The sequence below is a fragment of the Mustela lutreola genome, chromosome 7 (assembly GCF_030435805.1).
Source record: "Mustela lutreola isolate mMusLut2 chromosome 7, mMusLut2.pri, whole genome shotgun sequence".
In the NCBI taxonomy this organism is placed as follows: Eukaryota; Metazoa; Chordata; class Mammalia; order Carnivora; family Mustelidae; genus Mustela; species Mustela lutreola.
In genome coordinates this window covers 143,139,580-143,283,758 of record NC_081296.1, presented here as the reverse complement: position 1 = coordinate 143,283,758, position 144,179 = coordinate 143,139,580, and the positions used below count along the sequence as shown (strand labels likewise).

At 40.0% G+C, this 144,179-nt stretch overlaps 2 protein-coding genes across 9 annotated transcripts; one reads left to right on the top strand and one right to left on the bottom strand.

Moving 5' to 3' along the window:
* The first annotated feature begins 7,341 nt into the window (after positions 1-7,341).
* Positions 7,342-20,564, top strand: LOC131836944 (corticosteroid-binding globulin-like). Of its 4 annotated transcripts, none has more exons than XM_059183004.1 (5): positions 7,342-7,450; positions 13,298-13,698; positions 16,324-16,594; positions 18,748-18,898; positions 20,229-20,564. In XM_059183004.1, exons 2-5 carry the CDS (start codon positions 13,317-13,319, stop codon positions 20,412-20,414), a joined length of 990 nt encoding a protein of 329 aa, XP_059038987.1. In that variant the 5' UTR covers positions 7,342-7,450; positions 13,298-13,316; the 3' UTR covers positions 20,415-20,564. The 4 variants fall into 4 exon arrangements, with proteins under 4 accessions (XP_059038987.1, XP_059038986.1, XP_059038984.1 ...); XM_059183003.1 differs by having other exon boundaries at positions 13,298-13,929; positions 18,751-18,898; XM_059183001.1 differs by having other exon boundaries at positions 13,298-13,929.
* A 14,906-nt stretch (positions 20,565-35,470) lies between these two features.
* PPP4R4 (protein phosphatase 4 regulatory subunit 4) lies at positions 35,471-138,769 on the bottom strand. Of its 5 annotated transcripts, XM_059182995.1 has the most exons (25): positions 138,440-138,739; positions 136,924-136,997; positions 102,447-102,549; positions 83,385-83,532; positions 82,807-82,880; positions 81,229-81,335; positions 80,318-80,425; positions 73,208-73,329; positions 71,469-71,591; positions 70,018-70,187; positions 69,566-69,685; positions 66,750-66,827; positions 65,801-65,884; positions 65,027-65,209; positions 59,990-60,095; positions 57,970-58,117; positions 54,719-54,863; positions 52,375-52,416; positions 52,205-52,279; positions 46,454-46,523; positions 45,932-46,018; positions 45,543-45,636; positions 44,011-44,081; positions 38,975-39,119; positions 35,471-36,592 (listed from the first exon to the last, which is right to left on the bottom strand). In XM_059182995.1, exons 1-25 carry the CDS (start codon positions 138,557-138,559, stop codon positions 36,568-36,570), a joined length of 2,622 nt encoding a protein of 873 aa, XP_059038978.1. In that variant the 5' UTR covers positions 138,560-138,739; the 3' UTR covers positions 35,471-36,567. The 5 variants fall into 5 exon arrangements, with proteins under 5 accessions (XP_059038978.1, XP_059038979.1, XP_059038981.1 ...); XM_059182996.1 differs by lacking the exon at positions 52,205-52,279; XM_059182998.1 differs by lacking the exons at positions 136,924-136,997; positions 138,440-138,739 and adding an exon at positions 136,777-136,891.
* Positions 138,770-144,179: the final 5,410 nt, after the last annotated feature.

Below are 144,179 nucleotides of genomic sequence, written 5' to 3'. Positions count from 1 at the left end.
CATCAGGAACATGCTTTAAAAAAGAGTATGAGTATGTTATAAAAACTGTTATATACATAAATTTTCAAAGCCAGAGTAAATGGACAATTTTTAAAGTCTTGCTTGAATAAATGGGAAGTCTGAATAGTTCTTTAACTGAAAGGAATTAAATCCATGTGTAAAACATTTCTCACAAAGAAAATGCTAAGCCCAAATGATTTCTCCAGCAGATTCTGCCAAACATTTCAGGAAACAACATCGTCAAATTTACACACCTTTTGTCCAGATTTTAGAGAAAGAGAGTACATCTCCCAAATCGTTCAATGACGCTGGCATGACACTGAGACCCAGAAGCGGACAGAACAGTAGTCGAGGGGCACCTCGCGACGGCTGTGTGCGACGCATCGCATTGATCATCCTCACTCATTAACACGATAACCCTCTCAGGTGAGCACAATTCTTTACCTCACTTAACGGACCAGAAAATTGAGGTCTGCAGGCAGTCAGGGATTTGTCAAAGTCACATAAATGAGTAATTGCTGGAGTGACACTGGGGACAGGTCGGACGAATTCCAAAGGCCCTGGCAGTTTCTCTTATTGTTTCAATGCTAATCTCCTGCCTCCTCTGACCTCAGGGAAGGTGGGAGGTCAGGAAGCTGAGTCTCTGAGAAGTAGGGTGACTGGTCCAAGGTCACAGAACAAGTTGGTGACAGAACAAGGGGCAGGCTGGGAATGTGCCTCAGGCCCCTGCAAGGGACCTGCAGAACCAGCCCTCAGCATCCCCTGCTGCTCCTGCGAGCTTTTCAAGCTACTCTCAAGTAGGCCACACGTGAACCGCTAGGGGGCGTTCCCAGCACCAGTCCACACCAGGCCAACCTCCTGGGCCCAGCAATCTGTGGGATCAAGACTGGAGTGCCCACAAGCCTTGGTCTGCTGTGGGACCATGCAGGGAAGGAACGCATGAAGCTGGAGGCAGCTGAACTCTGTGGTGAGGACTTAGGCGAAGGCACCTGGGTTCAAATTCTGACTCCTGCACGTGGTGGCCTGACTACAGGTGCGCCCTCCAACCTCTCTGCCAGTAGCCCGAGCTGGCAAATGGGAATATCACTAATCATGAGTATTTCTATGCCTTGGAATCCATCGGACGCTGTTCTGTGCTCTCTCCATGCTACTTCATGCATTCTTTCCAACAGTCTAACTGATTTTAGAGACCAGGATCTCTGCCCCTCCGCTCAGGTAGAGTGAGCTTACGGAAGGTGCCGACATCACACCGCTAGGGTCTGGATTGGAACACAGGTCTGTGATCTTGCCACTGTACTATCCTCTATAATAATACCTACCCTGTGGGCTCTGGTGAGGATCAAACAGATCCAGACACATTACACACCAGAGCCAGCCCCCAGCGAGAGCTGTGTAAAGGCTGGCTGCTGTCCTCGCTGGGCGCCAGACCCCATGCTTAGTGTTTTACACTCAGCGGTGAAATCAGAGCAGAGCAGGAATTGACAGGTAGAAAATCTAAAGGGAAATAAAAGGGAGCCAGCTGATGCAGAAGCTTACCAATGAATTAAGGGCCACCCCTCTGTGCTGAATTTCTGCCTATCCAGGAGAAGGAGGCCCCAGAGAGGGTGAAAGTCCTGCTTGGTCCAAGAAAAGCCTAAAGGCTGAGCCTACAGGTGGAACAGGTGGGTCCCGCCACAGGGGCCAGCGGGGCTGTAAGACAGGGAGTCAGGCAGTGCCTCTGAGCTACCACAGTCAAAAGCAGGCTCTGGAACCAGCCAGGGCATCTCAGGTTAGCCTGCAAAGCCTGAGGTTTGGCCCATGTCACCCCAACACTGGCCATCAGTACAGGCTGACATCCTGCTTTGCCAACACAGCTCATGATTCCTTGGGTAAACAACCATCCAGGGCTCAGCAAAGGCCAGCCAAAACTCCTGTCTAGTGAGTCCACCACAAGCCCCTGGGTTGACATGGCCTGTCCCACACCAGGCCGAGGTCCTGTTTGCCTGGAGATGGGATTCCAGGCAGCACTGCCTTATCCACAAAGCTACAGAAGTTAGAAGGCCCTGAGCAGTCCTGCCAGTTCCAACCTTAGTGGTTGGCAGTGTTGGACAAGAGGAACCCAAGCTACACATCTGTGATGGGGTGATTTCAGTAGGGGGAGATGGTCATTCTTAGAGGACCCCAGCCTGAAGCTCTTTTTAGGATTTGGGGTGAACCCTGGAAGACCAGCAGCTCTTTCCCAAATGAGACCCAGATGCATCAATGCTGAACCAGACCTCCTGGTAAGCAGGGAACAGGTCTCAGTCATCCGAAGGCCACAAGCCATGGTCTGGTGCACACAGACGAGCGGTTCAGGGAATACATGACTAGCAAAGGGACATCTGACTCGAAAGTGCCTAAGAGAAATGTTCGTTTAGAAAATTGGTTTTCTTCACTAAGGGGCTCAGGTTTATGGTTAAAGACAATGTTTTATTGTCAGTCATTAATAGTAGCCAGTCCTTGGTAGGCACCAGTCACTACGGAGATAAAATAACAGTTTCAGCTCTGACTCTCCTAATACAGGTCTGACCATGCTCTCAGGGCTGTGCTAGGCTCACAGAGGCATCCAGCCTTCACCGCATATGATACATATGTACATGTATTTCCAGAATGCTTTCAGGGTCCACTTTCTATACCATGACCCTTTACTCTTAAGTACTTCCATGTCTATTTTCTAAGCATTAGTGGTACTATTTTTCAGTAAAGCTCTCAACTTCAGGAAAGTCACCACTCCTATAAAACTTTTCCTCTAACATACCGTTCATATTCTAATCTTGTTGATCATCTCAGTAACATCCTTCGTAGCACGCATTCCCACAGTTAAGGAGGATACTTTGAGGAAACCATCAGGGATGACTTGCTGGTCTTTCTGGGGTCACCCCAAACGCAGGGAGAAGCTTCTTGATGAATCACTACTTCTGCCTCTGGAATCACACCGTTGCAGATGCTATGGCTCTTCGGTCTCCTCCAAGAGGTAACACGTTTCGTCCTTCATGAGATGGACACTTTAACGAATGCAATCCTTCTTGTCACTAAATGGCACAGACATACGGGAAAAGATGAACTTGATGCCCACTTCACACCATACACGCAAATCAGATCTAGATAGACTGCAGATCTAAATGTGAAAAATAAGGCAATCAAAGCTTCTAAAAAGAAAATACAGGAAGATAGGTTTCGCGACATCAAGGGAGGCAAAGATCTCGAAACTGGACAGAAGCAGCACTGACCGCAGAGTTAACAGGAGAATTGGGCTCCGCTGGAACCCTGCACTCTGTTCACCGAAAGATTCCATACCAACAACAAAAAGTCAGGCACACACTTAGAGAAGCTTTTTCGCGATTTATTTACCTCTCTTGCCGGCACTCCTACCAATCAATAAGAAAAAGACAATCTGACAGAAACAGTCACTTCTCTTCCATCTTACTTAAATAAGGTACTTCTCAAAAGACAAGATCTTCAGCTAAGAGGGAGAAACTGTATTATCTTTTTAACCCAGAAAGTTTAACAAAATGTTTAACATTTTTAGCAAAATGTTAAACAAAAATGTTTAAGCTCACCTAGCACCTCCCACAGTTCACTCAAAGTAGCAAGAATAAACCAGACCATATTTCCTCCAGTCCACCTTGAAATCTCATCAGCTACCAGCTCATTTGTCACATTTTCCACACTCATGTTACCGCAGGTGACAGTGTTGTGAAACTTTCTGCCTCTACGTGGTAAGGGTCCTCTTCCTCCTTCCTATAGCCCAGTCCCCACTTTCCATTAACAACCTCTTCAAGGGTCACAGGTGTCCACTAACTGTCATTATAAGACCTTTCCAACTCCCATTTGTTAGCTGACCCCAGGACTGCTGCCTCATTCCATCTCCATTATGCAGCACCCCACCCACTCCCAGGTACCTAAATCTGTTCTAGGTACTATGCCCTAATAATAAATTACCTAAAATTTTAATAGCTAGAAACAACCATTTATTATGCTCTTGTATTCTGAGAACAGGAATTCAGATGGGGCACGATGGGAGGGGCTTGTCTCTGCCCCCATGATGGCTAGGTCCTTCGCTGAAGGTTTTTCAGTAAAGGGCAACCACCATAATACCAAAAACAGAACAAATATCTTTTGAAACAATAGGAGAAAATTCAATCTTTTCAATGCAAATAAATAAGACATACACACAAAAAAATAGATAGTAAATGGAATATATGAAATAAAATAGTATGTCAGTCCTAATACAATAATAATTAAAAATAAACGTAAAGAGGTTAATTTTGCCAATTAAAAGACAGAGAATGTCATTTGGGATAATAAAAATAAACTCAACTAAATGTTGTAGACGTGAGACACTTTTAAAACAAGAAAGCATAATTTGGAAATGAGAGGATAGGATAGATCAGGCAAGTGTGAACCAAAACAAAGTTAGGAAAACAATCTTCTCAAAGCAGGATTGAAGGCAAAATGTGTCACACGAAACAGAAATAAGAGAAAATTAAGCAATAGGGCAAGAGGACATAATGATCAAAATATACCTGCTTTAACAGCCTCAAAGTACAACAATCAAGAACTGGTAGAGATAAGGGGATGAACAATCAGGACTGGAGACTTTGACATTCCCCACTGAGAAACAGAAAGCTCAAGTGAATAGAGAATCAGCACAGATGCTGAACAAAAGATTAAGCTCAAGCGATTATACATACACACGTATGGACACACAGTTATGCACACCAAACAGACACTACCCACTGGTTTTTAAGAAAACATGGAACATTCACAAAGATAAAGCACATAGGATTGCAAAAAATCCTCAGTCAGCTCCACACGTTCAATGTCATACACGGGCATCCTTGTTTTACTGTGTTTCCCTTCCTTCGGCTGCACAGGTACTGCCTTTTTACAAATTAAATATTTCTGGCAGCTCTGCCTGCATCAAGCAAGTCCGTTGGCTCATTTTTCTGACAGCATTTGCTCTTTTCATGTCTCGGGGTCATGTTTTGGTATTTCTCGCTGCATTTCCAACTTGTGCATTACTATTATATTTGTTACGGTCATCTCTGATCAGTGATTACGACCTGCAGAAAGCTCAGATGATGTTTAGCATTTTTTGCAATAAAACATTTTTTATTTAAGGTGTATACATTTTTTTTAGACATGATGCTGTCGGACACTTAGGAGATGGCTATGTAGTATAAACATGACTTTTATATACACTGGGAAGCCAAAAATTTCATTGGAATTACCTTATTGTGAAATGCACTTTATTATGGTGGTCTGGAGCCAAAGCAACAGTACCTGTTGGGTGTGCCTTATAGATAACACTTGTAGACCAAAGTGAAATAAAAGTAAATAATATAAGGGGCGCCTGGGTGGCTCAGTCGTTAAGCATCTGCTTTTGATTCAGGACATGATTTTGAGCTCCTGGGATCAAGCCTCGTGTCTGGCTCCCTACTCAGCGAGGAGTCTGTTTCTCCTTCTCCCTCTGCCTCTCCCCTGCTCCTGTGTGTGTGTTTTCTCTCTCTCTCTCTCTCTCTCTCTCTCAAATAAATAAATAAATAATCTCTTTTTTTTTCTGAAGTAAATAGCGAAAGAGTAGCCCAAGGTTCTAAATACACTAAATGACATACCACTGAAGACCCTGGGGTTAAAAATAAAATCATAAAGGGAACTAGAAATACATCAAAATATGACAATGAAAATAGTCAATATCAAAACTTGGGGGGGGGGGCATCACACAATCAGAAGTTAGATGAAGACTTTTAACTTTAAATACATTTATATGGAGACTCAAAATGTTAAGAAGTAGGAAAGCTAGCTAAGCCTTTAACTCAAGAAAATAGAAAAAGAAAAATATTTGAAAATGTATGAATTTCAAAGGATGGTAAAAGGTAAAAATAAAAGAATAAATCAAATTTTTAAAAAGGTCTAAAAAACAGTAAGGATTAAGAAAACTAAAAACTAAAAGCTGATCCTTTGAAAATATTAATTAACTAGGCAGATTTCCCTAATAAGACTCATCGGGGGGAAAAGAAAGAGAGGAAATATGTAAATAAAATACAGAAAGAAAAAACATTACTGATATGACAAGATTTAAAAATAATAAATTCCTAGGTATAAATTCCAAAATTGCCTTAATAAATAAAAAAAACTTTTTTCTTTTTTTTTCTTTCTTTTTTTTTTCTTTTCAGGCTAATGAAAAAAAAACTTTTTAAGAAAAGACCAATAAGTATTAATAAAACTGAAGTGCCCCCAGAATTCTAGAACCGGCCCTGGGTACAATTTTCCCTTTTTACTCCTAGAAACAGCTCTGCTCATCCCTGGAAGGAAGTAATAATGTTATCAACCAGCAGAGGGCACAGGACCCTGCCTAGGCTTAGCCGGCCATATTCTGTGTGCTGTGATCAATGATGACTGATCATGCCTTGAGTCCTTTCAGGGACTGATATGAACAGGGAGAAAAAGTGAGTCTCTCTCTTTCTGATCACAAATAACCAGTTAGAAACAAATAACTTAGAGCTGCAATGGCCACCTTTGCCCTCACCATACAGGGTAAAGCATGAAAGCTGAATAAAGAAGAGCTCAGAAAGAATTTTTTTTAAAAAGAGACAGATATGATACCCAACTTAGAATCCCTGGATCCAGCCAAGCCTGAAACCTTCCCCACTCTTCAGAACTCTCATTCATGAGATCCAATTTATATTCCTTTTTTTTTTTTTTTTTTTTGCTTTAAAGAAATTTGTTATCTGTCACTTCCAACCAATAGAGAACTAATAAATAAAAATGCAGAGAAGGTGGAAGGAGCTAGACTTTTGAGTGGAATGGTCTTGTATATGAATCTCAAGGGGAGCTTCACTTAAGCTCCATGGGCCTCAGTTTATTTATCCAAACAAAAGTGAGAATAATAGTCCCTAATTTGTAATGTCTTTGGAAGATTACATGAGACAATCCGTGGGAAGCACTTGGCTGCTTTTCTTCCACGTCTCTTTCCTGCCAGACGGAGTCCCGTTGAAGGCGGGACCTCTTAGATTCATCCCCTGTCCTAAGCTTAGCACCCGGTTCTTCACAAAAGTCTGCACCATTAGGCTAATTAAGGGCACCTCTGGCCTCCATGCCAGCATTCACCTGGCAACCACGGGCGGTGATGCAACTCCAGCCTTATTTTGATATTAAAAAGAAAACGTCAGAGAACTGAACGCAGAGGAAAGTTAACTTGCAGCATTGCTGTGTTTGCTCAAATGTCCTGGAAAAAACCCATTGGTTAATGTCCGGGGGGAGGGGACCACCGAATGGCGAAGGCCACTGGACCCCCTCTAACCATTAACCAGCAGGGAAGCTTGCAAACAAAATTTAGCCGTGGTGCCCCGCAGGCTTACTGTACACATACTAGGGCCCAGGACAGCCAGGTCCAGCCAGTGGTTGCAGCCCGAGCCCTCGGCAAACTGTGAGTAGCACCTGAACCCTGTCCATCCCTCCCGCTCCTGCCCAGCCGCCAGAATGAAGCCATGCGCATCTTGCTTGTTTAATTTTTGTAATGGACTTTGAGCATTAGGGCAGCCAGCAGTGATCTGAGGCCAGGTGTTTGAGAGCGGTGTTATGGGGAGGGTTTTGCAGTTGGTGGGTCACCCATGGGGGCTTGATTCGCCCCCGCCCCCAGCCTTGAAGGGGTTGACACTAAGCCAAGAGCCATTCCCATCTGTCATTCCACGGATGTCCCTAAGCCCAGCCAAGTAACACAAGGGAGTCTGACAGCTGGGCTGGACGGGCACAAGGTAGCGCCCCTGCTGGGGGGGTGCAGGCAGGGACAGCGGTGCCCACTGACGTAGCGGACTGTGCGTGCCCCAGGATCGCACACACCCACTTCCTTGCTCGTCCTCCTGGGGCGAGGACACTGCAGATTCAACAGGACTCCTTGCATGACTCCAAGGCTTAAATGCAGAAGGCCCGAGAGGCTACCTGGCCCATAGCGGCTTTCGTGAAAATAATGAACGCAGTGGGCGTTTACTCTGAGCCTCGATTCACCAATGAGAAACAAGGAGGACACACATGAAATGAAATTCATGAAGACTGTTGACACTCTGCTTGGTAACGTTGCTGGGGACTGTTTGGAGACCTCTTTTCCTCTCATCGCTTTGCTCTCTAGAGAGAAGGGCAGAAGGGCTTGGCACCGGCTCTGAGGGCAGGCTGCAGGGCTTAGAATCTCAGCTCTGGGGCGCCTGGGTGGCTCAGTGGGTTACAGAGAACAGGGCTCCTGGAGGAGAGCTGAGACCTGCGTGTCCTAGGACAAAAGGACATAAGCCAGGCAAGGCAGGGAAAGGTTGGGACTGCAGAGTGGATCCACCGAGGACAGGACTTGGGCAGGTCTGTCTTTGTCCCCAGCTCCCCGGTCAGAGCCGGGCTCCCCAAACAATGGGGAACCTGAAGTGACCCACCCTGCCATGACCCTGGCAGAGGGATGAAAGTCTGGTGTGTGCTAGAGGAAACTGGGTATCCCCAGTAGAGCGGGACTCAGAATTCAAGGGGCCAAATTTGAGGCGGGGGCAGGGCTGTCACCAGGCATGGAGTCATGAAGTGAGGGTGGGAGGGAACTGAGCAGGGACAAGAGACCAAGTAGAGGTGACCACGGATGCTGGAAGAGGTGACGGGCCCCAGACTTGGATGGTGGACTGAGACAGGTACAGGGGAAACAAAGATCAGAAGATCAGAATGGCAGATGAGCAAGGCTGGTGGTGGGTATTATTACTGACTCTGTATTGTACTAAGGAAATGGAGCTCCTAAAACCCTTCTAACTAAGTGATAAGAGCACCAGGAACATCTCTTGCTCTAACATTCAGTCTTTGCCCATGATCCCTGATGCAGAGTTCCTAAATCCCTTGGAATTTCCTGGGTGACCACAGCATCTTTCGTTCTGATGAGGTGAATTTTGGTAGGTGGCGTGGAGAGCATCAGGATGGGGCTGGTCCCAGAAAGGCCAAGCCATGATTAGAAGTTTGGAATTTTCAGCCCCACCCTCCTTTCTCTGGGGAGGGAGGGAGGGGCTGGAGTTGAGCATCCATCCTGCCTGCATGATGAAGCCTCCATCAAAATCCCAAAATACAGGATTTAGAGAGCTTCTGGGTCAGTGACCCCATCTGTATGCCAAGAGGGTGGCCCACACCAGCTCTGGTGCTCAGAACCCTTCTGGACCTCACCCTCTAAATCTCTTATTACATCCTTTGTAATAAACCGGTAAACATAAGTGTTTCAGTGAGCCAGTCTAGCAAATAACCGAACCCAAAAATAAAGTCTCAGGAACCCTGCTTATAGCCAGTCAAAAGGACAGGGTGACAATCTGGGACTTCTGATTGGCATCTGAAGTTGGGGGTGGGCAATCTTGTGGGAACTGAGCCCTTAACCTGGGGGGTCTGACACTACCTCCAGGTGGACAGTGTGAGAATTGAGTTACACTGTAGGATTGTAGATCCGTTGTGGGATTGAGTAGCATTCTCCCTCAGCTAGGGATAAATTGATTGGTGTGTGGGAAACCCACATCACTGGCGTCAGAGTAAAGTGTGCAGTCATGTGTGAGGAAAGGAGAAACACAGGGAAGGTTTTCCTTATACAACCACCTTTTATTATCCATTCATCTACTGATGGACATTTGGGGTGTTTCTCGTTCTTTGGCTATTATGAACAATGCAATCGTGAACACTGGGTTGTACAAATATCTGTTCAAGTCCCTGTTTCCAATTCCTCAGAAGAAGAATCTCTGGATCACATGGTAACTCTATATTTAATTTTTGAGGATCTATCATACCCTTTATTTCCACGTAGCTGTAGCACTTACCTTTCCCACCAGCAAGATACAGTTTCCAGCTCCTCCACATCCAGGCCAACACCTGTTTTCTGTTCTGCTGTTTGTGGTTTGACTTGGTTTAGTTTTTGAAACAGCCATGCAAATGGTATCTCGTTGAGGTTTTGAGTGGTGTTTCCCTGATGACTCTAATGTGAACCTCTTTTCATGTGCCTGTTGGCCATCAGTATATCTTCTTTTGAAGAAATGTCTACTCAACAACTTTGCCCATTTTTTGCATTGTATTTTTTTTTATTTTTTTAACTTGAGTTTTATGTAATCTGGATATTAATCCTTTATCAGATACGGGATTTTCAACTATTACCTCTCATTTTGTGGGTCGCCTCTCTACTCTATTGATAGTGTCCTTGGGTGATCGAAAGATTTTAATTTTAGAAAATCCAATGTGTCTTATTTTCGTTTTGTTGTTTGTGCCTTTATTTTTTTTTTTTAAGATTTTATTTATTTATTTATTTGACAGACAGAGACTACAAGTAGGCAGAGAGTCAGGCAGAGAAAGAGAGGACGAAGCAGGCTCCCTGCTGAGGAGAGAGAGCCTGATGCAGGGCTTCATCCCTGGACTCTGGATCGTGACCCGAGCAGAAGGCAGAGGCTTTAACCCACTGAGCCACCCAGCACCCCTTGTTTGTGCCTTTAATGTCATGTCCAAGAAATCATTCTTTTTTTATTTTATTGTAAATAGCATAATTGTTTATTTCCTTTTCGGTTTGTTCATTGTTAGTATGAGAACTGATGTGGGGGGTGTGTGTGTGTGTGTGTGTGTGTGTGTGTGTGTGCCGGTTTTGTAGCCTGCTGCTTTGTTGAATTTATTTCTTAGTTCCAGCAGGGTCTTTATGGAATCTTCAAGGTTTTCTACATGTGGCTATGATGTTGATCAGGTTGCCTACGGGCAGAGATCATTTTACTCCTTCTTTTCAAACTTGGATATCTTTTATTTCTTTTTCTTGCCTAATTTCTCTGGCTAGGACTTCCAGTACTGTGTTAAACAGAAGAGGCAAAAGTAAGCATCCTTCCTTGTTCTGGGAATCTTAGATAAAAAGCTTTCAATCTTTCACCATTACATTACAAAAAGCTGTGGCTTTTTACAATTTCTTTTATATTGAAGTAGTTTCCTTTAGCCTTAGTCTGTTGAGTGTTTTTATCTTGAAAGGGTGTGTTGAATTATGCCAAATGCTTTTTCTGCATCAGGTGAGATGATCATATTTTTTTTTCTTCCTTCTGTTATAGCATGTTAGTTGAGTTTTGTATGTAGAACCATCCTTGCATTCTAGAAATAAACCCCATTTGGCCATGCTGTATGTTGCTGAATTCTATTTGCTAGTTTTTTGTTGAGGATTTTTGCATCAGTGTTCATAGGCATTATTCATCTGTACTTTTCTGTCCTTACCACACCTTTATCTGGCTTTGGTATCAGGGCAATGAATGACTTAGGAAATGTTCCACTTCTCTGGTTTTTTGGAAGGAGAATTCATGTGATTTCTTTAATGTTTGGCAGCATTTAGTGGTTAAGCCATTTGGTCCAGGGCTTTCTTTTTTGGGTTTTCAATTCTGATTCAATTTTCTTACTACATACAGGCCTATTCAGATTTTCCATTTCTTATGATCCAATCTTGGTAAGTTTTGCATTTCCAGAATTTTTTTCATTTTCTCTAGGCTATCCAGTTGGTTGGCGTGTAATTTTTTTGTAATAGTTTTTTATAATTCTTTTTTAAATGTATTTATTTTTATTTGGGGGGGAGAGAGGAGACAGAGAGAGGGAATCTCAAACACACTCCCCACTGAGCATGGAGTCTGATGCAGGGCTCAATCCCAGGGTCCTGAGATCAAAACCTGAACCAAAATCAAGAGACACTTACCTAACTGAGCCACCCAGCTGCCTCTCTTATAATTATTTTTATTTCTGTAAGAATTGGCAGTAAAGTCCCCATTTTCATTTATGATTTTAGTAATTTGAGACTTCTCTTTTTTTCCTTACTCAGTTTAGCTAAAGGTTTGTCAATTTTGTTCACCTTTTTGAAGACCATATTATATTAATTCTATATCACCATAGTATATTATACTATATCAGTTAGATATATTATATCCTGGTTTCATTGATTTTCTCTAGTTTTTCTATTCTCTATTTTATATATCTGTGCTCTAATCTTTATTGTTTCCTTCCTTCTGCTACCCCACTCTCTTTTGGTAACTATTTATATGTAATATCTTTTTCCATCCTTCCACTGTCATATTGATGTCTTTGGATCTAAAATGTGTCTCTTGTAGTCAATGCATAGTTGGATCATTTTTTAAATCCATTCTGCCAATCTCTGTCTTTCAGTTGGGGAATTTTATCCATTTATGTTTAGAGTAATTGCTAATAAAGAAGGACTTCTGCCATTTCCTATTTGTTTTCTAAATGCCTTATGGATTTTTTTTTTGTCCCTCGTTTTCTGAATTACTATCTTCTCTTATGTTTAATTGATTTTTTTGTAGTGAAACATTTTAATTCCCTTCTCATGTCCTTTTATGCATACTCTTGATATTTTCTTCCTGGTTCCCATTAAAATTATATTTAACATCCTAAAGTTGTAACACTCTTATTTGAATTTACGCCAGCTTCACTTTCATAGCATATGAAAGCCCCGCACTTATGTAGCTCCATCGCCACATTCTTTCAGTTATTTAAGTCACAAATCACATCTTTATTCATTGTGTATCCAAAAAACATAGACTAATAATTGCTTTTCATAGATCAGTCTTTTAAATCATATCAAAAATAAAAAGTGAAGTTACCAAGCAAGATTACAATAATATGATTGTAATCATATATAATTGTTTATATATTTACCTTTACCAGAGATTTTTATTTCTTCCTATAGATTATATGTACTCTCTAGTGTCCTTTCATTTCAGCCAGAAGGACTCCCTTTAGCATCTCTTGCAGGAGAGGCCTAGTGGTAATAAACTCCTTCAGCTTTTGCTTATCTGGCAATGTCTAGACTTCTCCCTCAATTTTGAAGGATGGTTTTGCCAGATCTAGGATTCTTGGTTAAGAGTTTTTTCCTTTCAGTTTTTTGAATATATCAATTGGTAGGATATTTCACCCCTCTGGGCTTCCATTTCTGTCTACCTCAAATCATAATAATAATACCTATTTTATTAGTTTGTTAGTGAGGGTTAGTTGAGAAAATATAAGTAAAACACATAGGTTGGTGTTGGGCGTCTTGATACCTGGTGTCAAGTAGGTACTTGAAAAATCATAGCAGGTATCATCATACTTTCAGATGAGGAATTTGAGTCCCAGAGACCTGAGCTGTCCCAGGTCACACAGCCGATGTGGAGAAAGGAAGTGAAGCTTGACTGGGGTGTTTCACAGGGTCTTCTGCCCACCATTTCACCATGCCTCACTGCCTTGGAGACCCTACATTATCTAATGAGAATTCCTGATTTTGCAGGGCCTGACCATCTTGGACAATGCTGCTTTCCCTGTGCACCTATTTCCTCTGGCTGTCCATCAGTGACCTCTGGACCGTCCAGGCTAAGGACCCAGATACTGATGTGAGCACGAGAAGCCCTCACCGGGACTTGGCTCCAAACAATGTTGACTTTGCCTTTATCCTATATAGGCATCTTGTGGCTTCAGCTCCTGGAAGGAATGTCTTCATCTCCCCTGTGAGCATCTCCATGGCCTTAGCTATGCTGTCTCTGGGTTCCTGTGGCCACACACGGGTCCAACTCCTCCAAGGCCTGGGCTTCAACCTCACCAATATATCTGAAGCTGAGATTCACCAGGGCTTTAAGCACCTCCACCACCTCTTCGAGAAGGAGTCAGACACCATGTTGGAAATGGTTATGGGTAATGCTTTGTTCCTTGACCACAGCCTGGAGCTTCTGGAGTCATTCTCTGCAGACACCAAACACTACTATGAGTTGGAGGCTTTGGCTACAGATTTCAAGGATGGGGCTGGAGCTAGCAGACAAATCAATGAGTATATCAAAAATAAGACACAAGGGAAAATTGTGGACTTGATATCAAAGCTGGATAGTTCAGCCATGCTCATCCTGGTCAACTACATCTTCTTCAAAGGTACCCCCCTACTCACTCCGTTGCCAAGAATAGTAAGAGCCATCAAAACCCAGGGTGCATTCTTGGACAAGGCCTTTGATCTTACAAAGCACACTTTCAACTGTGAATCTCCATCCTCACCATGATCCTATTAGGAAAGTAGAATATATCATCTTATAAGTGATCAAAATAACACCCAAAAGAATTGAGCAACTTGCCCAAGCTCTTACAGGTTTTTTTGAGGCCAAACATGCAATCATGAACAGACTGGCTGACTCATGGTCGAAAAATATTGGCTGAGTGCTGGCTGTGCATCAGGCACTGGGCCAAGAGCTGGAAACACAGCCTATGACCAGACAGACATAGCCTCTGCCCCCCAGGAACTCCCCCCAGATGCACCCTATACCACACACTTCCCCAGCACTCACAACCAGCTCTGACCAAGTCCCATCTTAGCCAAACTTCAACTTGTCCTCATCAATTTGAAGCAGAGTTTTCCAAAGTTCTTGTGCGTAAAAATCACCATGGCAACTTGTTAAAATTATAGATTTCAGAGATCATACCAGACCCACTGAAGCAAAGCTTCTGCAAGAAAGTCCTAGAATTTGTGTTTTTAAGAAGCCCCGCCCCCAATCATTTTTATGAACACAAAATTTGGGGATACATTGTCCTTGAGAAGAAAATCTCTGCTTCTTAGTTGATAGCACTGGTTCTCAACCCAGGGTGATCTTCAACCACCTTCAGGGACACTTGACCACGTCTAGAGATATTTTGGGTTGTCACAGTTGAGGGTGGGGTGGGGTGGGGTGTGTTCCTGGCATCTAGTAAGTAAAGGCCAGGAAGTGCTGCAAAACAGGACAACTCCCACATAATATCTGCTCCAGAATGGCCATTACCCCTAGGCTGAGAAACCCTGGCCTAAAGTCATCTAGTTCTCTGTCCTTTCCAGTCTCGTATCTGGAGTGATATCCTCGTATCAGGAATCTTCTTTGCTTTCTCCAATTTGCCCCCATAAATTCTTAAGTTTCCTTACCACGAGGCCTCCTGGCTTGAGAATTTTCAAGAAGAACCCCTTAAAGTAGAGGTTAGATCCCATTCTGTATTTTGTTTTGTGCCCAACTGGATATGCTACATTTTCTTCTAGAAAAGATATACTCAGGAAAAAACAATAGCAAACTTTTAAGGATGAAAAACCTAACACTGAAAAATACTCACTTTTTTTTGCTGTGAGTTGGACAAGTTAGTCACAAAACACCGCCACCTTTGGCCCAGACAGCCAGACTGTGATATCACACTCAGCCATGGGGTGGAACAGGCACAGCCTCAGGGTCTGTTCTGGCCTTGGGGTCCACAGACCCTGCAGGCAGTGGGATGGAGAAGGGTCTGCCTCGAGCTCAGCACTGGCCACCCTCAGGCAGCCTCAGCTTGGAAACAGAGACCACACAAGGACTCCCAGGGACAGCCAAGAAACCTAGGACCCCCAGGGGGATGCAGGGTCCTCAGTCACCTCCAGACCTGGGGAGTTAACCTAGAGCATTGGAGGCCCTGGTGAGGTCCACCCATGTCTTTACACATCCAGAATTCTGTCACCTGTAAGAAAACTCATAGTTGCTTAGAATAAGCCCAGAAGGGCCAAAAAGGCTCTGCAAATGGACCTCACAATCAGGCAGGCTTTGGCTCTAAGGAACAATCGGCCTTCCATGAAAGATGACCAGTAATGAAAGCCTGGTCTGTGAAGGTAGTAAGTTCCCCATCACCAGGCAGACAAAGAGGCTGTGTGATGCCATTGTGGAGCATGGGGGAAGGATTCAAGTCCAACTGTGGGTTGGAGCATGGGAGCTTGAAGGCATCATCTCATCCTGACTTTGCCTTGGGGCCACATAGAAGGTCAGGAGCCTCCCTCAAGGCAGTAGACACAATCTGCTGGGCAGCCAGGCTGCCTGCTGGACTTCTGTGGCCAAACGTCAAGGCGTGGGCATGGAATGGGTGGTCCGTTTCTCCAAACCTCTCCCACCCCGACCTTGAATTTGCAGCCCAAGTTCCATCTGGCACCATTTCCAGAACCCTCCTGTCTAGGATCCACCCTAGGCTCGGGGCGTGAGGGCGGGCAGCCAGGCAAAGTCTGGCTTACTGAATTCTACCCCCAATTCCAAGGCTATTCTCATTTGTCTCCCTCCTTCTGTTTCTTAGAGGCTCAGAAACAGAGTTAATAATCCCCAGCCCAGTTCAAGAAGTGGAGGACAGAATAAGTTTTGAATTTCTGAGCATTTCACAACTTACCAGAAAATTCTAGCCACTCTGGTAAGGACCTTCCAGGGAGCGGCCGCCATGACATTGCTTAGTGTTCTGCGGCCACCCAAACTGTGTTTTCCTCCGGCTCTCACAGGCCTGTCTCCTTTCTCCCTTCCTTCCCAGGCACATGGGAACAGCCCTTCAACCCAGGGAGCACCAGGGAGGAAAACTTCTACGTGAACGAGACCACCGTGGTGAGAGTGCCCATGATGGTCCAGTCGGGCCCCGTCAAGTACTTTCAAGACCCAGTGCTCTCCTGTCAGCTGGTCCAACTGGAGTACACGGGCAATGAGACCGTCTTCTTTGTCCTCCCAGAAGAAGGAAAGATGGACACGGTCATCACCGCGCTGAGCAGGGACACCATTCAGAGGTGGTCTGAGTCCCTGACCATGGGGTAAGCCCTTATCCTTCTCCCACAGAAAAGCACTTGGATCAGGAGTGGCTCAGGAAGGTTTCCAGAGCAGGTGCCCTGCCTTGCCCTTTCTTCCTTCCTTCCTTCCTTCCTACGCAAATGGAACTGCCTGCTGTATACCATGTGCTAGGCTTACCAGAAAGGATAGAAGGTGAATAGGACTTCAAAGACATGCACTCTAGAGCAGAGAAAAGGCTTCTGGTAGAATCCATAGTGCACCATGACATCGGTGTTTTCATAGCAGGAGAGGAAAGGAGATAGGTGTGAAGCTGGGTGGGGGGGAGGTGGGAAGGCCTGGCTGCCCCAGGGGACCGCGGAAGGAGCTGCAGAACAATCACTTTCCATCCAGACTGTGTGTTAAGCCCGAGTGGGAGTGGAAGGCATCCAAGAGCGTGCATGGAGGAGGGATGGGCACGAGCCAAATCCAGGGGGCCATGCCCAGGGCACCCGCAGAGTCAGACAGCAGCTGCACAGAAGGAGACAAATTCTACTCGAATGAAATATGTAAATCAAGAGCTTTGAAGGCAGAAAATCTGGAAAGAAGCCCTCTACTTTAATATATACGTAGGTTTTTGTGCTTTATGGTTTTGAGTTATTTTTATTTTGAGTTGTAGCCCCAGAGCACTGCTCAATCCTGGACCTTCTGGAAAGGTTAGTCCAGTTCCTGCAGTAGACGTGGAAGTGCCTGGGAGTTTGACCTCCTGTGGGGAAGAGCTGCGGAGGCTGCTCCGTGTTTCCAGGAAATCCCTTATAGCGACATGGGGGGAGCCAGAAGTGTTCTCAGAGTCCTGGACCCATTGTACCTGACCTTGAGCATGGGGTTGGGGATGAGGTGGGTAGGCGTGCATGTGAGCCTGTGTTTGGGTGACCTGAGGGGTCCTGTGGCTGGCTTCTCACCATTTCATTTGCCCCCACGCCTTCCAAGGGAGCCAGTAGTTCAGGAACCCTGTCGCCAGCTGGTGATTGCACACCCGGGATCACACCAATTCTGGCTCCTAGTCTGTGGGAAATGAGAAGGATGATCTTTCTTTTTACACCAAAAATAATCTCTTCGCCAAAACACTTTAGCTTAAAACATATCAATAACACATGCCATTTTCTTCTAGATTTTTTAAAAATAAATCTCCAAGGCAGACTCTTGCACATTTAGGCGACATATGTGATCGGGCACGAGTTCTCTACTCCATCCCAGGGATGCCCCCCTAGCCCTAGAAGGCAGACCCTATGGTTCCTCACCTCTAGACTTGTGTTATTCAGCCCTTCTCCCACTTCACCCCTCCTGGGATCACCTACCCCCCTCACTGGAGTGCCGCCCCTCAGGGTCGGGCTGCTGCCCACCGTCTGGGGAAGCCTCCTTGCCCCACACAGAGCTTGTGGGCACCCTTTCTTCCTCCCTCCATCTCCCCCCTTCTCCCTCCTCCCTTCTTCCCTCTCCCTCCTCCCATGAGGCAAGGACGCTTTAAAGCAACCAGTCGAGGCCTCTCCACAATTCTGCTGCTTCCCAGTGGCGTGACTTTGAGCTTCTCGTGAGTTCAGTTCTTTCCATGTGGTTGTAGAAGACGTTGGCCTCACCCTCCTAAGGTTGCGGGCGCATGCGAGCATTAGACATCCTACAGAAGCTAAAGGACATCTGCCAGGGGTCTGGTATAGGCCAGTCTCCCTGACTGCCAGTTGTCCTGCCCTGTCCAGCACCCTTGTCGGGCGCTGCCTTGCTGTGTCCGTGAGACAGGACTTGGCTAAAACCACACAGCGCTAGTGGCAGGGCTGGGGCCAGGATGCTGCTTCCAGCTGGGTGCCCCCTCCACTCCTCTGCTTCTGTCCAGAGGTGCTTGGGGGACCACAGGGACTTGCTCAGGGACCCTCTTCTTCAGTGTCCAGTGGCATAGCTCTACCACGGGCGGAATCAGCTCAGAGAATGAGGTGAGAAGAAAAGATTGAGCTGTTCAGAGGCCCTGAGAGAAAATTGCCTGTGTGATGGTGGGAGAGGCAAATCCTACGTCTTGATCTGTCCCTTCCCCTTTTCTGCAAGGAGCAGGTCTGGCTGGGAGACCGGGTCTGGAGGGACCGCAGGGGAAACAAGTCAGCTGGCCCGGCCCAGTCCCAGGAAATTCTAACCCCATCTGCTTACCCCCAAGCAGCCAGGTAAACCTGTCCATCCCAAAGGTGACCATCTCCGGAGCCTACAACCTCAGGACCATCCTGGGGGCCATGGGCATTGCAGACTTCCTCAGCAAGGAGGCGGATTTCTCCGGCATCGCCCGAGAGCCCCAGCTGACATTGTCAGAGGCAAGTGTCCCTAAAGTCCATCTTTTTTCCCCACACATTCACAGTACAAATAATAATAAGGAACACGGGGCCCCCCATGAATAAGTCTCTAAGCCCCAGGCTGTCTGCTCCACACCCCTGCTCTTACAACAGGGTAAATGGAAGCTCAGCGGGAAAATGTGATATCCCCAAGGTGACACGGGAACTAGTGACAAGGGTCCCCCCGACACCAAATAGGAACCAAAGAAATGGGAAATGTCTGAATGCGATCCCATCAGACAGTCTAGCCACCACATTCTTTCCCTTCGGTCTTCAGCTTTATGTCCTGTGGGTCCCTCAGTCATTCAGGAAACATTTACTGGACGCCCACTCTGTGCCCCGAACTGCTGGGCACCGTGTATGCCTCCATTACTGAGACATGGTCCAGCCCTCACAGGATCTCACCGTTGTGTGGGTGGCCAAACAGGAGAGGGGACAGGAGACTGCTGAGCAGGCAGCCACCTCTCCGTCCAGCACTCAGACTTGGACCATTGTGGCGCCCAGCACAGAGTCTGAGCTCCATGAAATGCCTGTTGTGTGAAGGATTGAGTCAAGCAGCCCCCTGTAAGGGGAGCCCCTCCTTATAGAGGAGGAGCCTCTGGCTTGGGAAAGGTAGTTCACTCACCAGGGCCACGGAGCTGGTGAATGTCAACCTGACGTTTGGCCTGGGGTCCATTTGACTCAAAACCTCATTTCCCAAGACACACCCGCTCGGCTTCTTCCTGCACCTGTTGGCAGAGCTTTTCAGAGCCTCGGGCTCCTCACTGTCCGGTCAGGCAGAGCCCCTGCCCCGAGAGGATGTTAATAACGAGCCAGTTCTGAATTGTTGAAGGTATCTGATACAAGCTATACAAGCGTCTTGCTGATTTCAGAATTCCTCCTAATTCTGAGCACAGCAAGAGACCATTCAACAGCCCCTTTCCATCGTGAGCAGGCAGAAGCATTTTGCAGAGAGGGGCCCCTAGGGTTTGGCTAGCGAGGCGCAAAGGAAGGGAGGTCAGCCTCGCCCGGGACCCCGTAAGGAGCGCCTGAGGGGGACACTGAAGTCCAGTGAGTCCCGTGAGCCCCCGATCTCTCTGTGGTGCGCCCCATCTTCCCACTTTCCAGGGAAGAAGTCTTGGTGTGAGCTGAGTTCTGGAGGTGGACACACTCATCCTGGGGCTGCCACTGAGATGAGGAGCCAGCAAGTGACCCTCTCTGAGCCTCTTTGCCGGCCATCAAACCAAGGGTGGGAGGGATGGAAGCGATGGGGCGTGGCAAGCTCCCGGCCGCAGCAGGTGCTCAACGCCCACCTTCGCCCCGTCTCCAACAGGTGATTCATAAGGCCGTGCTGCAACTCGATGAAAAGGGCTTGGAAGGCGCCGACTCCCCCAGGGTCATGCTGCACACGGCGCCCGAGCCTCTCACCTTCCGCTTCAACCGCCCGTTCATTGTCATGATCTTCAACCACTTCACGTGGAGCAGCCTCTTCCTGGGCAAGGTTGTGAATCCGACCTAAGGGTGCCCCCCACCCCCAGGAGCCACAGCCCCGGCTGACCCTGTGTACCGGAGAGCCCACAGAAACGCTCTGGGGGGGGGCGGTGGGAGGTTCCCCCTTGTCTTCTCCAGGTTCTTCTGTCCAAATAAATCACCATCACTGTCAAGGCCAGCAGGTGTGGTTGAAGGGATGAAATGGGACAGGTGACACGCTCCGAATGGCAGCATGCCACCTTGAGCCCTTGACCATCATGCTGTGGTTACAGGGCATGCGGAAGCCAGGGGAAGGGTGTATGGAAACACTATTGTTTTTGTATATTTTTGTTAGTTTGAAATTATTTCTAGAAAACAGGAATCATGCAAGCCCAAACACGACAGAATGACATATTTGAAGTGCTAGGGGGAATGTGGTGACAGCTTCAGAAAAGAAAAAAGGAAGAAACAAAACAATCTTTCAAAAATGAAGGCAAAATGAAGGTTCTTCTCCAGACAAACAAAAGCTGAGAAAGTTCGTCACCTTCCCTAAAGACAATTTTTAAGGCTGGAACGAGATGATTCTAAGGGGAAATTTGGACCTATGCAAAAGAATGAAGAGTTCCGGAAAGGTTATATATGCAAACAAAGAGAAAATGTTGTTTAAAAAAATCTTAAAAATATAACTAACTGTCTAAAGCAAAACTACTGATGGGTTTATTGCTTCAAGCTCAAGGGCTTCCTTTATCCCTGCTCCGCAAAAACTCAGTGTGGACATGAGGTTAAGCTTTGTCAGTAGAAGGTGCTGGAGAAACATTGCCAGAGGAAGAGGCTTACCCTGCTCATTTGGGGCAAAAAGCGTTAACTGAGATAAAGAATTGGATGGATAGATGGATGGATGGATGGACAGATAGATGGATAGATAGATAGATAATGTATATGGAAGGTATAAACAGACCTCAATCCTAAAAGCATCATCTTGCTTAATAAGGAAACACTAAATGCATTCCCACTAAGGTCAAGACTAAGACAAAGCTGCATTATATTCTGCACCATTACCCATTGTCCTGGGAGTATTAGGCCATGGAGTTAAACAAGAGAAAGCAGAGGGATGGAATAGGAAAAAAATGAAATACAACAATCCTTGCAGACAGCCTATAATCCCCCTGCAGAACCCTAGCAAATTAGTGATAAAACAAACTCATGTAACAAAAGAATTCAGCAAGCCTGAATATATACAAATATATTTGTATATATGAGCTTTCATATATACAAATCATGACCAGTTAAATAATAGAGGAGAAAACCCAGGAGCAGCCCCCGTCCCAAAAAATACAACACTTAGAAATAAACAAGAAATATGCAAAATCTACATTGAGAAAATGATGACAGGACTTCTTAAAGATGCAAAATTAGACTTGAACAAATGGAAAGATTTGCCTTCTTACATAAGATGCCTCAGCATCACTGGGCTATCTGTCTTCTTTGGCTTCATTTAACAATTTGATGGTATTTCAATAAAAATACTAGCAAATATTTTTTTCCTCTGGAGAAAGACAAGATGATCCTGAAGTCCATATAGAAAGATAAAGGTAAAGAGCCAGGAAGACACTGACAAGGAAAAGATGGGTGGGGGTGGGGAGGAGGTGACCAGCCTGAGTAGATATTAAAGCAAACCACACAGATCCTCTAATTAATTCTGCGGCACTGGAACACGAATCCACGGGAGGTCCAGTGACACAGGTTCAGGAGACTGGAAATAGACACCAGTACACATGGAAATTTAATATTCAAAAAAGAAAGACTTTTAAATACATGGTATTGGGACAACTCGATAGTCATTGGGGAGGGGGAGATACAGAAGACCGTTCTTCATACCATACTTAAGAATAAACTAAGAATCAGAGATTTATGTGAGAAAAAAAAAGAAGCTATAGGAGTACAAACAGAGGGGCGCCTGGGTGGCTCAGTCACTAAGCATCTGCCTTTGGCTCCAGTCATGATCCCAGGGTCCTGGGATCAAACCCTGCATCAGGCTCTCTGCTCTGTGGGAAGCCTGCTTCTCCCTCTCCCACTCTCCCTGCTTGTGTTCTCTCACTGTCTCTCTCTCTCTGTCAAATAAATATTTTTTTTTAAAAAAAAAGAGGAGTACAAGAAGAAAGCACCAGTTAATTCCTCTACAATGTAGGCGTAGGTTTTCTGCCCATGACTCATAGTCCAGATGAAATTAAAGATTGGCTAGTCTGACTACATAAGAAGTTTTTTTTGTTGTTGTTGTTTTTTTTTTTATTGTCTGCTCAAAAACTCATGGGCAAAGTCAACAGAAATGAAAACTGGAGAAAATATATTTGCAAGGTCCATCACTGACAAAGAGCAGCTCTTTCTCATCTGTGCTGCCAGAATATATGAAAACACGTTCAACTTCATTTCTAATTTTAAAAAATGCAAATTAAAACCTCGCCACAGTGCCATTCCCTGCCTGTCGGATTGGCCAAGCTGTGAGAGCTTCCCAGCGCACTGTACTGACAGTGGGGAGACCACGGGGCACGCAGCGCCCTCTGTGCTGTAGGACATTGGCAATACATAACTTAACTTGCTTCCTACAACTGATGCACACACAGGATGGCTTCAGAACAGAAATAAATTCTTTTCACAGTTTCGGAGGGTCAGAGTGGGAGCGTAAGGTGTCAGCAGGTTTTTTCCACAGGAGGCTGTCCTACAGTCCATCCTCGGCCTGTCTCCTAGCTCTGGGGGCTGCTGGTGGTCCCTGGCGTCCCAGAGCTTCCAGACACTTGTCCTAGTCCCTACCTGTCTTCTCAGGTCTTCCTTCCCCAGGCCTTTCTCTTGTAAAGATAGTTTGTCACTGCCATTAAGCCCTTGATCCAGAAGGATCTTAAGACCCTTACCTTGGGGCTCCTGGGTGGCTCAGTGGGTTGGAGCCTCTGCCTTTGGCTCAGGTCAATATACCGGGGTCCTGGGATCAGACTCCACGTCGGGCTCTCTGCTCAGTGGGGAGCCTGCTTTCCCCTGTCTCTCTCTGCCTACTTGTGATCTCTGTCAAATAAATAAATAAAATATTAAAAAAAAAAAAAGACTCTTGCCTTATTTCCATCTGCAAAGACGCTCTTTCGAAATAAGGTCACAATCCATAGATTGTGTTAGAGTTAGGACATGGACAGAGCTTTTCAGGGACCATGATTCAACCCAACACATCTAATAAAAATACAGATGTATTGACTTTGGGTCCAGAAATTCTAGGAATTTAACCTAAAGACAAACCTCTTCAAAATGTCAACATAATGACAGGCACAAGAGCTGAAGAACCATCCCAGATCCAAGGAGACCAAGGCGATGGGCCACCAAATGCAACAGATAGCCCCTGGCGGATTCCTAAAGTGCAGAAACACTAGGAAGAAAAAAAAAGAAGAAGAAGAAAGAAACACTATGAAGGACATTCGTGGGGCAGTTGGCAACATTAGAGCAGGATCTTAATAGCTTCAAGCATTGTAACAATATTACATTTTTTGGATTTGATCATTTGTTACTATTTATGTAAGAGAATGTTCTTATTCTCTAGGATACTTAATCATTTCACATGGTTCAGAATAAGACAAGGGGTGGGGGGGGTGCACCTGCACACACTGAGAGAAGAGAATTGTCAAACACATGGAAAAGGTTTAAAAGTTAGCGATTCTGGGTAAGGGGTTATAGAAGTTCTTTGTAGTTACTCTTGCAATTTTACTTCAAGTTTGAAATCACTTAAAGGTTTTAAGGGGCACTTGGGTGGCTCGGTTGGTTAAGTTCTGCCTTCAGCTCGGGGTCCTGGGATTGAGACGCACATCGGGCTCACGGGGAGTCTGCTTCTCTCTCTCCCTCTGCCCTTCTCCTCTGCTCATGCTCTCGCTCTCAAATAAATACATAAATCTTTTTTTTTAAAGGTTTTAAGTTAAAATCAGAAATTAATAAGTAATGACCAGCAGCATAAAAGGAAAAGAGGGAAAAGCTATAAACCAGACAGATTACAGTTAAGAACAGGTGTGTGCATGCAGACAGGCTGTGGGTGTGCGTGTGTGCACGTGTGAGTACATGTGTGCGGGTGCGGGAGGGATGGAGAGGGGCCGGATACGTGGTGAGCACCCTAGAAGTGTCCCACTTTTCAGGCAGTCGCCCTCCTGACTCACCTAAAGGCTCTTTCCTCCTCCAGCCCAGGGTCCAGCCTACGCCCCTGTGCCCTGGGTGCTGAAGGCTGGACCGGAAACCTCGTGGTGGGATGGGGACCCTCCTGCCACCCTGGGAAGGCAGCCTCTGAGGTTGCGAGTCTGTATCTCAGCTAGGTGAGCTCCCTCAAGATTTTTGGTAACCAGACAACCATCCCTTCCCATCACCGCTCCCACCGAGACCCTTGCACATAGCCCCTGGACTCCTGGACAGGCTGTCTGTCCATGCCCCTGTCTCAGGCAGGGCCGGGAGTCCTGCTGACAGCAGCCCCCGTTGGTCATGCCAGGCCCTGGGCTGAGTGCCTGGCCCAGACATCCCGTTACTCTCAGGGCTGAGCAGCGTGGGCTCCCAGCGTCTGCCTGCCTTCCTGGCCCAGGAGAGAGGGGTCCGGGGCATAGGCGGGAGGAGCTGTTCTCCTAGGCACTGGGTGGAGGAGGAAGCCGAGGTTGGGAAGCCTTGTCTTCTCTATGTTGTGCCACCCACCCACCCAAGCTCGGCTCTTGATCCCACGCACACAGAGAAAACTCACAGCAGCCTCTCCCATTTCCTCCTCATCTGGGGACTGCGTTACCTCTGATGTTCCCTCTGGCCCCAGTGTCACACAACAACAATCATTCATTAGTGCGTCAGGTCAGACCCCAGGCTTGTTACCTGCACTACACCATGCACTACAGGTAGGCAGCAGTAATAGCCCAGCCAAGGGAGCCCATTTTATAGATGGAAAAACCAGGGTAGAGTGAGGTTGGGGAAGTAGTTCAAGGTTCACAGCTGGGAAGGAGCCCAAGGGACGGTGGTCACACTGAGTGTGGCCTGCTGGGGGCAGTACAGGACTCCTGTCCTTGCCAAAGGCACAGAGCTTCTGAGCCACACTTCCTGAGGGCCAGCTCCTTGCTGGTTCTGGGTGCTGCTGGAACAGTCATAGAGCAGAGGCTCCATTCTGGCCCTTCCATGGCTATGGGGCAGGGGGTGGGGGAGAAGAGAGCAAGGAGAGGCTGAGCTGCATTCCCCGGGGAATACAGTGGGGGACCCAGGGGAGGCTGACAGAAGCCTTCACACTTTCCAATACATTCTGCCGCCTTCCCTTGGAAAGAGCCATTCTGAAATCCTGGCAGGAGTCTCGCAGAAGGTCAGGTGCTATACGGTGACTTCTGTGGGGCTCTGAAGCCCTCCAGGAACACCATGCTCTGGTGTTCAGCCCGCTGGTTCCTCTCAAACATTTGGCAAAACTGAACAACTCCCCTCCGCCACCCACCCCCGCCCGGTCTGCAGGAAGGAACCCCTCCTCCGTGGGATCCAGGACAATGCAGATGGGAAGGCCATGGCTAGCTCCCGCATTGAGCCTAGAAGCCCATCTGCAGCCCTCCCCTTGACCTCATCGGGTAGCACTTTTCAACTGAGCAGGTGCTGCTCCAAAGGAACAGTCTGGAAACATGTTGGGGCACTGAGGTTTTCAGAGAGATTTGAGGAAATGCAGTTGGCATTTAGTGCATGAGGGTCAGACATGCCAGACATAGTGCAGCGCCCAGGACCGTCCCTCACAAAGAAGCGGTCCAGGTCCCATGTGACAGCTGTCCCACCGCACATCCGAACAGGGGAAGACCCCGTCCAAAAGTCGTCAGAGTCCAGACCTTCACAGTCCCGCGGATGTTTGACTTCACATTAAAACACAAATTTCCCCCAAGGTTTCCACTCCCACTGACACTTCTGTGAAGACAACTACTATGTAATCAGAGGAAGATTTGCATTTTGTTTCTGGGAACTTTACCAAGCGTGATTCACGTTGCAGGAAACCTTATGGCTGCGATCGGCAGGGTAGATCTCTGCTCCCGCCCCCCATGGGGCTCCCAGCCCTGGGTTGGGGGTCCAGGGGCCTTCACACGAGGTACTCAGCCCCTGGAGCAAGTCCACCCCACAAGGCGCTGGATCCTTCCAGAGCCACAACTGGGGTGGAGAGGCAGGAGCTCTCATGGTAGAATTCCAGTCCCATTCCGGGGGAGAAGCAGCTGGGGAACACGGAGAGCCTGTCTCTCTGTCTTTGATTTTGCAGAAACACCACCTCCAGGCGGGGTGTTAATCAGCAACAGTCCCTTGGGGAGCATCCTTTGGAATAGCAAATATTTGCTGCAAACCCTAACCTTTTCCTGTCTTTTCTCTGAGTGACAGACCTTCCTGGGCAGCAGGGGCCGCTGGCTGGTAAGAGCCAGGGGATTAAAGGAGATCTTCAGAAGATCCAACCAGCAAGGTACGGGGGAGAGATGTCCCTGTGGGCTCTGGGTGGGTTCCAAGGTGAGAGGGCAAGCCCTCAGCCCCAGACTGGATGGGAAAGGAGTAGCTTCAACGTGTGTTCCAGCCCCAGGGCCCTTCCTTTGCAGGAGGAAAAGGCTTCCAAGGCTTGAGACTTCATGCCCACAACACTCACTGTGCAAACTACACCCACATCCCTGGCTTCCTTCCCTGGGACCCTGCTGCCCAGGGGGCTAGCCTGCCCCTCCTCCAGGACAGGGGGCAGGGCTCCTACTCCAGACACAGGTCTGGGGAGCGGCAGGGGAGCAGTTGATTTCTTCCCTCTCGGATTTTATTTAGGTTGATGGATCCTTGGCTCACCTGAGGGCCCCCAGGTGCCCGGAGATGGGAGGGAACCCTACTGATGTTCTGTTCTGTTCAGCAGATAGACACAGGCTGTTGGGGTTATATGCAACTGTCCCATACAGGGATGCCTGTGTATCCCAGGATGGCCACTCCAGGCTGGAGGAAGAGTGTTAAGGGCAGACTTAGTGATCGGATGGGGTGATGTCTTCTGGGTGTGATGGGATCGTTTCCTGATGACTGTCACCAAGAGGAGTGACTCAGAATTCAGGAGCAGTCTGCCATAGGGTGATGTATTCATTTACAAAGCAGGGCCGAATACTGTCATATACGGAAGGCGCAAGCCTGGCGTAGGTCTGGCACGCCCCTGCAGGTCCTTACCCTGAGCTTAGGACAGAGGAGTGACCCGCCGAACACAGACTGCCATTTAGAATCGCACAGCCTTCCCCAAACACACACATTTAGGAAGCACGGCAGAAGCATTTCACCCAGTAAGAAGGTGATCTTGCGGTTGCAGGAGGAGTGGGGCCCTGAGTTCTAGAGGTCTCAGTTAGCATCAACAAAGAGCCATGTGCCGAGCCCCAGGGCTCACTGCTGCTTCCAGTCCTGCACAGACGTGGGCACAGTCCCCTGCACCAGGGAGGACAGGCCTGGGAACTTCTCTCGGGCACATTTTCTCTAGGTGGCCTGGTTCAGATTGAAGGTCTCTGCCGATGGGAGCTGCAGCCTCCCATCTCCTTAGGGCACTGTGGGTTCCCAAAAGACAGCGAGGGTGCTGTCAGCTGTAAGGACAGCCAGGCCCACAGGCGTTTATTCGGACAGGAACCATGCAGGTGCTCCAGGGCCCGGGGAACGTGCACGGGAGAGCAGACACGGGGGAGGCGGAGGCGGCTACGGATGGGGAGTGTGGGGTTTGGAGACATCCTCAGGGCGTGGTGAGAGCCAGGGCCTGGTTCACAGGCACTGTGAGGTTCAGCTTAGAGCATCTTAAGGGAGCTTGGCCCTGACCTGCTGTGGCCAAAGGGAGAGTCACCTGTTTCTGTTCTGGGCTGCCCGGGTACAATGGAGGCAGGGGCCGCACGTAACTGGGCCCAGGCTGGGTGGAATGCTGGAGAAGGAGGGCAAGGGGGGAAGGAATTCTGATCACAGCAAGGCTCAGGCAGGTTGCTGTCCAGCCCAAGGTTCAAGGGCAATGAACGAAGTGGATAAACCCAAGTTTGACCTCCCCACTCCCCGGTTCTGCTGGAATACTCACCCCGTCGGGCTGGGCCCAGCCCTCACTCTCATTAATCCCCACGCCTCTGGGAGGCAGTGGGAGGAGAGGGGAAAGCTGGAGGCCCCTGAGATGCCCCCGGCCTGGCTGGGGACCTGAACAAGAGATTTTGCTCAGGGAAATAATGCCTCTCCGGAGGTGAGCAAACGTGACCCCCTACTGGCTCCGGGCAGAGCTGCAGCGGGAGGAGACAGACATTGGGACTTAAATACAATCTGTGCCCTCTTTTCACCAGAGGACGACTTGGGGCTGAAGCGAGGCATGCTGGGGGCCTCCCTCGCTGTCCCATGGAGGCCGCACTGAGCCTCCTGCTTCCCTGCCTCCTGGCTGAGATGTGGCTGTGCCGGGCTCAGCCCCAGGTCCCCAGTTCCCAGAGGCCCAGGCAGTGTTGGAGGCTGCACAGACCTGCCACCAGGGCCGCCAGCAAGACTAGCCAGGGAGTGGGAGCTCGCACAGTGGTGGAGGGGGCCAAAGCCTGGCTCATGGGCAGAGGGTGGCCACTCTCCAAGGAGACCGGATTGGTCTGCGGCACCAGATCTCCCCCCCGCACAGCCGGGGACGGGGTCTTCACCCTGAGGCTGGGGGCCAGAGGGCTGACTGGGGCCCAGCTGGAGCACAAACCCCTCCTGCAGGCCGGGGGGAGCCGGACCCCTCAGGGGAGTCTCACCTTCCTCGCCGAGGATCATGATGTCAAACAGACAGAACTCAGGGTATCCAAGAGGCACTTCCGTACAAGTCCATGACTGAATTTTCCCAATGCCGCACAGGCCTTTATGTTGACAAAAAGACAGGGTGGGGTGGGGGGCGGATAAAATTCCCAAACTTTTTGAGATTAATCCCAAAAGCGAGTTAATTCCTGTGGCTTACATCTTGCTCCGAGATGCCTTGACACAATGCCATGGTGCTCTCTCTGTCCGGCTGCTCCTGTCCTCTGTCCCGCCAGCATCTGGCTAATGTCAGATGATTGTCTCTGCTCGAGCTTTGTTTCATGAACAGACTGCAACATGCGTGAAACTGCACAGTGCACCGGGCACAGTGCTGGACAAGTTTTCCTTTGCCGCATGTGCCCTGGGGACCCCACCTTTCCAGCACCTTCCTGGCACCTGCACCCCATCCTCCCCTGACATTTGGACGTGGTGCATCTATTCATCCTTGGAAAAAAGCAGGCCTAGCCTCTGAGGTTTAGGGTTGTATCTTTGCTCCTTCTCTGCTTTTGTGACTGGACGCAAGTGACAAGGTCACATGTCCTTGGATTCTTAGTATAGAACATAGGGTCACCCCCCACACACAGACTCTGGCAATGAAGGCAAAGCTCGGAGAGATTAGCTTGACTCAGGCCAGTGACCAATGGCAGAGCCCAAACTCAAACCCGGGCTCCCGATACTCTTCTGTCCCACCTCCCAAGGGGCCAGGGGATGGGGGAGGGGCTGGACTCTTGTGGGCAGGACAGCAGCAAAGCCTGGTGTGACCTTTATAGTCTTCCGAGTCTATGGGTTTTGTCTACATTTCACCATTCTGTCTACTTGTCTTGCAGAAACATGGAAGATTTCTTCCCAAAGTTCAAGCCAGATCAGCAGTAGGAGATGTGTGAGCTGCTTGAGGGATGGAAATCAGAAGAGTCTTCTCACCCCAGGCTGACCTCTGTGAGCTCTCAGTTACTTCAAGAAACCTGAAAGTCCCCAAGGTTAAGTCAAGACCCTTCAGCAGGGCCCAGTCTCTAAGTATCAAATGTGACTGAAACCAGCAAATACTTTTGCAAACCATTTACATTGATAAAATAGCATGCTGTCGTCGAAAAGTTGTAGAAAATCAGATTTAAAATGCAAAAAAAAAAAGAAAGAAAGAAAGAAAGAAAAGAAATAGGACTCAAGTTGGATGTTTTAATAATTTTGAGCTACTTTATTAAAACATTTCACTCATTTAACTCCTCGTATGTGGACCTCTCCCTCATCCCTCCCAATGCTCAAGATTTGACCCCACAATGGAACTGGGTCACAGATTCATTAAAATTGCATGAAATGCTGCCACTTTCAAGATGAAAGGATCCCCCCCCCGGAGGTCATGTGGCCCAATTTCCCACCCCTCATGGGAGTCCCTTCTGGAATATTCCTACAGAACAGCCCCCTCGTTCTCTTTCAGCGGTTCCCATGGTGGAGAGCTCCACAATTCTCTAGAAAGCAGCTCAGTCCACAAATGGCTGAAATTCTTTCTGTTCTACACGGCCCCTCCCTGTAATTCCTCGATAATGACCCAGACTCAAACTCTTTGGCCTTAGTTCTGCATCTGGAGCTCTTAAGGGCAAGGTTAGTTGTCTTCCACATGGAGTCCCTCAGAGAATCTTTTCTCAGGGGAAGAGCTGCTGGTGTGGAGGGAAGCGGTGGTCTGCTGTCCAGAGCCGTCCTTTGCATCCCGGGGAACTGGTGAGCTTGCCTGTCCTCTCTGTTCACGGATGCCAGCAATAGCCCCCACCATTGCTACAACCAAGATGCTCCGACATTTCTAAATGGCGACGACATCTGACTACGGTCATGGCCTTATGGAGTTTGATTCCTGTTTTCCCCGTGTGACTGCATTTCCCAAAGCTGAGAGATGTTTAAAAAGGCCTCCACGGAGGCAGGACCCAGTGAGGTCACCAGGACCTGCCTCCGGGCTTTACCTGCTCAGGGAAAGTCAGAAAGAGAAACATGACCAAACTGCACAGTGGCACCTGAAAGAATTTCTGCTGTCAACACGTTTAAAAATGAAGACATGTGCTGTTTTACTGTCTAAACTGCAAACCATGAAATGATCTCTCCCCTCCCCCCGCTTACTCTGGAAATGTGCACTCCACGAATTGAGAGGATTTCCAGGTATCAGGACACAGATGTTCCCACGATCTTTGCTTATAAAAAAATTATGTCGGTACATCATTTGCCTCGCATGCAGGTTCTGGACAAGAGGCCGTTCCCGCCACGACAGGCACCCGGGGACCAGGGAGACTCCAGGGACCCAAGGTACTGCCTCAGAGCAGTACGAGGGACCGAGGAACTTCTACAGAAGAGTGACCCAGCCCCTGTCCCCACTGTGCCTGCCCAAAGGAAGGTCAAAGTATTCAGGGTTCCCAAGCAGTGTGGAAACCTCATGGGGGGTGGGGGGAGCATCAGATCATTCAAGAATCATTAGGACAAGGCCCATGCTCTCTAATTATTTGAGGCGTGTGTGCTCGAACTGGCTGGTGGAGTCCCCTGGATCCATACCCGCATGTGGTCTGGGGTCCCCTGGTCTGGTTTTGGGCTCCTAAGGCAGTCCCTTGTACAACCTCAGGTCGTTCCTCTCAGCACAGATGAGCCTGTACCACGAAATCTTGGGAAGGGGGGAATGGCCCCACGGGTAGGACCACAGCAAAAACATGTCAAGGGACTCAGTTAATTCCCTCCTCACCACTGCCCCACAAATGGTCTTGCACATTATTTCGTTTTCTAGGTTTTGCACAGAGCGGTGATGAAGGCTGGTGAAAAAGAACTGGGGCAGTGGCAGGAACCCTGCGGGAAATTATTGCTTATTCCAGGCCTCCCATCACCCAAGTGGACCAGACATTTCACTTCGTGATCTAGAAAGAAACCTCTACAACGCTTCTCTTTCTGGACAGTGTGGGGACTCCAGCTCTCCTCTGATTTAAGACATGGGTAAGTACTTAGTGCTCCAGCCGAGGCGGAGTCTGGTGGCCTGGGGTGGCAGATGAAGAGAGTGTCCCCCTTGTCCTCTGCTGGCCCGCGCCCTTCTCAGACAAACCCAACTATTAAATCCAGTTATGTTAAGGAGAGGTCTTACCATCTGTCTGGTATTTTAAGCCTGTCTCTCTGAGCCTTTGTTATTGGCTTAGAACTAGCTCAATAGATACTTTTACCTTTGTCTGTTACTCACGTATCTGACCTTTAAAAAAAATAGTAGACCAGAACTCTATTTCTAGACGAAGCCTTTGGGAGAAAGACACATTCTTCAAGTCCTGGGCTTCACTCTCTTTGCTTTCCTCTGGAGCAAAGGAAGTGTTTTATTTTAATCTATTACAGAACCATTTCTTGCTGACCAAAATAAGAAAACAGCTGTAGGCAGTCCTGACCATGGCCCCAGCCTCGGGGCAGCCCTCACTACCTCGTGGTGGGGCCAACCCTTTGACAGAGGCTTTAACTGAGCCGCAGATCAAGCTCAGTACCTTCATTTCACACCCAGGGGACACAGACCGGGTATGGGTCGTGAGGACATGCACAGGCCCCAGGCAAAAATCTCATCTCAGAGAAAGGAGAACACTTACCCAAGGTCACCCCACATGGCGTGGCATGGTAGCCAGCGGACTGCCTCTCCTGACCTCAGCCCCCTGGCCCATTTCACTCTTTCCCCCTTCTATCTAAAACACTGATCTAAGGGCACCTGGATGGCTCAGTGGGTTAAGCCTCTGCCTTCAGCTCAGGTCATGATCTCAGGGTTCTGGGATCAAACCCCTCATCAGGCTCTCTGCTCAGGGGGAGGCTGCTTCCCATCTCTCTCTCTCTGCCTGCCTCTCTGCCTATTTGTGATCTCTGTCTGTCAAATGAATAAATAGATAAATAAATAAAACATTGATCTAAATATACAGGCACCATGCAGTTCCCTCTGTTACCACTTTGCTTAAACAGACCACAAGCACGGGCTTTGTCCCAAGGTTAAAAGGAAAATAGCAAATACCTCCCAAGTTTTCTTAGTCCTTTTCTTTTACAGAGACAAGAAAATATTTCAGGAGTTAATTCTGAGAAGCATGGATAGAGCTAGCTAATTAGGAGTGTCAAATATATTGACTAAAAGCCTAATTGGATTTCTATTTGCTATCCAATGTTTAAATATACCTAAAATGAATTTATTAGTCATCTTGATTAAGAATATAAATCAGAGTAATGTGAATCATACTTAAGGTAGTACTATTAAGCAGCAGTCTAAAGGCTGACATTTCGTCATCCTAAAATCTGCACATTACCTCCTTCCTGAATTCCTCCCACGAGTACTGGTTGATAGCTGACAATGACCCAGCAATGCTAGGACCTAGAACGAGGCAAACCGACATTCTTAATTGACTTGTTAGTATTCCATCAGTCAAGTGTGTTTGTGAAAAAACAGTGGAAAGATAAATAAAAGAGAGTTCAAATTATCCACCTTTGTAAGAGATGAAATCTAGAAAAGACAGTCTATGAGAACATAATACCCTCTGAAATAAATATGGCCAAACCCACCTATAAAAAGTTTCATAGTTATTGAAGGGCTCCGAGGACGTTCAGATCCAACTCGCCCCTCTCCTCCCCTCCCCATGTACAACACAAAACAAGGACAGCACATACAATTATATCTAACCCATTGCCCTGAGAGCCAGAAAATGGCCATATTACCTGCTTAGGAAAAAAAAAAAAAAAACTTTTGAAAAAAGTTACCCCCCCCCCCCCCCCGCCACATATGCTTGAGAAAGTCCCTAAGGCGCTTTGGTTTCAGCTTTTCCAAGTATCTTGTGGTTTAAAAAAAAAAAAAAAAATGCAGACTAATGAAAACTGTAATAGATCTTACCCCCCAAAAATTCAAGGTTTCAACCGAGGGGGGCTATCAGAACATGGCAACAAGTCTTCACTATATTTACATGACAGGTTTAACAACTGTTTGGGCACAGACACAGACACTCACCCACACTCACACACTGTCACACACGCTGTCACAACTGAGAACAGACTACATGGTTGATCGAGTCATCTCATCTTCCCTGCAAAACTCCTACTCAGGCTGCGGAGTCTGGTCTGCTTCAGTCTGAGTGTCTCACAGACGCGCCCTGTCTGCTGGGTTAATGGAGCCATCCTTCCAGAATAAGACATCCAAACTTAGGAAGTCAAATAATGGAAATGACCTGGGAATGTGTATGAGGTTATGTCAGAAAGGCTCCATAAGTTCCTCTCTAGTGAGTACAATCCCTTGTGGCCCAGCCTCCATGTCTGCCAGTGAAACCGAGTTCTGCTGGGTCTGTTATTTCACTTGTAACGTGAACTGTGACATTCTAGAACCTGTCCTTAAAAATGCAAGTTCCCGTAATGAACAAGAAGATAAAAGAGCCAGCCACCCCTCTTTTGCTACAGTGACAGATGTCACACAACTAGTCTGAAGGATCTACGTGGGGAGTTGTTAGAAGGAGAACTTTTACTGAGAGTATCAGTCTTGCCTCTGGTGTAAATTGAGATATACGCGAATATCCATAACTGCCACCAATTTGTTTTTTACTGTTTTTATATATCTGTCCATGGAAGTATAATCTTAGCAAATAGGTCGACGGTTTTAGAAATCATGTTCTGTGGGGAAAAAAAGAAAACTCCCGAAAGCAATGTTGATTAGTCATCTTAATTGACAGTTTGGTAAGTAGGAACAAGACTGCAGCTGCTGCCTTGCGTGTAATCCTGAACTCTACACGCCGTAGTGACAAAGCACTTGACTCTTCTCCCGTGCGCGTGATGGAAAACGAAGCCCCTAACTCTGCTATTGTTATTATTAGTTATTATTGAACAAATAAACAGAAATTCTCCATTTTATTTAAAGCAACAGAGTCAATGCTGAGTATGAAGCAGAATGCTGGCTGTGCCATTATACACCACACATCGTCCCTCCTCATCAGACAGTTCCACGTGACTGGTGCTGACAGTTACATGAAATCCACAAAGAATACTGAATTCACTGAGCCCATGTTGTCCAGTCTCTCAAATCTACCCGTTTTAACGACTACAAAATGAGTAGTTCATCAATTCCATTTCTTGTCCTTAAATGAAAAATGCCAAGAATCACTAAAAATAGCCCCGAAGAGGCCATATGAAAGGAAAAGAGGAAACAAAATGTCCTGGACAGGTCTCCAGCTGAGTAGCTGTCCCCTGAATAATTTATAGTTGATGTTGGTGTGCTTCTCGTTCCTTACTTAAAAATGAACTGTCTTACTCTTTACCTGTAGAATAAAAGCTGCAGGAAAGTATTTAAAACTTTTTTCACAAACACTGGTATCTCATTAACCTATGTTTTATTTTGAGTAAATTCATTATTCATTATTTCACATTATAAAAAGTAACCACACACGCATATGCATTCACAAATTAGATCATCTTTATCATACATCAATATATTTTAAAAAACAAATATTTTCTAATATCAATATAGTTATATGCTGATTGCATTTTGAAATAGAGAAGCTGACAATAGCTTCATACAGTATATCTCAAGAACCGACATTTTAAAATTAAGAATTGTATATGTTCCACAGGCAAATTTGGATGGAAATATTAGCATTAGTACAAATAAATGCTGTTGACATAGCTTAAGCATGATAGCTTGGAATAACAGCTGATTCAAACTAGATTCATCATTTTAAATTAAGTAAGGACAAATACAATCTAAAATGTAAACAAAGTATTTATAAAATAAATTCTTCTAGGAAATGAAATCATCAATCTATTATTTTTAAGGTAGTTGTAGCTAAAAGTTATCAGAAATCTTGATAGAATTTTCATTGTCAAATTGAGATTTCAGGATGTCCAGTTACAATGTTTTCACCACAATCGTAGGACTGATAAAATTGCGGACAGCTGTTCACCTCCTCTGCAGTGTGACTTTTCAATTGGGCTTGGAGATGTGCGAGAAGATGCAATGTCTTTCTTACTCCCCAGGCCCTTTCAAGTGATTAGCGAAAGCAATTTCATTTGATTTGGACTTTCATGTAGTTTTTGAGTGCTAAAACTCTAGAACAGTTAAATCGATGGTTTCCTGCACCGGTGAAGGCAGTCTGGTCTCTTCTGCAGCAGGGCTAAAAGTGTATTAACTAAAGTTGTTTTCCACTGCACTTCACTATGACATTAGAATTCTGTAACCACATTATTACTCAAGAAATACATAGTATACCTCCTAGGGAATCTCATTTCAAATACGGAAAGTTGATCAACATCAGCTGCCATTATGTGTCTCTCTTTCATTCATTAACCCCCAAAAAATAAATAAAAATAAAAAAGAAAGAAAGAAAAGAAAAAAGCCCATTGCTGTAGCTTTTGTCCATCAATCACATTATCTCCAGTGGTCTTTGTTTTGCTTCCTTCATCAAGCAGATGATTTAAGGATTGGATTTTCTCGATTTTCTTTGTCAGGAAAGAAAAGAGGGAGGGGGAGAAGGAGGGAGAAGGAGGGAAAGAGAGAGAGAAGAGAAAAAGAAAACACAAACCATGAAAAATTTTATCTGTTTAATGCTCACAAATTAAATAAGAAATAAAATCTAATTTAAATAAGCGGAATATATGAGGATTCTGATTAAGTGAAAAAGAAATCACACACTAACGATGACTTGGAACTCTTTAATCACCAAACCCTACATACATCTAACATAGCATTCACTTCAATTCAATGACTTTTCCCACTTTTTTGTGTGTAATGACAACAGAAATGAACACAGGCCCAAATATATCAATAGGGCCGTGATGCCTTCCTGTACCTCCTTTAAGACACTGGTACTTCCAAATACCAGAAGGCTCATCTCTAGGACACTAAGAAGCTGGAGAATGTGTTGTGTGCAATTTTTTGGAGAAGCAACATTGAAGTAATACTTCCTGAAATTACTTCATATGCTTATTTTAAGGAAAACGGAGAGATTTTCATTTGGATATAGCACATCACCGAATCTTGCCTAATACTTTACAGAAACCAGACCAACATAGGAATCAATCAAGCTTCTCCAGTCATGCGGCTGTGGGCTTTCAGGAGCGAGTCCAGACTAGAACCACAGCATATGGAAACAGAGTTGTGGACTCGACAGCCAGCGTCCTGCTAAAAAAAAGCAGCTGTAATACCAACATTTCTTCTCCTTCAGAATATTCAGAAAAGAAAAAGAAAAGTGATTTTTTTAGAGTAGTTTCTAGATTCATTTTTTTAAACTCTCAGTTATATGTAATTGATTATATAATTCTATGGATATAATTATATGTTATATAAAAGATATATCCTGAGCCAGAGGAAATTGAGTCTATAAAAAAGAAAAATGTGCTCAGCAAAGAAAGAACAGATGAAGATAGTAATCTGAAATACAGGAGTATTTGTCTAAATACTAGGTTTTAGCCATCTCTACTTTGAAATGTTCCTATGACATTTAGAAAAATAAGAGAAAGAACTACATTTTTGTGTTATTAAATATGTTCTTCGATAGAAGAATTCCGAGCAAACTTTTGAGAGGAAGAGGGCTGAGAGGTGACAGACAGAAGGCCCCTTGAGGGAGGAATCCACCCTCTCGTTGCACAGATGGGCTCCGTGAGGCCCAGACGCCCACCAGACTATACAGGCACTTCACTGCCTGCCCTTGACCACAGCACAAGGCGCCAACTCCAGCTCCAAGTTCTCTATAGACCACTACCCCGCCTGCCCTCAAGCCTCAGGACTTTCAAATGGAACTTCAAAGCATGGTCATCTGAGCAATAATTGCAAGGGCAAAGAACATTCTCTGCAAATAAAAGTACCGTTTGTATTAATGCGCCTAATCTAGAGTATCCATATCATCTTTTATATTTGCTATTGCCTTGTGCTATTATAGTGTCCTTGAGCTCCATTCAGTAAACTTCTAAGTTTTAAATGAATTTGGAATACGTCTACATCTATATATACCAAAGGCCGATTAAAATTTAGAAGAAATTATGATATAGTTCAGTTCCTTGAAGGGACTAAAGCTTGCAGTTTCTGCAAAAAAGATGCATTTGAGAAATTTCATGAGAAAATCCTCATGAATTCAGTGAAATATGTTTAAAGGGAACCCGAGTCCTATTTAAACTCCCTTCTGATCAGAAGTTTCAGGTGTCTTGTAGGAAAGCACAAACCTGTCGCTACGGTTTGGGCTTCCTGGCCGATCAGTTCCCCCTCGATACGACCTCTCACCACAGAGATTTGTAGACTCTACCTTGCTAAGTGTTCCAACCACAAGCACCAAAGGCTTCAACAGTTCAAACAGGAAATACATAGCGCCCCAAAGGAACCATGAGGGAAAAGCAGAACAGCGGCCCTTTGTAACCACAAGATGAAAGTGTGAGTACAGTCTGCAGAAATGTCCAGTTTGCTGGGCCCACAGCCCTGGGCTACAGGCTTCAGGAATGTCTCTCCAGGGGCATTAGCTGTAGCCTGTCTCTGAGCACTGGGTAAGGACACACTGCGTACGTGAGCCGGATACACCTGTACCCAGCATCTTCTCAGAGACAAATGGCCTGAATGCAAACATGTCACAGGAGAACAATGTTTCTCTGTACTAATGGAAGCCATTTCAAGTTTCTTGTTGATTCCCTAGAGTTCCAGGGTCTTTGTCACATCCCTATCATCTCACATCAAGTAGCCGACATAACAGAGGCACAGGTGAAAATAATTCCTTCTAATGTATACCTTTTCCTCATTACGGACATTGTCTCTTCCTTGGAAAGTATTTAAGTGGGATGGAGAGTGCCTGAGAAGAGAGTAGGACGATCCCCCTGGCCCATCGCTGCGTTACTTACAAGGTAGCCTTTCGAGGTTGCGTGTCTTTACTTCCACTGCTCTTTGGATCAACTGAGCTCCCTGTCCGGGAGGTGCTCGGTAGGGAAGGACTGGGAGAAAAGGAGGTCGGGGTGCTACTGGCATTGCGAGTGCGGAATGAGTCATCTGAAAGGAATTCAACTACAGTCAGACATGCTGAATGTGAAAGATGAACTTAAGAGAAGGTTAATGATAGCTTTTACTTTTCAAACCCATTTTAAATAATAAACAATAAACTGCACAAATCTAAAGTCTGACGTATGTATACACCCATGAAGCCATCACCACCACCAAGAGTGAACACACCCACCCCTCCCTCCTACACCCTGGTGACCCCCTCCCCCCCACTCCAGGCAATCTACCGCCAGTCACTAGAAATCAGTTCGCATTTTCTGGAATATTACGTGAATGGAATCACACAGTACATCTGTCTTCTTTCACTCAGCATAATTGTTTTGAGATGCATCCTTGTTGTGTATATCAATACTTCATTCCCCTTTATTGCTGATTGATACGCCATTGTAGGGATATGTCAAAATTCGTTTCTACATTCTCCTGTTGGTAGACACTGGGATAGTTTCCAGTTTTTGACTGTTACAAAGAAGGCTGCTACGAGCAATTTTGTACAAGTCTGTCTATGAACATATGTTTTAATTTCTTGTAAATAAAAGCCTAAGAGGGAAATTGCTGGACCACATAGTAGGAATATATTTAACTTCATAAGAAACTGCCAAATTGTTGTCCAAAGTGATTGTACCATTTTGCACTTTCATGAGCAATGAATAAATGCTCTGGAGACTGGCTCTGTGTCTTTACACACACGGGACAGTGTTGATTCGTTAGCTCTAAAGATTTCTTTGATGTATCCTAAATGTAAATCCTTTGTCAGGTATACGTAATACGGTTATTTTCTTACAATCTGTGTCCTGCCTTTTATTTTTTCATGCTCTATTTCAAAGAGCAGTTTTAAATTTTGATAAAGTCCAGCATGTTAACTTTTTCTTTTATGGTTTAGAGAAAAATCTTTGTTTATTCCAAAATCACAAAGACATCCTTCTGTGATATATTCTTCATAAATGTCATGCTTCGGTTTATCGTGCATGTTGAGATAATTTTGTATGTAGTGTGAGATAAGGACTGAGGTTCAGTTTGGTCTGTTTGTTTGTTTTTTTAATAGCTATCCAAAGGACACAAACTTAGTGATTTGAGGGGCACGTGCACCTGAATGTTTATAGCAGCAATGTCCACAACAGCCAAAATATGGAAAGAGCCCAGATGTCCATCAACAGAAGAATGGATAAGGAAGATGTGGTATACAGAGATATAGATATAGAGATAGAGAATATTACTCAGCCATTAAAAAGAAGGAACTCTTGCCATTTGCAACGACATGTATGGAACTAGAGGGTATCATGCGATATGAAATATGTCAGTTAGAGAAAGACAAATACCATATGATTTTACTCATATGTGGAATTTAACAAACAAAACAAATGAACATAAGGGAAGGGAAGGAAAAATAAAATAAGATGAAAATTGAGAGGGAGGCAAACCCTAAGAGATGCTGAAGTCCAGGAAACAAACTGAGAGTTGCTGAAGGGGAGTCTGGTAGGGAGAAGAGATCACTGGTGACGGCATTAAGGAGGGCACCGGATGTAACGAGCGCTGGGCATTGTATGCAACTGAGGAATCACTAAATTCTACCTCTGAAACTAATTTAAAAAAAAAAAAAAGCGGATATCCAATTGTTCCAGAATCATATTTTGAAAATACTAACCAATTACTATTGATTCATGTTGGAGCCTTTGTGGAAATTCATGACAGTGTAGACACTGCATCTTGACTACTGGAGCTTTCTAGCAAGTGTTGAAATCAAGCAGTTCAAGCTCTCTAAATTTGGTTTTCTTTTGCAAAATGGTTTTGGCTATCCGCAGTTCTGTGCATTTCAATTTAGATTTTGGAATCAGCTTATACATTTCTACAGAAAGACTACTGGAATTTTGATGAGGATTCCATCTCTGGATCAATTTAAAAGGAACTGACATCATAACAATGTTAAGTTTTTCCATTCACGAACATAATATCTCTATTTCTTCTTTAATTTCATTCAGCAATATTTTGAATTTTTTAGTGTATATAGAATACACATTTTGTTAAAATTTATCCCTGAAGACTCAGTTTTTTAAGTTACTAAAAATGTTATTTTTAAAAATACTTTATTTTGTAAAATTTAGATTTATGGAAAAATTTAGAAGATAATTTCCAACCACCCTCTTAACTCAGTTTCCTCTCCTAACACTTCACTCTAGAATGCTACACTTATTACAGGGAATGAACCAGTAATGGGACATTATATTACTATTAACTAAAATCCATAGTGCATTCAGATTTCCTTAGGTTTTGCCTACTGTCTGCTTCTGTCTCAGGATCTCATTCAGCATACAACATTACCTTCGCTTGTCAGCTCTCCTGAGCCTTTCCTTGTTTTTGGTGACCTTACCAGCTTTGAGAGGTATTGGCCAAATGTTTTCCAGGATGCCTCTCAATTAGAATTTAGTGGATGCTCCTCTTAGTATTAGACTAAGTTGTAGGTTTGAAGAATGATGACGGAGGTCAAGTGCCATTTTCATTACATCATACCCAGGGTTCAAACTATGATATATTTTATGACATTTAATGTATTTTATCCTAGTTTCATGACAGGTCACTAGAAATAGGATTGCTTGAGTCAAAGACTACAACTTAAAACTAGGATTCTTGAAGAACTTTACCAAACTGGTTTCCAAAAGGGTTCCATGGAGTTTCATACCCACTAACAACGGATACGTTGCAGTCTGTGTCCCTGAATCCTTACTGCTGTTCTCTCTCTCTCTCTCCCCCACACAGCCTTGGATGAATGTCGGAATCTATGACAGGCAAAAGTTGCCCAACAGTTAACCATGGGTTCATGTTGAGTAAAAACTACTCAATTTGACCTTCCAAGTGATAACTCTGACCTTTCATTTCAGCTTTATTTATCTGGCTCTTTCACACTCAACTCCGTGCTCCAGCTGAACTGGCCTCCTGCTGCTTCTTTATGACGGGTACTCTGAATAGGATACTGTTCCACACCCTTCTCTGCCCATCAGAAATCCCAGCATAACTTGGGCTTCATCCCAAATGACATAAACACCTTGGAGCCTGCTTTAAGTCCCAAAGTAAGTATAATCTCTTCTCTATGTGAATATCTCATACTTTTGTTAAGAGATGTTTTGCTCCCTTTTTCTCTTTGTAGATGTGTACTTGTGTGTGACTTTTTCCTCAGTCTGTACTTCATGAAGCACTATATAACAAACTAGAAGAGGTTCCAATCAACAATACTACCTCTCCCCCCAAATAATATTGAGCCCTTAAGACAGAATATTTTGTGAATATTTTAATATTGAACCTTATAAAAGATTTACCCTTATAAAATAAATGATTTAAGACTCTGGATGTCAAGTTTTAGGATCCGTAGATCACATACACACTCCTGACTCTCAAGATGACTTAAGAACTAGCAAAGTAAAAACTGAAGAAATCAGTGCACATCATTCAAACTTGTAAAAAAAAACAAAAAACACTCTGAATCATTCTTAATAACTTAAGCAAAGAAATTCCTTGGCAAGAATTGTTACAAGTTCATGAATAAATGTGCTCCTTTGAAGTCATCTCTAAGAGGCCAGATTGGATCCATGCAAGTCTGAAGAACCACTTAGGGATAGCAATAATCATCGGCTCCATTGAGCTCCAAGCTGAGCTAATTCAAACTGACTTTCCATGTATATTTATAATTCTTAAAGACACTCTGTATTATAAAGTTCATCAACCCTGAATGTTCCCTTGGTGTGTCCTAAAGAATTCACTGATTTGCTATGATAAAAATAATCAATAGTTTTATTATGTATAGTCCTCACTTCAAGAATTGTTGAGAACTTTAGTTCAAAAACTTCCTATTATCAAATGTGTTCAGGTTTCTTAAGCTATTCATATTCTATCTTGTAGAACCACTTTGTGTACAACATGTGAATGTCGATGCTTTAATATTAGAAAGGTCTTCCTGATCTGGCAAATGAAAACATACTGCTCACAGAACAGCCCACGGGCACGTATCTACTCTTCATGAGAGTAAGAACACAGTAAGAGGTAAGAGGAAGACCGAATACTCAAAACATAACCTGAAAAGGAAATGTGACCAAACTTAAAAGAATTCCAGACCTTTAAATAGATTTGCTGTTCTTTACACTAAAAACTGACCATAGATCAATACTATTAATTTTTAGCCAATATTCTAAGGCAAAAACTTAAAAATAGACTTAGAGCCACTAGCAACTTTTAGCAATGTATTTTCCCTTATTCATAGTATAATTCTGTTTTCTATTATATAAGCCAGAGGTCAGCAAACTATTAGTCTGTGAACCAAATCTTGCCTTGCCTGCTGCCTGCTTTTGTAAATAAAATGTTACTGGGGCAAAACCACACCTATTCATTCTGTACTATCTATGGCTTTTTGCTCAACAGCAGAGTTGAATAATTGTGACAGGAACCGACTTGACCAAAAAAGCTGAAAATATTTACTATCTGGCCCTTTACAAGAAAAGCTTGCTGACCCCTGGTATAAACATTCAAATATATAATATTGTAAATGTTTGGTTGCGTATGATCCACATGAAGCCCTACTATTTTTAGCTTCCTTAAAAATTATGGCAAAAACTTTTCATCTGTACCCCAGGAGGCCCTTGGCCTATGGAAAAACCTACCCTATCATTGTCCTTTCTCTCTTTCAAAAGCACTGAATGCTGACTCTTGGCTGTGAAAACAATATGGCATAGTCAAGTATTTTTTCAGTTGATAGGGAAAAGTTTAATTATTTGGGCATTCGCTAAAGATGTAAGGTTAGGGAAAACTCTGTATCTAGAAATAAAGAAGTAGGTCATTTAAAGAAAGTAACATTTCACTACATGTAGCAATTTTTGGAAGAGCTCAGATTTCTACTTACCAGTCAGTGAAATCACAGAAGTCTTCCCTAACCCTGAGACAGAAGGCGTATATCCTGCTGTAGAACTTTTACTAGAAAAGAACGTGATTTAGTTTAAAATACAAGTATATGCTTCTTTCACTCCAGCCATTAGGCACTTGGTCTTTTCTAATCTTTTTTAATGCTCTCTGCTACTTCTGATGACGCACATTTGCTACTTAGAGTACTCATTTATTGTTTACATCCCATGCCTCCCAACAATTCCTTTGTCTTTAACTTAAAAGCATTTTCTTAAAGTTGTTCTCTTGATACTTAGCTAAGACAGAGAATATGGGTAAGTTTCACTGGAAATAACTTGTGTTTAGTTCTAATCTCTTTTGCTCATCTCACGATTACCCTATTAACTAGGAACTCCAGACAGGTCTACTGAGAATGTCCACAAACATAGCTGAAAATCTAGAGTAAGCTATCTTTAACAAAAGAAAAACATATTCTCGTGCCATGTTATTTTTGTCAATAAATACTTTTTAAAAAAATACTTATGCTTTTTTTTTTTAAGATCCCATTTGTTTATTTGACAGAGATCACAGAGAAGCAGGCAGAGAGAGAGAGGAGGAAGCAGGCCTCCTGCTGAGCAGAGAGCCCGATATGGGGCTCGATCCCAGGACCTGGGATCATGACCCGAGCCGAAGGCAGAGGCTTTAACCCACTGAGCCACCCAGGTGCCCCATTGTCAATAAATACTTTTAAAGACAATTATGTTTACTTAAAATTAGTTTTGTTGATTGGTATGCAGCTATTATGTTATATATGTACAACACTTATAACAAATTGAGGTCACTGAGGTTATGCTGATTCTCTCCTAACCTTAACTGTTCATAATTCAGTCAGTGGGGCCAAAGGGGAAACCAGACATTCATCTATTGTAAGAACTGTTGTGATCACTTTGCCATAGAAACATGCCAGTGGCTTCTCCATAGAAAGAAACAGTAGCCACAGCATTTGGCTGGATGTCCACATCCACCAAGGGAAGGGGACATGTCCATACCCACTTAGCGGTTGGGTGGCACATGAAATAGAGTACCACCTCCCTCATAAAACAGTACATGGATCCCGTGATGTCACCATATAGCACCACGGTGATAATTTTTCTAGGATGCCACAATATCCATTCTTTTTTTTTTTTTTTTAAGATTTTATTTGTTTGTCAGAGAGAGAGAGAGCACAAGCAGGAGAGTGGCAGGGAGAGAAGCAGGCTCCCCACTGAGCAAGGAGCCCAATGTGGGATTCGATCCCAGAACCCTGGATCATGTCCTGAACTGAAGTCAGCTAACCAACTGAGCCACCCAGGCGTCCCCACAATATCTACTCTTACACAAATGAGTAGACTATAGTTTTTCTCATAGAGAATCTTACAGAAGAAAACTTCCAATTTACTGACCTATACAAAACCCCAAATTAATCCTGATTTTATACAATGTAAATATTTCACATAAATAAAGAAGTATAACTATAAAAGTTGAGTAAAAACATGAAAAGCTGAGAGATCATACCTAGGACACTTGTCTAAGTTGCCATACTTTGCATGAAAAGCTTGATTATTAAAAGACTGGCTTCGAATCAGCTTGGATTTCTTGACTTCTTTGCCTGGAATAATAAGCAGAAGGAAAATGCAGCTGCTCAGCGCATCTTCAGCTGCTCCAACCCCATCCCCTCGCCAACCCCCTACCGCACTTTCATTAGGCACAAATATGTCCAGCTTCCTTTCCTTAGTCTGAGCTAACTGGAGTATCCCCTACCCCTACTGCCCATCAAGGACTCACAAAATAATGAATGATAAGAGGTAAAAGGCATTTTAGAATTTCATCTCATGACGTGACTTTCCCTGTAATTAATTTTTAGAAAAGGGAGACAGGAGACATAAAAAGAAGTTGCTTCTTACTTGTTGATGGGGTGCTTGTTCCAGAAGGTCCAGGAACAGAAATAGGGATGTTCTTGGGCAGAGTTGTTGGTGTCTTCGTGTCTCTACCTAAAACAAATTCTGTTTTAAATTTTGTCATTTCCTCTGAGCTCCTAGTCTCCATAAACACAAAAGACAACACGGAGAACATGAGTCACTGTCCCTAGCTAAGCAGCATGCTCTTTCCCAAACGGTTCTTACTTTATATATCTACATATTTCAAACTTAGCTATCAGTGACCAATCTCACAATCTTATTGCTGTTATCAGACTTTAAGTTTTCCTTTGAAGAATCCGAAGGTCCACACTGACTCGTACAATTTATTCATGTATTCCTACGTCGGTACCAAACAAAGCAGCCAATTTTTAAAAACAACTTTTAGAAAATGAAAGAAAGAAAAGCAATTTCCCACATCAAATCCGAAAATCAGCATGAGCTTTCAGAGTGGCAGGATGCAACATTAACTGTATGCCTTAGCGGTGAAGACACAAGAAAACCACTTACGTTTCTTTTCAAAGGTTTTATCACTCATGGGCCTCCCATCATTCTGTTGTTTCTCTTTCTCTAATTGTTCCTATTATGAAAACAGTATGTTAGCATTAAAGGGAAGCACAAATCGATTCAGAAAACTCTTCTAATGAGAAATTATTCTAAGCTTTACAGATGCAAATACAGTTTGCAAAAATGCCTTGAGAAAGAATTATTTTCTCCAAATGACTGTCAAAAGAAGTCAAGGTTCTTTCAGAACCTTGTTCTTTCACTATCTACAGACTTATAGATAGTAAGGCTCTCGGGCATCTGTCAGGCTAAAACAATGAGTGTAGTGTCATTGTTGTCATGAGCTTTTATATCCTAGAAGACATCTGCTAATTCTCACCAGCAAAATATTAGTCATATTTTAGTAACGTTTTTCTTTGAAAGGACTGAGAGAAAAAGAAATGGCCTTTTGGATATTTTTAAATGTTTCATTGAAGTACAACATACATAAAGTACATAGCTCAATGAATTTTCCTAAAATGAACACACCTATAAAACCAGCTTCCAGATCCAGAAACAAAATGTTACCAGAAGTCAAAGGAGTCCTTTATCCCAACGAACAGAACAAGTAGGCAAGAAAATCAATAAATATACCAAGTTCTGGGCAAACTTAGCTTAACTGACACATATAAAACACTACTCTCAGGGTGCCTGCCCGGCTCAGTCAATAAAGCATACAACTCTTGATCACGAGTTCAAGCCCCACAGAGCTTGCAGAGCTTACTTAAAATTTAAAAACAAAACAAACAAAAAAACACTACATGTGACACATATAAAGAAAAACAGGGAGAAAATAGACAACAGATTAAAAAAAAATTCCATTGGTCTGCATACAAAAAGAACCACATGGAATCTCTAACACTGAAAATAAAACATGTAAAACTGAAAAACAAAATGTCGTTAAGTGGACTCACAAGTAGTTTTATCTATTTTGTCTACTTTTCCCTCTATTATCTTGACCATGATGTCTTAAAGTCCTTGTCTGCTAACTCTAATACCAGTATCATCTCCGGGTCTCTTTCTATCACCTGATTTTTGTCTTGGGTTTAGGTCATTGAGTCCTAAACATTTTTAGAGCCTGCTTATGCTCTATAACCTTTATCCTGAACTTCAATCTTTGTCTCAGAAGACTCCTAAAGCAATGTGATTGCTTTTCAAAAGATTTCCACTTAAGTGTTTAATCTCACAGTACAATTCTTCACAGAGACACAGAACATATAAAGAAGAAATAAATGGGAATTTGAGAACCAAAAAATACACAGTGGGAATAAAAACAATGGATAAGCCCAGAGGCTGAAATGGGGAGGATAGGTAAGAGTCACTGACATTGAAGACAGATCAATAGAAATTATTCACTCTGAGTTAACAAAGTTTAAGGGGGAAAAAAACCCCTCACAGACCTATGGGCAATATCAAAAGATTTTACATGTGTAATCGAAGACCCAGAAGTAGAAGAGTGAACACATATTTATTTTTTAAATGATTTATTTATTTTAAAGAGAGAGCATGTGCACACATGCGTGTGCAAGTAGGGGGAGGGGCAAAGGGAGAAACTCTTCAAGCCGACTCCCCACTGCACCTGGAGCCGGATGCAGGCCTCAGTCTCACAACGCTAAAATTATGACTGAAATCAAGAGTTGGATGCTCAGTCAACTGAGCCACCCAAGCATCCTGAAGAGTGACACAAATTTAAATAAATAATGGCTCAAACCTTCCCAAATTTGGGAAATAATACTCGTTTACAGATTCAGGAAGCTAAGCAAATCCAAAAACAGATAAATTTGAAGCCAATTATGCCTACACACATCAAAAGCTAAAAACAAGAACAAAAGAAAAAAATCTTCAAAGTAGCCAGAGTAAAGCAACATTACACACAGAACGATAATTCAAATGAAAGCTAATATTTTATCAGATGTTCTGGAGACCAGAACACAATTACAAAGTACAGTAAGAGAAAGGCTGTCAAACCAGAATTCTCTGAAAATATCCTTCAGGGATAAAGGCAGATAATACTGTATTTCAGATTAGGGAAAAACTAAGAAAATATGTCAGAAAATACTATACCCCAAGAACAACTAAAGACAGTTCTCCAGGCTGAAGGGGGAAAAAAGAAAACAGAGGGAAGTTTGGATCCTAAGCAATGAATAAGAGTATTAGAAATGGTAAAAATAAGAAACACAGAAGTTCACTCTCTTAAATTCTTCAAAGGTACATATCTTACAACTTAGAGCAAAGTTTTGAATCAGTTGTCATGAGACGATTGGTGGGGTTTTCAATGCAGATATAATTCACATAAAACTTTTAACATAAAGAAAGGGTAGAAAAGATCTGCGTCATTTTTAAATGAAGTGATACAACATTAATAATAGGTAGACTTTGAAAGGTTAAGTATATTGTAACCTCTAGAAAAACCACTAAGAACAATTCTGGAACAGAGAGAGAAAGAAAAAAAGGGGAGAGAGAAAGAACACCAGCCACTAAGATAAGAATGAAACAGGGGTTTTATCACCATGGATCTGATGTACATTAGAAGAATATAAGAGTATAAACTTTATAGTAACAAATTTGACAGCTTAGATTACATAGAGAATTTTGGGTAGGAAGCAACTTAACAAATTTATAAAAGAAGAAATAGAAAATCTGAACAGTTTTATATCTATTAAAAAGTAGTTGAATCAATTATTAAAATCCATTCTAAAATGGGCACTTTGGACCTTGACTGTTTCACTAGTGAATTCTATCAAACGCTCAAGGAAAAAATAAGACCAATATTATACAAACTCCATCAGAAAATAGAGGGAGTGGTAATACTACACATTTCATTTTATAAGGCCAGAGTAACTCTAATACCAAATTTTAAAGACTCCAAAAATGACAAAAAAGCAAATTATAGACCAATTTCACTATGAATATAGATGAATATTAAAAATTTGCCAAGAATCCAGCAAAAGAGAAAAGGATAAAATATCATCACCAGCTAGAGTTTATGCCTAAAATATAAGATTTAAGCATTGAAAAAAATCAATGTAATTCAATGTTTTAACAGGATGAAGTAGAAAACATAAATATCATTTCTAAATATGCAGAAAGAGCATTTGACAAAATTCAATAATCATTCATAAAAACCCTCAGCAGACTAGGAATAGGAGGGAATTCTCGCAATTTGATAAAGGGCACCCACATAAAACTTCTTTGTAGTAACATATTTAATGGTGAAAAATTGAGCCCTTTCCCCTTATAATCAGTAAAATGACAAGATTTTTATTTATTTATTTATTTATTTGACACAGAGAGAGAGAAAGCACAAGTAGGCAGAGAGGCAGGCAGAGAGAGAGGGAGAGGCAGGCTCTCTGCTGAGCAGAGAGTTTGATGGGGGACTCAATCCCAAGACCCTAGGATCATGACCTGAGCTGAAGGTGAGGCTTAAGACACTGAGCCACCCAGGAGCCCCTGGAAGTTTTTTATTATACTGGAAGTCCTAGATCTTGCAACTAGACATAAGAAATAAATGGCATAAACACTGAATAGGAAGAAATAATCTTGCTATACTTAAAGAGGATGTAATGGCTCACATAGAAAATCTTATTAAATCTCAGAACTCTAGAACAAATACAAGACTAAGATACAAAAATCAACAGTAATTGACAGCAGCAACAAAATTCTAGAAAGTGAAATTAAAAATTATAATTCCATTTATAATAATTCCAAAAACATAATATACCTAGAAATAAATATAAAAAAATACTTCCTAAATTCTATATTTAACACTACGAAAAATATGTAGAAAAAAGTAAAGAAGATTAAATAAATGGAGTGGTAGACAATGTTCATGAACTAGAAAATTCATTGTTAAGATGGCAATTACCTAAATTGATCTATGGATCAGTCCTAATTAACATACAACCTAATAAAAATTCCAGCACATTTTTATGTAAATGTACAACTGGTTCTAAACTTTATATCAAAATGAAAAGGCCTAGACTGGCCAAAGCAATTTTAAAAAGAACAAAGTTGAAAAACTTAACTGACATGATTTCAAGAATTACCAAAATGTTACAGTGATAAAAGACAGTTTGGAATTGCCAAAAAGATAAACATACAAATCAGTGGAACAGAATTGGGAGTCAAAAAATAAACACATACATATATGGACAATTTTTTTAAAAGGTGCTAAAGCAATTCAATAAGACAATTTTCAACAAATGATGCTAGAATAATAGAATATTTAGATAGAAAAAAATAGATAAAACTATTTGAAATGGATCACAGACCCAACTGTAAAACCTAAAACTAAAATTTCTAGAAGAAAACATAGGAAAAAGTCTTTGTAATTTTGGGATAGACAAAGGACTCTTGTACAAACAAGCACAAACAGTAAGAGAAAATACTGATGAGTCAGACATCATCAAAATTAAAAAGTGCTCTTCAAAAGGCACTTAAGTGAAAGATAAGTCACAAACTCCAAGAAAATACTCATAAAATGGATATCTGAAAAAGTAGTAGTATTCAGAGTATATAAAAACCCTTATATACCAAAAATTGGAGAAAAACCACCCACTTTAAAATCTAAAAAGAGAGACCCCTGGGTGGTTCAGTCTGTGGTCAGTCCTGCCTTGGGCTTGGGTCATGATCCCAGGCTCAGGCTATCTGTTCAGTGGGAAGCCTGCTTCTCCCTCTCTCCTCTGCTCGTGCGCTCTCTCTTGCTATCTCTCTGTCTCTAATAAATAAATAAAACCATTTTCATAACAAAAAAATTAATAAAAATCTGAAAACAGATTTCATCAAATAAGAGATAAGGGTGACCCATAAACAAACAAAAAGGTGTTCAATATCATTAGGCATCAGGGATATGCAATTTGAAAGTCCAATGAGACACGACTACGTACCCACACTATCAAGCTGAGAGGAGGCGGGGTAACTGAAGCCCTCCGCCATAGCCAATGGACACGTCAAATGGCCCAGTTTTTGCTTGTTTTTAAGTCAAGCATGCCCCACCATATCACCCAGCCCTTCCATTCCTGGGTATTCCCCCCACCCCAAAATGAAAATATACACCTCTCCAAAGACTTCTTCATAAATGGTCACAGCAGCTTTATTTCTAACATTCCCAAACTAGAAGTTACCTAAGTGCTTATTAAGGGGTGGGTAAGCAAACTGTGGTGTGTCTGTAACAGGGGCTACTACTCAGAAATAAAGAGGAACGACTCTCGATATATACAACAGCATGGATGACTGTCAAAACAATTATGACAGTGGAAAGAAGCATGAGCAGAAAATATTATATATGAATAAATTTATACAAATTCTAGTTGCAAGCTAATTTATTGTGACAGAAACTAGATTAGTGGTCTTTGGGGACTGGGGCAGAAGATATGGATTACAAAAGGGCATGGGGAAACTTCTGAAGGAATGGAAATGGATGGCATTTTGATTGAGGTAATGGGTTCATAGATTATTCATAAGTTAAAATTCATCAAAATGAACACTTTAAATATACAGTTAATCGTATGCGAATTATATGCTTATTTTAGGGGCTCTCAAATGTAGTTTTCCTTCTAGTTCATAAAAGAGATTTCAAAGGGTCAGGACTCTTCTTTAGTTATTTAGGAAGAAAAACAGCAGTGTGAACTGAAGGAAAATACTAATAAGTAACTCATAACAAAGCCCAGCTAATACTGATCAGAAAAATGTGTGTGTGTGTACGTGAAAATAACGTACCATTTCCATAAGAAGTAGTTCTTCTCTTTCTTTCTCTTGATCCAACAAATCTTTTTCATAAAACTTTTTCTGAAACTAAGTTTAAAGTTTAAAATGAAATTATGAGACATTATGTGAGTTTCTGCCGATTTTCAAATATTCTTTCAGCATAAGATAAGGTGTGTGCTTACCGCATCCATGGACATTTCCATTCTGTCCAGCTCTAACACGGTCTGTAAGCGAAGTGGTAAAAATTATTCAGCAGGAATTAAATTAAATCAACCAATCATTTCTCAAAAATACTCCTCTTCCAGAGGGAAGTTCGAAGAGGAGACTTCTCTACTCTGCGGGAGGCTTAATTAGAAAATCTCTTAAGTTCTTCCCAATTTTACGCTGTATTTTTAACCAGCCTCCGAAAGCCAGGACCCGTTTAGACTTGTAAAAGACTTTGACCTTAAGAAGAGCAAGTCTCCAGGTGAACACACAAGTCCACTGTGAACACACTAAACACACGCAAACTAACAAACTTCTAATAACTCCCAGGGCCACTTCTCTGAGTTTTCAGAAACACAAGATAATTTTTGAGTTTTTTTAAGAAGTTTTAACTAACTATATATGAAGCAAACTCTCATTTGGCTTTAAATCCTTAGTTCCTTCCTGCAGAAACTTTTGACCATTATGACATTGTAGCCATTAACAAAGACTTTGCCCTAAAAGTATTTCTTGATTTGGTATTTCTCCTTCAGAACACATTAGTCTGAAACAAACTGTTCCAATCAAACAATGATCCAGCTAACTGAGGATTCTGACTCTGATAGAGGAACAATACTGCTCTCCAAGAGTAACTCTGACAGCTCAAATAAAGTACATTTATAGAGTCCTACACCCAAAGCTAGCCATTGCAAATGTAATATTTATATGAAGAATTATTTTTATCCTGCAATTTGTGAAAATATCACAATTTATTCCAGGAAATGTCCCCTTTAAATACAATTACTTCTCATCTTAAAAAGCTGACTAGCATAAAGGCGTACCATTTTTATCCCAAAGCTTTGTATGGCTTCCTCAGAGGTTCCCATGCGAAGATTTCAGTTTGATAAACATTATTCTATAGAATTTTCATGGGATTGATTGACTTCCTCATGTGACATATTCCTAAGGAGCTCTAGTCCAAAATAACCCATTGTAGATTAATAATCCACTGATTTTATCATTTTTGTGCCTACCTACAGGGTTAGTTTGTATTATCTTTTAATAAATTCATAAAGTTAATGAAATTAATAAAATTAATAGTTAATTTTATTAAAATTTATTTTATCTTATTTATTAAATTTTGTTTAATTTTAGTTAATAAAATTAATAAAGTTAATAAATTCTTTCAGACAAGTAACTCACCCTCTTATGTTTATTATTTTGAAATTTAACTCTATTGCCTAAATTTTGTTATTAAAAGCAAAGTTTTGTTATTAAATGGTTATTAAATATTATTAAATGGTAAGGACAGAAATACCTGATGTAAACAAATACATGTAATGTATTTTATTTACATATATATATAAACATTTATCAGACTCTGGGTGTTTCTGGTTAGTTTGATTGATAAAAGAGGAATTCACGTTTCTGTAAAACAAAGAGTACACTAATACTAAGTCATCAAATCATTTTATTAAGAAGTTTCTCGTGTGACATCTGGCAATGATCTCTAGAAACAAAAGAAAAAAATCAAAAGATCCTCTTTTTTCTCATCATCGATGCTAAGTTAAAGACATTAATAAATTAATTCTTCCCAGTACAAATCAGAAAGCTGAAGTTCATGTTCAGATTCATAAAAATAACCACTTTAATTTGATTTAATCTTATAATAATATTAGTTACATATTCAGCAAAAAGTTTTTGAAGACTATAAAATATTTTCAGGTTTGTCTTCACCAACCCAGATTTTTACTGTTTTAGGTTCTAACATCCCCCAGCAATTCTTCTGAGATCCCATGCTAAAACAAAGCAACCAAAAACCCATAAGACATGATGATACATTACTGAAAAAGGAATGCCCTCAGGGTAAGAGATCTCTATTCCGGCCCCAGTTCTGCCACTTGCTAATATAATCTCAAGCAGACGTCTACTATCTCTAGACCTAGAGATCAAACAGATCATGAGGGCCCTCTCAGGGCTAAATTTCCATGAAGTGTGAATTTTCCAATTTTACCAACACAATTTTCCTGGATTATAATCCCTTATAAATCAAGTCTGGTGGCTGAAGCATTTGGTGGACCAGTACTTACTAAGAACCTCACGTGTTCCAAGCTCTCTTTCATGGCACGTGTATCACTAGTAACAGAAGCTGAATGTCTGAGTTCCCTTTGGAAGGAACGTGACCGGCTGCCGCACACATCAGCCCAGCCAGTTACTAATACTACTCGAGCAACGATGTAAGTATTTTGACATATTGCTATCCTGCCAAGCTAAAACAGGGAAGCTAAAATGGACACTCTCTTCGTGCAGACATGCAGACATGGTGGTAAGAGTGATACTTACTCTTTTAACAATAGCCAGGACATCCTTATCTTTTTCTTGGCAGAGGAGTTTCCGCACACACATTTCTAACTGCTGAAGTAGGTGCTTATCTGCAGGGATCTTCAGGGTAGATTTCACTTTGGGCAACAAGCAGCAAAGTTTCATTCTATAATAAATTAAATAGTACTTGCTTTTGAACGCATTTAATAACTAAGAATAGGAGTAACATGAAATTGAAATAAAGTTCAAACTCTGGAAAGCGTGGCAGTCTGTTTCTCACATAGCACATGTTTATGGAGTGCCTTGGATGAGTCAAGCAGGCATTATTCTGGGTGTGGAGATACAACAGTGAATAAAACCAACAAATCCTCTGCTCTCATGGAGCTTACACTATAGTATGGGGCAGGGAAAAAAGAATAAGGAATTAAGTAAAATGTCCATCGGAGAGTGCTAAGTGCTGTGAAGAAAAAGAAACCAGGGAAAGATGAGGGAGGACCAGAGAAGGAGCATTACAATTCTAAAACACGTTTCAGTGACGGTCTCACTGAAAAGATATTGTTCAAGCAGAGACTCGAAGAAAATGAGGGAATGAGTAATGTGAACATCTGGAGAGCTTTACAGGCAGGGGCCTGCAGTTTGTATGAATGCCCGAGAGGGGGAGCTTGCCTTGGGTGTCACCCCAAGTTGGCCCAAACTGGCAAGAGGAGGCCAGCTGGTTCAGGACCCTGTGGGCCACTGCACGGAGCCTGGCTTTTCCTTCGAGCACCACAAGAAGCCACAGAGAATTTCGCACAGAGGAGTGAAGTGATCTTCCAGCCCACTACCAGGCTGAGTGAGAGGAGAAGGTAGGTGGCCAGCAACGCAGGGAAACAACAGGAAGGCTCTAGCGGTAACTCGGGCAGGGGATGGTGGCCGCCTGAACTGGAGTGGTAGCAGTCAGGCGGCGAGACGTGGTTGGACTCCGCGCATCTGCAAGCAGCAGGACGTGCTGAGGGACTGCAGGTAGGGTGGCAGAAAGGAGGTTAGGCTTTGACCTGAGCTGGCAGCAAGACACAGTGGTCGTTTGCTTGGATGGAGACCACTGCAGAAGGAGCAAGGGCGGGTGTGAGTGCAGGAGACGGGGATTTACTTTGGGGCAGACTGAGTCTGAGGTGCTTGTGGAACTCGCCATGGAAATGCTCAGTGGGCAGCTAGCTCAACGTGGCTCCCGGCCAGGATGGACGTCCATGCTGGAGACGGAGCATCAGGAACCTCCAGCACACAGATGACAGCAAGCCATGAGACTGAATGGATCGCTGAGGCCGTATGTGCACTTTGAGAAGAAAAGGAAAAAGGACAGAGTCTAGGCACCATCCCAGTCTACACCACATGCATAAGGAAGCAACACAGAGACTGAAGAATGCCAGAGAGGGGAGAGGGGAATGCCAGGGAGGGACCGAAGAGCCAGTGCAGAAAATGCTCTGCTTTGCTAAGCTACTACTCTACCGCTCTGCCAGGGCTGGTCTTAGAGAGAGATGCTGAGCGGCATCTATGTTTTGGCTGCTGTATTCATTCGTTCTTCTGATTGCTCTCCAGGTATTTTTTTTTTTTTTTTTTTTACTCCTATGCCAAACCCGAGACAATCAAGTCCAATTCCTAGAGTCTCCAGGACGTGCTGTCAGCTAAGCTTACAGTGAAGGATTCTTCATACACAGTAAGATTTGCTTTTTAGTCAAACAAAAAGGTGAAAGAGGCCCTTCCTGCAAAATTTTCAGCTCCGTCTGGAGCAAAAATGGTCTCAAACTCATTCAGAGCTCACCACGGATTCTGGTGATGCTTTCTCCAAATTAAGAGGCCCCAGTTGCCCCAAAGAGAATTTTTTGCATTTCTGGCCGAGAGGAAGACTCCTCTGAATGCCGGTAGTCTTTCCAGCCTCCATACTGGCTAGACTCAATGAATTCAAATTTTAAACATTCACTTATGGAAAAACAAAAACAAAAGACTATGCATACTTCATTCTTCATAACTCAAGGCAAGTCTGGAAAACCTACTATATTCAGCAGAAGGTACAGAAGCCACAGGGGTGATTATCTCTGTGAGAACCCTGGGCCCATGAGATGATAAAGATTTTAAGATTAGGTATCACATCTTTCCTGTAATCTAAATTCTTTATGTACATTATCTCAGGTGTTTATCCATCAAAACACCCTATGCATAGGGTAACTAAGGAAATCGGTGCACAGAGAGATTCTGTAACTTGCCCAGAGACACACAACTAGAATGAAGCTGGAAATCAGCTCAGGCGGTGTGGCTTCTAGAAGCCCTCTTCCTAACGGCATGATCGGGCCGCTCTGCCAGTGATGGCTTTCCTTCTATCTACACATCTCTATAGAGTTGGACAAATGCTTCTATATCTAAAATCCAGTTAGGATATGGTGTTCCTGGACCCATTTGTCGGGCTGGCAGCTGCCTGTGCAGAAGAGTGGAAACAGACAAACTGCTATGCAATGATCTCTTACCCCCCAAAACCAATCAACATTCACGGAGCCATGTTCAATTAATCTTCATTTGGTTTTTGAATTGGCAGGTTGCTTTCTCTTGAGATTAATGCTATGCTTTTAAGTCATATTCACCTGAGTAGAGATGATGTCATTTCCTTTCAAATAATTTTTGTCGACTGCTTGGTAATTGATAATTCATCACCCCAGGGGCTGCTTTACTAGAGTCCCAACTTTACTTTGCAAAATGTTAACACCGTAGTTGGACTCATTAGAGATTTAACACAGATAAGATGCACAAAAAAAAAAAAAAAAAAAGATGCACAAAATACTGCAGCCAATGCAGTGGCATTTTCTGTATTTTCTTACACTAAAATAGAAAACAAAAACTAATTGTTTGATTGCCCCTAAAAATGGACAGAACTTCACCAAGCCAACTTTGAGTTGTTTTTTCTTTAGTCTTAGAAGATCCATAAATTAAGAAGAGCTACTCAACCTTCTCCTGATGCCAATATGTCTATCCAAGTGGCAGGAGAAGCCTGCCAGTCTGGCTTTGACTCCTGCCCTCTCGACCCAATAAACAGAAGACCTGGGACACTGTGAAAAAAAGATTATGCTTCCAAGTCCTACTGAGGCTCATCAATTAGGATTACTAGGAATTTCAGAGTAAGTATTTTTTTCAATTGACTATGATAAAGAATTTGCAAGTTTGTTAAAGTACATAAGTAGATATATTATAGTAGATAAATTTAAAAGTACAATTTTTTCAAGTATTTCCTTGGACTGGTACCATACCTCACATTTGCCACAGGATCATGTGTCAGTTCAATAGCAGGTAGAAAGAAATATTTACAGAAAAACGATTTGGAGAAGATTTCTATGATAAATTCACAGGTATCCAAAAATCGAAGTCTGTTCCAACAACTTTTTCCTTGGCCCAGTTCTAGAAACAACAGTAACAAAGAAGAGAAGTTTGATTTTTTCCTACACGAAATTCTACGTGACAAAATCAAACACACAAAATCCATGACAAGCTTCTTTGTATCCACAATTTCTTTAGAAAATAGAAGAAGAGAAAAAAATCCTATTATACACTCCAGATTAGTAGATTCCCAAAATAAGGACATCTTAAAAACCAGAAAAAAGGTCATTTTTAAGTATTGAATATATATACTATTTTTGATCACCCATTATGTGCTGAATACTTCACATGTATTATCACATTTAATCCTGAAAAGCAATCCAATAGGATAAGCATAGATTTATCCAACTGAGAGGAGATTTTCAGAGGTTAAAGTCACAAAGCTGGTAGGTGCAGGATTGTAATTCAAATGCAAGTTTGTGTAATTTCAAACTTTGAAGTTATATTTGATCAATCAAATCAACTGCTTTCTCGGTCTCATTTCCATAAGAATCCTATGAAGTGGTTAAAGTCATATGTAAACACTGGATTACTGACAATAATTCAGGTGAACATGAAAGAATTATTTTCTCTCTTATCATACATATGTTCAAAAGCAAAATTCTTAAGATTTAAAACCAAACAGAATGTCCTTACAAAATAAAATTGATTCACAGACCTGTACCCCTGGGGATAAAAATATATGTTTATAAAAATAAAAAAATTAAAAAAAAAAAAAAAAAAAAAAAAAATTGATTCTAATTGTGAGGTCCTACCACTGAGAAATGAAAATTAAATTAAAACAGTAAAAAAAGGGAAAGATTAAAGTATACTGAGCATGGGGGCACCTGGGTGGCTCAGTGGGTTAAAGCCTCTGCCTTCGGCTCAGGTCATGATATCAGGGTCCTGGATCGAGCCCCGCCTCAGGCTCTCTGCTCAGCGAGGAGCCTGCTTCCCCCTCCCCCCCGCCTGCCTCTCTGCCTACTTGTGATCTCTATCAAATAAATAACTACAAAATGTTTAAAAAAAGTATACTGAGCATAATTTTTCTTAAATGGAATTTTATATACTCTAATTTTTTGGAAAAGTGGTGATCCACACTTAAAAAAGTAAACTTCAGTAACCAGAAAATCCCATTACTCACCTATGCTGGATAACAGAGTTTAAGAAAAGCATTAAGACATTATGTCAAAGCAAGTACACAGTAATTAAAAAGGATATATATGCGTGTGCCACTATTTCTAGAATTAACAGATCAACTAGAGGTTTATATCTTGATTTTAGCCCTTAGGAAATTAAAATAAATTTGCATTTGTTAATTGACTTAATCTTTGAAGACATTATAAACCACCTAAGCTTACCAGATACATATTTATAGGTACTATCAACTCTGCTCAAGGAAACAAACGAAAATCCCCTTCATTCTGTTAATATTTAAAATAAAAACATAAAATAAATTACTACATTCATGGATATTCTACTCATATTTTAGTTCCAAATGCTATTTATCAGGGTAGAAATGAGACTCTCAAAATAATTATTTTAATTATTTTTAATAATTAATAATTATTTAATAAATTTAAATAATTTTAATTAAACTAATTAAATAAAATTTTGATATTAATTTTAGTAATATTTAAATTATTAGTTAATTAATTATTTTAACTTCTCAAGTGTAGAAACTCACTAAAGTAGGCCCAGACTAATTATTACTTCATTCATCAAAGACTGATCCTGTCACACAGAATTCTAAAACCAAAAAAAAAAATTAACCTACAAAACTCAAACACAAACACACTCTGGATATTTACCAATATCAGCCTAACTATTCATGGCAAAATGATAAAGCCAGACAGAGCTAACTAAGGTCAGTTTACTTTCTGTTTTTCAAAATGAGAGGCAATGATTACTTACGTTCAATTAATTTTTGAATAACCTCATGTCTCTGTTCTTGTTTACGATTATAACGTAGAAAAACGCACAGAGTCCGTGAAGCTGCCTTTTGGACAGGTAAGACATTCTTGAAGAAATAGGAAAGAAAAACAATTAAACCAATCAAACAGCATAATTTTGCTTCACAAATCAATTTCCAGTTTTGGCTAAAAGCAAGGGCAGTGATGGCTGCCTCTCAAATCACTGTGGAAAGTTTCTTCATAATTTCATGTTAATATCACTCAGGCAAATCAGCTAAAGTACCACATTACAAAGTTAATGCAGTTTGGCACAGTCATTTCCAAGTCATCCAGATCTGATTTATATTTAACTTTCTTTCTGGGCTACTTCAGCTTTCAAGAGATTCTCCCCAAATACAACTCCCCAGCCATTCTCTTAGCCTTTCCCCAGCCTTGTGTTAGGTATTGCATGTTCTTGCAAATATTCATTGAGTAAATATTCATTTACTCAATGAATGAAGAGGATTTACTCAATGAATATTTACAAGAACATGCCCTGTATCAGTTACATCACCAAAACAGAAATCTAGAGACCCCGTGACCAGCTGTGCTTTTCAGTCCTTCTGGCTTCTGTCTCTTCAGCCTCAGTGTCATTCACTGAGATCCCTGGTCTATCCCACAGATAAAGCTTAGAATCCAAAGGACACCATGTCAGTAACTCTTACTAGTGTTCTGTATTCCTTTGTCTTTTGAATTTCTGTCACACCACTGGGTACAACTGGTTAATTTAAGTGAACTCAATCATCTATCTTTACAGGGTTTAGGTTCAAATTATGTATTAGAGAAAAATCTCTCAAGCAGATATACTATGTCCAGTATAAAATTCACATTCACCATCTTGGCTTACATAGAAATACTGTAATATTTAATTCTTGAAGATGCAGGTATTATAATGGGGATCCTGGGAATTCGAGTAAAATAAAACTTTACATTGCTGGGAGTGTGATGCCTGCTACCTCCTCTCATGTTTTATACACTATTGTGTGGTGTTTTTAATGTGTTAAATGTAAAAGGAGAATATTCATTATGAATTAGAACAGAAAGTTGAAGAAATGTACATAAATAGAAGTATCACTAGAATTTTAAAAAGATGAATTTTAGGTAAATGAATTAAATAAAAACATGTCACTCTTTTCTTTCATTCTGTGTATACTAGTGGAATTTTGAACGCATAAATACTTTAGTCATAAGAAAATATGTATATTTTGTACCTCCAAGTATAACATAAGTTATCTTTTGGGCCAGAAATCAAAGATAAATGTATCAAAAACACCTAAGGCGTAGCCTGAGTAAGTTGTGAAAACTGGAGCACACTAAGAATGACTACAGTTGATTAAAACCGTATTTAATGGGGTGCCTGGGTGGCTCAGTGGATTAAGCCACTGCCTTCGGCTCAGGTCATGATCCCAGGGTCCTGGGATGGAGTCCTGCATTGGGCTCTCTGCTCAGTGGGGAGCCTGCTTCCTCCTCTCACTCTCTGCCTGCCTCTCTGCCTACTTGTGATCTCTCTCTCTGTCAAATAAATAAATAAATTCTTAAAAAAAAAAAACATATTTAATATTAGAGAATGAGCCTGAAAGAGAGAACAAAACCAAAGGAAAACTCAGTGATCTCCACTGGAAGTAGCTCCTGCACCAACTCCCAGCTCTGAAAATTGATCATGGGAGGAAAAAACTAAGGATCACATGAGGAAACAGATTTCAGCATCATCAAATTACCCATGTGGATGAAGTAAAGCATCTCTTCATAGAAGAATGCATGCAAAATGTAGAAGGGACAGAATTTTTAAAAATCACTCTTCTGCAAGTTCTAATGAAAATGGATTCAGGAAGGGTCATCAGCGGATGCCAACCCTAATGGGTGTGAGGTTGATGAGAAACTTGTGTCCAGAGGGTTCCAAGGGTCAGCTTGCAATGACAGTGCCCTTGCAAGGGAGAAGTCATAATTCTGCCGTGGGCTAAGAGAGCTGACCACCTAGACAAGCACTCCAAGCTCACTTACAGAGGAACACGTGTCCTCTGTTCCCAAGATCATGCGAAATGACGCGAGATAAAATACAAAGAGCATTTATGAACTACGCTTGGCAAAAATGTTTAAACCTAAAACTCAGCAAGCCCTTAGATCTAATTTTCTGCTTACAGGAAATACTGAGAGTAGGTGAACAAGCTAGCACCACGAGGCAGCAGTGTGACAGATACAGAACAGGAATATTCTACAGGATGACGAAGTCTCTTCCACAATTCGAGGTCGTGAAAAAGTGGGGAAAGGGAGAAAAGGGAGTCTGTCCTGAATTAAAAGACAATTAAGAGTAGTAACAGCCAAAGGCAACGTAAAAATCCTAACTGGATCCTATATGGAATATAGAATCATATAAAATATGGCCGGGAACAATGTCATCTCCATGGATATGAACTTACACTGAAGAATAACCATTCGTTTTGTAAAATGCAATGATTCTATTGTGATTATACAGGCGGATGTCCTCTCTTAGACATGACCATTGAAATGTTTAGAGATAAAATATAATGATATCTGTAATTTAAAATTCTTCAGCACAATGAAATAGAAACACGAATACGGCAAAATGTTAACAAAATGAGGAGGGTTCATCATAGGCTTTTCTGCCTATCTGTATCTTTAAATTTTTTTCACAACAAACGCAGAAAAAAGGAGTTAATATCATTCCTCAAAACTTTCCGAAGATTTTCCTTGTTTCTGAGACCACAAGCTAGACCCCACATCCCGGTCCTCAAAGTGTGCCGCCAGGCACCCTACTCCCCAACGCTCGCCACCCCAGCTTCCTGGCGCCTCACACAACCACCCCACTCCCTTTGCCCTTGTCCTTCATCACATGGTAACTCCTTTCCTTTGTTCAAGCCTCTGCATGAAGCGTACTTGATCAGAGAGGGTTTTCCCTGGCCCCTGTCTCCACGACAGCACCCCACTCCCCTCTGTCACTCTCCTCACCCTCTACCTGGCTTTGCTGTTCCTCACTGTACTTTTCAACCCTGACATATTATGTACGTATGTTGCTCGATGACAGCCGGTCTCCCAATAGCATCTCAGGCTGCGTGATAGGATGTCCTTTGTCTCTTTGTTTACTGTTGTATCCTGGTACCCAGAATACATTGCTTGGCACGTAGTAAGCACTCAATAAATTTTGCTGAATGAATGAATGGGTATTATGATCATCAGGTATGGAATTAAAAATATAAATCTTTTCTCCAGAGAATACTGAAGCAGAATAATGTATCCCTTTGATCATGGGAAATATGCTATAATAATCATGTATCTGCTTTTAACTGGGGAATTATTGCCTTGTAAAAAAAACCAGTAAAACAAATCTCTTAGGCTTACAGGTACTTTGTTCACATTTTTGTGATAAATCATTTCTCTTTCTTGAGAAGTGAAATTAAAAATACAGAATAACTATGTGTTCTTAGCTTTGTAAACACAGCATGCCTACTAAATCATCGGGCTGAGATAAACAATTAAGATCAAACGTCACAGCACCTATTGGCATCTGTGAATATATTCACTCCTCCTGTGGGGTTATGTATCCTGTCACCAGCCTTTAGAACAAAAGCTCCCTTAAGAGCAGGAGTCCGTCTGTCTTATCCGCTCCTATATCCCTAACTCCTGAAACAGTGCCTGACACAGAGCAGGCACTCAAACAGATTATTTCTGAATAAAATACTTCATAAATTCTGTGCAATTTTACGTGAAATTTCCTATGTGGCACACTCACAGACTGTCCTCTGATAAGAAGTCATTGATGTCAAAATCATTTCTTAAGACTGTTACAGCTATAATGTGACCTTCCTGCTCTAGGCTATGCTTTGATGAATGAAATTAACCTGTAAAAGTGTTAGTTCATGAAATGTATCCTTATTTTTTAACTTAGGTTATAAATGACACCAATAATGTTATTTTATTTTTCTTTTAATCTTTGAAGCCAAACCTGATTTTGGTTTCCTGAAATGACTATTCAATTTCATTATCTCCCTTTCATTGAGAACAATGAGAATATAAAGCACTTTTTCAACAGTTTCTAAAATACACATGTTATATAGAACTTTTTCGTACCTCAGAATTGGTAGGAAGACATAGTAAATGCACAGTGAACTGTGAGCTAAATAAACCTCTGAAATTGTTGTGTCAAAGGTAGACAACTTACTCTCTCGAGGATTTGAGTACAAACCTTTTCCTTCCTGCCTGCCCCTGCTTTTGACTCTAATTTTAGGGATATCCACAGTAGGCTATCATGTTTTTAATATAAGCTTTAACTGTTACACAGCCACTTTTTAGAGATCCTTTAAAAGAAAAAGCAACTCCACTAAGATTTAGGGACTTACAGAATGTCTTGGCAACATGGCATAGTTGAGGTAGGTAGGCTCTGAAGCCAGGACACATAAAATGTGCATGTGAGAGCACAAGGGACTCTGCAGTCGAGATCAGACTCCTGCCAACCTGCCTTTTGAGAACTATATCAAGTTGAAGTGACTCTATTCACACTCTCCTTGGCAATATATGGAAAAAACTAAGTAAAGGTACCTCCTGTTCATTCTTCAGTCCAGCTATGTAGGCAATGTTCAAACACAAGCATTAGTGAAGAAGCACAGGGAATTCTGAGTCTCCCCCTTGGGGACCTGGGAATAAAACATCCTTCTAGGACCAAATGGAATCAACAGAGTTTGTTGTGCTATTCTGAGAATGGGAAGAATCTGGTAACTCCAGATTCATCAGGTGTGAGTTCAAAAGAATTAGATAAAAGGGGGCACCTGGGTGGCTCAGTGGGTTAAGCCTCTGCCTTCGGCTCAGGTCGTGATCCCAGGGTCCTGGGATCGAGCCCCGCATTGGGCTCTCTATTCAGCAGGGAACCTGCTTCCTCCTCTCTCTCTGTGCCTGCCTCTCTGCCTACTTGTGATCTCTGTCAAATAAGTAAATAAAATCTTAACAAAAAAAAAAAGAAGAATTAGATAAAAGGTACTGTGCTCACATTTGTCATCATGATTGTGAACATTCTTTGTAAGAAACGATAATAAATCTGATCACTTGATATGATGTGTGGCAGACAGGCATATTTCTGTAGTAGCTTCTCATGAGTTCTCCATTTCAAGGAGGCTGCCGCTCGCTGCTCAGCGGCTGTGAGGGCTGGGATCAAGTCAGGCAGAGATGATAACTGAAAAAAAGCACATCAGAAGATTGATGATAATAAATCAATTGCGGCATTCAGTCAAACTACCCAGTCTTCTAATACACTGGGGAGAGGAATATTCTCACTCACTTCAGAACCTAAGAGGATCTTAGCTGTCACAGGGAGATAATTATCTGGCAAAATCAAATACATTTCAAAAAATCCATAAGTAAAATTTATAGTTACTGAAAACAAAATTTTGAAATAGAGAATGAGACTCAATCCTTCTAACCTAAGTACAAGGTGTTCTATTTCACTGCTGGAAAATTTTGGCTTTCTACATTCCTACTGCTCTGTCCTCACCAGATGCTATGCTTGGAATAATAATTAATACTAATAAAAACTAAAAATATGAATGCAAACTCCAAGGACAATAAATAAGAATCATGGTAATGGAATTGTAGGGGAAATTCGAGCTGTTGAAGCTTCCACAGATAGTTACTAATAAGCACCTGCTATTACGGGGCAAACACAACTTTAAATGTTTTCCACACATTCATTGATTCCCCACAACAACTCTGTAGAGAAAGATCATATTTAAAACATTCAGCAACTTCTCTGATACATGGGATTTACCTTGTTTTCTTGAACACTGCTTTCTCCACCAGTAGACATAAGTTCAAGGATTTCTGGAAGATGATCTATAAGAGCATCTAGTACCTTTTAATAGAGACATCGATTACTGTTATGGCAACTACTGTTTTTCTAATCTTGTATTAGCCTCGTATGTCCATTTCTGTGCAGAAATAGTATTATTTACCAAACAAAATTTAGGGGCTTCCTATTTTCCTACATTGCCATCTTCTTGCTGGAACGTTTTAGAAACATAATCAACTGCCCCAATCGAAACTACCTTTTTGAAAAGAGATTAGTGTATCTGCCCCTTGATCTAGATCTAAGGCAGCTACATCTACACAACCAATATGCTGAAAACTGCCTCTCAACTTTTACAAAGCAATTTAAGTCAGGTAACACCCTCAGCAATGTGCTAATATTGATGAGTTGAGCTTTGGCAAGCTAGTAGTCATTTGGGTGAATAGGATACACTAAATGCATCATCAAAACAAAGAATTTCAGTTTCCCCAAGTACACTCTCCAAATAATACTGACAGAAAAAAAGATACAAAATGTGATATAAAACAGGATTGCAATTGTGTAAAATAAAAACATTTTCATAGCAAAAAAATAAAAGAAAACTTAAAAATATAACAAAACAGAAACAGTGACTGGAACTTTTGTCTGTCTACTTTCTGGTATGTCCTACATTTTTCTTAATAAACAAATATACACTATTTTAAAACCTAGTATTTTTATTTTAAATATCTCAACTTCCAGTCTATGATACAATGGCACCTTGTCTTGACGCTTTGGGGGTTAGTCAGCTGAATGAATTCATGCAATTCTGAAGAAGTTTGGGGGAAAACGGGCATTAATAATATTCAGATTAACATAATTATGATAATTATAATAATTAATATAAAATTAACATAAATGAAGTAAAAACCAAATAGTAAGAAGATATTACCTCCAGTGATTCATCTTGTAATAATGTTATTAGTTCTTTATGAATTAAATATACTCCAGAATTTAGAAGTTTAGATACCTGAAATGGAGCAATAAAGTCTCTCAGATTTAAAACTATTAGACATCTAAAGGATATAATAATAGTTTTATAAAATGCATCCCTTTTAGATACATCTTCTAAAACAAAACTAGGTTACAACATAAATGTAAAAATTAAATTTCTAGAAAAATTAATTGCATAGAAAACCATCTTTTTTAGTCTGCCTTATAAACGCTCTGGAGTATGGAGACACAGGTGGGAAAGCCAGTGCCCAGCAGGGTGTAGAAAGTACAGGATGGATTCATCAGTCATAATTTTCGTATCACAAGCAGTAAGTCCATGGACACCTCTAGCTCATATTTTAAAGTCTTAATAGCAGCCAAGAGGGTCTGACAGAACATCGTGGGCATATGAGCTTTCATCCTGGTCCAGCGCCTCCTGAAGAAGGCAAACACTGCAGAAGGTCGGTGTGACACAGGGACAGAGGGGACTCCGAAGCAAGCAAGACACTGAAGATATTTCCCATCAAAGACTTTAATCAGCACCAGAGGAGTTGGAAGGGTCTGATCTAGCTTCCCTGTGAACAAATTTGTTTTTCTTCCTCCAGGCAAACTCAGAACCCCCAATGGTAAATTTACCAGTTTCTACTTCATCTTTTTTTTTCTTTTCTTTTTTGGGTTTGGTGTTTTGTTTGGTTGTTTGTTTGTGTTTACATATTGGGCTTCTGGGTAAGATTTTATTTGGTGGGGGGGAAGATTCCTGGATAAAGAAATTTTGTTTTAAGGTTTTATTTATTTATTTAACACAGAGAGAGAAATTTCAAGTAGGCAGAGAGGCAGGTAGAAAGAGAGGGGGAAGCAGGTTCCCCCCTGAGCAGAGAGCTGGATGCAGGGCTCGATCCCAGGACCCTGAGATCATGACCTGAGCCGAAGGCAGAGGCTTAACCCACTGAGCCACCCAGGTGTCCCAAGAAAATGTTTTTAAAAATTTTGCTCTACAGTGTTGCTTCTGACTTGTTCAAAATACTTTCATAATAATGTATTTCTGAAAAACAAGAATAAAGTTAGGACATGGTAAAATAACTACCAGAATTTAACAATAACACTGTGAAAAAACTGTAAATCCACCAGTGGATTCTCACTACTCAAAAGGATAAACCTAGACTAACAAGCTTTTTATGGAGTAACAGCAACAATCTACCTACAAGGTACAACTGAGAGAACACGACACTTAGCCATCCAGCAAAGAGCTAGATCAATGATCCAAACTTCTACCAGTGAAGTATTTTTATGGACACATTTCAAGATGTTTACTTGTAGGGTGTTAACATATTACATCCACTATAAAATGTAAAAAAAAATGAAATATTAAAGGGATGAGATAATAATAACATCAGTAAAACCTCTAATATATAAATACCGCTTTCTCAGATACTAAACTCACGAAACCATCTCTAGAGACCATTCATCTAACAAGTACAAGCATGCACTGTAACCAATCTGTGTGCCCACTTAATACACAGTGGGGACTGATGGTTTGAGTGATCTAGGCCAGCCAGAGTGCTCTGTTCTTTCCCCTTCTCTGAAAGTGTGTTTCTCTCGCTATATTTACAAAGATGACTTAATTCTGTAACACTGGAATTATTTTAATTAATTATCCCATTTAAAGGGAAATATTTCCTAGATTTTGCACAGTGATCAGAAAAACTGTTATTCAAAAGAAGCAAAGACTATCAGCGAGGAGCCAAGAGTTATTTATTATTAAGCAAAATAATAGTGAGACTATAGACGCCTCAGGTACTTTTAGCTAATCTAACGATGCTCTGCTTGCTGTAGGAACACAGTACAAGGAAGGGATTGAAATCTTCTCACTGAGACTAAGAATATTTAGGTGCCTCTTATAAAGAAAGGAAGTATTTTATTATGCCGCTTATAAAGAGGTGTTTCTGTTTTGCAGTTCCTAAGTTATAGTTCATACACCTTTACTACAACTATAGCATACATGTGCTTACTGGGATCATCTAAGACACGAAGCCAAATTTCAACCTCAAGCGTAACAGTTAATGACATTCATCATCAAAGTTTAAATTCATTTTTGCTCTTACATTACAGAAAGTTGTTGTAATAGCTGAACCTAACAGCTATGTTCATGACACATGATCCATTTGCAGTAGAAACAATAAATTTAGGCGCCTGGATGGCTCAGTTGGTTAAGCATTTGCCTTTGGTTCAGGTCATGATTCTAGGGTCCTGGGATTGAGCCCCTGGTTCAGTGGGGAGTCTGCTTCTTCCTCTCCCTCTGCCCCTTCTCCGGTTCATGCTCTTGTGTACTCTCTCTCTCAAATAAATAAATAAGATCTTTTAAAAAATTTAAATAATCCGTCTCTATATTTTCCATTTATTCTCAAGTTCTTGAGTTTAGACGCAAAGTTAAATATAAATACTATATAAAGCACATAAACACTGATTTTGTTTCCAAAGTTGCAATACCCATATTCACACCACAATGTCTGGCTTAAAGTAAGCATTTAGTATATGAATGGGTTAATAAATGATAAATGATTATAATGTGCTTATGTAGATGAATTCTACAAACATACTAAGAGAATTATGGGAATTTTAAAATAACATTAAGGATCATAATATGAAAGACATATGGAGTCTTTATCTTGTAATAAACCTTTATAAATAGAAGTGTACACAGCATCAAAAAATCATCTAGCATACATAAGTGGAATTAACAACAAACGTGAAGTCGTATTACTTCGTCAGACTTACTTCATAAAAGCAAATAGCAATAGTGTATCTGACTGGTACTTCAGGGTCATGACAAAGGCAGAAGAATGTAGAATAGAGTTCCATGTGGAAGTTTTTAGGATCAACAAAAACAATCATGGCCTGGTGAAGGTGGAAGGGAGAAGATGAGTAGGAAGGAGAGAAAAACATGCATCAATACCTAATATTATAACCATTTATACTGAAATCATGCCCTCTGAATAATAATTTAGATAGAGATCATATTTGGAAGATCAAAATGCATGCATACAGTTCTAGTTTATATATAAAGGTAAATATAAATTACACCAGTACTACATAGAACCCACTGTATATACCAGATGTAAGGCTAAGCAGTAGGTGTCACAGATGCCCATATTCTTTAATGCTATCTACTCATATATTTTAAAGTTATAATCAAAATGTTTATTCCATACAAATACATAGTTTATTACCGGAAAGTTATAAGCACAGTTCTTCCGGACTGAGATATACTTCTTCTCCTGCTCTAGGATTTGGGGTGGAATCTGATTTTCATTGTGTCCATTTTCTTGTTGCAAACCCAATGTACAGAGTTTCTTATAAAACTCCAAAAATCTCAAGTGTTGATCTGGAGTAAAAATTCCTAAAACAAATGTAAAACCTTTGTTAACATTTTAATTGAAAGCAAAAATAAAGAGAGAAAAGCAAAGTACAATATATACATAATTGGAACCAAATAGTCAAGTAAATGGCTAAAGATCATAAATAAAGGCATCAGAGAGGAAAGAATACCTATTGTGAAGAAACCCAACACATTTTTTTCACCTGATGTTAATTTTAACAGTATTTTAATTTCGATTTTGATAGCATAACCTACACAATGCAGGAATTACAACTGCATTATTTTCTGCCGCATATAACATACCACAGACCACTAACAAGTCATTATTATAGTAATACATCAGGGTCATTACTGCTGTTTATTGTAAATATTCTAAAGCTGTCTGCAGAAAAGGCACATATACGTTTCTGCAGAGAAGGTGCTGAAAAACTCAGGTCTAAAAGATGACAAAGTAAACTCAAAATATTTTTTTTATTAGATTTTATTTATTTATTTGACAGAGAGAGATCACAAGTAGACAGAGAGGCAGGCAGAAAGAGAGAGGGAAGCAGGCTCCCTGCTGAGCAGAGAGCCCGATGCGGGACTCGATCCCAGGACCCCGAGATCATGACCTGAGCCAAAGGCAGCGGCTTAACCCACTGAGCCACCCAGGCCCCCTCAAAATATTTTTGATCAATGGATTGGTTCCATATTCATAAACCATGTTAGGGAGCCAGGAACTCATCATATACTGAAGTACTTATTTTCCACAGCCTGTTAAAAGTCTACAATATACATTTTCAAAAATGCTTTACTATGCCAGATGGTTATAACTTGATTTATGCTTACATTATTATAGTTAGCTAAGAACTGAGTAATGTTCAAAATGCCAAGTTGTATTATGTTAAGTAATATTCAAAATGCCAAGATGTATTATGCCGATTCTAAGCTGAAACACTCACATGATATATTAATTATCCAGCAAATAGTTAATAAGGGTATACTTACTATGTACCAATAGTTAATATAAATGAACTTCTATTATCATATGCCAACTGATACATATTTTAAAAATTTTTTTTCATATTCAAAAATTTAAAGGGCCATGCCTACTTCATTCTGTCACTGTTCTTTCAAATAGGTTCTATTGGGGGAAAAGTCATTTTTAATGTGTTCTAAATTAAGCTATCAAAAATTTAGGTCTCTTAAGATTTGACACACTGGAAGGGGGTTTTACAACTGGAGAGCCCAAGCTTAGTAAGCTGATATAAAAGAAAAAGGAAAAATTATCTACAATCTTGAAATTCTTACGATATATCATACCATATAGTCCATGGCATAGTTTTCCTAAATGGAAAGATAAGGAAATAAGAATTGATTCATCTGCTTTGAAAGATTTTTCACAAAATGATTTCACTAGGGGAAGTATAGTTTGACTTCTGTCATCTGGAAAACAAAACAAAACATACTTTAGATCAAGTCACCCACACTGCACATGTAGAAATTAATACATACACACAGATCCCAGAAAGAAAAATTACTGTTAGCCACATAGTAACAGAAGATTTCTGCCAGCAGTGGTGGTGGATGTGCAGCACAGAAGCAGAGAGAGGAGAGTTAAGATCATCAAAAACCTCAATGCCAGGTGGAGAAGTGCAGACTTCCCGTATGCCTGTTTACTGAATTTCTTCACTTTTACTTCTTAGAAGACACTTCCTTAAGAAGCTAATCGATTTTTTTTTTTTTTTTAAAGTAGGCTCCCCACCCAGCATGGAGCCCAGCACAGGGCTTGAACTCACAACCCTGCAATCAAGATCTGAGCTGAAATCAGGAGTTGGACACCCAACTGACTGAGCCATCGAGGCACTTCAGAAGTTAATGAATATTTTTAAATACGTCTGCTGGCTATAAATTTCTGATATGTTAGCAATATTTACATCTTAATTCTAGATACTCTGAATTTCCATAGTTCTCTTAAACTTTCAGAAATGCACCACTACTTTATTAAGGGTCTGAGAGGACTAAGTAAAATGCAGCAAGAGGCTTATTAGTATTATTATTCCTGTGACTATCACCACAGTTCAGTACAACTACTGTTGTAACTAAACAACACTCATCAGACTGTATTTCACATGGACTAAAAGCATTATATTAAGTAAATAGCAAAAGGAGTAATACATGGTCTCTGAACTTGAGAAACTCAGACCAGCAAAGAAGCCAAGGTGATGACGAATGGAACTGGAGCATCATGTACCGGGAGCAGGAAGGAATGGCAGGGAAAGCCGAGAAGACAGGTCAGACCCAGATCTGTGACAACCAAGTGCGGGCAGTGAGGGGAAGAGAGCAGAGAGGATGCCAGGACTCCCAGACTGAATGCCCAGGGTGCCCCATAATTAGGACAAGGAGAGTCATTCATTGACCTCTTTTCATGTATTATAGCTTTTCCCCCTCTGGCCCATCAGAGAGCCTAAATGATTATTCTGTAGCAATCATATGTAATTACTGTCCATACTGCAAAAATCTTTAACAGGCTCTCTTAGTTCAGTAAAATGCTCTTAATCCAAGTAAATGTAATCCTATAATTACACAATAGAGTTTTGCACCAAAGTACTTGATATTTACTCCTCCAAATTTCACCATATCAACATGGTTAATGTTTACTGACAAATTAATGTTCAGCATCAGTCAAAGGTCTAGTCATACACTCACAGAGCAGCTGTCTCTGTGATTTGACACAACACTAAGAAACACCTCCTTACACATTCCCACCCAAGGACCTCATCCCAAATTTCTCTTCCTATGGCCATGAGAGTTTTAATATAAGAACATTAAGGAAGGGAAACTAATTTAGACACTGTTCTCGTCAGCATCTTTCCTAGGGTCAGTTAGTTGAGCAAGTCAGAGGCTAATTACCAAGCCAAATTCTTAGGAAGGCTTAACGTTAATCACAAAACCTAACGTAAGAGATTCTGGCCTTTATCTTCCTTTACTCCCTATCAGTGATACAAAACAAGGAAAAACATTGCTTTCAGAAGCAAACAGGTGTGCACGTGAAGACTTACCCGCATCAAATACATCAAGCAGATTAACCAAAGTTTCAAAAGCTGCAAGACGTACGCTGCTGCTCTCATCCCTAGAGAGCTCTATCAGTTCAGGAAGCACCACACTCTTTGTAAGTTCTGTCCTGCACAATAAGCAACGGAAGGAAATAGCTCAAGTCAATAAATTATAGCAAGAACTTATTAAGAACAAGTCATGGGGCCAGGTGCTGCAGAAAACAGAAAAAAATCACAAGGACGTGGTTCCTGCTCTACAGAAGCTTGCAGTCTGGTTGGAGAGAGTGATATAAACATAAGAAACATTCATAGTAATTGTATAATTACTTAAATCAATTCTAGTTCTACCAGGATAATATTATTACCTATGGAGATCCTAATGACTAGAAGTTTATACTAGACTTTATAAATTTTAAAGTAGTTTTCCATTTTAAGTAACAAGCCAACAATCTGGACTAGTCAGAAAATTTTAACAGTAGTGATTATAGAAACCTTAAACAAAATCTTTTTCTCCAGATTTCGAAGGATAAATTATTTTTTCTTTCACTTAAAACATAACATTACAGGAACGAATTTCTATATAGAAGAATGACATATGATACTAAATATTCCCTCTAAAAGAATGAAACACAATAAACATGCTTTCAGGACATACACGACATTTATAATATAATCACAAATGGTTCTAATTCAAGACTTTACGTTTCTGCTTATTCACCATGAGATGTTATTACAATGACACACGCTGATAAAGTGGAGGCATATAATGTGGCCAGCTTTCTTGGACACATCACAGAAGATGGTATGAATTATAATCTGATAGCATATGAGAAAGTTAACCAGAGCTGCAGAAAACCTTAAAAAATTCAGGGCAGAACACAAAGACTCCAAGACTGTCAAGCAGAAGGTGTTGCTATGATAGAAATGTCTATAATCTGTTAAGCAGCCACATGTGGCTATTGAGCAGTTAAAATAAGGCCAGTATAACTGAGGAACTGAAATTTTAATTGCATTTTACTTAATTTAAATAGCCAAACATGGCTAGTGGCTACCATACTGCAGCACAGCTCGAAGGACTTGAGTGATCAGAGGGCCAAAAACTGCCTTTAAGAAATTAATCTATGAAAGAGGGGAAGGTGGTCAGAAATTGCAAACCTCCAGTTATTAAATAAATAAGTTATGGGAATGGAATGTGCAGCATAGTGACTATAGTTAACAATATTCTACTGCATATCTGAACGTTGCTAAGAGAATAAATCTTAAAAGTCCTCAGGATAAGAAAAAAATATTCTGTAACTATGTACGGTAACAAGTGGTAACTAGACTTACTATGCTAATTATTTGCAATGTATACAAATATCAAATCATTATGTTGTACACATGAAACTAACATAATGTCATATGTCAATTATACCTCAATAAAATTTTTTTTCGAAATAGTACTTACTCTTCGTATATAAAATACCCATGTGAGATTTTGAGTAAATTGCCAAGAAAATAACAAATACCCATTTCTTTAGCATAAAATTAAGAGAAAGGAAAAAAAAGAAATGAATCTAGATCACAGGTGTAGAGGTTGGCATTACCAATAGTTCATAAACATTCATCAAACATAGGAAGTAGGGTAGGTAAAGGAGTAAAACAGGAGAATATGTTCTGACCCAAAGGTCATAAAAATTTATTTCATACAAATCTTCCTCAGAACTATTTGTTTACCATTGAAAACACTGAATTTATTAAGAATGAAAAATAAGAGTTTAAGATAAAGATTTCATCACTATTTACAGTCAAAACTTATCTCCATTCAATCTTCCAACAGACTTTCCTTTTCCTCCCCAAAGTAGTACACTGATGCAATCCCAACTTAATTATCTGGATGTTAAAGATAATCAGAAGCAAGAGGTCTTTAACAGTTGTACAATGATTTCTTAATGTTGAAAAGGCAAAGAGAATAAATCACATCTGTATTTCATTAGCGGTTCCTAGGGCCATTTCAATTTCAACCTACCAACACAAATGGGGACTTCTCATGTCCAACTAGGTTAAAGCCATGAAAAACTACTGCACTGTGTATTCAAACAGTACTTTTATATGATCATTATCAAAATTTTTAGAATATAAGAAGCATAAAAATAAGTTAAAATAACCTGTAATGCTCTACTTAGAGAAACTTTGAAAGTTTCTGATAATGTATGGTCTTTCAGACTTCTTTCCTGTTCATATCATATAACATCTTCTTTGGGCTTCAGCTTCCCCACCATCTGTAAAAATGGAATGATACTATCCACCCAAGAGGTGTTTGTGAGGATATTAAGTTCATACATGTGAAGTGCTTAGAACATACAGTAAATATTATCTAAGTGTACACTTCGATTATTCATCAATTTTACTATAAACTAGTTCCTTAAACTCATCTCTCAAAATCCAATAATATAGGTAAAATACAAGCAAAAATTTTCCCTATATTGTAGAACTCAAATGGACTCTAAGTTTATGCTTTCCCAGTAGGACATGAAGATGTTCCCTGTGCCTTTGCTAATACTGAAGAATTATCATTAACTTTTCCAATTACATTGGCAAAGTAGCATTTCACTATTGTTTTTGTAAATATCACATACTATTCAATAACTATCTGCCTACTTGACTACATCTGTTATCAAATTCCAAGCACCTGGAGGCAGGACTGTATCTTTTTCATTATTACATCCACCATATGTAATCCAGTGCTTACGGTAGATGCTCAATATATATTCATTAAATGAATACATATCTCTTCAACCAATGAGTTTGAACAAAGAGGTTGAATCTACTTATTAGAGACTTGTATTTCTTCTTTAGGATACATATATATGTTTTCTTTGCCCATCTGTCACATTATAAAAGTTAAGTGGGAATAAGGCATCATGGCAAACCCACACTAAGATGCAAATACTCTGTATTAGTTCTTCTAAACAAACTGGATTATAGCTGAGTAACTTTTTCAAGAAGTAGATGTGGGTTTTACCCTGCCTGCGCTAGTGTATCTGTAAGAATATCTTTCTTGATTTTAAATGTAAACTCCACCCCAGCTAGGGCAGAATTCTAGGTCATTATCCTTTCTACTAAAAACCCTTCTGGCATTTCAGTAATTGGAACAAAAATCTTGGGACAGTCTGATCCTATGATTTGTGTAGAAGTCTGGTTTTTTCAGCCAAGATACTAGCAATTACAATCTAGCGCTCCCATGATGTCAGAGGAGAGGTGCCCAAAATATAGGGTGAAGGATAACAAAATGAATGAAACAAGCAAGCTTGCCCCGACAGCCAAACCGGAATCTGGGGTCTGGCTGCATGATACAAGTTGACCCAGGTACTGGCCATGATTCAGCATCGTCTGATGGCTTGTCTGCTTCAGTGAAATACTAATGAAGATAATCCTGAGTTCCACGGTGGGTCAGGACAGCAACAGCAATTCAAGGAAACTTCTCATTTGTTTGTGCCCTTTCCACTGGCCTGTTTTAAGAAGCCTAGGCTTAAAAAAAATACTGGGGACCAATCATCTCCATCTCTTTGTTAAGAAGATAGAAGGTGCTTCTAGTGTTCTTGCTTGGCCCTCCCCCTACATGGCTCCCCTTCATCATTGACCTTCCAATCTGACAAAAGAGAAAAATCATGGGCAGAGGACAAAAACCAATCATCAGTCCCATTATATCTGAATTCTACAATCCACTTCTGACAAAGGCAATCATGGATCTGCTTTTTGTCACTATAGTTTGTATTTTATGTTATGGTGTGTATACTCCTTTGCATTGGGGTTATTTCCCTTAACATACTGATTGTGAGATGTATCCATGGTGTCATATTGCATGTATCAGCACTATGTTCCTTTTTCTTGCTAAACAGTATTTCACTGTATGGACACACCACATTTATTTTTCCCTTCACCTATAGGTAGACATTTGGAATACTCCAGTTTGGGTTATTACAAATAAAGCTGCTATGAACATGTATATATAATATAATTCTTATTATGGACATAAATTCTTATTTGATTATATTCAAGAATGTGATAAATTTCAAATTAGTCTTTATGTAGGGTATAAGGTGAAAATCAATGTTCACTGTTTTCTGTCATGAATATTATTATCCCAGTGCTGTATTTTGAAAAGATTTTCTTCCTTGAACTGTTCTGACACTCTGCTAAAAGTCAACTCGCCATGTATACATGGGTCCATTTCTGGCCTCTCTTCTGTCCCACTGATCTATTTTTTTTTTTAATGTATCCTGAAATACCCTTAAATCCATTTGTTAGTTCTAATAATTGTTGTATAAATTACTGAGGATTTTCTATGTAAATGGTGATGTCATCTATAAGTAGAAATCATTTCACTTCTCCCTTTCAGATCCTCAGACCTTTTAGGATTTTGTTTTCTTGCCTTATTGCAATAGCTGGAACCTCCAGAACAGTGTGAGATACAAGTGATGAAAACTACCCTGGACTAGTTCTTACCTTAAAGGAAAAGCATTCAATACCTACTATTAACCATGATGTTAACTGTAGGTTTTTCATATCTGCTCTATATCAGATTAGGGAAGTGCATTTTACCCCAGCTTCCTGAAAGTTTTTATCATGAGTGGATATTAAATTTTGTCAGATGTTCATAAGCAGCATTTCTAAGTTCTCTCATTTGCCATATCATCAGAATTAGAAGTTTGAGCAACTTCTTCAAAAGTGTGTTCCTCCTTTCCAGTCTGAGGGCTGTGTATGTTCTTCCCCTCTAACACTTAAGGATATTTTTGTAGGTCCCATATTTGTTTCTTATTTTTCTCTTTAGTCGTCCCTGTATTCCATACAGTTGTTCTCCTACAAACAAATGTGCATTACCTCTTCATTATACTATTTGTTATTCATCTGATTATTCTAAGAACTGTCCTCTTTGACCCTAAGCTGGTGCACAATCCAGTTATCTTTCTAGTGTTGTGTAGCCTTTATTTCATATGGATATGCTAGCTTGACAAGAATCTCTCAATTTTGCCTTATTAATGGATACAATTTCTGGTGCTCATTTCTGATTAAACTAAAGTGGTCAGGGCGCCTGGGTGGCTCAGTGGGTAAAAGCCTCTGCCTTCAGCTCAGGTCATGATCCCAGAGTCCTGGGATCAAGCCCCATATTGGGCTCTCTGCTCAACGGGGAGCCTGCTTCCCCCTCTCTCTCTGCCTGCCTCTCTGCCTATTTGTGCTCTCTCTCTCTCTCTCTGTCAAATAAATAAATAAATAAAATCTTAAAAATAAAATAAAGTGGTCAGTAATTGTTCTCTCGCCAGCCGCAGCAAACAGGAGATTACAAACCCACATCTGCACCGTGCTTGGGCCTCCTCCCAGCACTTCTCATCCCCAAATGCCTTAGAACACAACTCCCAGTGCAGAGGTGGGCAGCCTCTCTCTTCAATCAGTAGCAATCTCTGAAATGTCTGTTCCCACCTCCTTCCACCCATCTCAGAGATTCTTCTAGCCTTGAGTATAGGAATTTCCTGTTGGTGGTTATCAGATCCCATCAATAGTCCTGATTTCCAATGCCAAAAGAAAAGATAGTGTACCTCTCTTGAGTTTCATGTACTTATCAAAGGGAGAATAAAGAATATGAATCAGATATTAGCAGGGCTCAGCCATCACACCATGGAAGTCCTATGATTATGTTCTAATAGTATGTGAGAATTCAAATTGAAATGAATATGCATTTAATCAGGCAAATTAGTTTATTACATGAATTCTAAGTTAACAAGCTAGGTAGAGTCTAGTTTTGCTTTTGTAAACTAATCCTTAAGCAATGACCCAGTATTAATTTTCAGAAGACTAATTGGAACATACTTGACCTGGATGTGTTTTTTTGTTTCTTTTTTTGGGGGGGGGTTGTTTTTAAAGATCTTATTTATTTTAGAGAGAGAGTGAGCGAGCTGGAGGAGGGGCAGAGGAAGAGAAAGAACCACAAGCAGTCTCTCCACTGAGCATGGAGCCCAAGGCAGGGCTCAATCTCAGCACTCTGAGATCATGACCTAAGGCAAAATCAAGAGTCGGACACTTAGCTAAGTCACCAAGGCACCCAATTGACAAGGGTGTTTTTAACAGTGGCAAAATGTCAGATGAAAAAAAAATGGAATACAAAAAGATGGTGGTATATTCTCCTGATAGGTTCTGATCCTGGTTAAGGAACACAGAACTGGGCAAGACTGAATTATTCATGTTCTACAATGATCCAGAGTCAGCCTAGCTTTGAAAGATCTATCAGAAAGAAGTTGGTTCTGAAATCAAAATTAGAGAAATGATTCCTCTGTTGAAATGTTAAGCTTCCACACAACACTTATATCCAACTCAGCAAGGTTGAGAGGACAGAGGACCTGAATCTGTGTGACATTCTGAGGGCATCCTGAAGCCTTAACTACAGGTCCCCAATTGTTTTTTGTTTTTTATTTTTTTAACAGTTGTGCAAATGGCAACAACCTGATTGTCCCTGCTTGTGAAACAAAGAACCAGATGAAAACAGTGCAACTTCTACTAAAAATGAGTGGTCCAATATTTTTTGTATCAATTTAGGATCTTAAAAAAAAAAAAACTATTTCCCAAGATGATTCTTAGATAAAACTTCCTTTAATATATATTGACATAAAATCAGTTTTTATGGAGAAGAGACTACCTGCCCTATCGGTCTCTTTCCTAAGCTTCACACTTCCAAAAAGCAAAAAGAGCAACAAAACAGACAGTGCAAGTGCAGAGTGTACAGGAAACAAAGACTTCAACTGAGTAATCCCATCTGAGATGACCCAATAATATGCTGCTAGCCCAAAGAAATGCTATTGCAATAGACCAAGCATGGTTTGTATCAGGACATTTTCCCTTCCTAAATCTGGGAAGCTAACAAGCAACTGAAGGGAAGAGAGAAATTAGCATGAAATGAATGCTAACATTCTTCACTTTAATCTCTCTTAATCCAGACACATAAGGAGGTACTTGTTACAATCATTTTTAAAGATCATATAAAGCTTAGCCTTTCAACACCATGTTTTCATGGAATACAGGAATAGGATACGAATATTTGACAAGTCAGAAGAATATGAAATAAGTTATTAAAAGTGTACTTACCCAATGCCCTGAGCTATGTTTTCTAATTGCCGACACATACAAGACCGAACTTCATATTCTACATCTTGACAGAGTGATTTTACCAGAGGAAGTATTTCTCTTTTAATGCTAGAAGGGAAGGAGAGGAACATGCAAGTGGGTGTTTTAGAATAATTAAAATTTTCAAACAATTATTATCAAAATCTTAGCTTAACTTAATAAAAACAAATATGCTTTAATAGAAAGCTTTATACTTTACATGGTATTTTCACATATCTTATTACATTTGGATGCTATCTTTCGTGACTTGTAAGTTATATATATGCCTGGCTCTTTCTAAAGTAATGGTTAATTTTGGATTGACAGTTAAACATCTTAGATAAAATGAAAGGCTACAAGGAAATGGAATGGTCTAACAACCATCGACCAAAATATTCTTCAATTTTATATTTTCCTCTTGCGTCATAATTATACAACATTTCATTCTTTCCACTTGGGATTTATCATCTGGGCAGAGAGTAACATATAAACTATTAAGATTCTCCATAAAACCTCAAATTTTTCAAATTCTAAATAATGAATTCATAACAATAATGGAAGAAACCAGAAAGTCTATCTTTAGGTAGGTTTGACAATTTTTGAAGTCTATAGAGTCATACCATTTTATGTTCAAAATTACATTAGGTGTGTGAAAGAGAAGATTAAGATGAGAAATAGAAAAAAAGTTAACCGTATTGATTTTGAAATGCCATGAGATCAGAAGAAATGCATCTGAATAAGTACACTTTTAAGAATTCTATGAAGTTAAAACAACTAAGCTTATATGAGTATGGAATGATATGTCTAATATAATTATTAATCATATGACCGTCATACATTTTAAATCAATTTAATTGAATAAAGTAAAACAAAAATTATATACAAATACTCACGTATGGGCATCAAATTTGTTGGTCAATTTTCCTAAAATTTTACAACTAACTAAACGAGACTGGACTGTTTGGGAAAGTTGTGCCTTGGAAACAAGTGGGTTCAAAATCTAAAGAGAAAAAATTCAGAGAACAAATTCACAAAGTTTTATATATTCTTGCCACTAATGTCAGCTACTTTCCTCAAGAAATATTTTAGGGTCTTAAGTGTTTTTAAGGAACCTGAATTACAATGTGAGGTGCTCACAACCTAAATCATCTTGTTTGCCTTCTGGCTTACTAAGGTAAAGTTGATGAAAAATTATATAATTAAAAACCACTCGGGCACATAAAAACTGAATTAAAGCTTAAGGTGAATTCTACAATGATCCGTACAAACATAGAATACCATTGTGAAATGTACATTTTCAAAAGAAAATAAGATAATTACCACATATCTGAAATTTATTTTTATTCCATATAAAATTTTTATATTTATCTTAAAGGGATGCAAAACAATATAGCTTCAAATACATTCTATTAAATAATTCTGTCATTTGAATGCACTCCTGATACTGTATTATGTACATGCTGGACACACAACGACACAACTCGATGAACGACTGTAAAGAACTATGAAGGTCAAAACCATGATTCTGGGGCGCCGGGGGGGCTCAGTGTGTTAAAGTCTTTGCCTTCGGCTCAGGTCATGATCTCAGGGTCCTGGGATGGAGCCCTGCATCAGGCTTTCTGCTCCGCAGGGAACCTGCTTCCTCCTCTCTCTCTCTCTCTGCCTGCCTCTCTGCCTACTTGTGATCTCTGTCTGTGAAATAAATGAATAAAATCTTCAAAAAATATCAACAACAAACAAGCAAAACAAAAAATACCATGATTCTGGCCCCGCTCTTTAATTTGTCTAAGTAATCCTCTTACCTTCCCCCTTGCTCATGCTCTCACTCTCTCTCAAATGAATAAATAAAAAACCCTTAGAAATGAATAAATCAATCAAATTGGAACACTATTGCTGAGTAAAGTCCAGGGAAACAGGCATTTCCACATATGGCTAGTAAGAGTCTTAAGAATATGAATGTCCTCTAACCTCCTAAAGTCCACTTTTTTGGAAGGTAGAGTTAAGAAAATTATCTGAAAAACTTAAAAAGTTCTACATAGATGCTCACTAATACCTTATTTTAATAATAAAACGTTGAAAGTAGGTTTAAATATTTAACAAGTAAAATATTTTGTATCTACTCCCAGTGAGTTTAAAATAACATTGGAAAATAATGCTACATGAAAAATAACCAACCACATACAAATTCACCATGATTACTAGTATGTCCACAAAAAACATGTATAGGGAAAAAATCTGAAATGATTTTTCAGATTTTGGTTAAGTCCAGAACCATGCTTTTTCCTCCTACTGTTTTCTGTATTACTCATATTTTCCATAATGAACATGTGTTGCTTTCAGAGTGGGAAATAACCTTATTTTTCTTTTTAAATGCAACTTTTTATCAAAAACAAAAACAAAAAACCTTAGAGTGGCTTACTTAATAGTATTTACTGAATAAATAAATAAATAAATAAGGAAGAAAGAATTACCTCATGTCTTAGGGTTTCTTTGGGCAATACTTCTATCACAGACAGAAGAGTTTCCAGCCATGCATTGCTGACACCTGATCGACACAGAAAAAACACACCCAACTAAATGTCTTACAAATTTAGTTTCAACTCAGCCATTAAGTTAAACAATACTTAATGATAAAATGGAATGATAATTTTTATTACTATTTGAAGAAGCTCCTCTATTTTTTTTTTTTTTTTGCCTCACCAACATCTAGAAAACATCTATATCTTTAAAAATAATATGGGGAGGAATATCTTTCAGCTAAAATGTGTATTTTTCACTGTACAATGATACTATTGCATAAATACTGTAAAATTCAAAAATTCTAAGAAAAAAATATAGCTTCTAAGATGAATTAATGAGTCTTCAGCTTTCAAGGCCACTGAATTTCATGGGCTTTGGAAGGAAAGAGCCGTGGCTGGTTTTAGTCACACTAATGACCACCATGGCCTCATTCAGTTATCCTCATCAGGCTAACAAGATTCGAAAACCATCATGGGCTGCATCCAAGGCACGATAAACAGGTACAGAATGAACCCGCTGCGCTGCTGACCTGCATCCCTGTGTTCCAGGTGTAGCAGAATGACTTGGAGGAAGGCGTGGGCATACGTATGAATTGACACTGATTCTTCCTGTAGAATGGTCAGGAACGACACTGCAGCTGTTAACTGCATTTCCACTCCTGCAACATGCAGGACTTCCTGCGCAATCACAAAGAGTTTACAGAGATGAGAAATCAGAAACTTGAAGTTTTAAAATCCAAGGTCAGAGAAACTAAACATAGTCACATTCCACAAAATAACTGTATATGACCTAGAAGTATATGTGCTTCCTCTTATTACTTTAAGAAAACTCTATTAATCTGCTCCTTATTGCTTAACTCATTACACCACAAAAAAGTTTAAATGTCTTAGGCATTTACAAAATAAGATTCCATGTCTTTTTAAATGAAAACTATAAAAATAGATAAACCTCTGAATAATAGAATAGGGATTTTTGATAGCTCTCAATGTCTAATTTTGCTATTTGTCTTGTACAGTTTGCCATCATACCAAGAGCAATAATGTCAAAGGTTAATCACGTGTCTTTATTACTTGTATTTCTGCTTCAAAAAATAAACATTATGCATTTAATATAAAAAAGGAATACACTTAAGGTTATACAAATATATTTTCCCCCTTAAAAACACTGATGAGTACATAAATGACCATGCAGTAAACTGTTTTTAAAAGGAATTTTTTAAATATAAGAATGCTCCTAAAAATTAACTGAATTCATAACCACTGCCATTCAACATTTTTAAAAAATTAACATATATTCAAAGTAAAAACCTATTAGTTTTCAACACATCAAAAGTAAAAAAAAAAAATCTTTCATATAAACCTCATCAAAGATATTACTTCTTTAGAAGAGAAAATGTATGCGTGTGTGTGTGTGTAAAATGTAAAGTTAGTTAAAAGTCCTACTTTGCTTAATCAGTTATGTCAATTATGGGAATTGCCCTTGAACTCCTATTTTATAACTAACATAATAAAGTTGGTAGAACAATGTAGAACTGGCAGCCATAAAACAAAGTTTCATATCTGTGACCTTAAGAAAATTAATCTCTCGGGGCGCCTGGGTGGCTCAGTGGGTTAAAGCCTCTACCTTCGGCCCAGGTCATGATCCCAGGGTCCTGGGATGGAGCCCCACATCGGGCTCTCTGCTCTGCGGGGAGCCTGCTTCCCCTCCTCTCTCTCTCTGCCTGCCTCTCTGCCTACTTGTGATCTCTGTCTGTCAAATAAATGAATAAAATCTTAAAAAAAAAAAAATCAATCTCTCTATATTAATTCCTAATCTATAAAATGTGAATTGTAGTTGAATTGTAGTACCATCTTCTCAGAGATTTAAGTCATATAAGCCAAGTTATTATGACTTAGCAACTCGTGTAAACTGGGCATTTAAATAATGACCACTGGCCATCCACTGGCTCCTCTGCATCTGGTTATCTAAGAGGAATCTCATCTTGTCCTCACTTGAACTGATCTCTTCCCAAAACCTGCTCCTCCTCCAGTCTTCACCTTGGTCAGCAGTGAATGATAGCCCTGCCCTTGTGGTCACCAACCCCAAAACTCTGAGGCTAGTCCTCAGCTCCGCTCAGTCCCTCACTCGCCACAGATGGCCGACCAATCCTGATCCGGAATGTGACCACTTGCTACCTCCACAGCCACCACCCTGATCCAAGCCACCATCACCTCCAGCCTGAATTATCCCAGTAACCTGTTAACTAGTCCCTGCTGCCATCATTGCCCCTCTACAGTCTAGTCTCTACATAGTAGCCAGAGAGATTCTTATAAAAAATAAGACGGATCATGGCACTTTTCAGCTCAACACTCTCCAGGGGCTTTCTGGCACTCAGAACTAAGTCAGTCCTTGCAATGACTTCCCAGATCTGTTCCCACTTTCCACTTTTCCCAGATTTCCATGTGATGGGTTCCCTGAGCTCTCCCAAGCCTCTTATTCAAGTATCACCTTTCCAAGAAGCTCCTCCCCCATGACCCGATTTTATACTGAAAGCCCCTCCCCCACTCACGCTCTCACCACCTCCTTTTTCCAGGGATGCATTATCTCTACTCTCCCAACATGCTCACGTGCTTATGGCCAGTCTTGCACCCCGAAACACCAGCTTCAGGACGGCAAGAGTTTCTGGCTGCTGTGCTCACAGCTGCGCCCACCTCCTGGCACGCAGCAGCCATTCAGGAAGAAATTGCCAGATGACTGAGCAGCTCTTATCCTTTGACCTAAACTTCCTGCTCTTGACATTCTCTCCCTTCACAAACATTTTCCACATCTCCTAATAGGTGGCTTCAAGAGATTTTGAGGAGCGTCCTAAAGATTAGGGATTGGGAGAATGAGACAAAGGCAAAGCAAAAAAGGATCGCACACAAATGCATTCTCCACCCTCTCTCTATCACGCCAATCAGGAGACATTCCTGCCACCTTCTCCCCCAGCATCTCTGCAGCTGCGATGCACAACAAGAACTCAGACGTCTTGATTCATAGGGTGGGCGCATGGCCAATGATTGTTCCGGGACATAACATGTCATTTCAAAGCAAAAGAACCAGACTCGGGATTGTCCATGTTCTTTGAGCTAGTGACCGGCAACTCTGAAGACTTAACCCTCGTCTCCCTGATGCCAAAGCTAAGTTTTGAAATTCTTCCTCATGGATTCTGCACTTCCGTTCGTCACTTACTAAGGCCTGGCCAAAATCAATCCCAAGCCTTCACGCGACAGTGCAGATCTGGCAGTGGCTTTCCCGTGGCAAATGTTGAAGCGGTATGGTTAATTCCCAGGAAACCTACTGCACATTCAGACTTTGGTATCACACACACACAAACGTCACTTTACAAGGTTTTTCAACCAATAGCCAATTACATATCTTAAGAGTTCTTTGCTGAAAGAAAAAGAGAAGGAATGATGGGCGTGAAGCAAAAAGCAGCGTAAAGCAGCAACAGGTCTCTGAAGTCAGCCCTCCCGTGTCTCCTTGTTTTACTGTTTCTAAACCAAACATCTGTTCCACAGTAATCATTCTGGATTTGAAAAACACGCTTAATTTAAAAGATTTGATGTGGCCAGTATACATCATTTACAGGTTTCAGAACACACAGCTTTTATTTAGAAATACAAAGTATGGTGCAGGGAAATATTAAACTATATCATGAGGGCCAGAGTATACATTCCGGGTCACAGGAGTCTGCGGTTTTAAGTTCCAAGAGATGTAATTCTGCCCCTCTGAAAGCCATTACAGTCTTGGGTTTTGTGCATATGCAAACTTTATGCAAAAGAAGAACATGAGAAGCTCTCCAACTTCGTATCTTCTTACTGCATTATTTAGTCTTGACTCCCGCAGGAACATGTGCCCCAACTAGTCTGCACTTAATTTTCGAAAAATCCTCAAATCTTATCAGGATTTGGGTTTTTCTCTTGTTGTGCTGACTTCAACATCGGGGACTGTCCACTGTTAAGAAACCAGCACAGACTAAGAGATTTTATCACTGCTAAAAATCAGTTCATTTCTAAACATGTTTTTCTGAAATATAATACAATAAGAGTTTGACACTTACCAGTAAGTGTTCTCCTCCACAGAGTCACACCCTCTGGACAAACATAGTGAGATCCATACTCTGGGTAAATAAGTGTGCATCCTCATGGACCTTGGAAGACACTGAAAAGGAAATTCCTCTATTGCTTAAGTGCATGCCTTAGTGCCAGTCAGGCTCCTCTTACAGAATACCGTCTGGCTGGCATTCCAACCTGAAGTCCTCAAAAATGAAATGAGACATTTGATAAATGAGTACATGGTACATCTCCAAATTTTAAAAACTATTCCCACTTGAGGAAGGAGAATGTCCTAGACACTTCGCTGTTTAAATTCATTCTGTAGTTAGCATGACTAGTACGAGAGAGCGTTTTGTAAAACCGCAGAATACAGTCCTTGCCTAGAGGGCGACTGCTCTGTCTCCAGCAAACCCACACTGTATACATCAGGAAGATATTCCTCCTTACAAGGCACGACATCGAGAACATTAAATAAATCACTGGCGTATTCCAAAAGAACAAATATTTTGGATTCACACATTTGGAGACTGAACTTACTGATTTAAACTGGTAAATATATTTACCACAAATGGTGCTGGCTAAAGGTAAAGGAGCCCTAACATTATAAAGTATCTTTTTATATTTTCTAGAGAGAATATCATTGATTGTTTTGAAATTAAATAATAGGAATCTAAATACTAAAACACTGAAGACTTGGGACATGTAAATTACCTGGGTTTTGAGAATCACAGTTGTGAGAACTTTTATGACTAACAATAATGGTAAACAACTCTTTTCATTATTAAATGATAATATTTATGACTTTAAAACTGAGTTAAATATGAATAATTGGAACATGCCAACTTGGGTACCTTTAACAATTCACTCTACCTTTTTTTTTCCCCCATCACTGGCTGCCATGCTGTACTCTAAAATAAAGTCGGGGGGAGAACTAGTTGAGAGCCCCGAAATCAGACTCTGAGAGCGAAAAAGGGAAAATAAAGTGGAGACAGGAACAGGACTAAGAGGGATATGTTTTTCCCTTCTTTAAATCTGTGTTTCAGTGATTAGCAAGGTTCATGAGGAGGTACACGTAGCAATATCCCAAAGATCTCTTTCCGCAAAGGAAATACCAATGCCAATCGTAACTGTCATATGGCTGCTGACATGTGACCACACACCCTTCCCCGCAAGATCATGACAACACCTAACAAAGAAAAACATTTCACGACAGTGGTTTTAAAACTGAAGTTCTAATTGGGCTACTCTGCCCAAAAAAGTCATTTTTACATATAATAATTAGACTCATGTAATCTTACAAGTTAGGCCTAGAATGTAAATAAAGAGCTATATAGGAGGCCCCGGAGGCTCAGTCAGTTAAGCATCAGCCTTCAGCTTGGGTCATGATCCCAGGGTCCTTGAACTGAGCCCCACGTTGGCTCCCTGCTCAGCAAGGAGACTATGTCTCCCACCCTCTGCCCTTCCCCACCACTTGTGTGTTCTTTCTCTCTCTCTCTCTCTCTCTCTCTCTCTTTCTCTCTCAAATAAATACAATCTTAAAAAAAAAAAAAGCTATATAACACTGCAAAGAAAAGATGTGCTTATCAAATAAATATCTATTTGCTAGGTATAGTACTGTCAGTAACCATATCAAATCATCCACTGTAGCCATATTTAATTAGTCAAATATATTTTGAAAAATTATAAGTTGTTTTCTTGGATGCAGGAAGCAGCACTGGAAAGTGGCAAATGTCTATAAGAAGGTGGAAATAGGGCTTTCACTCTTGTCAGTCTATCCTAATCTAGTCCCTTCTAATATTCTTCTTAAAGTAGCCCAACGAAGATCTAAGTCTGATAACAATATGATTTTAATTTCATTCACAGCTATTTATTAAGCATCATACAAAGTATTCTGAGAAACTGGAGAAAAGTCAAACGTTGTGCCCCTACCTTTGAAGGACTCCTCTTGCTTCCTTATATTCACAAACATTCAACAAATATTTAGTGACATTCGAGGCACTGTGCCAGGTGCTAGAGACTCAGAAATGAGCAGGGCTAACAGTATGCCTGTTAACACCGTAGTTACAACTGTGACAAGAGCTGAGGATAAGGAGCACGGATGGTATAAGAACATCTAACAGGCGACCTGATCTCTTTTGAGAGGGGATCATTGAGAAGTGACAACTGACTTGTAAGAAAAGAAAGGATAATTAGACAAAAGTTGGGGTAAAGAGAGGTAGACAAGCAAGAAGAATTAGCAAGCGAGCACTAAGAAGTAAGAAGCATGGCAGATTCAGAAACTGAAAGATCAGTGTCCCTAGAGCAGAGTGAGAGAAGGAGCTGAGGAGGGTCAAGTAGAAGGAGCCCCAACCACGCAGGGCCTCAGATGCATTCAGCAAGAGAATACTCTTAGTCTTAAATGCTTCGAAATAGCATGCTGACTCTTAAGAAGAGAATGAGTCAGAAAGCAGTAAGTTACGGTGGAATGGGAGGGAAGTGGGAGGCAGGGATCCCTTGGGAAGCAGTCACCCTCGTCCGAGGAAATCCGCATAGTTTGGACGAGGGCAGAGCTGGTGTGGTTGGAGAGGTGGGTGGATTCCACAGAAAACCGAAGACCTAACGGAACGGGACCGCAGGAGCGAGTAGTAAAAGAAGCGATGGTATCAAGGACGACTCCCAAAATCCCGCCTTGAAAACCAGGGGGATAATAATGTTACACATGAGGACAGGGGACACTGGTGGCGAGGGGAAGTGGCAGAAGCTGAGTTTTGGATTTGTTAACTCTGAGAGGCCTCTCAGGCATCCAAGTAGAGACTGGGAACAGAAAACTGCATATACAGATCTGTTGCTCTGACAGGTCGCTGTAAATAAGAGAATTTATATAGAATAGATGCAACGTATATAGATAATATTTAAAGACTTGGGCGTAGACGAGATTGTAGATGAGACTAAGAGTGGAGATCTGCTACTCTTAACATAATTTCATCCCAACAAAATAAAGGGATTGAAGAACTCAAAGTTTAAAAAATGAGAGTGATCACAAATGTTTTGGTGAATATTTAAAGTGCAAGATTATTCCTAACACATCACTGGAAAACAATCAATTTTTTTTTGTATGGGGGTAAAGGTGATATCAGGTCGTGATGGAAGGGTATATGCAGGTACATGAACAGAAACATTTTAGTTAATATCATTTCAAGATTCAACCAAGAAGAAAAGTGAAGGGAACTTCATAATGGCAGACTAGATCATTCTAATCACCTCTCCAGATGATGATAATTAGTAAAAAAAACTGGACAAAATACAAAATCCATCTGCATAAAGGTATATGGAAACTAACAAGGCTACCCATGCAAAACTAAAAAAATTACCCATACTATATTACCCATCACTGGAATAATTACCCACCCAAGATCCAAGAGACAATGGTGTTCCAGGAAGATATGCATGTAATTTGGAGCCTGTTATCCTCTAGGGTCACTTGCTAATTCGAGAAAAGGCTCCTGAGAGGCTAAGAGCTTCAGTGACTTTTTTGAGTCTTGTGGAGGCCTCAGTAAGAGCCCTGGGAATAGATAAGAATGATCCTGAAGGAAATTGGTCTTTGTAGGATGAGCAGCCCAGCTGTAAACCATACACTATCTGTCACTGGATTAACTGAGACTATATTGATAGTGCAGGTAAGTAGCTCCCAGAAGAAAACATATTCCTTTCCAGAGGAAGGTATCACCCTAGGGCTCAATCTATTTCTACAAACGATTTATCAAATACAAGATCAAACACACAATCAAGAATATGAAAACACATGAAGAGATAAGATTATATGAATGAGAACCAGCAGAAGCAGAAAACAGAAATACACCAAAAAGTGCTCTGGGTATTGGTGTTATCTGACACATATGTGGTTCAAGGAGATGTGGCAGATTTTTTAAAGAGCTAATTAGAAATTCTAGACCTGAAAAGTATAATAATCAAAATCAGATTAGACACAAATGAATCGGTGAATTAAACCATGGGTCAGGATAAATCAATTGGACTGAGTCACAAAGAGAAAAGAATGGAAAAGAAGGTAAAAGACATAGAAGATATCATGAATGCGAAATTCAAGTCACAGAAGAAGAGCATTAGGCAGAAGCATATTAGAAAATGTCTGAAAAGATAACGGTCAGGGTTTTTCAGTGCAAATAATCTAACAAGTGTACAGATTTATCTACATGTATCTAATGGGACTTTTCTTATGCATACTGGCCATCCATAAATCTTCTTTAGTGAAGCATATGGTCAAATTTTTTTGCCCATTTTTTAAAAAATCAGGGTTTTCCCTTGTTATTATTGAATTTGGAGAGTTTATGTATTCTGAACACATGTCCTTCATCAGATATGGGATCCATGAGTATTTTCTCCCATTCTAGGTTTTCTCTTTTCATTCTGTTAACAGTATCTTCCGAAGAGCAGAAGCTTAAAATTTTCATGAGGTCAAACATACCAATTTTTTCTTCTATGGATCATGCTTTTAGTGTCATATGTAAAAAACCTCTGACTGACCCAAGGTCACAAAGATTTTGTTTTCTTCTATAAGTTTTTTGCAACTTTAGTGTTTAAGATTTAGTTTTACAGTCTATTTTGAATTAAATTTTTGTACATGGTGTGAGGTACATGGTGTGGACTTTTTCCCCAATTAACCTAGTACCATTTCTTGAAAAGACTCTCTACACTGAACTGCCTTTGCACCTGTACTAAAATCCACTGGCAATGTGTACATGGGATTTATTTTTCACATGGTCTTTTTTTTTTTTTTTAAGATTTTATTTATTTATTTGACAGAGAGAAATCACAAGTAGATAGAGAGGCAGGCAGAGAGAGAGAGAGGGAAGCAGGCTCCCTGCTGAGCAGAGAGCCCGATGCGGGACTCGATCCCAGGACTCTGAGATCATGACCCGAGCCGAAGGCAGCGGCTTAACCCACTGAGCCACCCAGGCGCCCAATTATCACATGGTCTTAACTGCTGTAGATATATATTGTATCTCAAAATCAGACAGCAAAAAGTCCTCCAACTTTGCTTCTCTTTTTCAAAGTTGTTTTGGCTGTTTTTGATCTTGTGTATTTTCATATGCATCTTAGTATTGGCTTGTCATTTCCAACCAAAAACAAATAAACAAAAACAAAACATAACCTGTTGGAATTTCTATTATCTTACATTAAATATATAGATTGATATGGGAATAACTGACATCTTAACAATATGGAATCTTCTGATCCAAGAACATGGTGTTTCGATTCACTTAGTCCTTATATTATTTCTCTCAGCAATGTTCTACCATTTTCTGTATACAGGTCTTACATATCATTTATCCAATTGATCCTCAGGTATTATGCATTTTAATGCAACTGTGGTAATTTACAAAAACTTCAGTGTCCAGTTGTTTGCTGCTTGTGTAGAAATACAATTGATTTGTATATTGATCTGGTATCCGCCAACCTTTCTATACTTATTTAGTTCGATTGTTTTTCTTCTGTAGATTCCATCATAGATAATGTTATTTTTTAATGTTATTTTTTTCTCTGCAATGTAAGTGCCTTTTATTAATTTTGTTGCCATACTACATATGTCCAGTGTAACACTGAACAAGGCGGTAAGAGTGGACACTCTTGGCTTATTCCTGATCTTAGGGGAAAGAATTCAGTCTTTTACCCTTAAGTGAATTCAGTCTTTTCACCCTTGCCTATACATTTTTCAGAGAAAACCCCTCTCTATTCCTAGTTTGCTGGGTTTGTTTTGTTTTGTTTTTCAGGAATGACAGATTTTTATCAAATGCTTTTCTTAAATCTACTGAGATGATTGAATGGTGGTGTATTTTTTTTTTCTTTTTAGTTTGTTGATATAAAAACTCACATCGATTCATTTTTTTAATTTTGAACCAACTCTAAATTCCTGAGCTAAACTCCAACTGGTCATGATATATTATCCTTTTTTATGTTGTTGAATTTGATTTGCTGTTTTTCAGATGTTTCATGTAAACTCATGAGGGATATGCATCTACAGCTTTTTGGTTTTGTAATGTCTATGTCTCATTTGGGTATCAGGGTAATGTCCACCTCACAGAATGACTTACTCTGACACCCTCTATTTTCTGAAGAATTTGCATTGCATTGTTACTTCATTTACATTTACCCAAATTTTTACCATTTCTGGTGCTTTTTATTTCTTCAGGTAAATTCAATGTCCATCTCTTATCACGCTACTTCTACCTGAAAATATCCCTTAGCATTTCTTGTAGAATAAGTCTGGTACAAAGAACCCTTTCAATTTCTGTTTGACTAAAGAAAATAGCATTTTAGTTTCATCCTTGAAAGATATTTTCACTGGGCGCAGATTTCTTGTTGACATTTTTTTCTTGCTTTTAGTATTTCTAACATTCCACTGCCCTTTAATCTGCATTATTTCTGACCAGAAGTCTGCTTTACTCTCACATTTATTCCTCTGTTTGTAATGTTTCTTTCATCTCTGGCTGTTCCCAAGATTGTCTCTCTTTTCTTTTTATATTCAGCAGTTTGATCATGATATACCTAGAGGTGTGTGGTGTGTGTGTGTGTATGTGTGTGTGTGTGTATAAGCTTCAGATCCTCTGGGCTTTTGGATCTTTGGGTTGTTCTTGTTCATTAACTTCAGAAAAGCCTTGGCCATTATTTCTTCAAATAGTTCTTCTCTGTTCTCTCTTTCCTCATTCTGAGACTCCAATTGCACATATATTAGATCACCTGACATTGTCTCAAAGCCATTTGATGTGCTCTCCTGTTTTTTCATTGTTATTAGCACAGGAGTAATGTTTTCTTGCACATTTCCATACCTTAGGTAGAAGTAGAACTGATTGCTTTGTTTTTGAGCCCTGAATAGTCCTTCCTCCCTAAAAGGCTTAACTAACATTTAAAAGAATGCTTGCTGTATTTTATCTAGAACTTCTAGATATTCTAATTTGAGAAATTTCTAGGATATTTAGTTCACCACTGCCAAAAGGTTAGTTAATCCATAAAGTTTTAATCAAACATTAGGGATCCGTATTACAGTATAATCTGCAAATATTTTCTAGGTTTTATACTTTTGCAAGGATTGTAAATAAAAATGTCTATAAATGATCCTAAATACTACTCAAATGCCTTAAATAGAAACAATATTCAAGTAGTAACAGTGGTCCCACTATCATAGAAATGAAGAATTTCCTAATTAAGAATTTTAAAAGTTCTAGTTCATTTTTATGGTAAGCAAGGTAAAAATGACAAATGAATAAGAAACTCATGTCTCTAACAGAATTTACTGAAAGGCAATATTTTTAGGTTTATTAGGAATATTAGCTAATATAACATTTTATATATGCCCAGAAAATGATACACTCAGTAAATGTTTCCACTGAATTTAAATACTGTAAAATAATGAATGATATTAATCTATTTTATCCTTAAGCACAAATAGATAAAAAAAAAAAAAACACAACATAAACATTATTTTCAAAATGAGTGTGGGTCAATGTACTTTTATTTTTGAACCATAAACCCCAGAAGAAAGAGTGCTTTGTATAGTCTGTTCATATTCCCTAACTTCTTTAGTTAATACTGCCTCTCTCTTCCTTTTTCTTTCTTTTTTTTTAAGTGACTAGAAAAAAAAATGTTATATAATTTTATGCTTCCTAGCCCAAAAAAGCCTCCTAGTAAGGTCAATTCTAACCCTAATGGTTGTTTTCCATTATCTTACATTAGAGGCATTATTTCATTTTCTTCCTTTACATTAGAGTGTCACTAAATGTTTAGCCTGTCAAGACACTTCTACACTGTGCACTTTTTAGGACTGGTAGGGTGTCTGGAACACCATGTTCTGTTTATTATGTATAAATGTGTTGCTTCCACAAAATCCTTTTGCTTTTCTCAGGATGTAACTTTTAACTTATCTCAGAAAATATCACCTTCTGTGAGGAAGACAAGTACTTTTACTTTTAAGCTGCAAATCAAAGAAAAAAATCAATTTGTATCATCTGTTTATGCTCTTTAATACTTTTAGTTAAGAGCACCTGGGTGGCTCAGTGGGTTAAGCCTCTGCCTTTGGCTCAGGGTCCTTGGATGGAGGACCGACATCGGGCTCTCTGCTCAGCAGGGAACCTGCTTCCCCCCTCCCTCTGCCTGCCTCTCTGCCTACTTGTGATCTCTCTCCCATATGAAAAAATAAAATCTTTTTAAAAATGCTTTTAGTTAAAACTATTTCTCTTTTTCTTGGTGAACTTTTCTTTTTTTTTTTTTTTTTAATTTATTTTTTTTGAACTTCATTTTATCCCCCTTCTTCCCCCCACAATTTGGTGTCTCTTCGGATTTGGTTAACACACATTTTTCTGGGGTCTTTGCCACCCTTTTAGTATTTTATTCTCTCTTTCGTATACTCTTCAAGTAAGTTATGTAATCTCATGCTTCTTAGAAAACTCCCAACAAAATATTCATAGTCAAACAATGAATTTTTTAAGCCTGGATCTTATCAATTATGAAATGAGAATAAATACATCAGGTAGAGTTGTGACGAGAAGTTTAAAAGGGCGTGATAAAGCAGTAAGCACAGTACCTAACCCACAGAATGTGTTCCTTATATTATTGGTTATCCACACCTCTGTGCCACTTGAAATAAGACTTTAATAGTAAGTAAAGCTAAGTTTTTAAATTTATATTCATCTATATTTACACAGTAAAGGTTTTCCTCAAAAATCTGAAAATGAAATCTTTAAAAAAAAATCTACCTACATTCAGTAGATACAAAATATTCTAAAAAAATAATCACATTAGCAGAAACATATTTTTCTATTATTTCCATTAATGAAAATAATGCCATGTAAAATTAATAAAAGTAAAATGAACAAATTTTTTCTGAATCAGTTTGGTAGACCACATCTGCTAATCTCAAATGACTAAATTTCATCTTATGTCTCTCTCATTCTTTCCTTATTATGCATATTTCTCCTACTTCCCAGAAAAGGTCTCCCTGGGACTGTAAATCACCATCATATCACTGTACTGATAAGTGTTTTGACTTTTCATCCAAGAATGCTATCAGTGGATCAGGCCAGTGTGTCACTGGACTTTTAGACAGATGCTTACTGTCTTAAAATATTAAGTTCTAACAATGCTCATTTTTAAATCATTGTTGAGTGCCTATTGTTTGCCAAGCACTGTTTAGTTTCTGGGGAGACTGGGATAAATGAGACCATTAAGGATACAACCATTAAGGAAGAAAGAGAAGAGAATGGTAGGGGATGAGTTCAGAAAGCTCGACAAAGTCCTTTAAGGACATAGTAAGTTTTATTCTACCTGAAATGGGAAGTCACTTTTATTAGTTTCTTGTGACTGCTATAATAAATTACAATAAACTGAGTGGCTCAAAACAACAGAAATGTATTTTTTTCATGGTTCTGAAGGCCATAAGTCTTATATCAGTATTTTTTAGCCAAAATCAAAATGCAAAAATGCAAAATGCAAAATGTTGGCTATGCTCCTTCGGGAGGCCCTAGGGTAGAATCCATCCCTTGCTTCTTCCAGCTTCTAGTGGTTTCGGGCATTCTTTGTCTTGTGGTCACATCACTCCCCTCTCTGCCTCCTCTTCACATGGCCTTCTCCTCCCCTGTGTCACATCTACTGCCGCTTTCCTCTTGTAAGGATGCATGTGATGACATTAGGACCTACCCAGGTCCAGGATAATCTTCCTATCTCCAGACCCTTCACTACATCTGCAGAAATTCTTTTCCTAATTAAGGGAATATTTATAGGCCCCTGATCTCTTTGGGAGGCTGTATTCTGCTTGCCACATCACTTAATTTTCATGCAAGAAGAATTATTGATGATTTTAAAAGATCTCTCCGAAGGAAAAAAGATAACTATGTGAGATGATGGATGTATTAATTAACTTGACTGCAATAATCATTTCACATTGTATAAATATATTAAATTGTTATGTTGTACACTCTATACACAATTTTGTCAAAAAATTATATATTGTCCCTACATAAATAAATTTTATTTATAATTTATTATAATAATATAATTATTATTATTATTATTTAAATAAATAAAATTTTATTTAAATATAAATACAGGTCCTTGCTGGATCTTGCTGGACCTGTAAAAAGGACAGGTCCAGCAAGGAAGCTGCTGTGTAACCAGATGAGAGATGGCTAAGGCTTGAGAAGTAAAATTACACATTATAGATCTGCTGCAGTCATGATCAGCTAATGAGGAGGTTGTGTAATAGTTAAGAGGGAAGACTTGGAAGCCAGACTTCCTGTTCAAACCTGATTATGCCACTTGCCAGCTTTGTGACCTCCGGCAAATTATTCAACTAAGTTTCTTCTTCCTCTCTCGACTGACCCTTATAGAACTGCTGTGAGCATTCAAAAAATAAAAATGCACAAAGTGTTCCAGAGAGTATAGTTTCTGACACATAGTAAGACCTCAAGAAATGTTAGCTGTATTTACTTTTATCTGTTCCTAACATGGCACATTTTCTAATATATAATTTTATACCATAAATTTGGGGTTCCCAAAATAAGTGGAAAAACAATTAAAAGAATTCAATAACTCAACAGACAGAGACATTTTTCATAATTCATTATAAAAGGAGTCACTGGAGCACCTGGGTGGCTCAGTTGTTCAACGTCTGCCCTCGTCTCGGGTCATGATGCCAGGGTCCTGGGATAGAGCCCTGCATCGGGCTCCCTGCTCAGCAGGAAACCTGTTTCTCCCTCTCCCACTCCCTCTGTTTATATTCCCTCTCTCAATGTCTATCAAATAGATAAATAAAATCTTTTTTTAAAAAAAAGGAATCATGAATGTTACATGGTATGATTATATCACTACCACTTCAAATTTTATAAAAGACCATAGTATTTTAGAAATTTATCTTGAAAGTCAAATTCTTTCACTTCTAAGTAACCAGAAGTTCAAGTCAAATATTGAAATCTAACATCTAAGATCCCAATTTATTATACTGTGGAAAAGAACTCAGACTATTTTAATAAAGACCACAGGAAAAAAATTTCTTTACAAAAGCTACCCTATGATTAACTCGTAGAACATGAATACATTATAACAACTATATTTAAACGTTCTCTAATCTAGGAAATTTAAATTGGAGGTCAAAATACTTCCTTCCTGGATTCTTATTTAAACTTAACCTTGAGATGAGTGACCTGGTAGAATTATCATTCATTGTACACACTTCAGATATAATTTACAAAGTAAATTACAGAAATACTATGGATTAGCTCAATTCTAGTCCTGACTCTGTTTCTGCCATTTTTTTAAAAAGATTTTTTTTATTTATTTGACAGAGATCACAAGTAGGCAGAGAGGCAGGCAGAGAGAGAGGGAGAAGCAGGCTCCCGCTGAGTTGAGAACCTGATGTGGGGCTCGATCCCAGGACCCTGGGATCATGATGTGAGCCGAAGGCAGAGGCTTTAACCAGCTGAGCCACCCAGGCGCCCTGTTTCTGCCATTTTTTAATCTTAAATTCCTTTACCTCTAAAACAGTGAAAATAGCAACCCGTATTAAAAGCCATTATTCAGGAACACCGAGGTGGCTCAGCGGGCTAAGCGTCTGCCTTCGGCTCAGGTCATGATTGCAGGGTCCTGGGATTAAGCCCTGCATTGGGCTCCCTGCTCAGCAGAGAGCCTGCTTCTCCCTCTCCCACTCCCTGTTGCTCTGCCTACTTGTGCTCTCTCTCTCTCTATCAAATACATAAATAAAATCTTTTTTTAAAAAGTTGTTCAGTTAATATATTATTTTAAGGATGAAATGCAAATGTAATTACAACAACAACAAAAAATATCACCCATGAAATTTTATAAGAGCTTCCTCATCACTGTGTCTGATGCTCTTTAAGGTGAAAATAAGCTAAAGATGAGTTCTAAAAGCTTCTTATCTTCCTCTTGTAAATGTGCCAACCATCTCAGGAATGATTAGCTTCTTACACATAGAGTATCGATTGTTTGTATCTTTAAATTTTCTAAAAGTAAATCATCCACAGATTAGTAAGTATGCAAACTACTGTTCCCATGGATTTAATAAGCAACCAGCCAAGACACTCAGAACCTGCAGAACCATACAGATGCTCAACCCAGAAATCCAGATGGTATCTCCCACCTCCCACAACCAATTCATAGAAAGTTGTGTGCATTTCGCCTCAGTAACTGTGTCTCTAATATAGCCACTACTCCCCTCTGTCCCAGCTAGCTGGCCTAATCCAAGCCACCCTCACATATCACAAGGACAAGTGCTGTATTTTCCTAATTCTCCCGCTCCAAGCCACTTGCCACACAATTATCAAAATGATCAGCATCGTAAAATGTAAACGAAATAAGCCACCACTCTGCTCAAAGGGTTTCCACTGTCCTAAGAAAGAACGCCTCCTGCGTGCTCTGTCACTGAGGATCTCTCTAACCTCTTTTCAAGTCACACCCTGCCCATGCCCGCTGCGTTCCAACCACACGTGTCTTCCGGTTCCAACCTAGGGCTCTCTGCTACCTCGTCTGCCTGGACCATTCCTTCCTGACTCTTCAAATGGCTGCTTCCTCTTATGCCTTTGATTTTCAGCTCTGAAAGAGGCTTTCTTTGACTTCCCAATGCAGGGCAGATAAGCCTGTCCCTTTATGCTGTTCTTAAAGTCACTTAGGTATTTTATGTCTGTTTCCCCCAGGAAACAGGACGCTCTTTGAGGGCAAGTTCTGTTTGGTTCACCTCTATCTTCCCACTGCTTACAACAGTGCCTGGGCTCAGTCAACATTCACAAATGAATGAGAATGCCATCATTACTAAATGCTCACTTTGGGAATGCTCTTTTTCTTTTATAAAATCGACTAAGGAATCATGGCCATAGCAAAAAAGAATAAAGTGGCTAAGTGTGATTTTTGTCACAGTTTTATCACTTGAATAACCATTCACAGAAGCAAGGCAGAACTGAAGAAGGTGCTAATTATGAGTACCAGTAAATCTGGACAGTATCTGAATATGATAATTTAAAAATGATTTACACAGGGGCACCTGGGTGGCTCAGTCATTAAGCATCTGCCATCGGCTCAGGTAATGAGTCCAGGGCCCTAGGATCCAGCCCTGCATAGGGCTCCCTGCTTAGCGGGAAGCCTGTTTGTCTCTCTCTCCCATCCATCCCCCCGGCTTGTATTCTCTCCTTTGCTCTCTGTCAAATAGATAAATAAAATATTTTTTTTTAAAAATGATTTGCATGAAATATAGGTTTTACAATTTGAAATGGAGTTGCTTAAATGTTTAGCTGCTCATAATATATATTAAACCTTCTATAAGTCATTATTATTACTCTCATAAAGTCTTTCAAATATACTTAATTCTTCACTATTTTTACACAAAGTCACAATCACACAATTAAATATTCTCCTATGACTGTTCTTTAATTGTTTTCCATAGTCTTTAGGCCGCCCTGACATAGACTCTAATCTGGGATGTCTTCTACTCCTTTGGTATCTTTTTTAGGACAAAACAGGATAAATGAGAATCCTAAATAAATGGCTGTTTGTTGATTGAAGAAAGGAATGAAAACTGTCAGCATAAATAAAGGCTTTCTTAGTTACATATTCATCAATATACATTTTCCTTATATCCATTTATTTAGTTAACCTCCTATATTATGGATTAACTTTAATTATCTTAAAAGCTGATTAAAATCTTATCTTCTATAACTCAATTATATAGTTTCAGCAAATACATTTGATTCTTTGTATAAATATGCTATATATATGAGTGTATAATATTCTTTACACATTCCCATGAAATCAAGATTTTTCAGGAGTTATACTTGACTTTATTATGAACTCATTAACAAAAGGATTTTTTCAAAATAATTTTGAAACCTCTAAAGGCCAACCTTCATCTTTTATTCTTGCTTTAAGAAACTATGGATGCTCAATAGACTGTCCATGAACCGGATTTAGCCTGCTCTGCAGACTGTATAGCAGGCTCGGTATTTTTAGCTTTAAATCAAATTCACTTACCTACAATAATTTCTTAGTCAAGGGGGCCTAGCCACTTGTTCCCTTCTACTATCAATTAACGGGCACTTCCAGTAGTCATGCCAAGAAGCTTAGGTCAGCTGCTATCACTGAAATTGAATGTGAAATTAAACCTGGATGGGGGACACTTAATGCCATTGAAAATACAGCATGATTCTGGGAAAAATAGCTATGAAAAACTGATTCACTTTTGAATCACATGCAAAGCCAAAATAAACATTTTCTCAATTTACTATCGTAACCAGTAAAAAGAAATTGATAATGCCTGCATAGAAATGTGGGCATCTTGTAGAAATAATGTGCTATATCCCTGACCTAAATCACAGCGACCAGAACCATGATGCGTATGGCTAAAAATGAAACTCAAGAACAAACTAACTACGGTATTTTAAACACATAAACTAATAAAAAATTATGAACCTATAACCAATCAGAAAGCCAATGCAAAGTATATAAAATTCACTATCAGCAAACAGAGTCCCCATTAGTCTATAACCTCCCTGACCCTAAATAGTGGGTACGTTCCCTGAGGACACGTAGGCTGTTATCCGTGTTGCTCATTCAGGTACAAATAAGAAAAATACTTTGTACACAGCCACAGACATAAATAACAAATACTATGTATCAAATATGTAATATTATATATTAATAATCAATAAATATTAAATATCAGCGAAAAGAATGTTCAAATAAATCAAAGATTTTTGTTTAAAGCAGGCAAACTAATTCGGAGGGAATTTAGGAAGCAATAAGTGAATATAAAACTAAAACTGTGATGGCCGCAATTCAATCTTTATTTGGTGATTCTTTAGAAGTCACCGGAAGGTGGTTATTAGGAATATTAGTTAAATTTCATTATCCGTGTTGTAGAACTGCTATTAATATAAATTTAAGTCAACAGAATACCAAATAAGATAGCTATGATTTCATAAGACTAATGAAGTTCTGGTTTGTTTTTGGTGGGTTTTTTTTGTTTTTGTTTTGTTTTTTTTGAGCTACTGAAAAGCTAACTTTATTAAATAAAACGTCTTGGGGCACCTGGGTGGTGCAGTCAATGAAGTGTCCAACTTTTGATTTAGGATCAGGTCATGATCTCGGTCATCTGATCAAGCCCAGCATCCGGAGTCGGCTTGAGACTCTCTCCCTCTCCCTCTGCCCCTCCTCTCTCTTCCCACCCCTGGGTGCATGCACTCTCTCTCTAAAATAAATAAATCTTTTAAAAAAATAAATAGAATAAATAAAATGTCTCTACCGGGAAAATGACTAAATACAACTTAAGATCTGGATTTTCCCATTTTCATTAGCTAGTTTTCCTAAATATTTTCAATATAATTCAAAATGTGTACCGTAATACTTCCTCCATGCCACAATTAGAACAAAAGATCAGCCATTCAAAACTCTGAAATCTCCTCTTAATAATGACAATGTGTGACTGGAATAATGGTAAATTCAAACCTTATTTTGCACCAACTTACTCTAACTTTCGGCAAGACTCTCCGAAGTGTCTCAGCAGGATTCTGTCGCATCAGAAATGGAAGATTTGCGATCACACTTGTTCCTTGGATATCTTGGCCAGCACTTACAAAGAAAACACAAATTCAAAATTTGTAATTATAAGCCAAGTGCCCAGTTTACAACTATAAAAAGCAGGGATTAATCTGCTTTTAATGATACATGCTCAGACATCTGACAAAGTTTTAAACTTTAAACACATATTTAGATATAAAAATAAAACCAGACCTGAAACTTCATTAAGTAAGTCTTATAACAAATGCATGAAGATGTTAATTATGCTTATGCTAAAACAAGACTCTACCTATGTGTCTTAAGTCTAAAAGTCTCAAGGCAATTTTCAAATACTTCCTTTAAAACACTACCTTATTTTTTCCTGTGATCTGCCAGTTTGCTGTATTTTTTTTTAATATTTTATTTATTTATTTGACAGAGAGAGATCACAAGTAGGCAGAGAGGCAGGCAAAGAGAGAGAGAGAGGAGAAAGCAGGTTCCCCGCAGGGCAGAGAGCCCGATGTGGGACTTGATCCCGGACCCTGGGATCATGACCTGAGCTGAAGGCAGAGGCTTTAACCCACTGAGCCACCCAGGCGCCCCTGTTGTATTTTATTTTAAAAAAGTATGGATGTTGTAAAAGTTCACTATGATAAAATATTAATAACCATTAACAACAGCAGGGACAGCAACAAAATCGACTACCACAGAATCGCGCAACTTTCTTCTGGTACAGTGAAACCACTGTTGGACTAGCTGGACTCTAAATGTTGCCAGAAACTTCTTAAAGATTGTTCATTATCCCCAAAGTTCAGTGAGGTATATTTACGTAGTACCTTTGGATATAACGTTATTTCATTAGGTCAGTAAGACTTTCCCAAAATAATCTCGGTGACATGGTAGGGGCCCAACTACCCTGGAAAAGGTGTTCAAATTCTTCTGAAAAACTATTTCCACACAGAAGAGTCTTTGAAAACATTAACTAAGCAACCTATGCACATACTTGAAACATACATTAGAAAGATGCTAATCAATGTGGCACCACTGGAGATGGAAATGCTACTTTTTCTTGACTGCAATACCAATTTAAATGTTAATTCCGACACCATGATATTGATTTTAATTAAAATTATTTTTATTTACCACCTCAAATATAACTTTTGTGATTATCTGTACATAAGACCTTAACATGTTTTCTTAAAGAATTTCATAAGGTATTACATTTACTGGCGTCAGAGTTTAATAACATCTGTTAATAAGAAGCATATCCTAAGAAAATGCCATATGATTTCACTCATATGAGATAAACAAAAGAGAAGGGGAAAAAAGAGAGAAAGAGGGAAGGAAACCATAAGAGACTCTTAGCCTTAGTGACCAAACTGAGGCTGACGGAGGACGGGTATCAAGGAAGCTACCTGTTATGAGGAGCATTGGGAGTTATAGGTAAGTAATGAATTACTAAATTCTACTCCTGAAACCAATATTACACTGTATGTTGACTAATTAGAATTTAAATAAAATTTGTGGGGGGAGGGAAGAAGCATATCCTGATGCTAAATGGAGCTGCCCCATTGTGAAGAAAGGCTTTTCCCTCTGTTGCAACATGGCAATGAAATATAGGTCAGTACAATCTTTTCACATTCTTGACACTCTCAAAGTGAATACTTGAAAAGACAAACCCAAAAAGGAAATGAGAAAAGAGTAAAAGAGGAGACCCATGCCATGATGGGAAGAAGATAAAAAAGGGGGAATTAAAGTTGCATATACCACAGGTGACCCTTGAACAATATGGGGCTAGGGGTGCTGTCCCCCCACGCAGTCAAAAATCTGCATGTAACTTTCAACTCCCCCAAAAGGTAACTATTGCTAATGGGACGCATAACTGATAACATAGTAGATTAATAAATATTTTGTATACATATCATATACTATAATCTTACAAATAGAGAAAATAAAATGTTACGAATAACTCCGTAAGATAAAAATACATGTATGCACTGCATTTACTGAAAAAAAAAAAAAAAAAACGCATATAAGCCAACCTGTTGTGCATATAAGCCATCAAACCCACGTTGTTCAAAGATCAACTACCCTTCTAGCAGGTCACATGGCAGCCCCTCCATAAGATATGTCTGCATCCTAATCCCGGAACCTGGGAATGTTACATTAATTTGACAAAGGATCTCAAAACCAAGAGATCATCCTGGATAATCCAAGTAGGCTATAAACCCAAGAACAAGTGTCCTTAAAAAAGACACTTAGAGAAGATGGCAGACCAAACAGAAGAAGGGAATCTGATTGCAGAGCAGAGATGGGAGCACAGCCACCAACAGTCAGGGAATGGCAACCACCACCAGAAACCAGAAGAGACAAAGAACAGATTCCCCCTTAGAGACCCGCTGACACCTTCATTTCCACTTGGTGATACTGATTTCAGACTTCTGGCCTCCAGAACAGTGAGAGAATAAATTTCTGTCATTTTAGGCTATCCAGGTAGTGATGATTTCCCACGGCAGCAAGAGGAAACATGCCACCAAAGAACTGGGATAGAAAAGAAATATCTGAGAAAGTAATGCTTCGTAAGACAATTCCTGCCCAGAGCAGAGGTTCAATGTCTCTTGAAAGGATGGATGAATGGATGACTCATTAGATGAACTAATGCCAGGAATATTTAATATTGAACAGAACATTGGTGGGTTTTATCCACTAATTTTGCAATTAGGCAAAAAACAATATGCTATTAGAAATCTAATAGATGTGAATACCAAACATTGCATTGAGGAAACATAAAAACAAACAGAAAACAAAAACTAAATGGCAGATTAGCCCAAAATATCAATAATTACATAAGATGTAGTAGTCTAAACTCATTAATTAAAGGACAGGAATTGGCAGAGTGGACTTAAAAACATGACTCAACTAAATGCAGCCTACAAGAAACTAATCTCCAGTAGAATAGCAGCACGTTGAAAATAAAGGGCAGAAACACAAAGCAGAAGAAAGCAGGAGTCTCTAGATTAGTACCAGATAAAATAAACTTCAGAGGAAAGAAAATCACCAGAGATATTAACACTGTGTCATGATAACAGAGACCATCCACCAGGAAGACATAGCAATCCTAAACATGTGTATGCCAAATATGGGAAACAAAAGTCTACATAACTGAAGAGAGAAATAAACACATTACACAGGTAGATGGACATTTCCACAACCCTCTTCCAGCAACCATGGGACAAGGAGACAGAAAATTATCAAGGACATAGGAGAACTCAACAACAGCATCAGCCAACAAGACCTAACTGATATTTAGAAGACACTCTGTCCAACAACAGATTACACATTCAAGTGCGCAAAGGATGTATGTCTAAAAAGACCACATCCTGAGCCATAACACAATCCTCAACAAATATTTAAAACTTGAAATCAGAGGCCCTTGAATGGCTCAGCTGGTTAAGCATCTGCCTTCAGCTCAGGTCATGATCTCAGGATCCTGGGATCCATCCCGGTGGCGTGGCAGGCTCAGTGGGGAGTCTGCTTCTCCCTCTCCCTTTGATTATTCTCCTGCTTATGCTCTCTCTGTCTCCCTCTCTCTCTCTCTCTCTCAAATAAAATCTTAAAAAAAATTGAAATCATACATAATTTTCTCTGACCACAACAGAATCTAACTAGAAATCAATAATAGATAACTTAAAAATCTAAAACTCTTGGAAACTACTATACTTCTACATCACGCATGGGTCAAAGGAGTCCAAGAAAATAAAAAAATACATCGACCAGAAGGAAAATGAAAGTACCACATATTAAAATGTGTGGGACACAGTGAAAGCAGTGCAGAGAGGGAAATTTATAATACTAAATGTATACATTAGAAAAGAGGAAAAACCTAAAATAATAATCTAACTTCCAACCATGAGAACCTAGAAGAACAAAGGAATCACAATTCAAACAGAAGGAAATAGTAAATGGAAGAAAGTAATACATAAATATCAAAAATGATACAGAAAATAAATAAAGACCTCATTCTTTTAAATGATCAATAAAATCGGGGCACCCAGGTGGCTCATTCAGTTAAGTAAGCATCAGACTCTTGATTTCAGCTCAGGTCATGATCTCAGGGTCATGAGACCCAGCCCTGCATCAGGCTCCATGCTGAGCTTAAGATTCTCTCTTTCCCTTTGCCCCTTCCTCCTATTCATTCCCTCTCTCTCCCAAGGGAATAAAAGGGGGAATAAAGGGTCAATAAAATGGACTACATTCTAGTAAGACTGGCAAATTAAAATGAGAGAAAACACAAATTACCACTGTCCGGATTGAAACAGCATATCACTACAAACCCTACAGACACCAAAAGGATAATAAGAGAGTGCTACAAATAATTTGACATATATAAATTGGAGAACTTAGACCAAATGGGCCACTCCCTCAAAAAAAAAAAAAAAAAACCCTACAAACCATCATAACTAACCCAATTCAAAATAGATCATTTGAATAGTCCTATAACCATTAAGGACATTGCATTTTTGTCAAACTCCTTAAAGAAATCTCCAAGTCCAGATATTTTCACTGGCGACTTCTATCAAACATTTATGGAACAACTAACACCATTTTATACAATCTCTCTTTCAGAAAACAGAAGAAGGGGGAACATTTCCTAAATTACTTTATGAAGCTAATATTATAAAAATACCAAAACCAGGCAAAGACCAAAAAGAAAAATTACAAAACAATATCATTCATAAATTCAGATGCAAAAAAATTTTTTTCAAATGCAAAAAAATCTTAACAAAATACTAGCAAATAAAATAGTGATATGTAAAATGAAAAGTTATACACCATGATCAAATGGAGTTTGCTCTAGGGATGTGAGGCTAGTTCATTATTCAGAACCAGTGCAATCCATCATATTAACAGGTGAAAGAAGAAAAAATCCATGAACATATCAAGCAGTGTATAAAAAACATTTGCCCAAATTCAACACAAGAACACTGAAATTACAAACACAATGCCACTTGAAAAATGAAATACAAAAGTGAGGTTTAACACAATTCATATCAAAAATCTAAAGATTCTGGGACACACATTTTTCTAAAACTTATATGGAATGGCGAAGGAGCTAGAATTCTTGAAAAGACAAAGATTACACAAATGGAGAACCAGATTAGTGGTTTCCAGGGTTTGTTAAAGATAGGTGTGGGAAGGGAAATGAATGTGAAGAGGCAGTGATAAAAATCCTACCTATCTTGATCACATCAATATCAACATCCTGGTTGTGCATGTACTATAGTTTTTCAAGATGATACTATAGGGGGAAACTAGGTAAGGGGTGTACATGGGTATCTCTATTATTTCTTACTATTGTATATGAATCTATATTATCTCAAAATAAGTTAAATTTTTTAAAAACTCAATATGACAGAATTCTTTAAAAACACATATGAGCATCTCAATAGATATAGAAGTCTGACAAATCTAGCATTGACTCATGATTTAAAACTATCAGCAAACCAAAAATTCCTAGGTAAAGAATGCTCTTTAGATAAAGGGCATCTATGAAAATTGTGCAGCTTTCTTCATATTTAATGGTAAAAAAATGAATGCTTTCTCTATAATCAGGAATAAGATAAAGATGTTCACTATTACCATTTCTATTCAACATAGTGTTGGAGGCTTGGTTTGTGCCAGGGAAATAAGCAATAAAAAGAAATTAAAGGCTTATGGATTGCAAAGGAAAGAGTCAAATTGGCTTTAGTCACAGATGACATTATTGTCTACAGCAAAAACAAAATTTATATGGAAATGCAAAAGATCTAGAATAGCCAAAACAAATTAGAATACAAATAAGGTTATAGTAGGGCAAATATTATTTTATTTCACAACTTATTAAAAAGCTAAAATAATAAAGTTAATAAAAATAAATAATAAAGCTAATAAAAAAGTGTGGCACCAGCATAAAGACAGTCCTATAGATCAATGAAAAAGAATCAAGTGTCCAGGAAATAGACACAAACATAAATACATGATTAATTTTTGACAAAGGTGACAAGATAATTCAATGAGGAAGTGATCATCTTTCCAATAATGATGCTGGAACAAATGGATAGCCATATGCAAAACATAATGAATCTTTCCCCAACCTGAAGCAATACACAAAAAATTAACTCAGTGTAGATTACAGGCTTGAATGTAAGAGAGCCAATACTATAAAACTTCCAGAGCAAAACTTAGTAGACAATCTTAGTGACCTTGGGTTTGACAAATATTTCTTAAATAGGAAACAACAGACAGGGCGCCTGGGTGGCTCAGTGGGTTAAGCCGCTGCCTTCGGCTCAGGTCATGATCTCAGGGTCCTGGGATCGAGTCCCGCATCGGGCTCTCTGCTCAGCAGGGAGCCTGCTTCCTTCTCTCTCTCTCTGCCTGCCTCTCAATGTACTTGTAATTTCTCTCTGTCAAATAAATAAATAAAATCTTTAAAAAAAAAAAAAAAAAAAAAAAAAAAAAAAGAGAAACAACAGACATAAATTATGAAAGAAAAAATATAACAAAAAGAACTTCATCAAAATTAAAAACATTTGCTGGTATTAAGAAGGGCACTTGTTGTGATGAGCACTGGGTGCTATATATAAATGATGAATCACTAAATTCTGCTCCTGCAACCAATATTACACTGCATGTAACTAGAGTAAATAAAAATTCTTTTTTTTTTAATTTTTAAAAAAAAATTTTAAATTGAAAACATTCGCTTTCCAAAGACATTGATCGCTACAAAAACAAAAAGGCAAGCCACAGCCTGGCACAAAATATTTGCAAGATATATATTCAACAAATAACTCATATCTAGAATACATAAAGCCCTCAAACTAAGTAAGAAGAACATCCAATAAAAAAAAAAGGACAAAAGATTTCAAAACTTCACCAAAGAAAATATACAAATGGCAAACAAGCACAAGAAAAGGATGCTCAACAAAATCAATCATTAGGTAAATTTAGGTTATAACTATAATAAGATATCACTACACATCCATTAGAATGACTAAATTTATAAAGACCGAACATACCAAATGTTGGCAATCATATACTACTAGTGGCATCACATACTACTGGTAGAAATGAAAACTGGTACAACGCTTTGAAAAAGATTGACAATCCCTTAAAAATTTACACCTACCAAAACCTAGACATTCCACTCTTATTTACTCAAAAGAAACAAAAGCATATGTTCACAGAAATGCGTGAACACAAATACTTATCAGAGCTTTGTTTGTAATAGACAAAAACTGAAACAACACAAATGTTCACTAATAAGTGGGTAGATGACCAAATTCTGTTATATTTATACAGTGGAATACTTTTAGCAATAAAAAGGAAGGAGCTATTGATACACACAACAACATGGGTGAATTTCAGAGTAATTATGCTGAATGAAAGAAGCCACAATACTGTATGATTCCACTCATCTAAAATTACAGGGAATGCACATTAAACTACAGTGACAGAAAGCAGATCAGCTGTTGCCTGGAGAATGAGAAAAAAAATGAACTTAGGATTGCAAAGGGGCATGAGAAAAGCTTCAGTGGTAATTGATAGGTTTATTATCTTGATCATGGTGAGGATTTCATGGCCATATACCTATGCCAAAACTCATGAGACTACATTTTAAATATGTGCAGCTTCTTTGTATGCCAATAATACCTCAATAAATATGAACAAAATAAAGTATATAAATACAAAAAGACTGACAGAAGGTTATCTAGGAAGGCGGCAACAGTAGATACATGGCTTTTGAAATTTCCTGAATTCCCTACAAAAACAGAGCAACAAGGAGAGTAAAATTAAAAACTCAAACACAACAATGTCAACATAATCAAGTGATGAGATTTCCCACATGAAATCGTTGAACACTACATCAGAAATTTATGAGGCATTATATGTTGGCTAATTGAACATAATTAAAAAAGATTTCCCACATAAACCCAAGATCTTGCATGTATGGACAGCAGTTAAAACTATAAATGATTTTGTGCACTCCAATAACTGATAAGTTCAATGTGTCTACAATAATATCTGAAGGAGCTAAACCAGTCTTATCCCTATGAACTCTCAAAACATCTAGAACAAAGGCCCACTCTGAAGAAAAATTCTAGGAAATAGTATATGAACAGAATGGATAGAAACAGAATACCACAAAGGGAAGACAAGGTCCCAATAAATGTAGAGAAATAGAGCCCAGAAACCTCAGAAAGTAAAGCATCCTATTTTAAAATTAGGTATAAAAGGTTAAAAAAAAAAAAAAAAAAGAAGGAGCTCTAGAATCATGAAATTAGAAAAGCTACCCTGAACTACACTGCCTTCTAGGGTTTATGAAATTAGTTTCACATAAAAAGGAGAAACATAGACGGATCATGATATAATTCCATATACAACTACCAAAAGAAAAAGAGCATAAAGAATGGACTAACATCCATAAAGACAATGAAAGACAGACATGCCCATAAAACAGCAAACTATAACTATTATTTCCCTCACAGCTCCTGAGGGAGCTGTCCAAAAGAAAGAAAGAAAGAGAGAGAGAGAGAGAAGGAAGGAAGAGAGAGTGTAAGATATTGGAAAAAAAATCATAATTATGAAAATTTAGAAATAAGGTGATAGAATTCAGGAAAGAAATGAAGAAAGTATTTCAAAAAACACTAAGCTTGAAAGAACACAAGGGTGAATGAATACAATAAATAATGCCTTAAGAAAAAAAAGGGTGAAAAGAAAGAAAATTTTTAAATATAAAAAGATTTGAGAAAGTGATATAAAAGATAGGCAAAAAAAGACCAGCTCCTACTTTTTATTTTATTTTTTCAGAGTTCTAAGAGTCATTGTTTATGCACCACACCCAGTGCTCCATGCAATACATGCCGCCCTCCTTAATACCCACCACAAGGCCCTCTCAATCCCCCACCCCCCTCCCCTCCAAAACCCTCAGTTTGTTTCTCAGAGTCCACAGCCTTTCATGGTTTGTATCCCCCTCCGATTTCCCCAACTCACTTCTCCTCTCCTTCACCCAATGTCCTCTGTGTTATTCCTTATGCTCCACAAGTAAGAGAAACCATATAATTGACTCTCTCTGCTTGACTTATTTCACTTAGCATAATCTCCTCTAGTCCCATCCATGTTGATACAAAAGTTGGGTATTCATCCTTTCTGATGGAGGCATAATACTCCATTGTATATATGGACCACATCTTCCTTATCTTTTCATCTGTTGAAGGGCATCTCGGCTCTTTCCACAGTTCGGTGACTGTAGCCATTGCTGCTATGAACACCGAGGTACAGATGACCCTTCTATTCACTACGTCTGTATCTTTGGGGTAAATACCCAGTAGTGCAATTACAGGGTCATAGGATAACTCTTTTTCTAATTTCTTAAGGAATCTCCACACTGGGCGCCTGGGTGGCTCAGTGGGTTAAGCCGCTGCCTTCGGCTCAGGTCATGATCTCAAGGTCCTGGGATCAAGTCCCGCATCGGGCTCTCTGCTCAGCAGGGAGCCTGCTTCCTCCTCTCTCTCTGCCTGCCTCTCTGCCTACTTGTGTTCTCTGTCAAATAAATAAATAAAATCTTTAAAAAAAAAAAAAAAAAAGGAATCTCCACACTGTTTTCCAAAGTGGCTGTACCAACTTGCATTCCCACCAACAGTGCAGCAGGGTTCCCCTTTCTCCACATCCTCTCCAACACTTGTTGTTTACTATCTTGTTGATTTTGGCCATTCTAACTGGTGTAAGTTGGTATCTCAATGTGGTTTTGATTTGAATCTCCCTGATGGCTACCGATGATGAACATTTTTTCATGTATCTGTTAGTCATTTGTATGTCTTCTTTGGAGGAGTGTCTCTTCATGTCTTCTGACCAGTGGAACAGACTAGAGAGCCCAGATATGGACCTGCAACTCTATGGTCAAATAATCTTCCACAAAGCAGGAAAAAAAAATCCATTCAATAAATGGTGCTGGGAAAATTGGATGGCTATATAAAGAAGAAGGAAACTTGACCATTCTCTTACACCATACACAAAGATAAACTTGAAATGGATAAAAGACCTCAACGTGAGGCAGGAATCCATCAAAATCCTAGAGGACAACATAGGCAGTAACCTCTTCAACATCGGCTACAGCAACTTCTTTCAAGACATGTCTCCAAAGGCAAAGTAAACAAAAGCAAAAGTGAACTTTTGGGACTTCATCAAGATCAGAAGCTTCTGCACAGCAAAGGAAACAGTCAACAAAACAAAGAGGCAACACAGAAAATGGGAGAAGGAAGGTATTTGCAAACGACACCACAGAAAAGGGGCGGATATCCAAGATCTATAAAGAACTCCTCGAACTCAACTCACACAAAACAGATAATCACATCAAAAAATGGGCAGAAGACATGAAGAGAAACTTCTCCAAAGGAGACAAACAAATGGCTAAGAGACACATGAAAAACTGTTCAGCTCCTACTTTTAATAGGAGTCCTCAAAGAAAAGAAATCCAGAACAAGGGAAGTGTTTAAAGAAGAAAAACTTATAAAATGAAAACTTCCTTTAAATTAAAAAAAGGGGGGAGGCGTGCTTGGGTGGCTCTGTTGGTTTAAGCGACTCCTTCTGCTCAGGTCATGATCCTGGAATCCAGGATCAAATCTCGCATCAGACTCCCTGGTTGGCAGGGAGTCCGCTTCTCCCTCTGACCCTCTCCCTTCTCATGTTCTCTCTCTTTTCTATCTCTCTCTCTCTCAAATAAATAAATAAAATCTTAAAAAATTTATAAAATAAATTTAAAAGAAAAAGATTTAAAAGAGTACACCATATACCTGAGAAAAGCCATGTAACATAACCAGCACTGAGATATACTAGACTTTAGAGAAGAAGACATTCCTTTGGCAAAATCAGCCAATTACTGAGAAACAAAATCAGAGTGCCATTAGACTTTGACAGCAGTAAGATATTAGAAAACTAAGTAATAGTGTATAGGTAATACTGCTTACCATAAACAGGACATGAAGAAACATACAAAGAAAGTGAACTTAAATTGTAATTACCATAATCTCTATCAAATATAAAATCTAAATTTAATTTCTACAGTTAATTAATGTCCATCCCTTCTCCCTCGCAGGGAGAAAAATGTATATATCATGTATATAATGAGCATTATTGCTTAAAAGGAAAAGCGGCTGGGTTAGCTAATGGTTCTCAATAAGGAGTGATCCCCGAACCACCCAGCACCGGTAAACATATGACAAAGTCTGGAGACACTTTTGATCATCACAAGTTCACAGATGCTACCGTAATTCAGTAGGGAGGATCCAGGGATGCTGCTAAACCTTCTACAATGCACAGGACTGCTATCCACAGCTAAGAATATCAACAACTGAACAAAAAATGTCTAAGAACATTTTGGTTGGTTTACACAAAGTGGCTCTTAGCTGAACCCATATGAGATCACCAACATTAGATAATTGTGGACCTATGATAATGGCAATTTCATATTTTTACCTTACACACTGAGCTTAGCAGAAGTATATTAAGTCAAAGACTTCAAGGAAGAGTACCGACCTTTACAGATTGGTAACCACAAATATGCTAAAGCAATGGTTCTCAAACTCTACCATGTACCAGAATCACCCAGAAGCACCTGTTAAAACTAGTCCTTACTCTGAGAGATTCAGGTTCAGAAGATCTTGGTGAGGCCTGAAAATCTGATTTCTAACAAGTTCCCAGGTGACCCTAATGCCATGGATCAGGGGACGATACCATGAGAGCTACCACAATAGAGAAAGAATTTAAAAAAAAAAAAAATAGACTGCAAAGTTCTTTACATTTTTAGGACTAATGAATGAATTAGCCAAGTGCACAGTAGCGGTTTGCCCAAATGAAGCAGAAGGTCCATCTGATGAGGAATGCATTTGATCGCTACTGCTGTCAGTCCTGGCAACAGGGTTCCCCATCACAATAACAATGTCCAAAGCTATGTGGCAAAGAACAGTTAGCAGAGGTGGAAAAACACGTAATTTGCTCAAACACACATTAAAGAAAAGCAGGAGAAGGAGCATGGGAAGGGGTCGTGCATGAGACAAAAGAGACACAGACAACAGTAGATGTGGCCAGATGTTCGAGTGAGTTACTGAGTCTGCATGCCTGGAAACTTCCTGGGTGCTGTGGCCCTGCTGCTATCTCCTGTTTGGTAAATAAACCAAATATGCATAGATCTCCATGAGCATCTCTGATTGAAATGAACCCAAAACAACCTGCATAGGCTGAAATTGATAGTATAAAACTTACTTTATTGCTTGCTATTTGGTATAATAAATGTAATTTTTTTCCAAAGATTTTTTATTTATCTATTTGACAGAGAGAGATCACAAGTAGGCAGAGAAGCAGGCAGAGAGAGGAGGAAACAGGCTCCCCGCAGAGCAGAGAGCCCGATTCGGGACTCGATTCCAGGACCCTGAGATCATGACCCAAGCCGAAGGCAGAGGCTTAACCCACTGAGCTACCCAGGCGCCCAATAAATGTAATTTTAAAATAAATGTTGATCCAAAATTATACTTTTTTTTTTTTTAATCAAGTAAGCTTCCTAGACTTCAAACCTACAACTTTCAACTGAAAGGCACACAGAACCATCATCCTGGCTACAAAATGCCTCTGTTCCTTTTTGCTCCAGTTGTGCTATTTCTTGGGACGTGCTCCCTTTCTAGGATACTCGCTGAGAAAGAAAAAGGACGCAAGCCCACACAGCAAACCCTTCCTCTAAAACTAAAAAGAACTGGGTTAATCATCTAATATGTACACTAGTGGCTAAAAGGAAAGAGGAAGGAAAAAAAGGACTAGGTAAATAAGTGGATTTAGGACAGTGACCTTCTAAATTCTAAATTAATGTCACTAATTATTTTATTCCCATTGGGAGATGCCCCTATTTTAAAGAGTTATTTATAGTAATATCATCAACCAATGAAAAACAAGTCAATCCACTGAAGCACTTTTCACTGTAATAAAGTTTCAGTCTTCCTTGTCACCCGAGCTCCTGCCATTGTCATGGGTCACCTCAGCATTCAGGTGAACGGTAAACAAGCAGCTCTTGACCCCTCTAATCCAGTGATGCTTTGCCCAAATTCTACAGTCCCCAAAGCCTAGCGCAATACCTCACATGCAAGAAAGGCTCCATAACTCTTTGTTGATTTAAATTGAATTTGTCTCCACATCAGCAACCCCTGTCACCACTGAATCTTACCCTCGCCTGGAAATGCTCATCTCTAGAATCTCAAACTCTGGGATCTCACTTCCTGGCTGTAAACTCTTTATCTTTCTATTTCTCTATCACTAAATCCATTTTTTTTTAACTTTCATCTCATTTCTATCCTATCAATTCCTTCTTATTCTCTAGTTTCTAATATTCCTCCTTGTGCCTTTCTCTCCCAGCAGCCTGAATGTGCCAGGCTCTTCCTCCAACCACATTCACACTAATCAACTCCTTCTTCAATTCTCCTCCTCCTGCACAGCAACAACAACAAAAATACTAATACACTGCATGCCAGGCATTATGCTAAACAAGCACTTTACTTATATCATTTAATTCTCATAATCTTATGAGGTAGAGTAGATACTTTTATTAGCTCCATTTTATAGATGAGGTTAGCTAGGGCTTAGCAAGATTACTTCCCAGAGTTACTCAGACTTACAACTCCACAAACCATGCAATACTGTTGCCTCTCTTCCAACCTAGGTGCCCAGGAAATACCAAACCCATCCAGTTGTGCTTTCTAGCCCACTCCTGCTCCTACACTATGGAGAATTATGAGAGAAAACTGTACAACTATGCTGTGTAATGCTTTTAAAAACATGATTTCAAGGGATGCCTGGGTGGCTCAGTTGGTTAAACAACTGCCTGCGGCTCGGGTCATGATTCCAGCGTCTTGGGATCAAGTCCCACATCGGGCTCCTTGCTTGGCGGGGAAGTCTGCTCCTCCCTCTGCCTCTGCCTGCCATTCCGCCTGCCTGTGCTCACTCTATCGCTCTCTCGCTCTCTCTCACAAATAAAATAAAATAAAATATGATTTCAAAAAGAGCTGGTCCTCAGCAAGGCTGGGGGGGGGGGGTACAAAATGATGATCAATTAGTGGTAAATCAAGAAAAGAACCAGGAATTCTTAGTACATCATATTGCCAAAGCAATTTCAGAGACGTTATCTTAGGTCTCCAAAAATGAGGCTCCCTGTGCTGGTTTATGAAACCCACGCCCTTCCCACAAAGAAGAGAGCCCTATGTTAGAACATATCCGGAGGCCGGCAGTCCTACCTTTCTCTATCCTTGTACCTTTGTTCAACCGTCAAAGAGTTCCAGCTCTACTGAGGAAGACAGATACAAACACTAAGAATTCTGACTAGCAAAAAGTCTCCTTTCCTGGCAGGCCATCCTCATTGTTTATTTAATCTTAAGGAACTGGGGAAAGAGAAAGGGGAAGAAATAGATACTATCCAAAAATGATGACGTAACATCATCAGTCACTACCAGCGAAATCAATCTGAGGACTCTAGCTTCGCTACTGTTAAACTACGTGTAGGCTGTCAAATGTTTTGCGTATCCACAGTCTGTGACCCTAATCCTAGCAGCTCTCATTTCACACTCAAAAATACAAAACTGCTGATGCTGTGTTTGAATTTATAACAATGAAGCAGATCCCATACGGGCCTTGTTTTGAGTTTGCAATGAAAAGTAAACTTCGGGTAGTTGACATTTAATTACTTCTTTACTCAAAGTAAATTATAAAACAGTATATTTTAATGAATGGAGCAAGATAACTTAAATGGTTAGCTCAAGGAATTAAACTTCTAAGAAAGACAAAAACTTCTTTTAAGACAAAGATGACTCAGGAATCTTGTCAGAAGATACAGAATATCAACCCACAATAGCAGTCATCTTTCAAATGTGGCGTATTTTCTTATGTTAGTACCAGAAAATAGAATCCTGAATAATGTTAAGTCTTCCAAGTACTACCTTTTATGTCGTTGGGGAACCATGCAACCCTGCTTAATCATTATGCTTAGAATCATAAAGAAAGGTATTACATTTTTGAATAGTACCAAAGGAGGGTTAAAGAAAAATTAACACTTAAAGATTTACAATGTACCAAGCAAGATACTTCACATAATCACATTAATCTTTGCAATACATGAGCAATATCTTTCTATTCTTACTTTACAATTAAGGAAACTGAGGCCCAGAAAAATAAAATGCAACTTACCCAAAGCCAATCAATTAGAGCCCGGCAGGATTCCAACTATGATCTCTAAGCCCATACCTAACTTAGGGCCACTATACCCAGGATAACATCATATCATAAGAAGTGGCTAAACTCTCAGCCTAAAAATGTCTGTAAGTTGAAAATGCCGCAAGACAAAAATTCTCACATGATTTATTTAGTAACATTCATGTTACAATAAATTAGCTAACAATTTCCACTCTGTATCTTTTACTACCACAGTATCACATCAACAGAACATGCACAAGGTGTGTGTTCACTGTGACAAAAAGAAGAACCCCTCTCTTGATTGAACTTGAATACACAGAGAGCTTTTCCTCTTGAGTAGCTCTCCAACTTCATGGATCAATGAGTGAGCTCCTTTCCCCTTCCGTCTACCAACAGAGGGACAAAGAGCCCTCTGACTCTCCAGGTATACAACTTGGAATTACTTTTACTTCCCTTTCTCCCTCATACCCCACAGCAAATCTCACAGCTGTTTACAAGATGAACATTATTATCCTCACTTGTCCTGGGGCGGAAAGAAATGATTATGGGGCAATTATTAACTAAATCAAGACTCTCTTTGATGCAAAGTTTGGTATGGTTTTATTTTATCACACATAGAAGGATAACTATTATTAAAATTCAGTTGCAGTTTTATGCATACATACATATATATTACATATACACACAGAGGCAAATGTGTGTGTACATGCCAGGTCACAATTTAAAATTATTGTAGGTCATGGTTTAAAAAAAAAAAAAAACCGTAGAAAATCACTGCTCCACAGTATTTTGCAAAGAGTAAAAGGAAAGATTACCAAGCTTTCCCCTATGTAAGAAACAAACTACAGCACTCATGTCAAAAGGTATGCAAAATATAAGTTCAGGAATAACTGTACAAACTTGGAAGATTTCTGCAAACAATGAAATCTCTGATAATTTTTGTGATCTGTCTTTCTATTTCCCCATTAACACAGTAGTAAAAACCTTTTTAAAACTCTTTTAACTTTATAGACATGTCAGGACACAGCAGGAGAGAATGGATAGCTAGAAGATTCGGATTACATAGGTGCCAACCCAGTAAGAGAGGAACCCAGGAGGGAAAATAGAAGAGATAAAAAGCAGGCCAAATCCCTGGTACCTACAGGAAGAAAAGATGATAAATTGCCCTCATCGGAAGGGGAAGAGACCTGATTACTTAACCTCTAGAACACAGGAGGACTGATACGTTCAGTCAGTCAGGGAGTTCTTAATCAGGACCTGCTGGTTCCAGGCACCGGTTCCGGATTCTCCACCACCATTTAATGATGCTTTATGCCTAGCCACAGACCTTGTCAGACAGCAAGGACTGACTAAGTGCCTATTACAGACTGTGCAGTGAACTAAGCCCTGGGATGTGACGGTGCAGCAGACACGGCCCTTGCCTTATTAGAGCTTAACAGTCAGAAAAGACAAGTATTCAATGACAATCAATTAAATCATCTCGAGTGTGCAAAGACCTATCAAGGCAACAGTACATTTGAGAACATCACTTAATTTAGAGGCCAAGGGAGGGCTTCCTTGAACAGTTGAGACCTGAAAATGAGTAGGAATAGGTGAAAAGAGAGAGTTGAAGGAACAGTGTGTTCAAAGGTTCCACGCCGGATGGGATTCAGGCAATCATTTTATAATGATGTACTGAACACTTATGATTTGCCAGTCACTGTGCTCTGGAAGTAAAAAGAAAACAATAAAAACAAAGCATTTGCGTTCTGTGTATCTGAATTAAAGTGGAAAGAGAAGAAATGGTTTCTTGCAGAAATAAAATCAATAGGACTTGATATAAAACCAATTACTGAGTGAAAAAGGAAGAGTAAAAAATCATTCCCAGATTTCCCTCCAGGATGATTTGAAAGGATGGTCAGGCTCCAATGACAAGTGAAGGCACATTTAGATTAAAAAGTGATGAATTGGGGCGCCTGGGTGGCTCAGTGGGTTAAGCCGCTGCCTTCGGCTCAGGTCATGATCTCAGGGTCCTGGGATCGAGTCCCGCATCGGGCTCTCTGCTCAGCAGGAAGCCTGCTTCCTCCTCCTCTCTCTCTCTGCCTGTCTCTCTGCCTACTTGTGATCTCTCTCTGTCAAATAAATAAATAAAATCTTTAAAAAAAAAAAAAAAAAAAAAAGTGATGAATTCGGTTTTGGGCACACTAAGTTTGAAAAGCCAGCTAGACTTTCTGGTAGAGACATCCCAGTGGAGACACCCAGCAGGGAGACCCGGCCCAAAGTTCACAAGAAAAACCCAAAGCTATAGTCACAGATATGGAAAGTATGTCACAGAGATAATCACCGAAATCTAGGGTTGGATAATATGACCCAGAAAGAGAGTCCCAAACAACAGACTGGGGCTCCTGTCTGCTTGATGGATATTACTGCAAATGAAGCACCACATCAGAAGAAATGTAACACAAAGAAATCGATCACAAAATGTAAAGGTTAACCCAAAATCAATATGCGAAATCTGCCTGAAATGGCTCCTTTTCTCTCATGCAAACGACAGGATAGAACGGAGGGCGTTGAAGAGGGCCTAAAGCAGTGATCATCTCCGTGACATAATTTCCAAACCTGTGGAAACATAATTCACTTCCTCACATTGTGACAATGAAGACACCAACATCTGTAAAGACTATGGAAGTTGTTCAAGTCAACCAGGTAATTACTGTCAGGGTCAGGACAGGATCTCCATAAAGCAAGAATCTAATTTAAATAAAACAACAGAACTATTGGTCCTAGAGTATTTCTTATGAGTTCCTAAATAACTACTAAATTAATTTCAGGGGATGGGGGGCAGCTGGCTGAATCAGCGGAACATGTGACTCTTGATCCTGGGATTATAAACTCAAGACCCACGTTGAGTATAGAGATTACTTAAAAATAAAATCCATTTTTAAAAAACTTAATTAATTGGGGTACCTGAGAGGCTCAGTCAGTTAAGTGTCTGCCTTTGGCTCAGGTCATGATCAGGGAATCCTGAGACTGAGCCCTAAGTCGGGCTCTCTGCTCAGCAGGGAATCTGCTTCTCCCTCTCCCCCTCTGCCCCAGTTATGCGCTCTCAATTTCTCTCTCTCTCTCCTCCCCTCTCTCTTAAATCAAGAAGTAAAATATGTTTTAAATAAATAAATCAATAATAAAAATTTTTATTAACTAATTAATTTCATGAATATATTTTCTTCTTTAAGAGAACCAAAGTCAATTTTATCCTTGTTGTTCCTTAAAGAATTATTTGACATTCCTATCATTCCTTCTAACAATATATGAATTACCAGTCTTCTAATTATTCTAAAAGGCAAATAGTGTCTAAGGAAATATAATTGCTAATTATACCATGTGTAATTCAATGAGTAAATATGGATACATATGAGTAAATTTACTCATACATATGAGTAAAAAATGATATACATCTTACCTAAATTATTTTAATATGTTGTCCACAAGACCAGGTCCATGTGCTACCTATGTGGAAATCATTGACACTAAGCAGTAAATGGACTTTTAAAATCACAATATGTAATGATTTTTACTACAAAATAAAAATTGGGGGCGCCTGGGTGGCTCAGTCAGTTAAGCAGCTGCCTTTGGCTCAGGTCATGATCCCAGGGTCCTGGGACTGAGCCCTGCATAGGGCTCTCTGCTTGGTGGAGAGCCTGCTTCTCCCTCTACTTCTGCCGGCTGCTCTGTACTCTACTTGTACTCTCTCTCTCTCTCTGTCAAATAAATAAAACCTTTATAAAATGAAGATTTGATGAAATAACAAGTCATTCTATTCTTTTTTAGTGAGTATTTTTTTAAAGATTTTATTTATTTGAGAAAAAGAATGAGAGAGAGAGAGCCTGAGAGGAGAGAGGGTCAGAGGGAGAAGCTCAGCAGGCTCCCCGCTGAGCAGGGAGCCCAATGTGGGACTCAATCCTGGGACTCCAGGATCATGACCTGAGCTGAAGGCAGTTGCTTAACCAACTGGGCCCCCCCAGGAACCCAAGTCATTCTATTCTTATTTATAACTCTTCACCTGCACAAAACGATTTAGAGAAGCACGCATTTAAACATGCAAAATATTGAACATATAATTTTTTTTTTAAATACCAGTCAAAAGAATCAGAGTTGATTTGTATACCCTGAGCTTTTTTGTTTTTTAAAGATTTAAAGAGAGAGAGAGACGGCACAGTGGAGGGTGGAGGGTGGAGTTGTGCGGAGCAGCAGAGAGAGAAGGACAGACTCAGTGCAGAGTGCCAAGCTTGTTGCAGGGCTCGATCTGAGAACACTGAGATCCTGACCTGAGCCGAAACCAAGAGTCCGACCCTGAAAGCTGAGCCACCCAGCCGCCCTTATCCTGAGCTTTTTTTAAACTACAAATAAGTAAATATTTTTGAAGGAATAGAGAAATGAAGGTAAGCTGCTAACTGCACTGAGCATTGAATTAAGTATACAGTCACGATGCAAGAAAGGGTCTTAACAGCATGACTAAGCGCATCTCCCTCACTTTACTAACAGAATAGAGATGCTAAATGATGTTCCCAAGGTCACACAGCTGGTTAGAGACAGATCTCTTAGCAACAAGGATTAAAAGAAAAGCACAAGTTTTATAGCTCTCACTGCTTAATAAAGAAACAAAATTAGGCTCAACTAATTTTATATATACATGTAAATACATATATTTAAAAACATATTTATATTTCTGTATAATAATTAAGAAACTTGAGCCAAACTAATAAAATACATGCTGTTTTGGAACATTAAGAAAATTCTTCCTGAAGAAAAAAAGAGGTCACATCTATTTACCCACAAAGGTACCAAAAGAAATGACTAAAACACTGGAATTCTGACCCCTCAGCAGGTTTCTACTAAGCCAGTATTTAAAAACCATCTTGAATAAAGAAATGTGGGAGTTCTTTAATGTCTTTATCAAAAAACTACAGAAACCTTGTGAACATTCCTATTTTGTAAAAGAAAGATTTAATTTGCTTAAATATCAGATGAGGAACAGGAAAGACTGAGAATACTCACAGGTTTTTAACTTGTGACATCAAGCAGAGGATGGTGCCATTTATCTGAGATAAACAAGCAACCCACATATGTGTAAAGATGTGAAGGAAATAATAAACCTAGCAGTGCAGATATGTGAGGAAAACATATTAAAAGCAGAAGGAACAGCAAGTGCAAAATCCGAGGTAGGTGCAGACCTGGCATGTTTAATGAATAGCAAAGATGGCTGGAGGACACATCGAGCAAAGAAGGGAATAGTAAGAAATTATGGGAAAGGAAGAGGTAGCCACAGAAATCAGGTGAATTACATTCTTAAACTGTAATGGAACTAAACAAGAAATCAATAACAAAAAGATACCTGGAAAATCCCCCAATATTTGGAAATTAAGCAATGTACTTCTCAGTGACTCATGAGTCAAAGAAGTTTTGAAAGAAAGTCTGGTTGTTTTTTTTTCCTTTTTAAAGCTTTTATTTAGAGAGAGAGAGCACATGTGCCCAGATGAACAAAGGGAGCAGCAGAGGGAAGGGGAGACAGTCAAGCAGACTCCGGGCTGGGCTCAGAGCCCAAGGCAGGGCTCAATCTCAGCACCCTGAGATCATGACCTGAGCTGAAATCAAGATTCAGACATGAAAGCTTCACCAACTGAGCACCTGCATGCCCCTGAAAGAAAGGTTTTTTATTTCAACTAAATGACAATGAAGATACAGAACATCAAAATTTGTGGAATGCAGTTAAAGCAGTCCTTAGAGGGAAATACATAGCATTAAAATGCTACTGATCTAAAATCAATAAAAATGCATGTACTAAAATAAAAGATCTAAAATCAATAAACTGGGATTCCACCTCAAGAAATGAAAGAAGGGAAAACTAAATGCAGAGTAAACAGAATGAAGGAAATCTTGAATAGAGAATAAAATCAATGAAATTGATACAGAAAAACATTACAGAAAAATGAAACCAAAAGCTGGTTCTTTTAAAAGACCAATAAAATGGATAAACTTCAAATGTAAACAAGAAAAAAAAAGTGAGAAAACACAAATTACCAGTATCAGCTATCAAAGAAGGAACATCACTTCAGATCCCACAAACATTAAAATACTAGCCTAATTCAGTAACTTTAGATGGAATACAGTTAAGTACTTGAAAGTCAAAAACTACCAAAACCTACTCAAGAAGAAATAGACAACTCACACAGCCCTTTATCTATTAAATATCTGAATTTTTAGCTAAAGCCTTTCAAAAATCAAAATCCCAGGCCTGATGGTTTCACTGGTAACTTCTACCTCATATTTAATGAAGAAATATGGAGCACCTGGCAACTCAGCCCATGGAACATGTGACTTTTGATCTCAGGGTTGTGAGTTCAAGCCCCAAGTTGAGGGAAGAGATTACATTAAAAAAAAAAATTTTTTTTAACATTTAAGGGAGAAATAATACCAATTCTAGACAACCTCTTCCAGAAAATAGGAAACTATTTTGCAAGTCATTTCATGAGCATCCTCCAAAAACCAAAACTGGGCAAAGATAAAAGAAAATTATAGATAAGTATTATATTAGATGAAAAAATCCTCAAAAATGTAATAGCAAATAGAGCCCAGAAACATTGATAAAAGACTAATATATCGTGATCAAGTAAATTTCATCCCAAGAATGCAAGGCTGGTTCATCATTTGAAAACTGATCAGTGTAATTCAACATATTAACAAAATTAGTTAGAAAAGTCATACATCATATCAATAGATTCAGAAAAATAAATTTATAAGATTCACCACCCATTCATAATAAAAACTGTCAGCAAATTCGGAATACTTACATCATATTTAATGGTGAGAGACTGAACGCCTTCCCCCTAAGATCAGAAACAAGGGAGGTCCTCTCTCACGACTCCTACAAGGGAGGAACCTGGCAGATACTACTTTAACCAAGTAATCAAGATTATCACCCCCAGTGATAATCGTGTTACTAGCATGTACCCCCCAAAATGATGGTTTAACCAAGTAATCAAGATTATCACCCCCAGTGATAATCGTGTTACTAGCATGTACCCCCCAAAATGATGGGATGAGAAAAGCATGTCACCTCTATGGTATTCTTCCCAAAAGCCCATAAGCCCAATCTAATAATGAGAAAAATATTAGGAAAACAGAACTTGGGAAACTCTATGGAATACCTGACCAGCACTCTTCAAAGCTATCAAAATCCTGAAAAGCAGGGGAAGACTAGGAAAGCATCACAGCCAAGAGCAGACTAAGGAGATATGGCAACTACGTACAATGTGGTATCCTGGAGGAAAAGAACATTAATGAAAAAAACTGGTAAAATCCAAATAGTCTATAGTTTAGCTAATAGTGATGTACCAATTAATTTCTTAGTTTTGACAAAAGTACCGAGGTTATGTAAGATATTAACTTTAGAGTAAAATGGTGAAAGGCATATGGGAACTGTCTGAACTATTTTTATGACTTTTCTGGGAACCTAAAATAATTCCCTCCAAAATGATCTTTTTAAAAAAGCAAAAGGTCAGGGGTGCCTGAGTGGCTCAGTCAGTTAAGCACCTGCCTTCAGACTGTCTGCTCAGCGGGGAGCCTGCCTCTCCCTCTCCTCTCTTTCTCTCTCTGGGCTCTCTCTTTCTCTTTGTCTCTCTCTCAAATAAATAAAATTTAAAAATCAAGTTAAATTGTTTGAAAAAGCAAAGGGTCAGAAAAAGATACAGTGTGTACACACTAGCCAAAAGAATGCTGGAGTGAGTATATTAATATCAGATAATGACTGATAAAAACAAAAGACTATTTCTAGGGATAAAGACTATTTCTAGGGGTAAAGACAAATATTACGTAACTATAAACTACGTAAATCACCAAGAAAACATAGCAATCCTAACGGTGCATGTACCTAAATACAGAAATCAAAATACCTGAACTACTACTAGAACTGACAGATTTGAAAGGAGTAGGCAAATCCTCATTTACAGAGACTTTAAACTGGAGTTTACTCCAGTCTTCGTCATCAGTAGAATAAGTAAATAGAAAATAAAAGAAATATAGAACTCTTGAAAAATACCATCAGCCCATGTGATCTAATTCATATTTATAGCACCTTATACACAACAACAGAATGCACACGTTTTTCAAGTACACATGGAATATTCACCAAGGTCAACCATGTTCTGGGCCATAAAACAGACCTCAGTAAAGTTAAAAGAACTTAGGTCAAGCAGAGCAAAGTATGTCCCGTGACCATTACAGAACTAAACTAGAAGCCAATAGCATAAAGATATCTGGGAAAACCCCCAAATAACTGGAAAATTCTGTGAGGCACACATGCACACCAACCACACGTATAAACCATACCCCTCCCTCCCCACCATTATCAGAGCTGCAGGGAGAGACGTCCTCTCCCGTACAAGCCCAGGCTGTACTTTTGTGAATCCTTTCCCTCTTCAAAACTACCTACTTTCCAAGCAAGTATTTTCCAATTTCATTACCAGAGAATTTCTAGGCAAATACAGTTTATAAACTTATTACCAAGAGAATTTATATGACAATTCTAAGCCAGCCAGACTTCTCAGTCTTATCTTTCATGCATGAACATGTAAATATTTTTACACTAGCCATGTAACTCTCATTCTGCCCAAAACAGACTCATAAGAAATCTACAATGTGTACAACTCTTTAAAGAAAAAATACTTTGATATTCAACAAAATGAACAGTGTTGTTTCTCTAATCATAATATTATTGCATGCAATCCTTAATGAAACACAGGCACTTTCTGAATTATGACTATTTGCCTTGCAAATGACACTTTTTATTTAAAAAGGCTGTGGAACTCTTCACCTCTCCAAGGACCTTCCACCCTACAGGGATAACCATTAGCACCACCTAGTGGATGAAATAATAAACTGGGATTCAACATCTCTTTATCTTAAAATTGAGGATACCCTGCTGAAGCAAGATGTTACCTTAAATTCTGTCAGGCCCAACCCATGGTATTCTATGGAGGGAATAGGGGGGAAACAGTGCCTGAAAAACTTAAGTGACTTGAACGTGATCACAGACACAAACGCCACGTCTGCTCACTCGCAAACTAGCCCTTTTCTATTGCATGTTTTAGCCATGTGCAAAAAAAGTAACCTCAAACCTTACCTTCGCCATATGCAAAATTTGCCTGGGAATGGATCAGAGACCTAAAATTAAGAGCTAACACCTTAAAACTGCTAAAAGAAAACAAAGGAAAAAAATCCCCCTGACCTAGAAGTTGACAAAAATCTCTTAAATATAACACAAAAAGTATTAATTATAAAGGGAAAAAAATCAATAAATTAGACCTCATCAAAACTAGACCACAACAAAGCAAATACCCTTTGCTCTCTGAAAAATACTTTTATAAAGATTAAAAAGCCACAGACTGGGAGAAAATATCTACGAAACACATATCCAACCAAAGGGCAAAAGCTTTGAACAGATACGTACCTAAACAAGGTCTGAGGCTGGCTTATAAACACATGTAAAGATGCTCAACAGCCATTGGTCATTTGGGAAAGCCAAATTACAAATACAATGAAACACCATTACACTGAACCACCAGAAATACCATTCAATGGCTTAAAACTAAAAAGATTGATCATACCAAATGTCAACGAGTATTATGGAGCAAGCTTTCATACACTGCCTGGAAATTTTAAGTTCACTTTGGAAACAGTTTAGCAGTTTCTTAAAATTTATAGATATACATTTACTATGGGACTCAACCACTGCACTCCTAGCTATATACCAGAGAAGGAAGAAAGCATGTGTCCACCAAAGATTTGTACATGAATATTTATACCCACTTAAGTCTGTAGTAGCCAAAAACTGGAAATTACCCAAATGTCCATTAGCAGATGAATGGATAAGCAAAATATATTATATCCTTAAAATGTAATAATTATCAACACCAAACAGAAATAAACTATTGACACATACAACATTATACATGAACTTCACAATAATTAAGTTGAGTAAAAGATGTCACAAAATAGCAGATATTCTAATTCATTTCTATAAAATTCTAGAAATTGCAAACTAATCTATAGTGACAGAGAGTATATCAGTGGTTGCCTACGTGGGAGATCAGAGGAAAGGGAGAGGATATTAAAAAGGGACACAAAGTTACTTTTTTTAAGATTTTATTTATTTATTTGACAGAGATCACAAGTAGGCAGAGCGGCAGGCAGAGGGAGAAAGGGCAGCAGGCTCCCTGCTGAGCAAAGAGCCCAGATACAGGACTCAATTCCAGGACCCTGAGATCATGACCTGAGCCGAAGGCAGATGCTTAATCTACTGAGCCACACTGGTGCCCCTACAAAGTTACTTTTGAAGGTGATGGATATGCTCATTATCTGAGTTGTGATGATAGCTTTATGGGTGTATGTGCGGAGATATATATATATATACACATATATATATTATATATACATATATATGTCAAAACTTATCAAATCATACAATTAACTGCAGTTCAGTGAATATCAGCTATACCTCAAGAAAACTATAAAAAATGAAAAACCATATAAATTTACCACATAACCCAGCATTCTATTTTTAGGCATTCATCCAAGAGATATGAAAAAGTATGTCTACATTCTAGAACAGGAAAAACCAATCTATAGTGACAAAAAGCAGATCACTGGTTGCCTACGGTCACAGTGGAAGATTAATTGCAAAGAGGCACCATCTGGAGAGAAAACTTTACAACTACAGGAAGTTTCCAGATGGGAATTTTCCCATACATTCTATACATAGACCTATAAAATACATTCTGAATTACAAACAGGTGATTAAAGAGACCAATAAACCCTGAAACAAATTATAAAGTATATGTTAATTAATTTAATTTAAATTTAAAAATAAATAAATAAAAATAAAATTTAAAAAGACCAATAACAACTATCCTTCCCTAAACATAACCCTGCACCAAGCACTGTGCCTTCCACATACATCTCCTCCAATCTTACTTTTCTGTAGTCTAGGTATTATTATTTCCATTTTAGAAAAGGAGGCTTGAACTCAAAGAAAAACTAAGCAACTTACCCAAGGTGTCTCACTAATTAAATGAGTGAGCCCCATTCTCTAAGAATAAATCTGGGTTTGTCTTAATACAAAGTATTTCTGACACAATGTCCTGCCGTCTCAACATCCAACACGCTTGTTAACCAGGGATGAACTCTATTCTACTGAACTCTAAGAAAAATGCTTTTACTTCCTTCAACAGGTACTTCCTTGAACAAAAGTACCTGCTGATACAATGTCATTTGTTCCCCAGGTGATGCCTAACACATAAAAGTACTCAATAAATATTCCGTACCTTTTAGCTTTAACTTATAAGATTTATTCTAAAGTAACTATTAGTTGCATTACCAATCTTTTCCATTATTAATATCTCCAACTATACTTAACAAGATAAGAACTGCCCAAATCTCTCATAATTGTGTCATTAGTAAGCTCAGAACTTTCCAATGACAAGATATGGGTCACTTTTACATTGATGAAAATAGTTTACTCTTTGTTAAGCTTTTCGTACAGATCCCATGAGAGCATTCTGCTTTCTACTGATGTCACAGAGAGAGCCTTCTGAGGCTTCAGTAAATAAGAAAAAAGAAGCAGATGCCATTGTTACGCTCATTACAAAAAGCAAGGAAAGGGAGGTGGAAATAACCACCAAACCCCTTATAATCAGTGACCTAGTACTTTTCCAAAACAGGGAATTCGAGGTTTGCCAAGGACTTAAGTAACTTAGCCTGAGCAATAATGTAAGATATACAACTGGAATCCATTATATACTGCTCTTTATATGTGAAACACTAGTCCCTCTATCTTAAAACATGAAAATGGAGGTGCTTCCTAGTTCTCTGTAGAAAGGCAAGTCATTCAAGCCTCACCTTCACCAAGTAAGATAATTTGGGCAATTTTTTTTTTTTTAAATGGGACCTCTCATTGGGAACATTCTTATAAGAAAATAAAAACGTTCAATGGTGTAAGTAAATCCAGCGCCAGAAAAGAGAAACCTCTTCAGGCTATTAGTAGGCAGTTCCTTATAAATATGCTAGGAAATTTACATCCTAGAAGGTTTGACCCTTTGATTCCTTAAAAGTAAGGGCTGGACCACTCAGACACTGCAGACAGAAGTTTAAATTGGCACAATTTGGAAAATTGTTTAGCCATATGTTTTAAGCCAGACATATGCATATACTAATGACCAATAATTCTACTTTATGAGTTTAACTAAAAGAAATACACACACATATTCATCAAAAGACTTGTACATGAATGTTCCGAGCAGCATTATTTATAACAGCAAAAAACTGGAAATAAGCCGAATGTCCATCAACAATAGAAAGAATAAATTGTGACTTATAATGGAATACTATACAGCAAAAAAAATGAATGATCTATTTCTCCATGCAACAATATGGACCAATCTCTTTTTGAAAAGGTTCAATAAAAGCTAAGCACAAAACAGTACATTCCATGGTTCCTACTCTACAAAGTTCAAAATCAAGTAAACTAATCTATGATGTTAAAAGTCAGGATGGTCGTTACCCTTTGCAGGGAGCAGGAGGAACTGGACAGGGGTACGAGGGAGGTACTAGAGTAATACAGGAGATTGTGTTCTATTTCTTAACTTTTGTGCTGATTACATGGGTGTGTTTACTCATGAAAATTCAACAAGCTATATATTTAGGGTTTGTGCACATTTCTGCAGATGTTCAAAAAGCTTGTTTTAAAAAAAATAAAACAAAAAATATGTCTCTTTGGGGAACCTAAGTGGCTCAGTCAGTTAAGCATCTGGTTTTTTATTTCGGCTCAGGTCATGATCTCAGGGTCCTGGAGACTAAGCCCCACACTGGGCATGAAGCCTGCTTAAGATTCTCTCCCTCCCCCTCTGCTCCTCCATCTTCCTGCCACAAAAGGAAGGAAGGAAGGAAGAAAGGAAGAGGAAAGGGAAGGAACGGAAGGGAGGGAAGGGGAGGAGGGGGGAGGGGAAGGAAGGGACTCTTCACCTGAGATTCCTGATTCATTATTTTTTTTTTTTTAAGTATACAAAAGTAAAGGAATAACAGACCAGACCGTGGTTCAAACTCAATGCAGAAACAAGAGAGAAATATCATGGATAAAAAAGGACGAAGAAAGGTCATCATAGTGCGTGCTTTGAAAAAGGATAATACCTCTCTCAACACAGTATTAAAGGACTCTTCCAACTAAACAACACTCTCCAGTTCCTTGCCAAAGGCAGACTGAAAGCTCATAGCTAACAGGCTACTTTCTAGAATGTTCACAGGCTTCCACTCTAGCGGATTTATAATGAAGAGTCGGCTGCATTTGTTCTCAGACCAGTTAATCCCAATTTCCCTGGCTACTGCAATTACATATTTAATTAAATACTGCAGAAACATATAATGCAAAAGAGAGAGTTATTTCTATGAAGGGTAAACTGGAGGTTTAGAAACACTCAGTCAAGACAACTTACCAAAGAAGATTGCTATTGAAATAGGAAGAACTAGACAACTTGTAAAAGATGAGTAGAAAATCACAAAATTCTAAGACCATGCTTTCCAAAAGCTTCCTAAGCCATCTTCAAATGTTCACTCAGCTTTAAAGAAACATAAACTTGACATTATAAGTGCATTACGGGGGTAATCAGTGCAAGAAAGCAGATCCTGAACTGTAATCAGCAGACCTATACTCCAAGAAAAGGCAGTGGACCTACAACAAAAGAGTGGCAAACAAATCCATTTTTTTATACACTAAAATAAAATGTTGAATGTAGGCATCATTTTTATGATTTCCCCATGCTGACCAATTTTTTTAGGATGAACTAACCAACTATCCATTCCACTTGTGAGGGATTAAAGAGGCTCTTCTGGGGGGCATGTGGGTGGCTCAGTCATTGAGCATCTGTCTTTGGCTCAGGTCATGATCTCAGGGTCCTGGGACCAAGCCCTGTGCTGGGCTCTGCGCTCAGTGAGGAGTCTGCTTGGGATTCTCTGCCTCTCCCTCTCCTTCTGCCCCTCACCCGGCTCATGCAGACTCATGTGCTCCCTCTCTTGTAAGTTCTCTGTCTCTCTAAAATAAATAACTCTTTTTAAAAAATCCATAGTGTAAAGTGACGATGAAAGTAATAGACATAAAAGGTTAACACTAACCAATCCACAAAATGCATACATAACATTAAGAGAAAATATTACTTAAGATAACGTCATTTGGTAAGAAAATATAAATCTGTAAAACTCAAGCTTAGAAATGCTTAATTATTATTTGTGAAGATTCTGGTTTCTGATAGATACTATTAGAAAAGGAAGTTAATAGGTATCTTTCATAAACTTCAGGTGACGTATTTTATTTCCCAGTTGCTTTACTAAATTCTTGGGAGGCAAAATTAATATTGTTATCTTCTTTTAAAAGTTTGAAATGTAGCTTGAGAACCTAAGTAACAAAGAAGTAGGGACGGGGGAAAGAGACAGAAGGAAATTAACATTAATTGGGCACCTAGTCTGGGTTAGGGCTCCAATCATAATACAACCCTGGGAAACAGGTATTGCTATTTCCATTTTACAGATGAAAAGAGAGAGCTTAACCACCATAAATAATGTGTGGTTATTAGATAATAATCACATAGATAATAATGAGTAGAATAAGCTATGACCTAAATGTCTGATTCTATATCCTATAATACAAAAAAAAAAAAAAAAAAATCAGAAGTATCTTAACTCATCTAGCATTTTGGTCATCTAAAATTAAATAATAGGGCGCCTGGGTGGCTCAGGGGGTTGAGCCGCTGCCTTCGGCTCAGGTCATGATCTCAGGGTCCTGGGATCAGGTCCCGCATCGGGCTCTCTGCTCAGCGGGGAGCCTGCTTCCCTCTCTCTCTCTGCCTGCCTCTCTGTCTACTTGTGATCTCTGTCTGTCAAATAAATAAATAAAATCTTTAAAAAAAAATAAATAATATACTTTAGAAGAGGTATATGCTTATATCACAGCACAAAACAAGGAAGACCAAAACAGCAACAACATAAGGGATGCTTGCCCTCCAGGAGCTTACAATTAAAGAAAATGAGCCTGTGCACACACAGTTAAGAAATACATTGTAGTGATTAATCTCTTCTTGAGGGAGGCCATCCATAAGTGATATGGGAGCAGCTCATGTGGCTTCAGCAGTTCAGAAAGGCTTTAGGAAAGATGCAAGATCATAGCTGGATCCTGGTGATGGAGAATGCTGAACAGGTGTAATGAAAGCTCCTCCAGGACAGGGAAAAGCATAGGTAAGGTAAGAGGTAAGGGAAAAGCAGAGGTGACACGATGAATATGAGTAACAGTGAAGAGGCCAGCAGGACGGCTTCAAAAAGTAAAGGACTAAGTAAGTGGAAACAAGCCAAGTAAGTGTCCATCAACTGATGAATGAATAAGCAAAATGGGATATACCCACACCACATAATACTATTCAACAATAAAAAGGACTAACACCTGCTACAACATGCGTGAGCCTTGAGAACATTATGCTAAATGAAAAAAGTCAGTCACAAAAGGCCACATATTGTATAATGTCATTTACATGAAATGTCCAGAGAATAAGCAAATCCATAGAGACAGGAAGTAGACTAATGATTCCCAAAGGCTGGAAGGGGCGGAAAGAAGTGAGGAGTGACTGCTTATAGGTACAAGGCTTCTTTGGGGGATGATGAAAATGTTCTCAAATTGATTGTGGCGATGGTTGCACAACTCTGTGAACATGCGAAAATCCACTGAACTGCACACTTTAAATGGGTGAAGCGTATGGCAAATGAACTACATCTCAATCAAGTCATTAAAAAAAAAAAAATGTTGAGGGCCTGAGGGAACATCACACTGCATGGCTAAGATAGAGTCCCTTGTGCCAAGTTTCTGGAATTTATGTGGTAGGCAATTATAAATATGTAAGTAAAGATTAAACCTAATAACTTAACCTAAAGACTTAACCTAATAACTTAACCCTAAGTTAACAAACTTAGGGCTCTTCTCTAACAAAATTATTCACATATTTTCAGTACATTCCTAAAATATATGCCCAAATCACAAAGATTACAGAGAACAGGAAAAAGATGATGTGATCGGATTTTGACAAAGCCACCAGCTGTAACTATTAGGAAAGCTGTCTTGCTTCAGCACTAAATGCCACAGATGGGTGTATCAGCATCGTATTTAGGCAAAACCACAAATTCATCTGTGTCGTGTCTTCAAATACTGTAATGGTCTAAGCTTAATTATGGAAACTGCATTAACAATTGATCCACCATATTTTAGAGAGAGATAATGAACCATGTAATTAGTTTTTCATTGGATGACAGTACTTTACAGATAATGTTTTATATATTAGATTCAATTTAAATGCTATCAGAACCTCCACTGAGATAAAGCATGTGTGTGGCAAACACATTTGTCTGAATTCTAATTTAACCTAAGATTCCAAAAGAGTTTTACTATACAAAATAAGAAAACTGGGCGCCTGGGTGGCTCAGTGGGTTAAGCCGCTGCCTTCGGCTCAGGTCATGATCTCAGGGTCCTGGGATCGAGTCCCGCATCGGGCTCTCTGCTCAGCAGGGAGCCTGCTTCCCTCTCTCTCTCTCTCTGCCTGCCTCTCCATCTACTTGTGATTTCTCTCTGTCAAATAAATAAATAAAATCTTAAAAAAAAAAATAAGAAAACTAAAGAGACAAATCTGACATTCAAAGATGGGGGGGAATCTGGATATTAAATAGTCAATACAAAAGAAAAGGCAAAGCATTCAAAAATCAATCTGAAAATCAAAGAAAAAAAAAAGCAGGGGGCACCTCGGTGGCTCAGTGGGTTGACATTAAACTCTTGGTTTCAGCTGAGGTCATGATCTCAGGGTCCTGGGACCTAACTCCACAGGCTCTGTGCTCCATACTCAGTCCCTCTCCCCCCGCCCCGTTCCTCTACCTCTCTTTCTCCCCCGACCCCGATCCTATGCTCTCTCTCTTTCTAATAAATAAATAAAATCTTAAAAAAAAAAAAAAAAAAAAGGCAGGGGAACAGGTCTCAGTATGAGGTTCTATAGCATAGCATTGGGAAGTACAATGAAAAAAAAAAGGAACAAAGTACATTTAAAATAAAAGGCTCAAAATAAAATAGCAGAAGAGTCTGCAACAGAGGCCAAGTTTGGAATCCATCTATACGGCATTCCCACACCTTCCCTGGAATCCCAGGGAAGAAAGAAACTTTCAGACAGCGTGCATATGTAATCCCTGCAGAAGCGGGCCTAAAAGTGAAATCTCCCTTTCCCCCAGGAGGTGGTGAGAATACAAAGAACTCCGCCAGAGAACCCATACACAACCAAACTAGTGTTCCTGAGTCACCTTGCAAACCTCCTTCAAGGTAGAGGAGCCACAAAGAGATACCAGATCTCTTTGAAAACTCCCGTCTAAGAATGAGAGGACCTATCTGTCTCTGAAGGACTTTGTAAATTCCAGAAGAGGATGAAAATTGTGTTGTGTGTCTGACAAATACAGACAACTTAGATGACCCAGTTCACTAAAAAACAATAAAAGCAAAATAGAAAACAAGTAAGCCCTCCTAAAAAAGAAGTCTTGTCACTGATATCTAGAATAAGGTATCTGCTGTCACAAGTAAGTAGAGCAAGACTCTTCATTACCTAATTGTAAGCCAGAGTTTATGCAAAAGAAGAGAATTCAGTAGGAGTATCCAGTAGGAACTTACTACAAATCATTAACTGCTGTATGTTAAAAGAAACTCATCCAAACTCTCATCAATTGTCTACCTACTCCAAACAAAAGAACTCAGGGAAAAGGCAGAATTTACAACTATTGTTCACCATATTGGACGTGTTAATTACTAAGGAATAAAGTACTTCAAATATAACAAAAGAGGTTAAACATTGAATTATTCTCTATGTAAATATCAAAAACATATTACTATTAATTTATACATAAATAAAAGTTTTTTTTTAAACAGATAGGGAGAAATAATGATAGCATGCTACCCAAGATCACCAAAGGAGGGTAAATAACACCAACATAAGATCTAATACCCAGAAACATGTTCAAGTGATAGAATTATTAGAATGGTCTAAATTATAAGCATGCTACAATTCTGACTAAACTAAGAACAGAAACCCAAAAAGCCATGAATAGGCTAAAAAATAATTAAGAGAATGGAAGTCATGGGGAGGGTTTTTTTTTTTTTTTTTTACGGGATCCTCCACTGAAGAACATGGAACTAGAAGCATGACCTATAAATTAGAAAGGAGAACAAGAAACTTGCCAGTGCCTGAAAATGGCAAAGCTGACCTAAGCTAAGGAAACGAGGAAAATAAATATCTCAGTAGGTAAATAACACCAGTTCTCAAAATCTGTTCTAAAAAACAAAAGTAAAAACTAATTGGCCAGAGAGAAAAGCATGTGGTTGTAAGTTAAAGAAAAATTTTAAAACAAACATACACGAAGTACTTTAGGAAAATTTCTGCCTCTGCAGTATTTTCACAGATAAGCTCATCAATGTTCACTGCATTAGCTTTTAAGACGTTAAATCTAAAGTTTTTTTTAGTTGAAAGAAATTTTATAAATATTTGCAATAACCACCTGCATTAAGCAAAACTGCAGAGCTGTGAGATTAAACGACAGTAGGCTCAATTACATTTAAAATCTTTCAGACAAAATTACAAAGCTTACATAGCAAAACTAATATAAACAGAATATCCTGAACAACAAACTGAGCTACTCGATTTGTGTGGGGGGTTTTTCCATATAGTAAATAGCATATCAGTTCATATTCTATGATTAACTTAAGTCTCATCTAAACTTGCTGATCTAAGGGAGAACCATCAAAGCTGGAAAATAAAAAAAAAGAATGAGATCCGATTCAAATCCTTTGCTGTTCTCTTCCTCCTCCCGCTAGAAATACTCTTTAAGTTGGTGGTCTTACTTGATTTCAGCTCTCAAACATGTTAAGTCCATACCAAAATCTTAACTTACAACATAATTAAGTGCTGTGCATGCCAAAGTACTCCGTTCAAGCCGTTCAGTGAATCTGAACATAACCGTAACGACATTTCACAACGCGTCCATCCACGCTGCCACAGGGAACGAGCAACAAATTCACAGAAAGACTTGGAGCAATACCTGAGCAGATAAACAGCCCTTTCAATATCACTGAGGTCTTCATCAACTGTCAATCTTTCTATTTCTTCTGGTGTCTGTCAAGTGTAAAATACAAATATGCAAACAAACGTGGATTAGTCTTGCCACCCCACCCCCACCCGCCCCCCAGTGACCCTCCGGAAACCCCATATGAGTAGAGACTAATGCAAAAGTTTCACAATTAAGCAGTATCACTGAAAACTCATCAAGAGGACTCGAGGTGCCGATTTGTGTGGGGGTCAACCCACATAAATCGACCACAGAGGTCTCTTTCTCCAATTGCTGGGTTGGGGTGGTAAAGTCTGGTGGTTTGGGGGGGGGTTGGAGGGGTTTGGAGGGGTTTTGTTTTGTTTTGTTTTTTCTTTCTTTTTTAAACTGTTCTAGCTTGAGAATTACATTGTGGCTTCAGAATATTGCCGAACTCGGTTTTATATGCACATATGAAATACATACGTACGTACTTTTAAATCTCTAATACCCCAAGGCTGTTTCTCCAGCATTTTCCACCCCAGGAAATGCTAGAAGGGGGTGGGGGGTGGAGGCAAACTGCAGCCGAGAGAGAATGAAAAAGACGAAATGTGGAGTGGGGGAAGGGAAGGGAATAAACTCTGGGGCTGGAAGGAAATCAAAGATTCGCGATATTGCGGCAGGTGGGAGTGAGAAGAGCTCAACTGAGCTTTGGAGAGGACGGCGGGGGGAGGGGGTGGTCCGAAAACTAGGTTTGCAGGCAGTGAGGGTTGGAGGCTGGGACGAAGATGACTCTGCGGGGTGGGGGAGCAAACTGAAGGTTGACTCCCTCAAGGCGGGGAGTGGGGATCAGGGTCCCAGCTGGAGTCCTGGAGGGGCTGGGAGGAAAGGACGTGCGGTGACTCAGGATGGGGGTGAAGGGTCGAGAGGGCTTTGAAAACACGTAGTGGGACTGGGTGCTGGGTGGGAGGTGAAGGGAGGCCTGGCGGACGAGGGGGCAGAGGCACCCGAGCTGCTCCGATGGAGGAAGGGGAAAGCGGGATCCGCCGTGTCTCCGAGAGGGGGGTGGGGGCGGAGCTGTGTAGACTGAGGAGTGGTACGGGGTCCAGGGGTGGGGGGGCACTCAGGAGGGGACAAGGCAGCGGCGGCCTCGAGGGGCAGCTCCCGCAGGGCGGAAGGAAGAGGGGCCACGGCCGTCCAGGAGGGGCGGCTCGGGGGACGACGCTGGACCGGCCGTTCCTGGGGGCGGGTTAGGGAAGGGGCCCGTGCGGGGCTGGGCCGGGGGACTAAGGGGCCCAGGGCGTCCGAGGCGCCAGTCCCTCGGGGATGGGGGTCCGAGCTGGGAGAACCGAAGCTACGTCGAAGCAGGGGCGGGCTTAGGGTGACACGGCGACCGCGGGAGGACGGAGGGTCCAGCCCGACTCCGAGAGGGTCCCGGGCCGCCTCGGGAAGGAGAAGGGGACGCGACGGGGTCGGGGCCCGGGCCTGTCGCCAGGCGCCCTGCGGACAGTTGCTCCTCCCCGGGGCGCACCTTGAGGCTCCGGCGGACCGGCCTCTCGATGATGGTGAGCTCCTGCAGGTCCTCCATGTAGCCGAACAGGCTGTTCTGACTGAAATCCATCGCGGCAGCGGCGGGCGGCGGCGGATGCATGGACCGCCGGGCCCCCTCGCCGCCCGGGCCGGAGCGGCCCCGGGATGCCGGACGCTCGCAGCCCCGCGGCCGCCCACCGGCAGGACTTTCTCCCGCTCTCGGCCGAGGGAGCCGGGCGGGAGGGTAGCTGGCGGCGGGAGAAGGAGCGCGGCCGCCGGTGGGGGGGGCGGGGCGGGTAAGGCGAGGGGGCGGGGCGAGGCGCGCGGGCGGCCTGCGGGGGCGGGGCCAGAGGCGGGGGAGGTGCCACAAGCCCGCCTCAGCCCCGCCCCCCCAGGCTCCGAGCGCACGCGAGCCAGACGCAACTGCCGCGCCACGCCGTGGCTGCCCCCTCCGCCCCTCTGCGCCCTCCTCTCCCCTTGCCCCGCCCCCGGCCGAACGCGCCCCGCCCCATGGCGCGTGCGCAGAACCTTCCGCCTCCAGCAGCTTCTGGAGGCGGGCTGGGGGCGGGGGTTGGAGGCGGGCTGGGGGCGGGGGTTGGGGGCGGGGGTCGGGAGCGGAGGGCTGAACCAATGTCTGGGGAAGCGAAGGAGAGGGAAGTGGGCTGCTGTCGTGTTTAACCTGCTGTAATAACGAAACTTCGTAACGAAAATTCGTCATTGCCCACACCAGCAGGCGAGCTGTGTACGTGGGGACTACCCTGGCTCAGCCTTAGCCCCGGGGGAGGCATGTGTACCCCCAATCAGCGATTACTGCGTGGTGTGCTCGGGTAATAGGGGAAAGGGTGTGTGAGTATACAGTCCTGGAGGGGCTTGCACTTGGATAAGGCTGCAGCCAGAAAAGGACTCCCGGAGAGGAAACACTTAAACTGGATCTTAAACAATCGAACTTTCCTAGAGAAATAAAAGTAAGGCCACTTCGAATCGCAGTCTGGGCTTGTTTTGATTTGATTGTGGGACATACTGCCAGGAGTGCGAGGAAGCAAAGTGCTTGGCGAGGTGGATGAAAGGGAGAGGAGGTCCCTTTTAGAGAAAGGCCCGCTCTGGGCAGCCACACCGAGTCACTTGCATCCGATTCTGCTAAGAATAGGAAGCGATGCGAAGGGGATTGAGGCGATTTTTCTGGACCTCAGGGGCAAAAGTTATGTTGAGCATACTCTTCAGCTCCTAGAAGAGCTCTTTTTAATTTTATTTTTATTTTATTTTCCACTCGTTCCCTCCCCACCGTCTCGTTTCTCTACCGGCCTTGCGCACCCTCTCTTGTATGTTTCCGTCCCAGTACATGTCCCAGTACGTCCTCCAGAGAGACTGCTAGTTTCTGTATTGTTTTTAAAACACATGAAAGGCACTGTGCGAAGAACTCGTTCTGTTTCTTGTTTTTCCCTCAACATAACGTCTTAGAGATTTATCTAGGCTGCGATCTATATATTCTAGGTATTCATTAGTCCTGACCACTAATAGCATTCAGTTTGTGCATCTAACGCATTTTACTTATCAATTCCTTAAAAAATGGAGAGTTAGGTTGCCAGCAGTTCCTTGCAACCACAGACAACACCGGAGTGAGATTAGACGTGTCCCTGATGGACCATAAGAAAGAAATGCAATTGCCTGGTCATGGAGTCTGCAATGCTTGTTTTCACTCTGCCAAGCTGCCCTCTAGAGTGGCTTTCTCAGTTCGCCCTCCCACCAGTGGTACATGAAGAGTGAAAGATTCCTATTTTCCCACTTCATATGCTAACACTTGGTATTATCTGATGTCCTAATTTAAATCACTCTGATATCACCAAAGTAGTATCACATTGTAATTTCATTTAATTTTATTGTTAATAAAGTGATGTTACCCATTTTTCTGTATACTGAAGAACCATTGAGATTTTTTCCCTTCTGTGAATTAACTACATACTCTGCCTATTTTTCGGCTAAATTTCCTATTATTTTTCTGAATGAATTAAAGGAGTTTCCTATATATTCTAAATTCTAATCTCATGTCAGTCTTGGACAATGCAAGTATTTCTTCCAATCTTTCACATGTCCTGATAGCTTGGCCTTTGCTATACTACAGTATAGGGGAAATCCTTATTTTGATGTAAACCAATGCATTTAATTTAAGCCTTGTGGAGTGGATTTTTTTGGGTCTCATTGAAGAATCTTTTCCTACTCAAAATATTGTCCTACACCTTCCCCTACTTAATAACTTCATACCTTTATCTATCACAGTTAGGTCGTTTTTATTATTATTCATTTATTTGACAGAGATCCCAAGCAGGCAGAGAGGCAGGCAGAGAGAGAGGGGGGAAAGCAGGCTCCCTGCCAAGGAGAGAGCCCGATGCGGGGCTCTATCGATCCCAGGACCCTGGGATCATGACCAGAGCTGAAGGCAGAGACTTTAACCCACTGAGCCACCCAGCCACCTAACTGTGCCCTTCACAGTTAGGTCTTTATTCATCTGTAGTTAACCTGGCATATGGTATAACCAGGAATACAATATTCTTTTCTCTGCATAGTGAGCCAATTTGCCCAGCAGTACAACAAACAAACCATCTTTTCTCCACTGATGTGTAAAGGCATCTCTGTCCTACACCAGGTCTTAATAGACATACATCCCTGTTTCAGGGCTCTAACTACTGCTCTGTTGATCTAGATCTGTTCCTTATAACAGCACTACACTGATTTTCTTGCTACGTCTTTGTTATATGTTATATGTTTTTGTTACATGTTATATGTCCTAATATCTGGTAGCGTGAGTCCTTCCCCACTCCCCTCTCCTTTTATTCAGTATTGCCTCTGAAGTTCAAAATAAAAATGGTCAGTGGTTGGCCCATCGCTAAAATCCAGGTATTCTGATCTCTGCTCCATATTAAGGAAAAAGGGGGAGGTTGGAGAGATCAGGATGGAGAAGAGGCAGAGACACGGGGGAGGTGGTTTTTCTTAGAAATACCTTGCCGCCTCCCTTGCCTGTCAATTTTTGAAATTGTCCTCTTTTCCCCTTGATTCGTAACTGATAGATCATATTTGTAAACTTTATCCTGTTTCAGCTAAGAAGTATTATCTCATGTTTAGCTTTTGTAACACCACCACTTGAGACTTGATGACATTCTTAAATGACAAACTGGTTAAATACACAGATATAGCTTTGATGTTGGCTGCTACAGGGCAGGAGACTGATGAAGTCAGTTTGGTGACTAGACTCTGTAACTGCTGTGCTTACTATCCTGTGCTAGAAATAGCCTACCCCAGCCTGGCTGCCAGGAAACCTTGGTTTCAGTCCCAGCTCTGCCAGTGACATGCAATGGAAGGAGTCTTGCCGCCCTGTTTTTCTTATCTGAATTGTTTCCTTATGACTTGTCTCAATGTGTCCAAGAAGCAACCCTATGAAGTACAGATGAGATGCACCACTATTCCAAAACTATAGATAGTGAAAGTGAGGCTCAGAGAGGTTACATGTCTTTAGGCATGAGCACACAGTTAAGAGAAGCTAGATTTATTCACTTCCTGTATTCATTCAACAAAAGCATGGTGGTTAAATGTGCAGACCTCCGAGTCCAACTGCCTGGATTGGCTCTGACCAACCCCCTAGAATCCTGGCTCTGCTACTTCCTGCTGTGGGCAAGGTACTTAACCACTCTGGCCCTCATTTTACTCATCTCTGAGGTCAGAATAACAGTAGTACTCAGCACAGCCTCTTAAATGACTTAAATGAGATAATATGTATACAACGCTTAGAGGAACTCCCAGCATATACCAAGCATTATTACCATCAGTGTTCCCCTGTCCCCAGGCTCAGAAAAGATTTAATACACTTTGTGCTGAATCTGTTGATTCTTGTACTTAATCTGTTGAATCTATGATTCTAGAATATTCTGCCGGAAAAGTCCAGGTCCTTATCCCCCCGAATCTGTGACTATGTTACCTTACTTGGCAAAAGAGGCTTTGAAGATGAGCCTCATTTAAGGATCTTGAGATGGGGAGATTACCTTGGATTATCCATGTAAAGCCAATATAATCATAAGGGTCCTCATGAGCAAAAGAGGGAGGCAGAAAAGGCAGCACCACACCTTGAGAAAACTTGACCGGCCATTGCAAGCTTTGAAAACAGAAGCAGTCCACAAGAAGACAACCTTTAGAAGCTGGAAAATGAATACAAGAAATAAATAAACTCTCGTAGGGCCCTTCGATGGGAATGTAGCCCCGATGACACCTTGATTTTAGCCCACTGAAACCCAGATCTAACTTTTAGAACAGTAATAAATTTGTGTGCTTTTAAGCCACTACATGGGTTGGAATTTGCTAGAACAGCAAAACTAAAACTAAACAGTTATCTCTATGAGGAAAATGTTTAAATTAAATGACTACTTCAGACCATACGTAAAAATCAATGTCCTGTGAATTAAAAACCTAAACAAGGCTCTCTGGGCTTGGACCTATAGGTATCCACTTGGCTAAAAGCACCAAGAAGGTCAGAAACTGTCAGAAAACAAACGGGATCCATGAGGGCATCTCCCTCAGGAAAATGGTGAAGAAAACAGAAATGAACTAGCATACCAAATGCATTTTTTCCTTCTGAGGCAAGACCAAGATGGAGAGATGAGCTTTGAGGCTCTGGCACTGTGGTTCCTGAAGGAAAATGGTGCACGGACCTACCTCACCTATCCCGCCATCATGTGATCAGTTGCAAGACCAGTTGAAGGTAGCCTAAGCCAGTTCACTAGGTCATCACAACAGCAACAGCAAAACCTAAGCGCTAAAGACAGATGTTCCAAACTTTTCCAAGAAAATACACAAGGGAAATTTTATGACATCCCAAAGACTGAACGTTTTCTTAAACAAAACAAAATGCACAGGCTATAAAATACAAGACTGATAAATCTAACGACTTGAAAATTCAGAACTGGTATTCGTCAGAAGAGACACCACAAAGACAGTGTGACAAGACAAATGATCAACTGGAAAAAGATATTCATAACAAATTAATCAAAGAAAGATTGCTGCCCAGAATTAAGAACTCCAAAAAATCAGTAGGAGGACAACTGATAGAAAAAGGAGCGAAATACCCAAATGACCACTTTACAGAAGGGGAACCTCCCATAAACCTATGAAAAGAAGCGCAACCTTATGTTAATCATCAGGAAAGGGTAAATGGACACACCTGCGCAAAAATTTTCAAGTCTGATCACATCAAGTGTTTGAAGGAGATAGAACATGAGCAAATCTTGCAGAGCAATGGTGTTCATGCAAATTGGTACAACCGCTTTAGAAGTCATTTTGGAAGATAATTTGGTATTAACTTGTCTAATGGAATAAATCTCTTCAAGGCATATACTGTACCACACCTGCAGAGAGGGACTTGCGAGAGAAGGTTCACAGCACCAAAATCCTGGTAGCAACTCAAATGCCTCTCTTACAGGAGAATAGATACGTTAGTTGTTGCATACTCAAATCAATGGAAAACTGATGGTGAAAATGAACCACAAGTACATAATCCAACAAAGATAAATCTCATGAGCATATTGAGCAATAAATGCAAATTGCTCAAGATTATCTGCAGTATGAAACTCTTACATAATGTTCAAAAGCAGTAATATGTATATAATATCCCTATGTGGTTAAAATGGCCAAGAAAAGAAAAGGAGATGATTTACACAAAAACATAGCGTATTGTTGGGGATGCTAGGTGGCTCAGTGAG

Coding starts and splice junctions, on each gene's coding strand:
- LOC131836944 (XM_059183001.1), top strand. CDS start 13,317: ATGCTGCTTTCCCTGTGCACCTATTTCCTCTGGCTGTCCATCAGTGAC. Junction 13,930..16,323: donor CAACTACATCTTCTTCAAAG/GTACCCCCCTAC, acceptor CTTCCTTCCCAG/GCACATGGGAACAGCCCTTC. Junction 18,899..20,228: donor CCCAGCTGACATTGTCAGAG/GCAAGTGTCCCT, acceptor CGTCTCCAACAG/GTGATTCATAAGGCCGTGCT.
- PPP4R4 (XM_059182995.1), bottom strand. CDS start 138,559: ATGCATCCGCCGCCGCCCGCCGCTGCCGCGATGGATTTCAGTCAGAAC. Junction 136,998..138,439: donor CGGTCCGCCGGAGCCTCAAG/GTGCGCCCCGGG, acceptor TACACTTGACAG/ACACCAGAAGAAATAGAAAG. Junction 39,120..44,010: donor TTCTGTGATTTCACTGACTG/GTAAGTAGAAAT, acceptor AATTCCTTTCAG/ATGACTCATTCCGCACTCGC.